The 119,344-nt window shown below is 41.1% G+C and overlaps 1 protein-coding gene and 1 long non-coding RNA gene across 2 annotated transcripts; both read left to right on the top strand.

Moving 5' to 3' along the window:
* Nucleotides 1-10,406: 10,406 nt before the first annotated feature.
* On the top strand, nucleotides 10,407-55,783 carry LOC124723175. Its single transcript, XR_007006529.1, has 3 exons — nucleotides 10,407-10,479; nucleotides 44,937-45,131; nucleotides 55,668-55,783. It is a non-coding gene; the product is annotated as an uncharacterized LOC124723175 (long non-coding RNA).
* Nucleotides 45,022-118,132, top strand: LOC124722330 (sodium channel protein Nach-like). The gene is made up of 7 exons (XM_047247506.1): nucleotides 45,022-45,131; nucleotides 55,668-55,809; nucleotides 55,950-56,077; nucleotides 71,036-71,123; nucleotides 97,313-97,616; nucleotides 97,853-97,906; nucleotides 118,098-118,132. The coding sequence occupies exons 1-7, from the start codon at nucleotides 45,022-45,024 to the stop codon at nucleotides 118,130-118,132; spliced, it is 861 nt and encodes a 286-aa protein (XP_047103462.1).
* The last annotated feature ends 1,212 nt before the right edge of the window (nucleotides 118,133-119,344 follow it).

The following is a 119,344-nucleotide window of genomic DNA, read 5'->3' as shown; positions in this document are numbered from 1 at the left end:
GGTATATTTTCACACTGAGGTGTACCGAGCGGGGTGGCGCAGTGGTTAGACACTGGACTCGCATTCGGGAGGACGTCGGTTCAATCCCGTGTCCGGCCATCCTGATTTAGGTTTTCCGTGATTTCCCTAAATCACTCCAGGCAAATGCCGGGATGGTTCCTCTGAAAGGGCACGGCCGACCTCCATCCCCGTCCCTAATCCGATGAGACCGATGACCATGCTGTCTGGTCTCCTTCCCCAAAACCAACCAACCACTGAGGTGTTGATCTGTACATGCCTGGAAGCAGTGTAACAGTCCAACAAGTGTGTTACTAATCGCTATAAATACCTTCTGAATATAGCACAGTTAGGCACAGTCTGGCAGCACCCTCTATGACATCAGGTCCACATAGATTTCCAGCATGCTGTGGGCCAGACAGCAGCTGATGTCAGTGTGGGCAGCAGTTCACAGCCAGGTCAGTACTGCCGCCATCCTTCTACACTGGGTGAACTCCTAACCTATTAGCCATGGCCACCTTCAGGGATTCAGTGAACTTACATGTCACTGGCACTGCTCACCCAGTACCACATAATGCTAACTCAGGCACATGCTGCTGAGTGACGTAAACAGTATCAGCAAAGCATCAATTGGCCATCACACTGCTGTGGCTTTCCAACGTTACGGGCATCACCTGTCACCCATGTACCTGCAGAGAGCATATCCAGGGGCACCATGGCACTCCGAAGTTGTAATCGAAGATAAGTTTTCCTAGCGACCGTTGATCAACACTTCCACCTACACAGCCTACCACTCCACCATCTCTGCACCATAGTGGCCCCATTCACCCCTTGATCACTAAAATACTCACATTGGGATAATGACAAAGATTTATTATTTAAAAATGTGTAAAGCATGCAAAACCCTATGCATAACTGTTATGAAACAAAATGTTGGCTGTTTTGTTCTACTGTATCCACTGGGTAAGTCTCAGATGACAGCACATCACAGTAAATCTACAGTGCAAATGTAGCACTCTTTATGAACATGAAACAAAAACATCTTGTTTTATTATTACATCACTTCTATTAAAAAATGTCACAGTTTCACTGGTATGTTCACAACACTCCAATGGACCTCTACTGGTTTCTGAAGAGACTGAATGCCATTGTGAACTGATGACCCATTCAGAATATTTTCCATGTTGTACTGTTCCAGCACAATCCTTGTACAAACCACTTGATTTGGGAAGATGAGCCATCTCATAACTGCTCTATTTGAAAATCAATATAATGACTTTATTTAATCTGTTACTTGTTTTGGCTTTTCTTTTAAGCTATTTTCGAGTGGTTCTGAAAACTGCCAGAAGTACGATATATATACAGGCGTCTACACATGTTTATAATAGGAGTTGAAAAAGTAAGATTTACCTGTGTGTGAGTAGGTTATAGACAGCACGTAAAACTTAAATAATTCTGTAAAGAAGCAAAATCCAAATGATAAAAGTACGAGTCTGTGGATTTAAGATCTTATGTGACCAACGATATCATGAGTTTATGGATGTTTGAAGATCGTATAATTCTCTACATTATCTCAGAGTCCGAGCTCCTAGAGGTCCCAAGTTGTACGGACTACCGAAGATCTACAAGGATAATGTTCCCTCGAGACCTACCGTCAGTGCAGTTGGTTCTCCTACCTACAAGCTGGCTAAATACCTAACAAATTTGATGACTACTATAGTCCGCCGTTGTGAACATCACATCAAAAACTGCCAGATGTTCATTGAGAAAATCAAACAGATTAGAGTTTTTTCAAATAACATTTTAGTCAGCCTGGAAGTAGTATTGCTGTTCACAAAAGCTCCTGTGATGGACACTTTGAAAATGCTGGCGTATCTTTTTCCTCCTGAAATTATAAAGTTGTTCAGGCGTGTGACGATGACCACCTACTTCTTGTATAATAGTAAATGTTATGAAATGACGGACGGTATGGCGATGGGCTCTCTCTTGTCTCCATCATTGGCTAACTTTTTTATGGAGAATTTTGAAGAACGTGCATTAAATTCGTCTCCCCTCCGTCCATCCTTATTTTATCGTTATGCCGACGATACATTTATGATCTGGCCACATGGCGCAGAAACTCTGGTCTCTGGGACCATCCGTGGAACACATGAACAGCGTAAGTCCAAACATCCGGTTCACTGTTGAAATGGAGAAGGAAGGAAGGTTGCCATTCTTAGACGTTTTAGTACGACGACAAAGACTGGCGTCTCGGCCACTCTGTGCGCCGCAAGCCGATGCATACCGATTCATATCTTAATGTACAGAGTTTCCATCATCCTGTTCAAAAGAGAGCCGTTTGAACACGTTGGTGCATAGAGCAAAAGTTATTTTTGACGAGGACCACTTGAAGTCCGAAATTAACCATCTGAAGTGCGTGTTCCGAAAGAAGGCTATGGCGCACGCAATATAAAGGCAGTGTTCTCCATGAAAAGGAAACATGAAAATGCTGCACGCTCACAGGATGAACCACCGATTGCGGTTCTTCCTTTTTGTGGCGCTATATCCAATAAAATAGGAAGAGTCCTGGAGAGACGGAATATAAGACCGATTTTTTGTCCTCCTAAGAAAATTAGAGAGATGATGCACCCTGATAAGGACAGTTTCGGCCTTAGGGTCCTTGGAATTTATAATATCCCTTGTGAGTGTGGAAGCAATTATATAGACCAGACTATTCGTACCAATTCCGGCCACTGTGCAGAACACCAACGTCATACTAAAAACAGAGAACTAGAGAAATCAGCAATTGCGGAGTATAGTCTCACTAACAAACATAAAGTACTATTTTTGATGAAACAAAAATTTTTTCCCATGCCTGCACATACTGAGATTCTGTTATTAAGAAGGCTGTTGATATAAGAATGGGTGAGAACTTTAACTGTGATAGTAGATATTATCTGAAAGGTGCCTAGAAACGAGCGCTCAATGCAGAGAAGCAGCAGAGATGTTCCTTGCAGTGCTTACATTCCCACGGAAGCTGTGGCGCCACCGGCGCAGACATTGACACCGTCTGTGACTGCAGTACGTAATCGCCAACCAATTAGAAGCAGACCAATCAAAAGCCGTCCACGGGCTATATAAGACCACCACAGCAGCAGTGAAGACAGTCAGTTGCTCCTGACGATGTCGATGGAGGCTATCGTCGAAAGCACGAGATTTTATCCCTAACTGGCGTGGCAATAAAACCGATAATGTTTTACATACCTTTACAGTGTCGTATTCTTTGGGCCTAAGAGGATTTATGTTTCGACACGTATTCGAAAATTCCAAATGGTATGTTCTACAAGCAAGAGACTAACAATAGTTGTATTTTTTAGATTTAATAGAAGTGTAAAATAGTAGGAATGTATGGGACATTTGTATTAAATCTAGAATTAAGTCGCATCTGTAACTCGGGGGGGGGGGGGGGGGGTATAGGCTTCTTTTGACATCGAAATTCTCAGATATTTCTAGAAATGATTGTCTGATTCTGCTCAACTCCACTGTGGCTTTAAATACCACATTGGTTCAAATGGCTCTGAGCACTATGGGACTTAACTTCTGAGGTCATCAGTCCTCTAGAACTTAGAACTACTTAAACCTAACTAACCTAAGGACATCACACACATCCATTCCCAGAGAAGGATTCGAACCTGCGGCCGTAGCGTCGCGAGGTTCCACACTGTAGCGCCTAGAACCGCTCGGCCACTACGGCCGGCTAAATACTACATTCTTTGGTTGTCAGGTTTTCCACAGGAAATCATGCAATTTTCTTGCCATGGCAGCAGTTTCAGCATTGTTTTGGTAACTCTGGGGGTGTGAATCTTTACAGAACATTGCCAAAATAGAGAAACCAATCTTTTCTCTGTCACTCCCTTGTACAGCCATAATGAGTTACAGAAAGGGATGGTTCCAAAACCTAGCAATTAGAAACAGGACTGCTGTGTACCTGCCCGACACCCATCCTCAGTTCTCACAAGCAAAGCACCTTCAATTGAGCCTGTCTTAAAAAGGGCGCCCATACATGGGAGCAAGGGTCGGCCACGCAACCCCTCCCCACCCCCCCCACCCCCCACCCCACCACTTCCAGCTAACAGGGAAAGAAAAAATTTAATGTTATCAGGTGTTTTGCTTTGAAGGAAGTAATTGAAAAGATGGTAGTGCACAGGTTTCTTAACAGGGTCGGAAATAGAACAACCCCTCCCACCCCGACCCCTCACCACCTCCAGCTCCCAGGGAAAGGAAAAATTTAATGTAGTCATGTGTTTCGCTTTGAAGAAAGTAATTGAAAAGATGGTAGTGCCCAGGTTTCTTAACATGGTCGGAAATAGAACTTTGTTTATGGCTATTTACACGTCATCATTCATCTCGAAGACTATTAGAAATACTCCATACCCCCAGGTCTTGCCCCTCCCTCGCCCCCAAACTATTGTGTGGGCACCTTTGTGTCGGTATCTCAACAATAAGTTTGCATTTGATGCGTCAGTGTTTGCCAAGACTCCAATCAATTTTTCACAGTAGAGTGATAGCTGCAGAGAATGTAGAAAATGGCCATGTTTTACTGTAGCCGTGTTCACTATAGATCATATGCGTCCCAAAATACAGAAAAAATACAAATTTCCATGCTCAACGAAAGGAAAAAATGGTGAAATATAAAGATCAAAAAGGAATTTACACCTCAGAAAATATGGTTCTTAAACTATATGAGGTGCAACTTCGCATTACATACAGACAGTTATGAGTTCTGTAGCCCACTTACCATATCTACACAATCATGTGCCCAACCAAGGAGACAAAGGTCATTCTGGTGAATCCTAGGCGTTCAAAATTTGATTCTACTGACCAAATTGATTGTTGTTTTTGAAGGTTTCCTATACCTGTAATAACGATATAGAATGATGAATCTACCTTCAAAAATCTTTTGACTGGATACCAGTAACTATTTAAGATACAATTAGGTTTGTGTATCTACTGTCAAATTTATTTATTGGGACACTACATGTTCACAGACTCAACTAATCAGTTGTATTGGAAATGGAACTTTTGAAACCTTGCCCCTTGTTGGCTAAATTGAGGCACTAAGAACCAGAAGGTCCTGAAGTACATAATCATCGACTGTGAGACTGTAGCATTTATGCATGCATCTGACATCTGTTGATCTTGTGGTGAGTCAGGTTTATCTATGCTGTAGGCCCATGTGAAGAAAAAATGCTGCGCTTGGAGGTCAGCATGCAATTTCTCCCCCAGGTTCAAGAAAAAAGTTTATGTAGCAGAATCAGATTAGGTGCATTTTGAAGACACATGTATGAAAACAAGGCGCTGGCAACAGTGTCACATCGTGTAGCGTATTGGAATGTACAAACGAACATGTAACACACTGCACTTAATGTACCAGCTGTTGCAGCTCACTGAGTAGACTGTGGGGACACCAAACACACACACACCATGGACCTATGTTTCGAATCCTCATCAGATACCTTTTTTTAAGTTGTTAGGTGTCCGTTCCATAGGACATCAGTTTTTAATATAACAGTAGCCTATCGCAATACTGTAGGATCCATTAAACTGCATGCATGTGTCTACTAACTGTGCAGTGCACAACCATAATTGGTGCAGTGAAGTTCATGAAGGAAGGCTTCCCTATGGAGTATACATATGATGTATATGTCGATATGCTTTTGGTTCTGGGTGTATCCAGGAACCAATCTGCTGCTCATGCATATGCTGCATGGTATCCTCAGAGGTACTATCCCAGTACGCATGTTTTACGGGTGCCTGGAGCACCGCCTTTTGGGAAACCAGTAATCTTCGTCTACAAGTAATTGACAGAGGTCTTACAAAGAGTGGACGTACTCCACAAACAGAGGATGCGATTCCTGAAACTGCTCACCAATCACCTTGGCATATTACCTGTGATATTACAGGGCAGTGCCAGATATCTCAGAGACCGGATGTTGAAGTGTTGCACGATGAAGAACTGCATCCGTATCATTAGACATTAACTCAACCATAGCAGCTAGAAGATGGAAGTCAACTAGTACAGTTCTGTGAGTGGCTTTGGCATCAAGTGGAAAATAAAGAACATTTTACAAATATCGTGATATGGACTGACAAATGCAGCGCGGGATTAGCCGAGCGGTCAGGGGCGCTGCAGTCATTGACCGTGCGGCTGGTCCCGGCGAAGGTTCGAGTCCTCCCTCGGGCATCGGTGTGTGCGTTTGGCCTTAGGATAATTTAGGTTAAGTAGTGTGTAACCTTAGGGACTGATGACCTTATCAGTTAAGTCCCATTAGATTTCACACACATTTGGACATTTTTTGGACTGACAAATCTAGCTTCACTCGCGAAAGAGTTTTAACCTCCGCAACAGCCATTATTGGCCGGAAAATAATTCACATGTCATCCACGAATGTGTCTTTCAGGCACGCTTTGGCATAAATCTGAGGACTGGAATCGTGAGTAAAGTGATTTTAGGCCCTTACCTATTGAAGTTGAATGTGGCCCTGTATCGTACATTTCTTTACAAGTACTTTGCCTGATGCAATAGAAAACGTTCCACTTGGTGTTCGGCAACAGCTATGGTTTTAACATGATGGTGCACACCACATTTTTGGAATGAATGTGTGTAACTATTCAAATGAAGCGTTTCCAGGGAAATGGATTGGTCGTGGATGTCCAGTGTTATGACCCCCACGTTTCTCAGACCTTAATCCACTGGATTTTTATTTGTGGGTGCGCTTAAAGGAACAAGTTTATAGTACTCCACCCATGGATGTACATGACCTAATAGCAGATATGCATGCTGCTTCGGCGGTGGTGGGTGCAGGTGTGTTGCGTTGGGTCCAGCGAAGTATGAGCCAGCTAATGGTGAAGTGTTTGCAAGGTGGTCGCTGTGACCATTTTCTCTAAAGTGAACGTTGTTGGTACATGTACGTACTGGTTCTGTGAAAATAAAGCTGGACGTCAAACAGACAGAATGGAATTATTGTGTGTAGCGTCATATTAAATCTAATGTAGCTTACCTATCGTGTTTTTTGTACCTTACTGGATACAGATGATATTAGTGTATCCACTGTTATTGTCTACTGGCTTTACTTGTGTCTTGGACGAAACAAAGTGGTCATTTAGGTCCGTAAGACGTTCGTATTATGTCTTAATGTTTAAATAAAGGTAACAGTAACAGAAAAAAAAACACAAGATATGGCATTGTTGGGGTGTAAATTGGATAAATTTTGATGCTTAAACTGAAAACAAAGTTTGGCACTAACTCGACTGTGTCACTGAGCTAATGTGACAGCTACTGCATAATGCGAAGCTCATTCTACCTATTCCTGGCCATACTGCACGTAGTTACAGTGTTGCCAGAGCCTCGTTTTTAAATCGCATTTCTGTTAAACCTACTGGCAGGACCAGATTATGCTAGATGCACTTTTGTCTTGAACTGGGATGAGGAATCGCATGCTGATCACCAAGTGCGGCATTTTTTCTACACCCTCTATATTATCATTGACGAAAAGCTGTATCACAAATTTCTCTATTTATTATTCTCTTCAAGATGGACTCGACAACAGTGTACCCTTACGGCTCTCAGCACCTCCATTGGCCCCTGTTGAAAGCATACGCAAAGATCAATATAACAACGTTTGTTATTATCCCCCCCCCCCCCTACATTCCATCCCCAAATATAACAGTCGTTGGCCACACTTATAACGTTCAAACGATTTTAATACAGAACAGCAACAATAAAACATACAATGTCCGAGGCTTGCAAACACGTCCGAGGTTTGAGAATTTTATGACCGGCGAGGACATTTTAACATGTCTGGCATCGCGTTTTTAAAAATTATTTTACGGACGTGCCTCTCTCAGCCAATCTTGAAGCAAGCACTGACGTCGATGGAGCAGCGTGGCTACCGATTCCGGAAAGCTTTTCACTTAGTTGCCACCACAACAGGAGCAATGTCCTACGTTGTTTTCGTGCGCGAAGTAACTTGTCTACACTTTTTTGATCATTTCATCTCTACTCGTTTTTTGTCTCATCATTTAGCAATGGGCAAAAGAAAGTGTGTTTTAATGTTAACCTGCAACAAGAATACAATTTTTGTGATGTGTAATGACAGCAACAGTGAACGTGCTTATTAGAAAAAAAATTATGTACCAGTACTGTAAAATTTTCTGTTACGCGCAAAGGAACCACGCGAAAACATAGGGAGTACTAATAATGCTACCGCTCCACCAAACATAAGAGATTTTTTAAAGTCAAAAGTAAGAATAATAGTGTCCTGGAGTGAGCAGCTAAAAAGGTTACATTTTCATACCACACTGCTGGACGCGAACTCAGTTTCGAAAATTCATACTGCACACCTAATCTGGCTGAAATGTTATATGACAAAAGTTTTCATCTGCTAGAACGAAAGCCTTGGTAATTATTGTTAACGTTATTTCGGCATTTACATTTGATAATTTTTTGCGTTCTTTGGAAAACATTAATGACGAAGCAATAACCGTGGATCGTTAGAACGGAAGTAAAGCTTGTTCCGATTGTCGCAAGATATTTCAGTCTGAAGGAGGGAATTTAAGTTAAACTTTTAAATTTCGATGAGGTATCAGGTAAACTGATCAAGTTTTGACTCAATATTCTTTGCAGTGTATGAAAAAATACAAACTTTATACGCAATTGGCTTGTTTACTACTGGTTAGTGAAAAAATACAGCAGAATGAATAAAGTTTAATGTTCCAGTAAACTGTTAAGACTTCTAAGTAATTTTAAAAAAGTCTTGGGTTGTACCCAAAAAAATATAGTAATATGATCTGGGTTTAACACCCAAAAAATGAAAAGCCTATTTATACATCAGTCCTTTGTACATCACTTCTGCCTTCCCTTATTTGACTTCGTCAGGGTTTGCCGTTTCTACCAGTGGACTCAGTAACTGTGTTGGATTTGTTGTTGACAGCAGTACTGTCAGCCTACGGACGTGCGTCTCTTCCTGGCTGGAATGTGGTCTTCAGGCGATTAGGCCGGAAGCACAACCAAGCAAGTACTTTTTAATTGTTTTATTAACTTTATTTTTTTTTCTTTCTTTTCTTTTTAGCGCGAGTGTCCACCTTCTATGAAGTGACAAGAAAACCAGGGGTAAAAATGTTCTGTTGTTCGGTATTAGTGAAATGTAGCAAAGTCATTTGAGAATGAATACTTGCTGTGTTCGGTAAGGATTAAGTAAGGAACTAGCGCATCACTGCTTTAGCAAGCACTGTAGCAGCATTTGGAATGAGCTCAGTAAACCATAGACAGTCAAAATCAGGTTCACGACAGTCAAAGTTGAGGCCGCATATCACCGATAAGGAAGGAGGACTGAAGATCAATATTTGGTTGACAGTCAGCATCGAAGATATTAGAATCCAGATGCAACGTCACTTCATTTGAAGAGATTAACCAGCATCTTCTTGAAATGATTTAAGGAAACCACCGACAACCTAATGCAGGATGAAGCTTTATTTAACAAGCAGGTGCTCTTTACGTATACATCTTAGTAAACTACACGAACATCTGATTTACGGTTGGTAATGTTAACTATTCTGTAAAGAACAGCAGCATTCATCCAGTTTTCACTAGACTAAGGAATTTTCCTTCTGCTGAGAGCACATTATAAAGTATGTTTAGATACGGTAGATGTTCAGTGCAGACTGTGAGTGAATAACCGCAAACTTTCAAACTAAGTTGATGATTTTTCTCCAGAAAAACGTCTTCTATTGGCTTCCAGAATGCATTAGCCCCACGTAATTGTTTTGTGGCAATTTTAATTCACTCTAATGACTGTAATAGTATGAAAAACCTCTTCAAGTAAACCTATTTAAGATTTCATAGTGTAATATATCGACATATGTTTCGTTTATTTAAAAATGTTTACAGAATTAAGTGTTCCATTATCAAGAATCATTGAACCGAAGGTTCTATTAACTATATACACACACACACACACACACACACACAAACGAAAATAGGATAGGGATTTAAATCTGCATTCGCCTGGTTTTGAGCTCAGTGTCGTAACAATCCATGAAGAAATTTTAAGAGAGTCGTTTTCGGCAGTTCTTGTTCTGTATTTTTAACATGGCTTACAGTGAACTTAAGTGATTCACATTGTTGTTTGTCTTTTCCTTTTTACCTATAACTCAAGTGCTGAGAACATGTCATGTACATTTCGCGTGTGACCCAAGTGTTGCTAAGTTGCGTGACACTGATAGCGATTAGTTACGCAGGCAACAGACAGCGATTTTTTTTTCCTCTTCTGGCGTTATAGATTTCCTGGCAAAGCATGCAAGATTCAAATCAGGCAACTCTACTGTCCAAGCGTGCTTAGCTAACTCCAGTCTGCGACCGTGCACCATGCGTGCAGCACGTAAGGCTTGCGAGAAAATAACCCAGAAAGAGGCTGGAAAACGTGTGTGGGTGACGAGTGAATGGTAAGGATTAGCTACTGGTGGAGAACAGCTAACAAATCGGTTAATACATAGAAAATTATGCGTTATTTTAATTGTATAATTCGTAATTTCTTTTCTTAAATTTTTTTGTGAAACATGCCACGTAGTGTGGACCTGAAATAAGTACTGTTGAACGTTTGCGTAGTGAAGATAGAAAACTGCTAATATAGAAACATTGAAATATGATTTGTTTGGAATTGCATATGTTCAATTTGTTTTCATGATTTCATAACTTTTATGCAGCAAATAAAAGTAATATGTAGATTTTTACATTGTTTCTCTATAGCCTTCTGTCACTTACTTACAAGTAGTAACTGACATTGTTATGTATGTTCGTATTTGACTGCACTTCGTGTTTTATCTTACCTCTGTACGAAAGTGTAAGTATAATCCGTGACTTTGGTATATATTGTGTTAGTGAGCAAGTATCACTGCAATATTGCCGCCCCGCCCCCTCCTCAATAGGAAACGCAGAAATTCAGATAAGAGGATATATTTTGGCTTCCAACGTCTTCTTTACATATAATTCTGTTTAACACCCATGGGCAAGAGATTCTAGATGTAGTATTTGGCTGAAGTGCGTATTCCGTTTTGGATCTCAAAGTAACTGTGAAGGAACACCATTCTGCCATACCAGGCTACATCATTGTGCAATGATTTACTTCTTTGTGATCAGTTCCAGAATTTCTATGTCATCAGTGGACGTTTCGTCTCAACTAAACAGAGATACATCGAAATTCTAACATCACGCACTTTTGCTTGATATTTTGAATTTTCTACTTCATTCCTCAATCCTCAAGGGGGAAGTTTGGCTACCAGGTATACTCTCCACTTTCCCGCGAAAGGCAAAGGTCCCGAGTTCGAGTCTCGGTCCAGCACACAGTTTTAATCTGTCAGGAAGTTTCAGGTATACACTGTTCTACTATTTGACTTCAATAATTTGCAAAATAGAAGAGCTTGTTTTAGAACTTGAAGAATTAAAAACAACAAAGTTGTATTATTTAATTTACTTAATTATTTAATCGTGACTCGTCAAAGGCCAAATCCTTGAAGTAAAGAAGAAAAAGATATATTATTTAATTTAAAAAATTATGATTATCGATGATATTTCGGTAGGTGACGAAATATTGCTGTCGATTCATTGATTCTTGTTAATGCTGCTGTATTAAATATTTTTCTTCTGAGGTGTTATTGTTATATCAGTTTATGTTAGTGTAAATTCAGGTGATTAGTATGCATGATAGGTTTCGTTTTATCGAATGTCTTAAAATCTGTCTCACATTTTAGTGTCGTCAGAGAAAATCATCAACTGTGTATTGATAAACTACAGTTCGTTTACGGAGGTGACAGTTCACAAACAGCCCAAATTATTGTTTAAGTTTATCGAAACAAGCTTAACGAAACGGATTTGATAGGTAGCGGGGATTATTTTCATTGTTCAGCTAAAGTAGACACATTATAGAAATGTCGATAGAATGGAATTTGCGAAAACTTCTTCCAAGGATTAGTTTTCATAGGTGACTTATCACATATTCAGGCGCTATGAGGCTCATCTAGGTTCAAGAAGAAAAATTACACTACACGCGAATGCATTTTATTCCATCCAGTCTTCGATCGTGAGAAAAATTAAAGAACAGATATGAAGCAGCACAATAAGAAGCACGCCTTGCAATACATAATATAATAATTTGCAGCGTTATACACTGAAAAGGCAAAGAAACTACCACACCTAACTAATATCGTGTAGAAGCCTCGCGATAGAAAGTGAACAAAGCAGCTCGAATAGAACTGGAACTAATGGCATTACAGTCTCTTCGCCAAGGAGTGCAGGATTTTTCTGACGCCTAATGACTGTGTGGAGTGTAGAGGCGGCCAGGTTTAAATGCACGTCTCACGTATGCAATACCAAGTGTTCAGCAGTTAAGATGGGTCGGTCATGTTTTGGGACAGTGTCATGTACGGATATCAGATGCCGCTGAGGGCTATCAAGGGAATTTGGTGGGGTGTACAGCATCGGGTTAGGATCATTCAACTTTTTGTCCACCTCGGCAGTCAACATCTCTGCGATGGGTTTGTCTCCAAAAGCGCTATTAGATGAGCAGATAGTGTCTACCTCTCGAACACCTTCCCTAGTGGCAGGAATCAACCGAATTGTTGGCCTGCCGTATATGGTGTCATAAACGCGATTGCGCATATTTGGGAACAGCTGAAACTTATTGTGTGTCGTGGCAGGAACCATCGAAGAGAGGGTCAGGCTTCATCGGGAACATCTTTGCTACACTGTGGACAGAATACCGAGGAGAATCCAAGCGTGTTACATATAATAATCACGGGGTGGGGAAACATTATGGAACGTTATCCGCCAGCAGATTTTCATTTCATAGACGTGCAGTTACAGCAGACTTATATTATGGTCTTTTTTTATTTAATCTTACGGTAAATTTATTTTATTTTTTATTTCCTAAGGTTCATTCTCTCATTGTCAGTGTCCTTTGGATTTCACGTTCATATATATGCAGGTTCGGCAGACTGTTTTTAGCAGTTTATAATAATGCAGTCTTTACGGTAGAACACCCAAAATTATTAAATTAACTTATTTGGTCATTCCCTCAGAAATAACATTAAGAAAGACATCTTCTGGAAATCTAGCTATAGTTAATTAAATGTCAGTAACACCTTGTGTCGTCCAGCTCCGCACAAGAAAGAATTTTACTGTACTACGATTAACTAAATTCTCGGTCACCCATCAAGTAAAGACGAAGGATAAAAGAACTGCCTCTTAACAGAAATAGCACGTAACAATGGCTTTCAAGAAATAATCGTTGATAATATACGTAAATAAAAGTTCATAGTTCCGACTCAACAGATAAGAAGAAATGAAGAACAGCACTCTACATTATATTTCCATTCTGTTGTCGAATATTCCACAAAATAGATGTTTTATTCTGAAAGTTCAGTCTGAAGATTGCTCTATGAACACAAAATACATTAGTGGAGCAGTATCTTTGCATATTAATTTACACTATGAAAAATTTGTGACAGCAGGAATGTACGAAATACTACGCACCTTTTGCAGTAATTGCTATATATGCTAGACAATAAGATATTGTAAATCTAGATTTAAAGAAGGTACAGAGTTATAGCTCAAATATACGGCTTAAAAATCGTGTTTTATTGCTTATTTAAGTCAAGAAAAACAGGTCCTTTCTGATTACAAAGACACTCTTAGAATTCAACACATCCTTGAGAAGGGAATTCTCATGTACGTTTACTGATGAAATCTAAATACATAACTATCATCATGATCGAAAATAATCCTAATGAACAATATGAACCGAGAAATTTAAATGATCTAACAGCGTACTGGTCCATACTGACACAGTTATTGGTATTTGTACCATGGGTTGAACTACTAATTTCCGTCGAGAACCATGTCTTATATACTTCTAACTGATTTTACAAAAGAAACCAAATCAGGACCTGTCAACTAACGTCTATTGTATTATTGCCACTACAATAACTTAGCGTGCAATAATGTTTTAGCTCCAATATCACGCCCTGAGTGGCTGCATTTTACAGAGTTGACGATTGGGTGCGTTTAACACTAAAATTTTCAGTTTTAGCTTCATCAGTGGGCTCTTACGAATTATTATGGTCGAACAATTCTAAGCGGACCCGCTAGTATCGTCACCAACTTCGTCTACTGGCTATATCATTCTATAAGATTTTAACGCTAATCCATGACGACACAAGTTTCTGTCGCCTTTCTTCCTTACTGCAGATACATCAACCACACGATCGGAACAATATTTGAACAAAAAATAACTAATTGCTCAGGAATGTATCGAATGCTGTTTCTTTGCAACTTGTCATACTCCCCAGCGTCCTCATAAGGAATTTTCTTGCAATACATAATTTTACAGCCACCACATCAAATCTATTTTTCAAGATAAAGTTTAAAACTTCAAAGGCATATGTTGAACAACTCTCCACGTCATTGTTATGACAACTGATGTTAAGTGGAAACTTATGATGGCGACTCAGACGCTAGTCCGGTACCAGTTTCTTAGACAAATAAAGCAAATTAAACTTGCTTCATTACGTCTCGAAAAGAAATCACTTGACAGCAACGCATGTCTGACTTAATTACATTGCGCAACAGTGTTCTGCTTTGAGAAATTATGTATAAAGACAGTTCACATGGGTCTGTAGAGCCAAACTGCTAACAGTTCTCTTGTTGAACAGCTACAGCCCAAAAGCAATGTGACGAAAAGTTCCCTAAGTTGGGATATTACCAACATCTTCACTTCATGGAGTAGTCTGCACAGCCTGTTCAAAAATGGTTCAAATGGCTCTGAGCACTGTGGGACTTAACAACTGAGGTCATCAGTCCCCCAGAATTTCCAACTACTTAAACCTAACTAACCTAAGGACATCACACACATCCATGCCCGAGGCAGGATTCGAACCTGCGACCGTAGTAGTCGCGCGGTTCCGGACTGAAACGTCTAGAAGCGCTCGGTCACCACGACCGGCACAGCCTGTTCCGGAAACCATCTTGTACTCGGACGTGCGGCACTTCGCTGTCCAGTGAGCTTGTAGTTCATGGCGAGTCTTGACAGCCTATCTTGCTGCATTCTTTCTAAATGGTGATTGCTTTCCAAATCGAAAATCTTTATCTCTTGTCTTATTTATGAGATTCGTTCTTTGTCAATCAGCGTGCAGCCTTTGACTGCCCTGAGAAATTTCATCTCCGCTGACTTAATATTCCTTCTGTCTTTCTTCGAGAGTACTCACGTCTCACATTCATATAATACTACCCGTATCACCATTGTTTTATAAAGCTTCAGTTAAGTTTCCTTACTGGTTTTGTATTTCAGAGATCCATGAATTGTTCCACATATACTTACAAACTTGCATTCTGTGTCACGATCTGCTATTTGGAGTATTTCACGTCCAAGGTAGTTAAAGGTGGATACTTACCCGCTCAAATATTTTACCATTTATCTCAATTTTTTTTTCTTGTCGTATGTTTCCACAGAAATGGCATTACTTTGAATTTACTTGGAGATATTTTCCGTTCTTATCCCTCTGCTATTTTTCGTGATAAGTATAGCTCCATTTGTAAATTGTCTTATGTCTATTGCACAATAACAACATTGCCTTAATATAAAATAGTTCTTAGTCTATACTGTGGTGAGAGTATTGTACCCCAAGTGAGAACTTGTTTCCATCTTACTATAACCTCGTCCATATAGGTACAAGAAATTGCTGGAGACAGACAGCAACCTTGCCTTACTCCTTAATTTGTTTTTACTGGTAAACTTAGTTGCTTCACTATGCCTCAAACACAGTAGTGTTTTGATATAGACTTCTGATCGCTTTTGCTGGATTATTGATAATCCTTTTCTGATCAAAATTTCCCAGAGCACGTCTCTGTTCTGGCTGGCAAATGCATTTTGAAAATTGATGAAGGCACTATGAGTGTCCAAACTGAATTCCCTTCTTTTCTCATCTTTCTGTGTCCATACATCTAGAAGATGGTTACAAGGAATTCAGCTGTTTAGTAAGAAATGAAAATTAAAACACCTTCAAGTGGTTGAAATGGCTCTAAGCACTATGAGACTTAAAATCTGAGGTCATCAGTCCCCTAGACGTAGAAATACTTAAACCTAACTTAACGTAAGGCCAGCACACACGTCCATGCCCGAGGCAAGATTCGAACCTGCGACCGTAGCAGCAGCGCGGTTCCAGACAGAAGCGCCTAGAACCACTCGACCACAGCGTCCGACCCCTTAAAACACCTGCAGCCATATCTTTTGATTTAATTTATTTACGCAACCAGTTAAGGTGTCGCATCACGGGAGGCCCCTTGACCATCGTAAGTTGGGACGAGTCCAATCTCGTGGGCTATCATTAACAAGAGCCGATATAAAACAACCGGTGTCCGTAAATGTCTGGTTTACACGACACTATCACTTCGTTAATCAATAGACGACTTCTTTTCTCAAGCACTTGTTACACTACGAAAATGGTATCTACTGTAGAGATGCCCCATCTAAAGCCCGTCTGTTTTTCGCTGATGATGAAATCTTTTACCTATTAGTTTTGCGATTACTACCACCTTTCCCCAGTATCCATAACAATCAGTGTACCCTGTAAGTAAGGACGTAGTCCATGCCTTCACATGGTCTGATACCGGATAGAATATTAATATGAGATCCAGATGGCCAATTAATATTTATCTCGCACAGTAGCAGTGGCAAGCTCTTTTCATTTATGCAACCTGGGATATCAGCGCTGTGTCAGTCAGTTGAGATGAGGTGAAGGAAAATTATCTGAAACATTCACATTAATGCTGATTACATGAGAAAATATTATATTTGATTTTCATACAGGTAAAATTTGCTTGGTTGATAATTTATTTTGCTATCTCACATATGATTAAAAAGTTGAAAAAACGATTTTTGCACAAACAAGTCTTTCATTAGTTGTTTACAGCCACGTAAGTAAATAATGTTAGTAGGAATGTAATGCCAATTTTGGAAGCAAATTGAACTGTAAACTTTGGGTTGCCTAAATGCAGGGGCAAATGGGCAGGCAAGCACACGATGTTACTACTTGGAGTTGCCTAGATGTATGGGGCAAGATTCTGCAATAACCTGATACACAGTTTCTTTAGCAAAGTTCCGCATCGTCAGCAAACATTTTGCCTTGTCATCAGTCAATTTCAACTCATATATGCGCACACAGCACCAGACGTATGTAAAAATATTCACAACACTGTAGCGTCATGTTCAAAAGTATCTGAATTATACAAATTTTCCGTAATGCTGAAAAGGATCGAAACAGTATGAATTATTTATTAAACATGTGTAAAGATACTGACAGTATTTCAACATCAAAAATACATAAGCGCCTCTCCCCCTTTACACACACACACACACACACACACACACACACACAAACACGCGCGCTTGGATGCACAATCACTGCATGGCATTTTACCAGCCATTAAAACGAAATGTTACCAGCTATTAAAACGAAAAATCCAATCGCAGTTCACTACATTTTATGAGCCATTAAAACTAAACTGCTAGTCAGTATGTAGCCGCCATCTTGGCTATGTTCGAAAGTATCTCAACCATTTGAATTTTGCGCCATGTCCAAAAGTATCTGATTATTTATTAAAAATACGTAAATATACTGAGAGTTCTGGAGTAACTTACAGTACATCCACATTGGTACTATTTGTTAAAAATATGTAATCATCAAAATTCTAGCACAGTTTTATAGCTGATAGACTGTGTGAAAATAAAAAAAATAAAAAATACAATACATTACTTTACAGGTTAAGCTCCACCCATCAATGAGTATGGTTCGATTTTTTTTACAATACTTGGTGCAAGGCGCAATGGATTCTGAAATTAAAATATTTCCGTACGTAAATTATCTGAATTATTTATCAATACACACCTGACACTACCACTGAACTAACTTACACTTTAAGCTGCAGCGCCAACTATCGTAATTTTATTATCGTACCACAGTTGATGTAATGCTCTATGGACCCCCAAATCAAATTTTTCCTCATCTAAATTGTGCTATAACAGTTCAAAATACATGTGGCTAAAATTAGATGCCGCTGCAATACTGGTATTCTATAGTTCTTCCTAGCCTAAATCAGGCTATGTTACAAAAATGAAGTGACCAACCACCATTCTACGAAGGAAGAAGATAATGCATCAAGATAACTATAATCGTAACATTATTACCGGACCTAAAATGTCTGATTAATATTCTTTAAAATACATGTTACCCAAAATAGCGTTTCAAGTACAGGAAAAGTTCAGTTATTGTGTAACTCATATCTGTCACCTGAAGCATGACTGTGGACTCTCAAATTAAGTTCTATATTGCTATAACCACATCTAAATTATCTGTCTTTTTATTTAACTATAATACACACATGTAGCAAAACTGACTTGCTAATGAGCTAGTTGAGACATCATCTGAGGCCTAAATGAAGCTTATGCACAAAAACGAACCTGAGTAACCCTGTAACTGTACAAAACACACGTCGGCTAAAATAAATCCTAAGCAGGCGCATGCACGCACACACACACACACACACACACACACACACACACACACACACGCGTTTTTTTTCGACATGGAAATGCTGTGTGCACTCTTGGGAGATGAAATTTACTGCAGATGAGACAGAACTTTTGCTGACGAGGAAGAATTTTTGCTGATGAAATTGTGTGTCAGGCTACTGCTAACACAGCATTTCCCGTCTGCATCTACGCCAGCCCATGTGAGGTTATAAGTTTGCCCCTGCATGTAGGCAAGCGAAAAGTCAAAGTTCAAGTTATGTCCGCAATCGACATTGCACCCTATTTGTGCTGAATACCTTAATGATTCAATACTTTCCATTTTATTTTATTTTTATTAATTCATTACATCATAAGTTGCACAGCAAAATATTGTACAATTAAATAATTAATCTTAAATGCTGTGTTTTAGGCTTTTAAACCGAAAATTTCTCTAAAATTCTATTTTTGCATGTGAGTTTTCACAAAATTTCTCCTGTAATGGCCCACAACAAATGTTCAGCCTGGGGGTCATAGAATATAAATATGGCCCTGTATGGGAGGAGTGTGGTAACCACCACTCAAGTTACAGGTTCTGATTCATATGTGTCTCAAAACTGTGTATTAATTATTGCAGTTCACGCTAAGAAGTTAAAGGCGTCGTATTATAGCTTTTAATGGTTAGACCTCTGGATATGATAAATTTTCGCGTCGCACTCCACACTTCACACTTAGCGGTGGAAAATGAAAACCTCACAGCAACATTCACTGGGAGCAGCAGAACTAATTACGAGCTAGATTATCATCAACCTTAATTTAAACTAATAGCTTCCACAGTTTAAGAGTATATTGGGAATACTACTGCTTCGCTTAGCATTCTGCATGTTCCTATGGGAGGTGCACAACAAAAGAATCGTTTGGCGAATTTTGTTAACCGCCTCTGGTTTCAACATAGATATAAAAATTAAACGCGAGCTTCATACGTAGTTTATACTTGTACCCTGCATTATCATCTCTGTCTTCTCTAATGAGAGAGTAGACTGGGAGTGTGAACAGTTCGTTCAGTTTTATACATGTTTCGATGTTGGCACAAATGTCTACATTACTTTTGAACAGAAAATGTCGAAGGTTATCTTTGTTTGGCTTGAGCGATCTTGCGTTCCATCGGGTGATTTTATAGTTCATTTTGGGGTGTAAGGAGCAGGGTCAACATATTTTTGGATTTACATCCGGATCTACACTCCTGGAAATGGAAAAAAGAACACATTGACACCGGTGTGTCAGACCCACCATACTTGCTCCGGACACTGCGAGAGGGCTGTACAAGCAATGATCCCACGCACGGCACAGCGGACACACCAGGAACCGCGGTGTTGGCCGTCGAATGGCGCTAGCTGCGCAGCATTTGTGCACCGCCACCGTCAGTGTCAGCCAGTTTGCCGTGGCATACGGAGCTCCATCGCAGTCTTTAACACTGGTAGCATGCCGCGACAGCGTGGACGTGAACCGTATGTGCAGTTGACGGACTTTGAGCGAGGGCGTACAGTGGGCATGCGGGAGGCCAGGTGGACGTACCGCCGAATTGCTCAACACGTGGGGCGTGAGGTCTCCACAGTACATCGATGTTGTCGCCAGTGGTCGGCGGAAGGTGCACGTGCCCGTCGACCTGGGACCGGACCGCAGCGACGCACGGATGCACGCCAAGACCGTAGGATCCTACGCAGTGCCGTAGGGGACCGTACCGCCACTTCCCAGCAAATTAGGGACACTGTTGCTCCTGGGGTATCGGCGAGGACCATTCGCAACCGTCTCCATGAAGCTGGGCTACGGGCCCGCACACCGTTAGGCCGTCTTCCGCTCACGCCCCAACATCGTGCAGCCCGCCTCCAGTGGTGTCGCGACAGGCGTGAATGGAGGGACGAATGGAGACGTGTCATCTTCAGCGATGAGAGTCGCTTCTGCCTTGGTGCCAATGATGGTCGTATGCGTGTTTGGCGCCGTGCAGGTGGGCGCCACAATCAGGACTGCATACGACCGAGGCACACAGGGCCAACACCCGGCATCTTGGTGTGGGGAGCGATCTCCTACACTGGCCGTACACCACTGGTGATCGTCGAGGGGACACTGAATAGTGCACGGTACGTCCAAACCGTCATCGAACCCATCGTTCTACCATTCCTAGACCGGCAAGGGAACTTGCTGTTCCAACAGGACAATGCACGTCCGCATGTATCCCGTGCCACCCAACGTGCTCTAGAAGGTGTAAGTCAACTACCCTGGCCAGCACGATCTCCGGATCTGTCCCCCATTGAGCATGTTTGGGACTGGATGAAGCGTCGTCTCACGCGGTCTGCACGTCCAGCACGAACGCTGGTCCAACTGAGGCGCCAGGTGGAAATGGCATGGCAAGCCGTTCCACAGGACTACATCCAGCATCTCTACGATCGTCTCCATGGGAGAATAGCAGCCTGCATTGGTGCGAAAGGTGGATATACACTGTACTAGTGCCGACATTGTGCATGCTCTGTTGCCTGTGTCTATGTGCCTGTGGTTCTGTCAGTGTGATCATGTGATGTATCTGACCCCAGGAATGTGTCAATAAAGTTTCCCCTTCCTGGGACAATGAATTCACGGTGTTCTTATTTCAATTTCCAGGAGTGTATTCTGTTTGTAGTACTGAATGGAGTCCATTAGTAGCTTGCTGGTACGACGTATCGTTCATCAGAGTCACAACTATGCTTAAAATTTGGTTAATGAGGTAGTTACCAGCACCAGTCTGTTTGCTCAGTCTGTGAAATAGTGTTGGGTAAGGGTTGGGACCCATTGGAGCCAGAGGGAAGAAGAGTTCTGAATGGTACAACTGATCCCAAGCAACCATGCTTTGGTGGGGACCTCTATGTTCCATACAACTTACACATTGGTGATGGTGTAGTTGGGCATGCTGCATGTGAGGAGGGAGGAGCGGTATCAGTGGTAAATCCACTGGAGCCACCGTTCCTGACGTCTGCGGCACTGTCGTCTTAGGATGGGTTGGTTGCTGCGGATCGCAAGTGTTGGTGCTGGTATTTGTACTGATCCACTGTTGAGCAGTACGGGGCAGGAACTCTGTGCCTTATCTCGCAGTGTTTTGGTGAGAAGTAACTGCATTTGTCTAAGTTCTGTATCCAAACACAGTTGCTGCTTCTCCGAAGTTAACATCGAGAAACATAATTTTATTAATTTCCTTATATTTGAGATACATTTGGCAAGTTCGAGGTAGGTCAATGTGACCAACAGTATAGTGACCACTGGACACCGAACTCCATGAACATAAAGAAATTGGGGAGCCGGTGTAATCTAAACATCACAGTACAGAAATGGAAAGGCACTTTTGTTCTCTCAGGATTACAATTTAACTAAATCTCCTGATGGCAATAACTTCTCAGCAACACATCCTTTCCGTTAGTAATTCGTCCTCTGTCAGGGAGATTTTAACATTACTGATTATGCCATGTTTAGCAGTGAAGAAATTCGGAAAAGTGGCCTCCAAATTCGCTTTCTCTAAGGAAGACTGATGAACCAAGGCGTTGACAGGTAGTCACGACACATCTCAATTTTCACATTGTTGGTCCCAGCGGAGGTTCGAGTCCTCTCTCGGGTATGGGTGTGTGTATTTGTCCTTAGGATAATTTAGGTTAAGTAGTGTGTAAGCTTAGGGACTGATGACCTTAGCAGTTAAGTCCCTTAAGATTTCACACACATTTTTTTCACATTGTTTTTCCCTGCCACCACGATGTTGATTATGTGCTTAAATAACGACTCACATTCCTGTCTGATAATTTTGTCTGGTGTCATACGGTGGAGCCTGCCTGTGTTCTTGTCGCTAGTTTCAACAAATAAGGTGAAAGGCCCTTTGTCGCTAGTTGTATGTAAGTTAACAGTGCAACTTACATGTTGGTGGCCGATGGTACTTTCTTAAGTGGAGACGAAACGATCGCTTTCTCAGTTTTCTGTCGATCGTCGTCTCATTCCTCCTCCGTGCGATCCCACTGGCGTTTCTGCTAGGGCTGCAGGTCTCTTGCTGTAGCTGCATCGATAGGTGGAACAAGTCTGTGTACACTATGTGATCAAAATTAGCCGGACCCCCCCCCCCCCCCAAACATACGTTTTTTTCATATTAGGTGCATTGTGCTGCCACCTACTGCCAGGTATTCCATATCAGCGACCTCAGTAGTCATTAGACATCGTGAGAGAGCAGAATGGGGCGCTCTGCGGAACTCACGGACTTCGAACGTGGTCAGGTGACTAGGAGTCACTTGTGTCATATGTCTGTACGCGAGATTTCCACACTCCTAAACATCCCTAGATCCACTTTTCTGATGAAATAGTGAAGTGGAAACGTGAAGGGACACGCACAGCACAAAAGCGTACAGGCCGACCCCGTCTGTTGACTGACAGAGACCACCGACAGTTGAAGAGGGTCGTAATGTGCAATACGCAGACATCTATCCAGACCATCACACAGGAATTCCAAACTGCATCAGGATCCTCTGCATGTACTATGACAGTTACGCGAGAGGTCAGAAATCTTGGATTTCAATGTCGAGTGGCTGCTCATAAGCCACACATCACGCCGGTAAATGCCAAACGACGTCTCGCTTGGTGTAAGGAGCGTAAACATTGGACGACTGAACAGTGGAAAAACTGTGTGGAGTGACGAATCACGGTACACAATGTGGCGACCCGATGGCAGGGTGTGGGAATGGCGAATGCCCGGTGAGCGTCATTGCCAGCGTGTGTAGTGCCAACAGTAAAATTCGGAGAAGGTGTTGTTATGGTGTTGTGTTTTCCATGTTTCATGGAGGGGGCTTGCACCCCTTGTTGTGTTGTGTGGCACTATCACAGCACACGCCTACATGGATATTTTAAGCACCTTCCTGCTTCCCACTGTTGAAGAGCAATTCGGCGATGGCGATTGCATCTTTCAACACTGTCGAGCACCTGTTCATATTGCATGGCCTGTGGCGGAGTGGTTACACAATAATAACATCCCTGGAATAGACTGGCCTTCACAGTCCTGCCTTGAATCCTAAAGAACACCTTTGGGATGTTTTGGGACGCCGACTTCGTGCCAGGCTATTACAGGAATTATGACATAAGTAAATACATAAAAGATCAGAATAATTATTGAAACATCAACTTCACACATGCGCATTAAAACAGAACAGAATTAATAATGTCTAGCATCTTTACAAAGTAAATAACATATTGTTAATGCAAATTATATTTGAGGATAACAGTATTCCTCATCATAGTTCATGTAGCTGAGTATTAGAAAAATTCTACAATATAAGTCTTATCAGATAAACATATAAAGACAGGAAGAACATAAATACGCAAGGGTACACGAACACATAGTGGGATAACACAAGGAAAGGACGGGGGTTTCTTTTACTGCAGTATTTTGCAAACAAAACTTTCTTTACTTCTCAGAGATCTCCCTTCGTTCTTCATTATTTCCAAAAGTCCTATCTATACCTGCTTTCTGTACTTTTCTCGTATAGCCTCTCAGTGCATTTCTTCAAATTCATCGCAACTCATTCTCTTATAGGCTACCCCATCTTAAGCTAACTTAAATCTACTGAGCTCAGATGCTAAACTAAGGGACGAGGCAATGCAGCAGCACAAAACAATTAACACAAACAGCAATGACAAAAAAATTGGAAAATTGCAAAGCAAGCTACAGTAAATCTAAATTACCAAGCAATGCAACATTACAACTAATATGAGCCAATGTGCAGCAACAAGAAAAATAAATCAGAAGTAAAACTAGCTTAACAGATTAATAAAAAGTGAAATTTAGTAGCACTATGCCTGGCAAACAGCAGCAGCAAATGCAATAACTTATATCTGAACATGACATAGCTCAAGCAGAAAAAATATTACATTAAAGACAACAATGCAGACAAGGGAAATGTATATTCACATCTTAATGTCTATGTAATTAAAGTGGTGCACCACAAGAAGTTATTCTACCAAAAAAATTACCAAGTAGTTGAAAAGAAAATTCCGTATGCAATTCCTGTGAAGTTAAATGTCTTTTTATGCTCCTTCGTTTTTTTTTTGAATAGATCATAAAACTATTTACTGGATCTGTAGGCATAAAATATTTATATTAGTACATCTATTAAATTTTATTTTAACCAATGCTGCAGTGCACCTAGAAACTAGATATTAAACAAAATGAGTAAATAAATACATAAAACAAGCCATATGGCATTTCTCTCAACTAGCAAGACAATAGCCGTGAAATGTTTCTCATCGTTTCATTAGGCATTTTAGTAAATATCATAAATTAAGAGCTCCACAGTATAATCATATGTTTTCAAGTTTGAGCGTGTCGTATTTGCGATGCTTTCTACAAAGGAATGTCAATAGCAAGGATAATGGCCTCCCCTTTTTTTTTCTACCTGTGCCTCTGAAAAGGCACACACTAATGGCTTTTTCTCCAGGCATCTGACACAGCTGGGTGCTCACGACGCATTACGTGCAGGTGCTCACTTAACTTTCTTACGGAAATATTTACGACAGCAGTTTCCGCTACAATGACAGTCTCATATAAAATATTTCACAGGTCAATAATTTGCGTTAAAAATCAGTAGAAACAAAATCCTATTGGTATAACAGAGTCCAAAAAAATTTTCGTCGGCATTGTAATACATTCACGCATTTACATACATTTCATAACTCTTAAAGTATGATTCTTGGTTTCCAACAACCTTTTTCACAAACCAGAGTCCCTAACCACTACTCATTATTCCTTACCTTATTCGTCGACACTTCTTCAATATTTCATCATAACAGATACGTAGCATACTCAAATAACTCATATAGCATCAGCTTATTGATCATAAACATACCGCAACAGCATAATACACATAGTCATCGTAATAATAACATCATAACACCTCAGTCAACTCGTCGTAGCTTCCTCCAATAATTTCAAAACCTAAAAAAAATTTTCTGCTCATTTCAATAGTGTCATCTACCTAAACCGTACTTTAAAATCATGATCCCATACCAAATACATCATTCAAAGCTCTCATAGTATTACAATGGTTCCAAAAAAATATGAACAGTTCACAAAGTACAGACGAAATACAATTTCATAAGTGTGAAGTTACCCAACTGTGTAATTGTGTAAACATGTGTCACTGATGTAGTAAAAAAATGTTTATCTCTCAATTAAATGATCAGATAGCTGTGTAATTTGTGTGTTAGAGAAATATGGTACCGATGTGTAAAGTTGTATAAGCAAATACCATATTAGCTAGGGCTCCTTGTGCTTGCCAAACACATGGTACACAAAGTAGGCATGTACCCCCTGAGGATTAATGTAATTATACTCTCAGGTGTTACAGATTACAGCAATGGAATGAAATGTATCACAGAAAACTTTCTTTGTAATTCAAAAATCTTGAAAAATAAATGGTTTAAGTACAAAATTAACCACTCAAATGTGTGTCCTATAGCGCTAAATGTGCGTCTTGCTGTAAGATAATTCTGTGGAACTGTCGTAGTTATCGTCCTCTGTAAGCAAAGTTCTGCTGAAGTCAATGTACTTACCTCATCATAAACGAAAGTGAAATGCTTTGCGTACAGATACCGTAGTTCTTACGTACCTTACCGTGATCAAGAAAGTACTGTAAGGTAACGTATTGTTGTGCTACGATAAAGGCTGTCTAATTGTAGCTATACCACAAAAGTTACTACTAAAACATGTTTTACTTTCCAGAATAATACAGAAAAACTGTGCAGATATAAAACAGATACAGCGCAAAATTGTCACTCATTAGTAGTGTCGTGATAAAATCGTGTAGCTGTCACATAAACTAACCACTGTGTCGCTGTTCACTATAACAATGCATTTGCAATTACTTTTCTAAGTTACCTGTGTTCTTGACTGGATAGTTAGTTAGCTTTAAAACATAGTTGCATGTTAACAGTGCGTAAATGTGACAAAGAGTACTAGTAACGTGAAGTGAAAAATTTTATAGCAAAGACTAAGTTAAAAAGCAGATTATCTCTCAATAAATGGTTTTACATGTGAAATGTGGTGTAACCCTTTGCTCTTCCTAGTACGCAGAGTTTCAACTTTAACGCAATTATCATGTGGTATATGGCACATCGGTAAAGAATGCTAAAATTTTTCTCAAGGTTAGCGTCTATGTAATTTTTCCCTGAGCCAGCCAGCGTACGTGGCTGCCTGCGGTGCGAGTCATTGTCTGTCTCTTTGTTGGCGTGCGTCGTTATTGGGATTAGGAGACCTAACTTCTACAAATTCACCTTGTCGAGAGTGCCCTGCTCTGTTTGAATCCCGCCAGTTCTGATGCAATTCAGGTCTGTCGTTACGATCATATCGTCTGTCGTCATGTCGGTAGATTCCATAGTTTCTTCCTTGTCCGTCACGTGGTGGAGAATTTCTCCCTGAATCGTAACTGCGCGCTGGACCGTTTCGTCTAAAGTTGTTCTGTCTCCCTTGATAATAATTATTTTGGTTCCCGTATTGTCTGTTTCTCTGATTGTCTCTGTGATAGTCATTACCGCGGAGAGGTGATCTTTCCCTGTAGTTATTACTACTCTGCCAACGGTTGTCATACGGGTGGTGTCTGCTTTGGTCACGATTTGTGTAGTGAGAATAGCCTTGTCGTGTCCAGTTATTATTTCTTTCATTGCAGAATTGCGACGGATGTGACCTGTAATTGTTGTGTTCCTGTTTTCGCATTCCGCGATTATCAGTGTCAATTTCTAATTCTTGTAAGAGTCCCTGAAAAGCTTCAATGTCGTCTTTGCAACGTCCTGCCAATATAATATGTCGTATATGTTCAGGTAATTTGATTAAGCAAATGCGGATGAGTTCTGCGGGGCTGTATGGGTTTGACAGGTACTGATTCTTGTGCAACATGTCTTCAAAATATTTCACAAGACTGGAAAATTCAGATTGTTCGAAATGTTTCATCATTATGATGCTATGTTTTACTCGATCTTGTGTAGCTTGAGACCAATATGCTGAGAGGAAGGCATGGTAAAATTCTCCTTCACTGTGACAATCGTGAATGACCGATCGCATTCTGACAGCTGGTTCATTCTCTAAGTAGCCACACATAAATTCTAATCTGTGCTCTAATGACCAGTTGGGAGGAAAACAGTGAGAGAATTGATGGAGCCATGCTTGTGGATGAATGTCGTTGCCAGAATTCTTAAATGTTTTGAATTTACGTGTAGTAATGAACAGCTTATAGTCAAAATCAACATGTCGGCGAGTCACATGTCGGTCATTGTTACGTCGTTTCGGTGGTTCCATCTCAAAATTCGGTGTGCCTTGCCAATTTCTTTCATAATTTCCGAAGTGTCCTGTGTTATTATTTTGTGGTTGTTCCGTATTTCTAAGTCCCTCTTCCCATGTTGGAGTGCGAGTGTCCTCTGAAAAATGTAATTTTTGTATTACTTGTGTCAGCTGATCTTGTGCTTTCCGGATTTCTCTTTGGTGTTACGTATTAATTTGATTCTGATTTTGCTTGAATTTCCTAATTTGTTCGCACTCTTCTGTGTCATTAAAGACTACCGGTTTTGTGTCATTCAGATTATCATCTACCTTCGTAGATAAATTATTTAGCTGATCCGAAAGTTCAACTACTTTCTCTGATAATGAACTAATTTCCTGCATGTGTCATTCTACTGTGTCCTTCAAGTTTTCCTGAGTTTTTGCAAGTTGCGTAACCGAATCGGTAGATGCAACTGAGTCAATTTTAGCTTGCAAGGTCTCATGATTTTCATGAACAATAATCTGCAGTTCTTTTATGGCTGCCTCGTGATTCTGTAATGCATTTTCATTCCGCGAAAAAATAGGTTGAAAATGCTCACAAATTTGTGTTTTTACGTCGTTACAGACTTTTTGACATTTCGATTCGATTTTATGTAACTCAGTAGTTAAATCTTCACGTGTTTGTTCAAGCGTGGTGTGAAGATTTTGTTCCACTGCGTCTAACTGTTGCTGTGTTTGTCTCTGGTGTTGTTCCATTGTGTCTAACTTTTGAAGATTTTGTTCCATTGTGTCTAACTTTTGAAGCTTTTGCTGTGTTTGTCTCTGATTTTGTTCCATTTGTTGCATTAGCTGTAATAACAATGCATTAGTGTCTGGAATCTGTTCCTTTGCGCTTTTCGGCAGTGCATTTGCACCGGCAACATTCACATTTTGACAAGCAGAAAATGTGTCTTGACTTATTTGAGAAAACGGTGAGGACGCAAAACCTGAATCTACAGTATTTGCAAAATTGTGTCCTGTCATTTCGGATTCCTGAGGCGAGCTATTGCCGACCGATCGATCGATAATGCTTCCCTGTTCACTAATTGTTTCACTGCCTACGCCATTGTTTGCCGCGCGCTCCATTTCCCTATGCACAATTACCAAATTACTACGTTGAACATTAGTTAATTCATTACACGGTGGCGCTAACACACTGCTTTCGTCTTCACTGTCATTTCTCAGTTTACTTTGGAGCCTAGTATTACGTTTTTCACACGCCATTATTGTCACAATATTTCACACAACACAGAAAAACACAATTTGAAGAGCTAAATTAAGAGAACACATTAACATAGCACTGAAAATAATATCTAGTTAATTGTAAGCGCAGCTGCGAAATACTTGCTGCAAATCTACATGCATGCCACAACTGTTTTACTGTACAACAATGAAAAACTACAACTACAAAGGAAATTTTCTCTATAATTACGCGCTAGCAATAAACAAAAGCTACACAAACTACAAGAAAAAATCACAAGTTTCCAGTGAGGTATTCTCGGCTAAGAGTCGACATATGGAACGTCCCCTTTTGAAAAATTATATACGTGACTGTGCTGAAACTGACACACAATATTTTTTAGCACAACGCAATCTGACTTTCAAAAATCCCTACAAAAGAATGGCCCTGACTAACATTAACCTATACCTTTCACAAATCACTTACCTCACAAAAATCTTCGTTACTCGAACTACTGCAATACAGCGAGCGCCACTACTGCCAGCTAAATAAAAGATTCAAACTACGGAAGGCACTAACTACTGATAGGCATAGTTAGCAAATGAAAGATTTTGATAGAGACCAAACAATGTATTTACCTCAATAGCGTTCAAAAGTCATAATGTATATAGCAGTTCATGATATCCAGTGTTACAAATTTCAAAACTCCGCCATCTCTCTCCCCACATCCACCACTGCTGGCGGCTCACCTCCAACTGCGCAACGCTACGCGCTGTTCACATCCAGCTGCCCAACACTACAATGGCAGACAACAATGCAACCTAGCCACAGACTGCACACAGCACAGCCAGTGATTTTCATACAGAGCGCTACGTGGCGTTACTAATAAGAAAACCTAAACAGCCTACTTACAAGGCCTCACCGACCGACCGACCGACCTTCCTCGGATATAATTTACTGTTAATTCCGCTTTTAATGTACCATAGTTACCTAGGATTTAATGACAATAACACACATAAAATGTTTTGATATAATAATGATAACTTGCTTACATCAACGCTTTACACTTCGTTCTAGCATAATATATTAGAATACTAATTTACACACTTAAACATCAAAGTGTTCTCTCACCATAATCATTATTTCCACTGGGATTGCTGATGTGAATAAAGGTTTGCCGGCTATGGTTAAGTAAGCATGTAACTGAGAGGAACGGTGTTTCCTTCCATGTTTTCTACCTGTGAGTGGGAAAATCAATACCTCTTTTATTTTTCCCCCTTCTCTCTTGCCTTACTCTACTTCTTGTGGTTGCCAGTTCTAGCTGTGGACCCAAGAACTGTGTCCGTTTCGTTATTGACAGCATGTATGACCAACCTCTGTATGGGCACCTTTACGGAACTGTATGCTTTCTAACCATGGTGTTTCCGACTGTTTTGTATGGGGCTTCCGACCAAGCAGTTTTGCACTGTGGGTTTTCTCACCAGACCTTCACCAACTACAGATTTAATCCAGTCGTTCACCAGTAGCAGATGTGTCGTCACCGTCAATCAGACAGCAACGTTACGAGTATGTGAACGAGTTATCCGTCCACCTCGGCCTGGTATTGAGGAGAGAAGAATTTATTTGTTGCGTGGCTGAACGGTAGCGGGCGCAGGGTCCAGGGCGCACAGCTACCTGCCTGGCTAGCTTTGGCCAGCCAGCTGCAGAAGCGAGGAGCATGGAAACGCGTAAATCCCGACGGTGGGATTTTTGACGGCAATGCTACAAGAAATTTCGGAGTGTCAGATAAGCTGAAAGATGGCTTCTTACAGCTCTTTAAGAGTATACAATAATTTACAAACAAATATTGAAACCAGTTCAAAAAATGGCTCTGAGCACTATGGGACTTAACATCTGAGGTCATCAGTCCCCTAGAACTTAGAACTACTTAAACCTAACTAACCTAAGGACATCACACACATCCATGCCCGAGGCAGGATTCGAACCTGCGACCGTAGCGGTCGCGCGGTTCCAGACTGAAGCGCCTAGAACCGCTCGGCCACACCGGCCGGCTTGAAGCAAGTCTGAATACATCAGCGAGCTCGGATGAATGAAGTACATCCACTGACACAACGATACTTCAATATCTTTAAAAGTACAGATGTTAATATTTTGCAGCGAATAAACATTTACATAATGAACCTATGAATTAACATCTTTTAGTCGCTTCATGCTATTTCAACAAACAATACCTCAGATGCTAGCATTGCGCTATGGTTATCATCCCTGAAAGCTACGTATCTGTAGCCAGTTTATTTATTGGTTTAGGACGTCTTTTATATCTTTTTCATTATGCAAATGTTTGTCAAATCATCGTATTCTCCATACTTACACAACAAATGAACACAGCATCAATACCTCATATTGTCATACTTGTGTTTTTATTTAATGAACAGTATACTATTTGGCTAGTAATTTAATTTAAATATTGACTGTGAGTGCTATTAAAGCTATGCTAATTTAAAATTTGTCAATCACATGTGTTAGTAGACACCGCAGTTGAAAAGGAGACCAGAAAAGCCTTTTGTCAAGAAGGCATAAATAATCGTTTAAATAATATTTAATGACAATATGTTGTCATTTATCACGAATGAACCTGGGCAAGAATACTGGCGTATTTATTTATGGACAATTCTTTGTTTATAATGACTGTAAATTATCTGAGTGTGACGAAATGTTTATAACGTTTATTTGTAGAAATATTGTTCTGATATATTAGTTTAGTCCAGAAAGTGGTCAAGCGGGTCAAATCATGATTGTAGAACATAAGAACGATGTACTTTTCGTGGGGATAGCCTTCAGACAATCGAAAAGCAGACAGTAGCAGAAGACTATGGGAATCAAGTGGAGACTGGGAATTTACGCGGGAAGAGCTCAAGGTAATGATTCTGGAGACTTTTGTGCTGAGTGCAGGAAGAAGACTAACCTGTACGTGGTGAAATGGATGATTCAGTCGTGTGGGTGTTTCATTTTGAACAGTGAATGGCTACTACCATACTTCAACTTTTGAAGGGACTTTATATTTCGAGAGGTCTGATAGTTCTGCAGAGTAGAACTCTGTTTCCGCTTGATTTATGGAACTGTTGCCATTCTCGTACCACTCTTAACATAACTTTACAGCATTTGATAAGGGTATTTTCTGTCTGTATTTTAATTGAATATCGCATCACCCGTTTATTTGAGATGTCCTTTCTTGACTAAACATAATTCAACATAATTCTCAGTCATGTACGTCAATTACACACATTAAAATAGAGCCTTTGTTACTGAATTATCCATTTAACTTTTATGTTGTGTTCCTGTGAATTTTATTAACTCGCGTTTCTAGCCAAGGCATAGATTACGTGACTTCAGAATCACAGATACATATTATTATTTTCAGAGAATTAGCTTCATGGCATGAAAGCAGACGTGAGCAGCTTGATCCTATGACTACACTGAGCTACTATTTTACAACAAAGCCGTGCATAGCCAAAGTACCTAACGTATGAGTACCCATAGATAAAGATGCAACTGGTCTCCTCATACGGAATGCTACTTAGAAGAGGTAGCCGGCAGTAACCATTAGGTATCGTCGCTATGTAGTGCCCTAGCCAACATCCTTCATTTCCATATAGCTTCACAGGCTTAACCTACTTGGGTTCTATACATTGTAATGGAAATAGTTACAACAACAAAAGAGAAGCCTTGTCTTCTCAGGAAGGTCATCACTGGCAGCTACACAGAAAATGTGATGAGTATGAGTATAAGAATTGGTTGTGTGTCAATTCCGAACGTAGCTAATGGCTAAAGGCGTTTAAAAATCCCAAATGTCATGATCAGAGCTCTACAGCAACTTTACTGTCCATGATGAGCCGTGCTGCGGCTCGCGTTGGTGCTGTTTGTAGGTTTCCACCCTCTGTTGGAGGCCAGACCGTATCGTTTAGTTGGCATGGTTGCGGTTGTTTCTCTTCTTCTCGCTTTGACTGGCGCCACTCCCTTTCGCAAACGTTGCCTGTCCGCTAGTGGCAGCAGCGGCGGTTATCGATATGTAGTAACTGTTACCCTATCTTTGGGGTGACGTCGTTGTTCTTCCGGGTCGTGTGAGGGTGCCATTACGGTTGAGGACTCAGGAGGAGCCAGGTCCGCGCAGTGGAGAATACGCTGGGACCGCTGCCGGTGCGCATGGAAGGGCTGTGGTCACGAGGGTGCACGACCTCGTCGTAAACCGGATCCAGCAAGCTTTAAGATGAGTGCATTTCTATCCAAGTAGAGCGGAGTCAGTCGCCTGTGTGGGCCCCATAGTACGTATGAGATGTTGTGACAGATTATCATCGCACCGTCATGTGCAATTTGGTGGATCTGCGTACCGCTTAGTACCCGAAGACCCAACTGTGTTAAAAGCACTTTGCTCAGTGATTAGACGTTGTCGTTACTCAACTGTGAATTAATAAAGCAGTGAAGAGATTTGTTTCGTTCTGCCAACCGTCGTCAGAGTTGTCACAGTGAGTTCAGTGTGCGTTTGTGTCCCTAATGAATTTGATGTCACTCATTTGGTACTTGGTTTTGGCACGCTTTGCGATTGTTTCCACAATGACGTGTGGTTGCTGATTCTGGTTGGTTACTGTTCGGTTTTGTGTCGCACGCGAGTCGAGTGCGGTTTTAGTTACTGTTAGTTTGTCTGGTGTTCTGTACTGTGGCTTCTTTGTTCAGATTTTCGAGTTTGTGGAATCGGTCGGAAATCTGGTAGTGGTTCCTTTCACGTTCCGGGCGCTCTAAACACAGTATTCTGGGGACGTTGTGCAGACCACCTGTTCCGGCTTTGGTGTATTGTTCCATCGTTGCATTTGGTTTATCGGACGTCAGGTAGCTTCAGTGAGATTATTATCATTAGTCGTTCATTAGCCTGCCACTAGTCTTAGTTACCATCTTTTGATGTGGATGCAACTCTTCGCTGCCTATCTCATCGCTCGCGAGTGTGTTTGTTGCTGGACCTTCTCAGAGGTCGATTCCTGGAGCACCGTCTGGATTAGTTGCTTGTTTTTTTTTTTTTTAATTATCATTTGCTATTATATTTCAATACCTGTAAGTAGTAATTGCAGCAAGTTCTTAAACGTTCGTAATTTATTACCAGTCTTGGCGTGTAAAGCCTTCAGAAGTTTTTTTTTTTTAAACATTATCTGTATCTTTATATTATGGTGATTGCTAAATTGTAACGCACTCAAAACACTATTATTTACACAGTTGTTTATTTCTTCGTTAATAACGTGTGGTATTTTTTATTTTTTTGTCTGGACTTACTGTTATAAAAATAAATGTGTGTAATTGAAAAAGGTAACCAATAGTAACTGATTACGGCCCCATCCACAATCGTAACCTGCCTTCCATTTTAAACCAGGTTTAACATGTGATGAAGCGTATGTGGAGATTAAGAAACGAATGCATGTCTGCCTTGAAGAAAGGCAGTGACCGTTTCCAAACTTTTGAAGAGGATTTGAAAGATAAAGTTTATATTTCATTGTAAATATGTCGGATTGTAAGGACTCTAAATCAGCATTGTGTAAAGCAAGAAGGAGAGCTGTTGGGATGACCCAGAACTGTGACACTAGTTCGGAGTTTCAACTGAGCGAAGACATTTTGAAATTAACTAAAGGTACAAGATTTTTGAAAACTGGAAGTGAGTCTGTTCCTAACACAAAAAATTTGTTGTCCCGTTGCGATGAAGTGGAGAGAATCCTATGTGAAAATAAAACTATTCTTGTGGATGGAACATCTGACAATTCAAACAGCTATACACCGTACACATTGACATTGCAAGCACAGAAGAAGAGAGAAAGGTATCTCCTGTTTTATTTGCTTTGCTCCCAGAAAAAAGTCAAAATGTATACGAAAGATTTAAGTCTGGATTGAAAAATAAGATGTTTAGGTGGTTACTGTAAACTACAGTGCTAGACTTTGAAATGATTACAATTAAAGCTATGAAAATAGTGTACCCCAAAACACCTCTTCTCGGTTGCAGTTTTCGCTATAACCAATGTTTGTGGAAGAAAATACAAGCATTGGGATTATGGGATTAACGGAGGAATACAGAGATACAGAAGGCGTCCGATTGTTTTGCCACGCGTGTGCTGAATTGACACATCTTCTGTCAAACAATGTTCATGAAACATGGATGATAATAGCGGAGGAAATGCCCTGTGGAGTAAAGGTCATGAAATTCGCAGACTATATGGTCAATCAGTGGATGGTAAATCCTAGTATATCAACTGAAATCTGGAATGTTTCCACCTCTCTCCGTAGGAGAATACGGAATCCATCAAAGAACATTATTGAACATGATCGTTTTGGTGGTACACATGTTATTGTGTGGTGAGGCATAACGTTACATGGGCGTATTGACCTCCAAATCTTTGAACGTGGTGTGTCTTTAAAACTACAGAAGTTAATATCTCACCGCGATGAACATTTTCACAGTGAAACTCTGACTTAACAACTTTTAAATGCTTCATGAGATTTCAACAAACGGTAACTCATATGACAGCATTGCACTATACTCATCGTCTCTGATTGCTACGTATCTGTATCTATTTTAGACTGAAGCGCCAATGAAACTAGTATAGGCATGTGTGTTTAAATACAGAGATATGTAAACAGGCAGAATACGGCGCTGCGGTCGGCAACGCCTATATAAGACAACAAGTGTCTGGCGCAGTTGTTAGATTGGTTACTGCTGCTGCAATGGCAGATTATCAAGATTTAAGTGAGTTTTGAACGTGGTGTTATAGACGGCACACGAGCGATGGTACACAGCATCTCTGAGGCAGCGATCAAGTGGGGATTTTCCCGTACGACCATTTCACGAGTGTACCGTGAGTATCAGAAATTCGGTAAAACATGAGATCTCCGATATGCGGCCGGAAAAAGATCCTGCAACGAAACATCGACATGGGCTTTGCGAGATGAAAATGTGTTTTGTCATCTGGAGCTGCACCTTCGGTAGTCAGGTTCTCTTCTTCCACCATCGCATGATAGAGGTTGTCGATGGACTCACCATACTCTACCTACTGATGACTGCACGACACAAAGCTTTACGCCTCGCCTAGGCCCGTCCACACCGACATTGGACTGTTGAAGACTGGAAACACGTTGCCTGGTCGGACGAGTCTCCTTTCAAATTATATCGAGCAGATGGACGTGTACGGGTATGGAGACAACCTCATAAATCCATGGACCCTGCATGTCAGCAGGGGACTGTTGAAGCTGGTGGAGGTTCTCTAATGGTGTGGGGCGTGTGCAGTAGGAGTGATATGGGACTCATGATACTACTCTGACAGGTGACACGTACGTAAGCATCCTGTCTGATCACCAGCATCTATTCAGATCCATTGTGCATTCCGACGGGCTTAGGCAATTCCAGCAGAACAATGCGACACCCACACTTCCAGAATTGTTACAAAGGGGCTCCAGGAACACTTCTGAGCTTAAACGCTTCCGCTGGTCACCAAACTACCCAGACATGAACGTAATTGAGCATATCTGGGATGCCTTGCCACATGCTGTTCAGAAGAGATATCCACCCCTCTTACTCTTACGGATAGCCCTGCTGGATTCATGGTATCAATTCCCTCCAGCACTACTTCAGTCATTAGTCGATTCCATGCCACGTCGTGTTGCGACACTTCTGCCGTGTACCAGATTTTTGGCTCTTCAGTGTATAATTATTCACTTAACTTTTATTCTGCGTTACTGTGTGTTTTATTAACTCGCAATTCTAGCCAATTCGTGGACTATTTCACTGTAGGATCACAGCTACTGTTTATTGTTTGCAGCGAATTAGCTGCTAAGCATGGAAGCCGACGTATGCGCCTCAACCATATGACTACATCGAGCTATTCTTTTTACGCAGATCCGTGCGTAGCCGAAGTACCTACTGTACGAGTAAAGATATAACTGGTTTGCTCGTATGGGATGCTGTTTGGAAAAGCAACCACTTAACAATAGTAACCGTTACATACCGTCGCAGGATCTGTTTAGGAGGCGCATTTCACCACGTCCACATGCACCCACGACCATCATGCAGTTAACCGCGCTGGTGAAGGAATGGAAGCGCACTGCCACAAGAAATGCTTACCATTCTTGTAGCTGATATGGGAGCATGTTGCAGAGTTTGCGTTGCCGTCTGTGGTGACTACACACCCTGGTAAGAACCATATCCCGTCTTTTGTAATGTCCAGGAGACCATCATGAATCGCAGTGATTGCAGTGCAATTATTGTCTTTGAATGGAATGTAATTTCAGTTCGTCTCATTGCGTATTTGTCTCAGTTACCCTCTGTACTCTACGGTACAATACTGTAGCAGTTCTTTCTATGTTTGATGCAAGTTACATCGAGTTATTTTACTTGGCAGTGACACATCATGCCAAAGTTACTTCCGTCATAAAAATTTGTGCACCACTGTATTTACATTGAAGTAACATTTGTATACTTTAAAACGGTTGTAACAGATAAACACATGAACTTGCAAAGGAATTGTTATGTTCGCAAACACAATACCAGATTTAGCGGAAACTAAGTTATAGACATGATCTTCTCCATTACTTTAGAAGGAGAACATTGTGGCCTATGGTTGATAAAGTATTTTTATGGGAATAGCAACTCCTCAGTTACACTTTATTGTTTTCATTTTATTTACTTAAATTTCTTTCTTTGCAACTAGTGTCGCAGCCTCATTCTCAAATGCAGGATCGCGCGGTGTCCGAAGCCTTTATTTCGTAAGTGTGTGCAGGATGTGAACTGGTTTGTCCCTGCTGTATTTAATTTTTTTTACTAAGAAAATCACACTTTTTCTTCGTATAAATAGACGTTTGCGGCTTTGCAGGATTTGGGTAGTCTCGAGCAAAATTTTGTGGGCTCATTTTTCGTGTGAATTTTAATACAGGCTTTTTCGATGACGTTCACTCTGATTAAATGTCATTTATAAGATATACTTTTAAGTCATAACGAAGATATTGTCTTAACTCGTCAGAACATTTCATGACTCTCCAGGGTAATTACCCCCAAGTTGGTAACCACTGGTGTAGAAGAACTGTGGCTCAAATTGAGGAGAACAGTAACACTGGGCAGATGTGTACACAGCAGAACAGTTCATGTGGGAAGTTTCCTCCACGGTATACGACCTCTGCAATGAAACTTCTAAAGAAACAGTTACTACGGTACAATAGGTGGCAAGCAAAGCTTAGGGCTATGGGTACAGAGATGCTAAATGAAACGTGTTTGGCTGTCAAAAGGGTAACTTGTGACGCTCTCAACGACTACCGTTACAAAATATAATCTCACGATCTTTCACAAAACCCAAAGAAATTCTAATCATATGTTAAGACTGTCAGAGATACACTCGTGTTTGACACAGGAGTCGACGTTGAGGGTGGCAAAGCAATAGCAAATTTTCGTAACTCCCCTTTCAAATGTTCCTTTAAAAAGGAAGATCCAGGAGTATTGTCTCAGTTCAGTTGTAGCACGACTACAGATGTGTGTGAGATACATATTTGGTTTGAGAAACAGATGAAATAACAAAACTGAAAATGGTCGCAGAGCCTAATGGAAAACATGTCTAATTCTGTACGGAATTTTCAGCTACATAAGATCTCTCTTAGCAGTAATATGTAAAAATACAAACAAAAAAACTGCGACTGGAAAAAAGAAACAGATCACACTCATCTACGAGAAGATAAGGAGGAGCGACTCAAGAAACTACCGTCTAATATTATTGACGTCCATCTGCTGTAGATTCTTTGAACATATTCTGAGCTTAGACGTAATGAAGTATCTCAGTAGGACCGAAAACATCGCTCATGAGAAACCCAGCGCGCCCTTTTCTCAAATGCCATTGTGAAAGCCATGGATCACGTCAAACTGGTGTACGCAATGATTCTCGACTCAAAAAAATGTGGTGCTACACCATTGTTTGTTAACGAAAGTATAGCAATATTGGGTAGGACACGAAAATTGTGACTGGATCGAGGATTCCTTGGTAGGGAGATCGCTGCTTGGTATTCGCAATGGAGAGTTATTTCAGAGTAGCGTAAAAGGTTGGCATCAAGCTTTTACTGTCTAAAAATGTAAAACTGTGCACTTTATAAAACGCTGGAATGTAGTATCCTATAACGTCAATATCACTTAGCCACTGTAGGAATCAGCTGACTCTTAGAGATACCTGGGTGTAACAGTTTGTGGGAATATGAAATGGAATGATCACATCGGCATGTGGCATGTGGCAAACTTTGGAATGCTGATAGGATACTGGGAAATTGTAGGCAGCTTAAAAAGATTTGAACCATATAGACCTCTTGTACCCGTGCGGTGGTGGAAGTCGAGCAGTGTGCAACGCTCGTAGCTTTCACACAGCACTATTAGTTGACCACAGTATTATTGCATTTGGGAGTGAGAGCGCTTCGGTCGGCTTGTAGTGAGTTTTTATCGTGATATTTGACGAGGACACGCTGAACCACTTGATAGCATATGCACAATAGTCTTTAAATCATTCACAATGCAATTCGTTTTCCTTAGGTACCATTGTACTTGTTTGCTGTAACGTCGCCGTGTGTTTGCAATAATGGTCACGGGAGCCCAGGGCAATAATATCGTGGTCAGGTACTACTCAAGTGTAAGGCGTATTGATGCAGGACGAAGGACGAAGGAGTGCAGTGCTCGTTGTTTTGACGCAGAATGACAGGAGAAATTGACTTGTTCTGATATAAGACGAGCGACTGCGATGCTCGTTCCTTTGACGAAATAACACTAGCAGAACCTAAATCGCACTGATACGAGATGAGCAAATGCAGTGTCCGGTGTTTTGACAGAATAATAAGTAAGTTATCCCTGTAGTGGGTCACTGAACAAGGACAATGCTGACACAGTGAACTGAACCAATTGGGAATACAACCGATTGTATTTATTTTTAAAGGATCTCCTAACCTGGACAAGTTTAAAGATCGTGACTGAATTATCTCATGTTGAGAAATGAGAAGGAGAAATCTGTTTTACTTGTTAAAAGCCCGCATCTCGTGGTCGTGCGGTAGCGTTCTCGCTTCCCACGCCCGGGTTCCCGGGTTCGATTCCCGGCGGGGTCAGGGATTTTCTCTGCCTCGTGATGGCTGGGTGTTGTGTGCTGTCCTTAGGTTAGTTAGGTTTAAGTAGTTCTAAGTTCTAGGGGACTGATGACCGTAGATGTTGAGTCCCATAGTGCTCAGAGCCATTTTTTGTTAAAAAACTTTCTGTTGCCAAGATCGCATAAATACATCGTTTTAGATGACCATTTTCGACAGAATTCGCTGTTATCTTCTGGTCTTCAAAATTTTGTGTTACAAAACTTGTTCATTGTGAGTTGGAACCTCATGGCAAGTTGTCACATTAGAGGATAAAATGTAACACATTATACCAAAGTTTGTCAGAAATAAAACGCTCACAGATGACTGATAAGTCTTAAAAACCACACTATACAGTAAACTGCTCATTAGCAGGGCTGTTTACGTTAGCTTGACATATTCCATTTAGAATGATCTTGAAATCCAAGTCAAGACTGAGATTAACAGTTATTTATTTGCTCTAACGATTGTCACGAATCACAACGAGACAAACGGAGAGAAAATTTTTGTATAGTTAAAATTAGATCACAAAATCACGCTAAAACAGCGGAAATATAAAAAAAAACTGCGGAAGACTATATGGAGCTAGAGGATAAGCTCTGTTTATCTGGGCAACTTTCTTAATCAAGGACAACGTTACAACGAGAAGCCACAAATATATTCAAAATGAACAACGCACTTGTGTGGCAAAGTAAGCAAGTAACTAGCTGTGTAGAATTATGAATGTGACTACATCTGCTTAAACAGCTAGCGTGCGCCACCAACACTAATTTGCGGCCAGAGATAACGCCGCCCCGTCAATGGCTCAGAGTAGAGTGCCCAGAAATCAGGTTCTCAGACCTTAACTATCTGCTTTCAAAAACTGCACAAGAATGGGATGCTGTTGCGAATGTGATGGGCGAGAATTATAGATAAATCCTTGAACAAGCACGAGAAAGCACATGCATCTTCCCTTTTTTTTGCGTAAAAGAAGGACATTTTTAACACGGAATTGGCACTTGGCCGGAGCATTGTCTTGATGACTGGTCAGTATTACGCACCAAGAACTCCATCTAGCATAGCACAATTTTATTGGCTGAACCAAATTTTTAGAGTGAACACAAATGACTGTACCATGTTGGCGAGATGGTGCCACGGCGCCTGTCTGGAGAAACGGTGCAGGAAAGAAGGAATGTTGCTTTCAGTTATTCTCTAGTGGCCGCAGGACGTAGGCGTACACTGGCCCTGGGTGGTTCAGGCGCCAGACCGGTTTTCAGTAACTGCAGATCGGGTCGTTGCCTGGTTTCTACGAACTGCCTTGTCTCACATTGCTCGAGTTAATGAGATTCAACGACGATCTTTCTGCAAACAAGAGAGGCTATATGGACTATTCCGCGGGCAGACAACTCTCCACGGCGGGAGCAGGGCTGCTTTCTCAGACACACTGCTCCAACTCACTAGATAATTGTGAAATAGCCGCAGAAAATGAAATAATACTGCGTAGCGATGTGTGACAATAATGTCACAGATGGCTTAAAAAACAATTCTGCGGCCCGTCCTAGAACATTGCTAAAGGGTGAGGCACCAGATAGCACTAACAGGGCATACTGAACATATACAAAATGGACAGTGAAATGGTAACTTTTTTTTCACTCACGGGGGAGCTTCATCCAAATAGGCGTAATTAACCGCAAATGCCTACTTACAACGTTTCAAGAAATAGTGTTAAGTGCGAAATACAGGAATATATTACTGCCCACTAACTGTGTCACACTAGCATTTAAGGAATCCTTCTTCCCCATATTCATACGCTAGTGCAATGGGGAGAAAGTCTAATAGTGCATATGATAGAATAAGAAGTGTCCCCTGCCATACACTGCACAGTGACTTCCAGAGCACTGGTGTAGATGAAGATGTAGACTTCAGGTTACTTTTTAATGAGCCACAGGTGCCAAAGAGCCCCTCCTGTCAAATTACTCAGCACCTGTGAACGAAAACCTCCGAAAGGTTGCCAGAAGACTTTGTATTCATCCTGTGTAAATGCGTTTTAACGTATCCGAGGCATGTGTAAGATCATTATCCTCAGAAGCAAAATATCTTTCAATATACATACATGATTTTCGGCAAGTGTTTCAGTTTCCTGTGCGTATGTAATCCAACGGTACCAGCTGTGACCATTTGACGTCTAGCGAAAGAGTAAAGGGAATTTGATCGTCAAATAAATTATCCTGTCATTTGTCGTAAGTGAATTAGGTTAGGGAAACCATAGAAATCTTGCGTTTGGTTAGTCGGACGGGATTTGAACAGACCGACTAATTTACTTCAAAAAATAAATTTTTACCTCACTCTAATATCCTTAGCTCATAATTTTTATGTTATTGTGCATATTCTTGTAAATTTTGGTAAAAACAGCAAATTTTTTGTGCTTATTATGGTGATTTTAGGTCATATAAAACCTGGCCCCAAGTGGTTACAAAATATTGTTAAGTCCTGACTGATGATGTTATTTGATTGGTAATAACAGACGTCTCATGCAACAAAAACAGGAGCAGACAAACCTAATGATTAAAATGTAGAAACTTTTGTGTCTCTTGATTAGCACCACAATAATAGACTCCCAATATAATAAATTGATTAGGAGGAAGAGACCTCATTAGTCATCACTTTAATAGACGGACACCGAAGGAGATGGGAAGGTGGTAAGACACTGGACTCAGATTCGAGAGGACAGTGGTGCAAATCTTTGTCTGGTCATCCAGATTTAGGTTTCCTTGGTTTTCCTAAATACCTAACAGCAAACGCTGGGTTGATACCCTTCAACAGGACACTCCTGATCTTGTTTATTACTTCCCTCAGCTTGAACATTTGTTTCTTCTCTAATGACCTCGTCATCGTTGGGACATTAAATATCAAATTTCCGTCGCTCCTTCCTTCTTCACTTTAACAGCAACATCCCAGAAATCCCGAGAACTATCTACCAGTTCTAAAGCACAAATCATCAAATTTGAAACCTTCTTTCTAAGTTAGTATTCACATGAAGACTTGGGTGTGTGATGCACCTCTGATTTCGCAGCGTCGGCAGTTTACTCTGTTTCTGTCCTGTTGCACATGCTGGAGATTCTCTCTCTCCTGACAACTGGCAACGCTGATGAATTCTCCAGTGAAGACGCTGTAACAGCCCTCTCTCCCACTCACTATCTCTCTCTGTCCCTGTCTCTCATATATATGCCCTTACAAACACAGAAGTTTCTTAGTAAGAAGGACAGATAAACGAATTATTCAAATGTTATTTTGAGATGAAATTTACATAAACGTTAATTTTACATTTTGTAACTGTAAGAACAAGGGGTTTTCAATATTAAGGATGATTTTAGCCAAAATCTCGTGCAACGCTCTTGCACTGTAGCTTAGGTGGATTTGGTAGCCCACGAGTGTCCTCCCGGTTTACCCTACATCGCAGTGGCATATTGTAAACAGTTATCTTCTCCGCTGGAGAGCGTGACAGTCAGTCACGATCATTGAAAACAGCCCACGTCTATTGCAAGACATTCCGCCTGCAGTGCTTCAGCATAAAAAGTCACGTTTGCTGCCGAAAGCTCGATGCAGAAGAGCGATTGACAACCGCGCGTGCTCGATGCGAGATCGCGGCGTCGGAAATGGTTTCAGTGCACACACAACGACATCGCAGCGATAGTCGCGCACCAGTACTGGATCGGAAGCCAACCATTATGCACGTAGGCAGGAGAAATCAGGCAGGATTTGCGTATTTCGCTTATGAATACATTAAGAACCGCAACAGGAGGTTTTAGACTCACCCAATGGTTAGTCCACGTCTGGTGAAAGGAGCGTCCTTGATACGATTACACTCTCGCAAAACCTTACACACACTTGAAACAATGCTGCTTTCTTCTTAATCCCTTCACGATGCACCTTGCAAGATTTGTCCCATATTTCAGTCTCAATGCCGATATGTGCGCTGCTTATTTGTTTCTCATGCACTACTGAAACGCGGCAGAAAATGACGCTACGAACTCACGATATTAGTTCGCTCGTGTGCACTGAGCCAAAGAAGTGGCGTCGCCTCAGGCGCCTGTAACTTCAACTCCCTGTAGCGTCGATGGATGAAGTTTACGAACGTGGGTTCCTATCGTCAATTTGTTTCTCAAGAGATCCTCTACAACTGCCCGACGTTTGTCGGTATCGTTCTGTAACACCCTGAGTATGTACTACTATTGCTCTCACTTGTTCAATGAACAATAGTTCCTCTATGTTATCCACTAAGTGTTCAGCAGTAGTAAAACAGCGGTCACTCTAAGAAGACTGATCCGAAAAATGAATGCTAAAAATGCACAACTTGAAACATATATGACTGACCCATGTGGCCGAACAACGGTATTGGTTGATGCACTGCTTTGTACACTGCCTCTTGCTACTGCGTGTAATCCCGTCACGTACCTTGTTATTAAATAGTTACTCTGGAAAGAGGTAAGTAGTTAGCCGTCCTACATAAGTGATTCTTGGAAGATGTATCGATATCACTCAGGCAACTTGTATCTAGGAAAAAAATTATTTCTCAGTACCCGATCCACCTTACTTCTTCTGATATTACGACAAACTTTCTGTGCAAAACTACTTTGTTTAAGTGTTCTACTACAAATGCATTTTCTTTTGGTTCCAGCATATCGGCGACACTATATGGAACAGCTCTGTCCCTCTTTTCTTTCGTGCTTTTACGATTATTCTTGGAACGTGACGCATACAACATGCCAGAACTCATGATGGAAACAGATTACTTGCACTGGGAATTACCGTTACCTGCCGTATCCGTTTGCGAAGAAGATAACAAGGAAGCAATAGAAAAGTTCGTGCGGAGGTAATGCATGGCACACTGGTATTTATTATAATAAATATTCAACTAATGTTCTGTACTAGGTGTTCGTTCCCATGGGTGGAAAAGCTAAATACATATTCAGCACAAAAAAGTTTGATGCCACCTGCTTTGTGAAATTTGTACAATATTTGGAGCAGTTAAAATCATGTTACAAATTACAGCTGATACCACCTTCATATCTTAAATTTTATTTCAACATCTCACCTAACCTTGTTATTCAATGTTCCCTAGACATTGGGTTTCTACGGTACCGTCATTCCAATAATTTACATCAATATCGAGATAATCGGAATGGGATGTCGGTTCCGTTTATCACTATTTCTCATCGTGAAGCGTATATTGTGTGGAGAACAATCACTTTGGATTTTGAGAATGCGTTTCTAAACTCTATTCTTTTGAAAGTTGTAACAATTTAATCATTGATTACACTGACAGTAGGATCATATCGTGTTTCTTGGTCAACAGAGATATTTACCATTTACCTCCCACTGTAAATATATACATATTCAAATTTGAAGAAATTACGACACCAAACAGGATACATGTGCCTGAAATTAACTTCATAGCACAGATTAATACACGCGCTATGTTAACCATCTCATCTGAAGCCCGCTAGCATGGGTTGGCAGCGAGCGATACATGCCGCTTCATACAGCACTAATACTGGCTATTGCTCCATACGAAACCGCATCTGAAAGGATGACTACTTGCTATGCATCATAATCTCTTAGTGGCGTGACACGAGGAATGTTTTCAGATGCCTGCAGAAATTTTGAAAAATTTTGTTTGATACGTGGAGTTAGAGGATGGATTGATGTGATAAGTTCAAATGGTTCAAATGGCTCTGAGAACTATGGGACTTAACATCTTAGGTCATCAGTCCCCTAGAACTTAGAACTACTTAAACCTAACTAACCTAAGGACATCACACACATCCATGCCCGAGGCAGGATTCGAACCTGCGACCGTTGCAGTCCCGCGGTTCCGGACTGCAGCGCCTAGAACCGCAAGACCACCGCGGCCGGCTGTGATAAGTGTATCAGAAATTATTTCCAAATAGTAACATAAATGCGACTGTACTGCTAATCCTCCCCACTACTCTTTGTATTTTTTGAAGTGGCGGAATGGGGAATATACTCTGCTACGTAAGGATGCTCGTTTTTGGGTTGCAGTATAAACATCGATAGTCTGCTCTGTCGATGTTGCGGAACATGACGCTGGCGTTTTGACACAGAACCTAGCAAGTGCAAAGCTACTTCTATTATTAAACGCAAATATTCCTAACGCAGTTGACAACAATTGGCCGAGCGGTTCTAGGCGCTATAGTCTGGCACCGCGCGACCGCTACGGTCGCAGGTTCGAATCCGTCCTCAGGCATGGATGTGTGTGATGTCCTCAGGTTAGTTAGGTTTAAGTAGTTCTAAGTTCTAGGGGACTGATGACCTTAGAAGTTAAGTCCCATAGTGCTCAGAGCCATTTGAACCATTTGACAACAATTATACATGATCCAGTCACGTTAATGTGATCACCTGTCAAAAGCCAGAATAATCCGGTTTTGCAGCGCGGACGTGCAGAGAGTCAGTGGGGTTCTGGAGGGTACCGACATAGTTATAGAGCTATGCCGACTTCACTGCCGTGGGCAGCCGCACTAGATTTCACTGTTGAGGATCCATGGCGTGAACAGCCCGTTCAAGATGGACCACAGATTCTCAATTGGTTTTAAATTCAGGGATTTGGTGGCCAGAGAGTACGGTAAACTCATTGTGATGTTCTTCGAACCACGCACGTGCAACAAGCTGCTTGTAGCTGAGGACCTGGTCGCCAAGAATCGATGCATACTAATGTTGGTGCCTTCCAGAATGACAATACTGATATGTCTGCGTAAGCAGAAGAAACAAACGATCGAAGTCCGAAAACAACTTATTGGACTGTTCAATTAACCAACACAAAACAGTGATCCGTCTTCGAATCACAACTACATGCAAGAATAATATAGAAAACAACTGAAATAATTTCCTACTAGTCTCCGCCAGAGACTTCTCCGATATACCAAGCCTAATCCAGAGATCAGCGAGAAGGTCCAAGCCGGGCTGCCAGGGCGGCAGCTATCCACGTCTGCTGGCGGTTGATGAACTGCCGATGTGCGGCCGCACGCCGGCCTTTATAGCTCTTCGGCTGATGAGTACCTCGGAACTATTTCCATCACGTGGTTTCACGTGTGAAAATAGTTCCGGGATCTGCAGCGTCCTCTTCCTTATGTTTATGTGGGCCAGTAGTGGCCCCTGGTGGCCGCTGGTGTCTTTGCTGTGTTGTTGTTGTTGTTGTGGCCGTTCATCATTATTGCCTGTCGGTTGTGTAGTGCTTCGGTGTGCCTGCGAATCGGACAACCCGCGGCTTCAGGCTGTCAGTTTGGTTGCTGATACTCTAGGCGCCATGATGTCTGGTGGAGAAGGCCACAGCAAATATCATCCCAGGGAATGTCACGGAAACATTCCCCAGACCATAACTCTCCCTTTGCTTTCAGACGTTTCACGCCATAAGCCCCAATGGTCATCTGTCAGATGGAACATAAAACGTGATTCATATGAAAAGACCACCTGTCCCACTCAGTGGACGTCCAGTTGCGGTACTGGCTTGCAGATTCTAGTCTTTGTCGCCGCTGAACAGCAGTCAGCATAACTGAGCGAGGTGGCGCAGTGGTTAGCACACTGGATTTCGATTTCGGGAGTATGACGGTTCAAACCCGCGTCCGGCCATCCTGACTCAGGTTTTCCGTGATTTCCCTAAATCGCTTCAGGCAAATACCGGGATGGTTCTTTTAAATCTACGTAAATCTACGTGATTACTCTGCTATTCACAATAAAGTGCCTTACAGAGGGTTCAATGAACTACCTTCAAGCTTTTCAAACAACTTTTGGGTACTGGCAGAAGTAAAGCTGCGAGGGCGGGGCGCGAGTCGTGCTTGGATAGCTCAGCTTGCCGGCACGGTAGCTCAGCGTGTTCGGCCAGAGAGCCAGTTGGCCTCTGTAATAAAAAACTGAGTGGAAGGATAAACCACCGAACTTGAACAGGATGTCTTGCGACGTCCGCCACAACCGAACACAACGATCAATAATGAACAAAATGAAAAAAAAAGTAAAAAAAAAAATTTGGTAGAGCACTTGCCCGCGAAAGGCAAAGGTCCCGAGTTCGAGTCTCGGTCCGGCACACAGTTTTAATCTGCCAGGAAGTTTCATATCAGCGCACACTCCGCTGCAGAGTGAAAATCTCATTCTGGGAACTTTTGGGTATTCAGCCAGGTAATATTTTCAGCGACCGCCGATGTTTCGGAGGGAGTATACCCCGACATTTTCAAGGCAAACTGCAACGGAGGAGAAACTCAGGTCTCTCATCTTCAAGCTGTCTCTCTACGTTCCACTGTCGAACGGCGTGCTGGAAAAACGAGCACTTAATTTTTTTCTGTTCGACCACTGAATTCTCTTATTTTATCGTGATGAACATTTCTCCCTATGTAGATGGGTGCCAACAGAATGTTTTCGCAATCGGAGAAGAAAACAGGTGATTGGAACTTCATTAGAAGATCCCTTCGCGACGAAAAACGCCGTTTTTTTAATGATTGCCACTCCGATTCACGTATGATGTCTGTGGCACTATCTCCCTTATTTCGCGCATCAGTTTTGCTACCTGCTTTGTGTATCGCGTTTATCGGTCATAAAAACCGAGAGGACAAGGTAAGAGAGATTAGGGTGGATACAAAGCATTCATTTTCACCTCTCTGCGTACGTGAAGGAAACAGGATAGGAAGTCGCTAATACTGCTGAGGCGTACGCTCCAATATACACTGTAAAGTGTCTTGTGGAGTAAATGTTAACGTAGATATCAACTGAAACCGATCGTCTATTCGAACGAGTCTCGATTCAGTTTTGACTATGTTGATAACTGAGTAGTCAGGGAATGCTATTCAGATAAATATCATTATGTATTAGACAGCTTAATTCCCGACGAATGCCTTGCATATGCCCGACGAATGCCTTGGTTGCTGTTGAATACTATGGGCAATCGTGACTGTGAATAGATGGCCGGCCGCGGTGGCCGAGCGGTTCTAGGCGCTTCAGTCCGGAACCGCGCGTCTGCTACGGTCACAGATTCGAATCCTGCCTCGGGCATGGATGTGTGTGATGTCCTTAGGTTAGTTAGGTTTAAGTAGTTCTAAGTTCTAGGGGACTGATGACCTCAGATGTTAAGTCCCGTAGTGCTCAGAGCCATTTGAACCATTTGAACCATTAATAGATGCCAGGAACGCTGAATAATCGTAAATGGATTAGGGAAGCAATAAGTGCAAAGAAATACTCATTATTGTATCACTGAACAAGTCTGGGATGTTGCTGACCAGTAATCAGTGCACTCACCTTTGCATTAGGGTAAAAACTGTCTGGAATGTCTTTCGCGAGGAGATTAACGGAGCTTACTTCGTTCAGTGCCACAAGCAGAAAGAGTCTTGGTACAAAGTGTGACTTTCCCCACATAGTTATTATGGCATTAAATTTGTGTATTTGTTTCGTATCATTAATTGATTTATTGATCCGTGGCAATACATACATAATTAAAACTCTACCAACAGAACCGTATTGCTATTTATTGAGCAGTTCAATTAGAAATAAAGGAAAGTGAGCGATGGCATTCCTAACTATAAAAAATTTTGAAAAGCTCATATATAGTAATTACTTACATAAACAACACGTCTCAGGGAGCATGTTTGTCATTATTTCAAAATTAACCCACAGAAGGTAAGTCATTGTCAGACAGATAGCAGCTCTGTCTTCATCTGTCGGTGGGAGAGCCGAGTGAAGACTATGACGTTTCAAAATATAATGCTGAGACCTTCTGTTCACTGAGACCTTCTGTTCACCAAGGGACTATTCTCTGAACAAAATTGTGTGTCTGTATTCCTCATTTATCACTATTGTACAGGTTCTGATATTTCACATCACTACCAAACAGAAATAGTACGCGACTGAGACACATACAGAACAAGAAAAGATCCATCAACAAATCCCTCAGGAATTGATTTGAGATTTGTGTCTAGATGTTTATGAGATGAATGCTCACCCATTTGCTACACCAAAGATCGCACAAAAATTATCTTTGACGGTTTCATTATATATTTGGCAAATGATAACTCGATCGAACTGTGATTAGAAATGTGCGTCTCTGTCGCTAAGAAAATTATTTAACAGAGAAAAGTGAAACTTACGAGGGTTGGAACTTCAATAGTGGCAGCAGTGCTCTGTAGACAATGAAACGGAAGCAATTACTGTCGCCTATACTACATGTTAGTTAAATGCACATACGAGGTCTGTTTTGAATTACGTTCCAACGGAGATACTTAGTGATATGCGGGTGGCAGCACTGCCTTGTGCATTACCTTCTTTTTAACTCTATTTTTTTAGTGCTGATATCTAGTTTGGTTTTCGTGATATTGTTATTCGACTGCAACTTGCTAAATGTTAGTGGCGATTTTTAAATGTGCGATTTTCTGCAGCAATGATGCAACGTAAAGTATTACGTGAAATTGGGGAAAACTTTCGCAGAAACGTTTCAACTTTTGAAACAACCTTACGTAGATTATGTTGTGGTTCGTTCATATGGTTACAAATGTGTTTCACGATTTAAAAGTGACGTCAGTCAATTGAAGGCGATCTTCGACCAGGAGCGCCTTCCACTTCAGCTGATGACTCACACGTTTAGAAAATCAACGACCTTATACGTGCAAATCATCGATAGACTGTCAAAGAAATTGCGGAAGAGTTTAAGTGGGAAAATGCGCAAAAATAGACCACAGTTGCGGTGAGACAACGCACAACGACAATACGCCCACACATTCAATTTTGTAAATTCCTCGGTTTTGTGCCAAAAATCAGACGACTGTCCTCCCGCAGCCTCCTTACTTGCTGTGTCTGGCTGCTTGCGATTTCGTCTCATTTCCGTAATTAAAATCAGTGCTACCAGGACGCCGTTTTCAGAGTATTGACGAAATCAAAACAATTGCCACACAGCCCTTAAAGGCCATCTCAAATGAAGTCATCCAAGACTGCTTCGAGAAACGCAAACACCTCTGGGAAAGTGGACAAGGACCAATTAACTGTAAAATTAATGATAAGTTTTAAAAAAAGAAAGTTCTGTCATTTTCTGAACAGATCTCAGCACGAATTAACCCTTCATTCCCAATCCAATGCATTGGTGAGTTAAGAGAAGGAGCTTCGTGTAGAGGACAGTCTGCCGTAGCGCTGTCACAATGTTTTCGGAACAAGAACACCTGAGTTGGATGAAAATTGAATGTGCCAGAGGACGTAGAGCACCACAGTGCCACGAAGATCTTCAAGAGGCTTGTGGGGAATCTCCACTGCCTTGCAGAAGCGTGGCAAGATGGATAAAAACTGTCAACGAGCGACGCTAAAATGTGGGAGGCATTCTTCGGCCAGGTCTTCCTCGTGTCAGTGAAGAAGTAGTGTCTGAGCTCACCAATTTAGTAGACAGTGATCGACATCAAACGATTCGTCAGCTGGCCAGTACGATTTGATGGAAATGTAGCGATGTCTAAGATACGACGCTCCTCGTACACAGTTAGAATTCTATGAACCGAAAGAGAAGCTTTCTTACTTCGTATGATTACGCTGGATGAGACGTGGGCCAAATAGTACGAGCTACACCTGAAAAGCCAATCAACCGAATGACGTCATAACGAGTCACCAAGCCTATCGAAAGTTCTCCAGAGCACCGGCAATATGAAGGCTATGGTGATTCTCGTATGCAACTGTGTTGGTGTTATCCTAAATCAAATTGTCCTCCAACACTAGATCGTCAGTGTATGTTTTACTGTTCACTTTTAGAGAAAATCCTGGTACTATCTTTGAGAAAGAAATGTCTACACTTTCTGTAGAAGCCACCTATCATTTTGCAGGCCAATGCTCGGGTGTGTGCAGTGCAAGCTGTGACTGATTTGCTAGGCCGACGGTCCAGGGAAGTGCCATATTATGCACCATACTCCCTGAACTGAAATAGCGTGACTTCGAGTTGATTCCTAAGATGAAGGAAGTATTTCATGGAACTCGTTCCAGAACTGCTACAGAGATTCCTCAGACAATAGACCGCTCTGCTGAAAGTATCCTACGATTTCCACACAGCTAGCAACAGCTTATACACAATGCTGGCGGCTACTTTGAAGGAGAGTAAAACTTTGAAATTTTTATCCGTTTCATATCAATTGTAAATAAATAGTTGCCTTTATTAAAGTTTCATTCTTCGTAGTAGCAGTTATTCATCTCTGCCTTCTCTGTTTTCTGAAAACAGAAGTTTGTGTTTTCTAATAGATTAAGGCAAATCAAGATAGTTACAGACTCCTTAAAGATTAATATACAACTTAGTGGCCTACAAATAATGCTCGAAACACATATTACCATTTTATCTCTGATGCTAGTTTGATTACTTTTTAATTGTAGTTGTAGAAATCAAGTTTGAAGTGGCTTTTATTATTTCGTGAAAAGGGATCGGAAGCAAACTAACGGTAATATTTCTTGGTGAAATGTCCAGTTTTAATTTCACTTGTTGATAGCTGACTATTTTCATAGGCAAAATAATAAAAACGCGTGAAAAATAACGAAGAGTTATGGGTGATTTACCGCTTGTAGTGGCACTATTGACAAGCGTTCACTGAACTTTGTGATCGCACTAGGCGAGAGAGGCTGAGCACCTGGAAAACGCAATGGTGATCACAACAGTTGGAATGGTCACCAAATTTGGTTCAAAATGGTTCAAATGGCGCTGAGCACTATGGGACTTAACATCTATGGTCATCAGTCCCCTAGAACTACTTAAACCTAACGACAGCACACAACACCCAGTCATCACAAGGCAGAGAAAATCCCTGACTCCGCCGGGAATCGAACCCGCGAACCCGGGCGCGGGAAGCGAGAACGCTACCGCACGACCACGAGCTGGGGACACCAAATTTGGGGTACCGAGCATGACAACAGCCGAGCGTACATCTGCGAGCTAGTGAGGATTGTAAATACCCATTTTGCACTGTTATTTATTGTTCTACGAGAACATTTGAACTCTGGGCTTTGTCGGAAGCATGTTTGAGGCAGTTCCTTATAGTTAACATGAAATTGACTCACATCACAGTTTCACAGCATTTCATCTGCAAGCAGAATCCATGCGAATTTCTTACTCTCCGCATCATGTTTCATGAACTATGGATATTCGTATAAAAAAGGATTCTCAGTTTTCCTATAACTTTTGGTCAAATGAAACACCAGGGGAAAAATGCTCCTATCGGAGCACAAAAAATGATGATATATTCCTGTTTATTTAAAAGACTGACTGAAAACTGGAGTACCAGCTGCCTCGTTCTATTTTCCTCAGCACGTTTAAAAAATCTTCCCGAAAATTGTGGCATGCGAACACATTCGCACGTTTTTGAATGTGCAACTCACTTCAAGCTCCCCTAACTGTTACTCACTCACATCCACTAGTCCATCGCTGTAAGCTGCTCATACCCATCCACTCCCAGTTAAACTTTCTCATTCATTCATTCAGATCATCTCGTTGTCATTATCTCTTTGTGTCTTTGGGTCATTGTGTCCTGTGTCACAGTCACAGTCCTTTCGTTCTGTCCTACTACAAGTCTCCCTTCACGGTCACTGTCTTCCTCTTACTCTCTCTTACTGCTAATATCTCATTCCTTCCTTCCTACCGTTGCTATCTCTCCTCACTGTTACTATCTATCTCTTTTCCTCGTTGTCACTGTCATATATCCTGTCTCTCATCATCACTGGCTCTCACCCACACACTTTCTCTTTCTCTTTATTCCTTCCTCCCCCCCCCCCCCCCCCCACCACCGTCTCCCTCACTCTTTTCCTAGCACTGTTCTGTCACTGTCACCTATGATCCACTGCCACTGGTCCCTCTCTTTCTCTTACACTGCCAATGTCTCCTTCTCTTTTTCTATATCACAACTACTATCTTCCAGTATTTATTGCTTTTCCGTCTCCTTGCCACAGTCATTATCTTCTACTCTCTCAGCGTAAGAAAGTGCGAATACGTTGGCATGCAAAAATTTTTGGGAAAAGTTTTAAAGGTGCCGAGGGAAGTAGAATGAGGCAGCTGGTACGACACGTTTCAGTCAGAGTCTTTTAAATAAACCGGAGCATATTCGCATTTTTTGTGCTCCGATAGGAGCATTTTTCTGCTGGTACCCTTCTTTTCTTGCTGCATTCCATTAACTTATATGAAAAGAAGTGTATTGGTGTGTAAAATTTAGATAGTTTACTTATGGGAAATTGAAATAACGCAAAACTAATTTTATACGTCATACCGGATATTACGTGCAAAAGTTTCTGCATGTGCTTCAGTACGTCTACATGCGGTTCCCAGAGGATAACGGGGACACGTAACATCATATTTCTCCGTGCTACATCACTTAATAAACTATATTTTCTCCTCACACCGGATTTTACGCACGTGTTTTACGTGTACAAGTAGGTCAATTTCGAACCTCTGTCTCTTGGAAAAGTATAAAGATATGAAGAAAATTTTGAAGATTGTTGGAGATCGGGTCTTAGGAATACATTGTAAAAATTACAGCAATTTGCTGTGCGTAGCCGTCTCAGAAACCGAGGCTTTTTTTTTTTTTTGGCTGTTTCTCGATAATAGATAGCTCTGCTAGATAAATGCCTAAAGAATATACCGTTAAAATTTGAGCAATTTGCTGAGGTTATTTGTTATTTAGATTTCACCTTACACCATATTTTACGTGTACAAGCGGGGTAACTTTGAACCTCTGTATATTGGAAACGGAAAAATATATCAAGAAAATTTTGAAGGTTGTTCGATATCGGGATCTTAGGAATACATAGTAAGAATTTCAGTCATTTGGTATGTCTAACAGTCTTGGAACCCTAGGCTGGGTTTTTGTCTGCTGGTGACGGCGAAAATATAGTAAAAAACCTGTTTTGTGGCGTTTTCCGAGCAACAGACCATGAAATAATGGTGCCTCCGTAAGTCTCATCAAACCCACTGTAGGCCACATCAAATGCATGAAGAGGCAACCGATGTGCTCCATTTGCCTAAGCAGGAGGTAGTGTGTACTATTCATACTTTGATCCCGTATCATAAGATAGTGACACCAAGACGATCGTTCTGTTGGGTTTACAAATGGTCCCTAGTCCGAGGGCTTTCCAAAACACTTAACTCTACCTTTTTATCATCAATAGAACCTGGGCTATGAGCACTGGAAATACTCGGTTTTATGCTCGGCGTTTTGGAAAACTGTAGCATGCATACCGATTTGAATTGAAACTACCGTATTTACTGAAATCGTGCATGAGGAGCTTCGTTGTTATCGGTATCGACCTTAAGTTCCAACATTTTCCTATATTTACGTGTTTTGAACATTTTTCTTTACTTATGACTGCAATTATATAAATCAGCTTACACAGCGCTTGATCATTTTTTCAGTTATTATATTGAAGAAGATGAGGTGATAAAAGTCTCATCCTTTTTGGAAAATCTAGTGCATCCTAGAGCTAATTATTGCATCAGCTGCATAGCTTCTTGCAACAGTTGTCCTAAACAAGGATATTCAACTTTAGTGTCCAAGGTAATATTAAGTTATAATATAATTTATGCCATAGGTAAACGATATATTAGTTATAATGTTGTTTTTATATGAGATGTTTATTCCTGCTTTAATTTTTAATTAATTTTCCCATGAAATTCAGCAACAGAAATTTGTTTCAGTTGTCTGCTTCATGTGACGATACATTCGTGGAATGTAAATGGCGAGGACAGGCTTTCAACTGCTGTCAGCATTTCCATCCCCTACTGACACCCTGGGGGCGCTGCTTTAGTCTCAACTCACGTCAAACGTAAGTAAAAACACACTGATACACGTTCTACTAAACTGATACGATGACTGGAGTGCTGGACAAATAACCTCTAATAATATTTAGGGTGTCGTAAAAAAAATATTACATATTTTGAGAAGTTCTAGTACGGACCAAAACAAGAAAAAAAATCCGGTAAACATAGGCTCTAAAACAGATACCTTAAGAGCTATGGGCACTTGTTCAATGAAAGAGATGTGTTTCACTGTAGCGAAGTTACACATGTGATCACAGACCTTAATATGCGCGTTTCAGAGCTCATGTTTACAAGTCATTTTCGTTTAGTTTTGGTCGATACTACCATTTCTCAAAATATGTGCAACAGACACACAAGATACAAACGTGGTCCTGACGCATTCCCCGATACTGTTCTTCTCCAACTACAGCTGGTTTCCATAGTAATTGTTCGCATATATTTGGGAGGAACGTCATCGGCAGAGGAGATAGGGCCATAACAGACTATAGAACACTGAAATCTTTCCACTTCCAAATAAGTTGTATATACTTTCCCAGACTGACAATAAACTCGAGACAATGTGGTACACTTCTCCCGCTTGATAACACACAACATTAGAAGCCAGTTTTGAAAGGCGTTTATTAATCATCGGTGACTTACACGTGGTTCACCTCCTAGCTGAGTGATCAGCGTATCTGACTGTCATATGGAGGAACCTGGTTAAATTCCCAGCACTGTTAGCGATTTTTCCTTGGTGGGAGGACTGGAACACATATCAATAAGTCTCAAGATGCTGATTGGGGAGCAACATCAATGAGAAGTAGCGGCTCACTGGGGATGCTGACAATGGGCGACAGAATGATGTGCTGACCATATGCCCCTCCATCCGAATGACTCCTATGACAGAGGATCACATAGCCATAGCGGCAGATCGATAGTGAATTCTCCTTCGAGATCGAAGCGCGGAGCTCATCAGGAAAGAAAAAAACCGAAATTTTCTCGCACTGCCGTAAACGGATCCCCTAAGTTCCTGTGGGACCAAACTGCTGAGGCCATCGGCCCCTTGGGTTACACAGTACTTAATCTAACTTACGCTAAGGACAACACACACACCGATGCCCCAGGGAGGACTCGAACCTCCGACGGGGGGAGCCGCGCGAACCGTGGCAAGGCGCCTAAGGCCGCACGGCTACCCCGCGCGGCCCCCTAAGGGAAATGGCAGCAACGAATAGGAAAAATTGTATTGTGCAATTTTTGTAATATTTCCGTGAGAGTGATGCAGTATACTGAAGGAGTAAACACGATGGTTATTAAAGGGACACTGCAGATTATGGCCCACGTCAAAACAACTTATACTTACCGCTTTGGTTTCTGTAGCCATGCTACCTCCTCCTGTCTGTGTTCGGCAGCCGATGCTGCAACATCCGATTGCCTGTTTTCGACGTTAACAGACGTCATAAACCACCGTATCTCTTCTCTTGCTATTTTCTATATTAGAGGTACGAGGTCCTGATCTTCCAAGACTACCATCGGTACGCCATTCTGGAGTCTCTCTAAAGTCTTTCTGAGTACTCTTTCCTAGAGCTTTATCTCGATGTGCTTTTACCAATTGATTAAGTCGGTCTGTCGTGGTGCAGTCTTCAAAAGGAGCGCTTGGAAGACATTCTCTGCATCACACTTCATTTGGTGTGAAAATTTGTCGGCCTCCGTTAGATTCGGATTCACTTTGTGAAAACACTCTGTATATACGTACGACTGTGCGGTCGCCCGTGACGTTGTTGTGCTCATCAGTTATTAATTGGCTATGCGGACGTGCTGCTGGTTGTCACTAAACTCTTTCTTTCACCTGAAATTGGTCTTTCCTCCTTGTTAACAAAACCACTGCTGAATTGTACGGTCGAAGTGACAGTAGACAAAACATGTTGCAATTAGCGGCACAGTCGAGAATGTATAGCAATTTTGCTAGATCCTGGACAGCGTCTCCGGAAACCACTGCATGATTATTGCTGTGCACCTGACGTACCGATGCTTTTATGTCTATTGGTTCCTTGGCAATACGGACTATAAGAGAAATTTTCTGTTTGTACTCGGTTTGCTGACGGTTAGGGCGATGGAATTTGTGTAGCTTTATTGGATCCTCAGCAATGTCGATGTCGAGATACCCGGCGTCTCCACCGAGCTATGTCACGTAGAATCCGAAATATAATGCCAGCTATGAGAGCAGTGTCGCAGACGAAAGTACACAAAGAGATGAACTGCCTGCCTCATCTAAGAGTGCTGCTATTTATACATACATAGAATTTTGTACCAAATTGTAATATTCCATAAACAAGCCACAGATACCACAGGTGTTAAACAATTTCATGAGGCAGAAACTGACCTGATGAACCTTTCTCTTTCTACTGTGACGTGCTCTCTACTTCAGTTCAAAATGGTTCAAATGGCTCTGAGCACTATGGGACTTAACTTCTGAGGCCATCAGTCCCCTAGAACATAGAACTACTGGATTTGAACCTGCGATCTTAGCGGTCGCGCGGTTCCAGACTGTAGCGCCTAAAACCGCTCGGCCAAACGGGCCGGCCCTACTTCAATTGACCTATGTCACCATTAACGACTGCGCCAGTGTAGCGTTCTGAAATTACTACACAAATGAATTTCCCAAAGTAAAACAAGTCTCATTTATTATAATCGACAAAATCTCTTGACATGAACTCTGGCTCACAAATATTCCATGCAGTAGCAGCTTAGTCCGCGACAAGTTATCGCCAGCAGTAATGTCCTCCAGAGACTAAATTCTTAAAGACAATGCAGCATTAGGGTTATGGTGGTTCCGATCACAAATCTGTTTAATGGCGCATTCCACGATGGCGTCTCTCAGCAGTCCACTGAACTTGCAGGTAACTTCGTAACCGCGACTGTCGAGTGTAAAGACAACTATTTACTGTAGGATGCTACTCCAGAAAGAGACTGACCCTGCAGTCCTCGGGCCGCAAGTTATAACATCACGCAGAGTCTATGATGGATACCGTGATTGCCTGTCACTGTCGGAGATATGAACCCTTCGTCCACTGACTCTTCTCTCCGGATGATGTCATCGTCGTCCCTGGTTGATTTCTGTGGTAGCTGTTGAAAAGTAGTTTCTTCGTCTGCGTTGAACAGTCGCCGAGATTTCCTTTACTCACTGCGTTGTCTGCTCCCACAGCAATGTGGGAAGGGACGTATCCGGCAGGGGTAGCCAGAGAAACCGAGACGTTCTTTATTGTTTTAATGTTAATTATAGTTTTCCTTCTGCCATGGACCAAATCTTAAACGGAGTGTGCCCCTATTAGCCTACGGTGTTTAAGGATTTCGACTGGTAAGGGGGATGTCTAATTGATTCCATATTTTTAGATTTCCTGAAGGCTTTCGACACCGTTCCCCACAAGCGTCTTCTAACCACACTGCATGTCTATGGAATATCGGCTCAATGTGACTGCATTCGTGATTTCTCAAAATGGTTCAAATGGCTCTGAGCACTATGGGACTCAACATCTGAGGTCATCAGGCCCCTAGACTTAGAACTACTTAAACCTAACTGACCTAAGAACATAACACACACATCCATGCTCGAGGCAGGATTCGAACCTCCGACCGTAGCAGCAGCATGGTTCTGGACTGAAGCGCCTAGAACCACTCGGCCACAACGGCCGGCTCGTAATTTCTGCCAGAAATGTCACAGTTCGTAGTAACAGACGGAAAGTCATCGAGTAAAACAGAAATAATATCCGGCGTTCTCCAAGGAAGTGTTATATGCCCTCTATTGTTCTTGATCTATATTAACGACATAGGAGACAATCTGAGTAATCCTCTTAGATTATTTGCAGATGATGCTGTCATTTACCGTCTTTTAAAGTCATCAGATGGCCAAACTAACTGCGAAATGATTTAAGTAAGGTCCGTGTGGTGCGAAAAGTGGCAATTGACCCTCAATAAAGAAAAGCGTCAAGTTATTCACATGAATAGTAAAATAAATCCGCTAAATTTCGATTACGCGATAAGTCACACAAATCTGAAGGCTGTAAATTCAACTAAATACTTAGAGATTACAATTGCAAATAACCTAAATTGGAACGATCACACAGATAATGTTGTGGGTAAAGCAAATAGAAGACTGCGATTCATTGGCAGAAAACTTAGAAGGTGCAACAGATCTACTAAAGAGACTGCTCACACCACACTTGTCCGCCCTGTTCTGGAGTATTGATGTGCGGTGTGGGATCCGCATCAGGTGGGACTGACGTATGACATCGGAAAAGTTCAAAGAAGAGCGGCTCGTTTTGTACTACCGCGAAATAGGGGAGATAGTGCCACAGATATGATACGTGAATTGGAGTGACAATCATTAAAACATAAGCGTTTTTCGTTGCGACGGGATCTTCTCATAAAATTTCAATCACCAGTTTTCTCCTCCGATTGCGGAAACATTCTGTTGGCAAATACCTACATAGGGAGAAATGATCATCACGATAAAATCAGAGAAATCAGGAATCGAACAGAAAAATTTAAGTACTCTTTTTTTTGCCGCGTGCTGATCGGTAGTGGAACGGTAGTGACAGCTTGAAGGTGGTTCATTGAACCCTCTGCCCGACACTTAATTGTGATTAGCAGAGTAATCACGTAGATGTAGATGTAATGTCCTACCAAGCTGCCGATACTACCAGTTTCTGGACTTGGAGCCACTCGAATAACATTTTGCAGACTAAACTATGACATCATTATGTCACACTGTTAAAGTATCTTACCTCTCCATTTGTTTCACTGTGCTTCTCACTATAGAGCCTGATCCCCACACTACAGAGCTGAGGTATCGAATGGAGAGTGACAATATCTGACTGATTAATAACACAGGCACTTTTGAGCACTAAATTAATTATAGACATTGATGCGGCATTACATCAGTGTGTATTTCATTTGAGATGCCAATGTTACATCAACGTGACACTTGTGTGTAACACATTTGTGATGTCATTAGATTGTTCGGATACTTTTGGGCAAAGATATTAATTTAGTATAACAAATACCCAAGTACTGGGCGAGAATGGAGAGCATATTACCAGAAAGTAGTGGGAGCACCTTCATCCTTGAAGTGCACACAGCAGTCGAATTAAAATTGCTCAGAGAGTGAGGAACTGAGCTTGCATGCAATTAGCTGACATCATGATGATATCGATGATCACGGGCATGCGGTGGCGGTGACGCTGGGGGCGCAGGGGTGAGGGCGCTGGTGGCACGGGTAGTGGGAGGCGGATGGCCTTGGTACACATGGCCGGATATGATGACGACAGAATTCTTGGAGTCATGATGTCATGGCCTTGACGCACGTGGTTGGATGCGATGATGTCAGAATTCCAGCAATGCTGATACTAATATCGGCAAAATTCGTGTTCGTACCAACAATGCCACTCTACTCACGTGGCAAAATTTTTCTATACGGAAAATGACGATGAATATCTTGCATATTATGGACAAGTGATATATAGGACTATACTTTTATGTGGTGGGATCTTCTTTTGTTATGAATCATAATAATTACAGCATTATCCCAGTTTCGAGGAACTGTGAGCTTTTGCAATAGTTCTGTAAATAATGTTCCAAGTTCCTTTTGCACAGATTTCTCCTACGTCAATAACTTGTATTGAAAAGTCATCTCTTCCCGACGTCCATTATTTCTTCATACCTCGAACGGATTTTTACATAGCCCCTGACATGACTTGGAAAATATCGCCATTTTCATTGCGAACCAGCTGGGCGTTTTGACTTATTTTCTGAGCTACTGAGACACTTAAAGAATTCTTTTCTCTTTGCAGTGGGTGGGCTGTCTCATTCCTCATTTTAATTAATGGACTATAGTGTCTACTCAACGTAGAGTGTCCGTTTTGTTTTCTTCATACTGTGTGGCTTTTTTTTTTTTTTTTTTTTTTTTTAGTACCTGCCTTGTTCCATTTCAGATTTACAGATTTACTTTTCTTTGTCTTCGTTCGTAATTGCGATATTTTTTGCTGCTTCCATGAGTATCTTCGGTAATTATTGTTCCTTACATTTACAGATAATCTTTGTTTCCTAATATTCTGTGCTTGTTGCTTACTCTAATCCATTAGAACTCCCTGTTTTTAGACGTCTTCTCATTACCTCGTTTTTTATTTCCTGCCTGATAAATCTGTTTCATTCTAGCAATGTGTATATTTTCCCCTATATCTTACTAGTATAAGATCAATACCAACAATGAAATGGCCTAGAACCTTTACGTCCTACATAACTTCTTTATTATTTGATAGAGTGTAGTCAGTTACAGGTTTGGTTCCTTTTCCTTGCGATTTCTCCCTCTCTTTTCTGGAGATGTTGTGATTTTCCTATTAGTCTTTAGGAAGTCGGAAATATTTTGAACTTTTTGCTTGAAAATTATAACCTACCTTTAAAAATAAACATCACATTTTAGGCAAAGTGTGTTACATTTCAATGGGATGATTTTTATTGTGCAGGTGGATACTTTTCCTTCATTTACAAAGATATGGTCGTAAATTGACTGATCAGTCTGCCCTCCGCAATAATCATTAATAGAAGGAAATTTTTCTTCTCCCACGTACGGAAAAATGACAGATTTTGGATACTCTTCATACAGCACTTTTGTGAACTACCCTGATTTCGTGTAAGTTACAATCATTTCTTTTTTTAATTTGTGAATCAACTAGTCGATCAACAGATCTCACGTTACGGGTATGCGAGATCGGCTATGCATAAAACTTTAACATCGATTTTCTCGAAAACTAGGGCCGTCGCATGAAAAGCGGCTAGCCCGGTTCTCAGAACTGGTCCCTCTACAACATAACCAAGATTCATCAAAATCCGTTCAAAAATGGTTCAAATGGCTCCGAGCACTATGGGACTTAACATCTGAGGTCATCAGCCCCCTAGAACCTAGAACTACTTAAACCTAACGAACCTAATGACATCACACACATCCATTCCCGAGGCAGGATTCGAACCTGCGACCATAGCGGTCGCGCGGTTCCAGACTGAAGCTCCTAGAAGCGCTCGGCCAAACCAGCCGGCTCAAAATCCGTGATTAACGGGTCTGATGGTCCGCTTGTTAGTGAAAACAAAATTGAGCACCCAGGTAACTGTGTCAGTCTCGCTGTAACCTACGGCATAAGTAGGTAGTGATGCAAAAATTTTAGTTCACTTTTATTACAGAAGGACTTGTTATTCGTAAAAGTGCTTAAATTAGTGAAATAAAAATTTTATTATGCCACATATTCATTTCTTTGTATTGAAGTAAAACGAAAGGTTTAAATATATGAGTAAATGTTGATGTGCAGTTCCTCAGTGCCAAAGGCTTCGCTCTGCTGCAAGTACTAAGGCGTCGACGACCCCTGGTCTAGAGGGTTGCGACGCCTCATCATGCCTTCTGCTGTGTAAGCTGATGAACATTCCATCCACATTTGCTCACCACAAAGGTAACAATCAAGATGGTTACAATATTTAACCTTCTGGACTGCACTGTGAGAGCTCGGGTTCTTTAGTGGGTAGGCGAGCGTAGTTGCAGTCACATTCACCTTGCAGTTAGCTGATTCATTTATTTATTTCAACAATTTACTGCAGAAGAAACGTCCGATGGGTGTGGAGTAAGCTTCGAACCCACCGTCCTTGATGGAAGATACATAGTCGTGGAGAAGCCTACAGGCTGCTACGCCCAGCACAACCCAGTAGCGTGGCGACCCTGCACGGCAAGCTTTCCTGGGGTGTGTCGTGGAACTGCGTCAGATGCTGGCGCTACGGTCTAGGTCGTTAGCAAGACGTGCTGGCGGTCCGCCGTGGGATGCGTCGGCGGTGGTGACATTCGGATACGAACCCCGGCCTTGCATCTGATTGGTGGTGTCTGGCATTAGTGGATGCCCAGTGGATTGACGGCTGAGAGGACTCGGTTCGACCCTCAGCTCATCAGTGCCACAGTTAGACCCTCTAGCAGGCATTCATGTGGAATGGCGAATGGAGATAGCTGCTCCTACAAGTGATGGGTGAGCGACGACGCCCACTCTTCAATAGTTGCCGATGCCGATTCCATGCTACTTGCTGGGTGGATGGCCAGTTTTTATGCGTGTTACGGCAGATTCGATGATAAACAACGCTCTCCATCCTCTCCCCCCCTCCCCATCCCGAGGCGTTACATACACCATCTGCCACAATGTCGCCAGAGCGTCCCGGGTTTCAGCATTGACCAAGCAGTTCAGCCAGTGTATTATCAATATGAGACTGGAGGCGAAATATTGTGCTAGCTAACTATGGAAAGCAGAACTATAGCAGCAACGAGCACTTGAATGGTATTTGGCATTGGCAGAAGCCCAGCGGATCTTCAGCTGGGAGGGCCTCAGAGTGATCCTTGGCCTAGCGGTGCAGGTGCCCGCCTCCTCCCACCAAGCAGGCAGTCCCATAGTATGGGGAATGGAGAATGTTGCTCCAGCGGGTGCCGGATGAGCGACGACGCGCTCACAGTGGTAGCCCGCTCTACAGTGGTTGCTGATTCGATGTCAGCTGGACGGCCACTAGATATATGCATCAGGGCAGGCTTTTCACTAAGCAGACGCCCATGGTATTACTTTCTGCCCGTGCCACAGTGCCACCAAAGCGTTCCAGGGTACAGTAATACCACTGGCTATTGACCAAGCAGTTGTGCTAGTGCACCGATATGGACATGGTAGCGAAGTGCTGCTCTAGTAGTTACGTCAAGTAGCAGAATTATAGCAACGAGCGCTACAGTACAAAAGATAGCTACAATTTTAATTATCATCATAAAGACGTATGTTTACGTAATTAATTTTTTGATTGTTTGCAGGTACATGTATGCTTGCAGTAATGGTAAACATTGAAATTTCTGCGCCACAGTACCGTACCAAACTGCTGGAGTAGAGGGACCAAGATGGCGCTGCACAGCGATAAAGTGCAGTATTGTGCGCTAATTCATTTTGTGCCTCTGAAGGGGAACGACGCTGCAACAGTTGTTGCTGAGTTAGTAAAGTGTACGACAAGAATGCAACATCATATGGCACAGTGGATAGGTGGTGCAGATGCTTCTAGTCGGGTCAGAACAGTCAATGACGAAGAACGAAGTGGCAGATCATCTCTCTGTCAACACCTGGAAATCGCAAGAGAAGTGGGGCCCTTGTGGTCGAAGACCGACGTACCACAATCGAGACAATAGTGGAATAAATTAAAATGATTCGTGCATTAGTTTTCAACATTTTGCACTTCGTATTGAACATTAAGAATATACCCGTCCACTGGAATCCGCGATGGCCCGCACTCATGCAAAATGCCCGCCGAACAGAGGCAACAACGGATATTTTGCAGCTCAGTTGGTGCAGTCCAGGTGACTTCTTTAGCTGCCTTATCAACACGAATAGCTTTGCTAAGACGTTACAGATATCATTGTTAGGCTTCTCATGTAGCAAAATAGAACCTCCGCGTATTCTACATCTACATACATACTCCACAAGCAACCATACTGTGCATGACGGAGGGTACCACGTACCATTACTAGTCATTTCCTTTCCTATTCTGCTTGCCAACAGAACGAGGGAAAAACGAGTGTCTAAAAGCCTCCTTACGAGCCCTAATTTTTCGCATATTATCTTCGTGGTCTTTACCCGAAATATACGTTGGTGGCAATAAATTCGTTCTGCAGTCGGCCTCAAATGCCGGTTCTCTGAATTTCCACAACAGAGTCTCACGAAAAGTGCGTCGTCTTCCCTTCAGGCATTCCCATGTGACTTCAGGAAGCATCTTCGTAACACAGGCTGATCGAACCTACTGGTAACAAATCTAACTGCACACTTCTGAACTGCTTTGATGTCTTGCTGAGAGTTCAAAACACTCGAATATTACTTGATAACGGATAACGATAGCGTTCCATGTGCCGTCTCCTTTATCTATGAAATACACTTTCCCAAAATTCTCCCAATAAAACGAAGTCGACCATTCGCCTTCCCTACTACCCACCTTACATGCTCATTTCATTTCGTATCGCCTTGCAATGTTACGCCTAGATATTCAGTCCATGTGGCTGTGTCAAGCAGCACCCTGCTAAGGCTGTTTCAGAATGTTACAGGATTGTTTTTCGCATTCATCCGCATTAATTTACATTTAGAGCAATCTTTCGTTCATTTCAAGAACTTTAAATTCTGTCTAAGTTATCCTGTATCCTCCTACAGTCACTCAAGAACAAATTCCCGTACACCACAGCGTTAACAACAAACAGCTGTAAATTTCTGCTCACCGTATTGTCAGATCAGTTATGTATATAGACAATGAGTGTGGTCCTTTCACACTTCCTTGGGCCCATCCTAACGATACCCTTGTCTCTGCCAAACACTCGCCGTCGAGGATATTACTTAAAAACTGTTCGAGCCTCTCACATATCTGGGAACCTAAACAGTATTCACGGGTCAACAGTCTGCAGTGGGGCACCGTATGAACGCTTTCCGGAAATCCAGGAATATAGAATCTGCCTATTGGTCCCCATCCATCGTTTCTAGGCTATCATGTGAGAAAAGGGCAATCTGAGTTTCGCACGAGCAACGCTTTCTTAATCCGTGCCCATTTTCGGACAAAAGCATTTCGGTCTCAACGAAATATATTACGTTCAAACTAGGAATGTGTCCAAGAATTCTGCAGCATACTGATGTTAAGAATATTGACCTGTAATCATTCGCGTCCGTTCTTTTACCCTCATTATATACAGGAGTCACCTGTGCTTTATTTTTCAGCCGCTTGGGACTTTGCGCTGCGCAAGAAATTCGCAATATATGCAGTCTAAGTAAGGGACCAATGCCGCAGGGTATCGCTGTACAGCTGAACTGCAATTTCATCTGGACCTTGGAACTTACTTGTTTTCAACTATTTATGTTGCTTCACGACTCCACTGACGCCTATTTCTGTGTCCTCAATGGCTAAAATGGTTCTGAGCACTATGGGACTTAACATCTATGGTCATCAGTCCCCTAGAACTTAGAACTACTTAAACCTAACTAACCTAAGGACAGCACACAATACCCAGCCATCACGAGGCAGAGAAAATCCCTGACCCCGCCGGGAATCGAACCCGGGCGTGGGAAGCAAGAACGCTACCGCACGACCACGAGATGTGGGCTGTCCTCAATGCGGGAGTTTGTACGAAAGTCAAACGACGATATGTTTATACGATCCTTCTGCGTGAATGGTTTCTTACTATTTTTTTTTTTTTTTTTTTTTTTACTTACAGACGCATGAATTTCTAAGTGGGACGCTAACAACTGCTTATCTGCTTTTTCTAGCGTAAATACTTCCCCAGCCTCCTTGAAGGATTTATTAACTTTAGAAACCATCGTCGTTATGATGACATCATGATCGCTAATCCTTGTTTTTATACCGAGACTATCGATAAGGTCAGGCCTGTTTGTAGCTACAAGGTCTGAAATATTTCCAATGAGTTTGGGTTGTCTAATTATTTGTTAAAGTCAGTCTTCGGAAAACACGTTCAAAATTACTTCACAAGGCTGTCTGTCTGTATCACCCGCAGTGAATCCATAGACGTCCCAGTCTATAGTCGGTAGATTAAAGCTGTCTCCAACTAAAACCACATGATCTGGTTAATTCCGCGCTACTGAACGTTGACTTTTCTTGAATGGTTCCACAACTGCTATAGTGGAATCAGGTGGCCGGTAAAAATATACGATTATTAACTTGAGCTCACTTAGCATTGCTACTCGTGTCCAGATAACTTCAAAGTCAGACTCAATTTCGACCTCGATAGACACAACATTTTTGTCGACTGCAATGAACGCTGACCCTGTTATGGCATCTAATCTGCCTTTTTTCGGTATAAGTTCCGTGGCTCGATAAATATTTCGGAACTTTCTACTTCGTGCTTCAGTCAGGTCTCGTTTACGAGAATAATGTGAGTGTAATAAATGTGCTAGAGGGCAGCAAGTTCAGGGACATTGTTACGAATACTTCGACAATTTACTGTTAAAAGTTTGGCAGTCGAAGTGTCTCTACTCCGTACGCGGTCTGGCTGTGCCATGTGCGTATCAAATGCCGAGTACTCATCAAAGGATTTTAAAGCACTTCCCAGTCTAAAAACCCGAATGTGCACTCCACAAGTTCTCAGCTACCTGAGTAGCCGCTTCCTTTGTGTAGTGCACTCCTGATCTATCAAGGGAAGTTCTACAGTTCTCCACTCCATAATGCAGGTCCAGAAATCTGTAGCTAAGACTGTCACAGAATCGACGGAGACCTTCCAGTCGGCTCCAAACCAAAGGACTTCGATCAGTTCTGGGAACAATGCTGCAAATTGTGAGCTCTGCTTGCATTCCACAAGGGACGCCAGCAGTCATCATCTCTGCCAGTCGCCCATCTGGATTTAGGATGGCCTGAGAAACCAAACTCTGCCCCTAACGACACAACCACGTAACAACACGCCATTCACCCTGCAGTGAGCGCGGATCCCTCTCGTCGTATACTCTGTAAGGTGTCTCTACCACAGAGCCCGTGGACGCAACAAGGGACACCTGAGGTGTCCCAAGCGAAGTGCCACACCCCGAGGCAGCAGCCTGCAGACGGATGACCATGGCCATAAGCGTCTTCAGCCGTTCGGGAACTGCGGCCAGGTCTTCTTGCACACACTCTATCCACTCTTCTACTGCTAACTCCGGAATTAGACTTTGAAAACAAACAGAAAAAGCTAAATATGCCACTCGCTAGTCACCTGGTGCTTCACTATCGTAGGCTTGCAGGTGACTGAGCAGTGGTCAGCGGTTACTGGCCGTCCAAAATAAACAAACAAGCAAATGACTACTGCGCTACTGATTGGGTGAAAGTACACACCATTATCAATACGCGATACTGTACCACCAAAATACAAAAATACCCAATGAACTTAAGAATTAAATTTTGAAAGCACGCAAATAATTTAAGAATTAAACTGTGAACACAAACAGAAAAGCTAAATATGCCACTTGCTAGTCTCCTGATGTCTTACCCATGAAGGATGGCGGCTGACTGGCTGTGACCGTCCAAAACAAACAGATGACTACTGCGCTACAGACTGCGCGAATCTACCCGTTGCAGTCACTAAAACGCAGTGCTACACCTCTCATAAGAGGTGACGTCAACTAAACTTGGTGTTCTCCATTGGCTCTGTTCATCAGCAACAGAAGTTCCTGGACTTTGCTACAGCAATTTTTGATGTTTACTAATGAATTAAAAATAAAACTCGTCGGTCGTTCGCCCTATGATCATTGACACTATTTTGTGACTAGTTACATGTACGAGGTGCGGCTAGAAAAGAACCGGACTGATGCTGGAAAAAACATTTATTTACAATTATTTACAATTTCATGTTATCTCCTTCAATGTACTCTCCTCCTCGGTCTCTACACCGCTCCATACGAATTTTCCACTGTTCATAGCAATGCTGCAGATCATTTTCGGTAAGTCCATACATTACTTCCGTCGCTTTTTCTTTTACTGCTTCAACAGTCTCAAATCTAGTTCCTTTCAAAGCTGACTTGACTTTAGGGAAAAGAAAAAAAGTCACAGGGGGCCAAATCAGGTGAGCAGGGTGGATGATCTAAGATGGGAATGTTGTGTTTTGCCAAAAACGTCTTCACTGACAACGCACTGTGAGCTGGGGCATTGTCTTGGTGAAGGATCCATGACTTTTTTCTCCACAAATCGTTCCGTTTTCTCCGTACTCGCTCACGTAGGGTAGCCAGGACGCTAATGTAGTAATTCTGATTCACTGTTTGTCCCTCTGGTACCCAATCAATGTGCACAATCCCTTTGATGTCAAAAAAAAAACAATCATCATTGCCTTGAATTTCGATTTTGACATTCGTGCTTTTTTTTGTCGTGGAGAACCAGGAGTTTTCCAATGCATCGATTGGCGTTTACTTTCGGGATCGTAAGTAAAAAACCACGATTCATCGCAAGTAATAACATTTTGTAAGAAGGTGGGATCACTTTCAATGTTTTCCTGGATGTCAGAACAAATCATTCTTCGGCGTTCCTTCTGTTCAATTGTGAGACACTTTGGATGCATTTTTGAACACACTTTGTTCATGTTGAAACTTTCATGAAAAATCTGCCTAACACTTTCCTTGTCAACTCCTGTTAACTCAGACACTGCTCTGATTGTTAAACGGCGATCTTGTCGAACAAGTTTACCGATTTTTTCAATGTTTGCATCAGTTTTTGCTGATAATGGTCTGCCAGTGCGAGTGCCATCACTGGTGTCTTCGCGGCCATCTTTAAATCGTTTAAACCACTCAAACACTTGTGTTCGCGATAAACAATCATCGTCGTACACTTGTTGTAACATTACAAACGTTTCACTTGCAGATTTTCCTAGTTTGAAACAAAATTTGATGTTAACACGCTGTTCTTTCTGTACACTCAACATTTTCCGACGCACAGACAAAACGTCAACTACTTAAAACAGACGCCACGGGCAGACTGAGTGCAGGAGGCAGATGATACTCGAGCAGTAGGCGGAGCGAGAGTCACGTGACAGGCCACGCGACTTTCAGCCTTATTGCATTCGTTTTATTGTTTCACCAGTACTAGTCCGGTTTTTTTCTAGCCACACCTCGTACAACTGCAAAAAGCTGAAATGGGAAACAGTCTAATGATGCTACTTTTGAAAGTCCTGTAAATACTGTTGGAAGCATTGTAATCGTTTTCAAACAGTAATTGTGCCAACAATACATTTATGGACTCTTGGTCAGTTGTGTAATGTGTAGATTAGAAACAATATAAAAATAGAAAGGGGCTTCATAAAGATTCGCACTTGGATACTCGCGAATATGAACTTCTTTATACGAAATTTTTCATACCCTAACCCCTCAACTTTTAATAACGATGAGTGATATTACGATTACTTTTGTATAACTACATTTTCATTTTTATTTCAGAAAATCCGTTGAACAAGTGCAACTATTTACTGTCAATCACAACGAGAGAAATAATATACTAGAGATGAAGTATAAGAGACCTGTCAAGGTAAACAAATACTTTTGTTCATCTGTAGTCGTAGGTCCCAAACTAAAGTCTGTTTTAGTCTCGTTAATAAGCGTTACCACAATGCAGAAATCTAGCATTGTGACTGTAGGATAATTCCTTGTGGCTGTGATTCGTATTGTGTGTGTGTGTGTGTGTGTGTGTGTGTGTGTGTGTGTGGGCGCGTGCGCGCGTACGTGCATTTCTGGTTTATAGGAGCTGAACGGCGAGGTTGTCAGCGATCATAGAAAAGATAGCAGGAAAGAATGTGGTTACAATTGTCATAAACCAAGTGAGAGCAATTATTATTTTTTTTGTTTTGTAAGAGTATTCCATGGATCAGTCCATGCGAGTAATTCACTTGGATATGGAACATGTCAATACAATTATACAAATACAATTAATACTATAGTATAACAATAACATAGTTCAATAATATAAATGATAGTAAGTATCAATTTTTCTTATTTACTAGCTAACATTTATCTAGTATTGTAATTCACTGTCTAAAATTAACATAGTGTCGTATCTCTCATCTGATAAATGAATAACAAGATGTATCTTGTTATGCAAGAAGTGCATTAAAAGTGTGTATGGCAACTTTTAATTATTTCTGGTAAAGAATTCCTCTAAGGAGTACAGTGGATGGTCAAGCACATATTTCTTTAACGTTAGTTAGGCAGTGGCTTAAAAGTCTTAATAGCACCATACTTTACTCCCTCCTGTACAAGTGACAAATTTTTTAGTTCAAAATGGAGATCATCTTTACCTCTAGTGTTATAGTTGTGGTATGAACAATTCGTTTCATACTGACCATAGTTTTTGAAGAAAAAATTCATCTGAGAGTCTATGTACTGACTTGTTGTCAGTATTCCTAGCTGTGTGAACTCTTCACACATAAGGTTGTTGGAGAAACACCACCCATAATTCTGCTTCTGAGGTGTTAGGATTTTTCTTAGACTGGTGAATCGCCCCAGAAGATTATTCCATAACTCATTAATGAGTGAAAGTACCCAAAATAAGCTGATTATAAAATGGTTATGTCTCAAAGATAAGCTATGATTCTTAAAGTAAAAGTTGCTGATGACAGCCTTTTTAGAGTGAAGGACACATAAATGTTCCCAGTTGAGCTTACTGTCGATATGAACTCCTAGGAATTTAGTGGAGTGCACGTGTTGTAGTACCTGGTTGTCTTGTGCAATAGTTATGCCTTCTGGACTTTTATTTTTAGTGTGGATCTGAATAAAATAATTTTATTTAGAAATATTAACAGAAAGAGAATTAATTGTAAACCAAGCTGTAACTTCTCTGAGTATGTCATTAACATCAGGCTCTAGATCAATTGCGGAAGTACTATCTACACAATGCTTGTATCATCAGCAAACATTGTGAATTCACATTTTTTACTAATGGACAGGGGCAGATCATTAACATATATTAAAAACAGCAAGGGCCCAAGGATAGGTCTCTGGGGAAGCCCATGCAGTATTTTGCCCCATTCAGAAGTCACTGTGTTAAGAGATCCATTGTTGCAGCCATGTAGGACCACCTTTTGGTTTCTGTCTTCGAGATATGATTTTAACCAATTACCTATAGACTCTTTGATTCAATAATGATAGGCCTTCAAGGCCTTCTCTAAGAGTATCTTGTGTTTTGCAAATGGCTCTGAGCACTATGGGACTTAACATCTGTGGTCATCAGTCCCATAGAACTTAGAACTACTTAAACCTAACTAACCTAAGGACATCACACACATCCATGCCCGAGGCAGGATTCGAACCTGCGACCGTAGCAGTCGCGCGGTTCCGGACTGCGCGCCTAGAACCGCTAGACCACCGCGGCCGGCTGTGTTTTGCAGTCAAAAGCCTTGGAAAGGTCACAGAAGACACCAACTGGTGACATCGTACTGTTAATAGAGTCAAAGATATCTTTGGTGAGTGAGTATTTGGCTCGCTCTGTCGAAACCCCTTTTTGAAAACCAATCTGTCTAAGGTTAATAATATTATGGTTATCTAGGTGGGCCACAATCTTGTTATACGCTGCTTTCTCAAGAACCTTTGAAAATGTTGTTAACAGAGAGACAGGACGATAATTCGTGACATCTGTAGCATCGCCGGACTTGTAAAAAGGTCTCACAATGGCATATTTCATCCTCTCTGGAACAACTCCTCGCCGGCCAGAGAGGCCGAGCGGTTAAAGGCGCTACAGTCTGGAACCGCACAACCGCTACGGTCGCAGGTTCGAATCCTGCCTCGGGCATGGATGTGTGTGGTGTCCATAGGTTAGTTAGATTTAAGTAGTTCTAAGTTCTAGGAGACTTATGACCACAGCAGTTGAGTCCCATAGTGCTCAGAGCCATTTGAACCATTTTTGAACAACTCCTTCACAAAGAGATGTGTTTTAAATGTGAGCAAATACTACACTTACTTCAATACTGCAGGCTTTTAACAGCTTGCTAGAGATGTTATCTGTACCTGAAGATCTTTTACTTTTTAATGAGTGAATTATTTTTTATTTCATTGACAGTTATGGATGATACAATGATATGAGTAGAAATTTCAGGGAAGTTGATTTTTAGATTATCTGCAGCTTCACTTAGATCACCACTGCAACTTATTTGAGAAGTGACAGTTAAAAGGTGGTTGTTAAACGTGCCTGCTATCTGTTTATTAACAACTATTTTCTAGTCATTAATTTTTAGGACAGCAGTTCTTACATTGTCAGATGGTGAAGTTGCTGTTACCCTCTTTATTATATTCCAAATCGTTCTGATTTTATTACTTGAACAGCTAATTTCAGAAGTAACGTACATACTCTGTGATTTACTAATTATTTTTGTTAAAATTTTTCACTATGTCCTATAACAGTTAAGCTGGAGAGGATTATTAGATTTTCTGGATATTATATACAGTTCACTCTTTCTCTGGTATGATATTTTTATGCCTTTGGTGACCCATGGTTTCTTGCCTGTTTGCTTGTCCTGTAATCTATAGATCTTTTTTGGGAAGACACTTTCAAATATACCTGATACTTAATCAATAGTCCGCAGCTCGTGGTCGTGCGGTAGCGTTCTCGCTTCCTGCGCTCTGGTTCCCGGGTTCGATTCCCGGCGGGGTCAGGGATTTTCTCTGCCTCGTGATGACTGGGTGTTGTGTGATGTCCTTAGGTTAGTTAGGTTTAAGTAGTTCTAAGTTCTAGGGGACTGATAACCATAGATGTTAAGTCCCATAGTGCTCAGAGCCATTTGAACCATTTTTATCAGTAAATATTATATTTTGTATTAGCATCACCTGCAACATAAACATACCTCCAATCAGTCTCCTGAAGGCGTAATTTTAACTCTTGAATATTTTCCTCATTCATGTTTCTCATGGTTTCCCGTTGAGCACCAGCACTACTCTGATGTGTATTTAAGTTGTTAATCGCGAATATTTGCCCATCATGATCAGAGAGACCATTTATGACTTTTTTCTAGTATGGTATGATTAACTCTAAGACTGAAACAATTACACTAACTTACTCCTAACCTGACTCACGGTTACACGCACAGTCACACTATCTTATAAATTTTAAGAAGTGTAAAACTGGTCAGATGCTCTAAGGCTGTCTATTAAAACACATATAACACAAAAAGAAAACTAAAATTATGACACGGTACTATATACCTGGCTGATCACTTACAAAAAAACACGAATGAGCCTGTCAAACTGATAACATATCAATAAGTTCTTCCTAAAATTTTATGGAACAAATCGGACTTGTCACAAAACGTTGAAACACATACCACATTCATCCGATTGTCAGTTGAAAGAGAGGGCAAGTCCGTCGGTAAATTGGCTGCTGTCCTCTCGTATAAATATAAAAAAGTGAACTAAAATGTGGCGCACTGTGATCCACACTCGACAATCACCGCACACGGGATGGTCCTCTCGCAGGAGCAAGATCCCATGTGGTTGGGCTGTGTCCGATACGTCACTGCTTTCTACAAGTCTTTTATGAAGTGATAAGTGAGTAAGTATATCGAGCGAATGACCGGAGAAGTAATTTTTAGTGGAATGTTGTGTTTGCTTCGCTGTGGGTTAAGTGTGGACCGATAGGTACCGGTGCCGACTCACTCTTCACGAATGAATTCCTGAACTTAATGTTCCCATACGTCCGATGAATTATCGTAAACAGTGGCGCATCACTGAAGTGAATGTGTCTCTGCGAAAAGAGGGCACTGGAGCGTAGTCTAGCGATCAGAATCTTTACGTTACCACCTCTCCTCCCGTTGCCGTCCAATTATTGGCGATCAAAATTATTTACACGACAAGATCTTGTACCGGCAACATTAGCAATGTGCGCTGGAGACCACTGCTAAGGAAACTGGTACATGAACGCCTCAAATCACCGCTTGGAGACTTTCACACGACACAGCAGTTTTTTTCCTGTCTTTTGATAGGGCCACCACGTCACCACTTTTCAACATTAGCGTCTTGACAGCATTTCGGTTTTAAATGGATGAATTCATACGACACTGTGCAGTTTGTTTGAAAACATATTATATTAAAAGACCTTACTGTGTAACATAATGCTAAATACTGACAAGTTGTGGGGTGAGAAATCTCTTCGTCACCAGTTGTCTATCTACTCGGACGAAGGTAGGGTGACGCAAAGACCAGGGAAACAAACAATCAGTTCGCTGGGCACTTGCCTAGATGCAAAATTTTTGTCCGCTGTAGTCATACTCAATTTATTAAGTTATTTCATGAGCGCTCAGTGCATTCTTTAGGATGTGATATATATTAGTAATGCTTCACATTCCTCTCTTTGGCGCTGAGCGTAGACCACAGGACTATGAATATTGCGTTCGGTCTCTACCTTAGGTAGCCGGCCGTTGTGGCCGAGCGGTTCTAGGCGCTTCAGTCCGGAACCGCGCTGCTGCTACGGTCGCAGGTTCGAATCCTGCCTCGGGCATGGATGTGTGTGCTGTCCTTAGGTTAGTTAGGTTTAAGTAGTTCTAAGTCTAGGGGACTGATGACCTCGGATGTTAAGTCCCATAGTGTTCAGAGCAATTTGAACCATTTTTGGTCTACCTTAGGTCATCAACAGAATTAATACCCTGTAATTCTGCCGGAAACAGCTCGCTATCTCATTTCTTAGCCCTCAAAACAATGAAGAATTTTTTTCTAAACAGGAGGACAAAAAAGGAAAGACGAAAATAATACACTTATTATTCACAGAATAGTCCCAAACTGCAGCTTAATGGGCCGTGCCTTTGGTAAATAAAAATATTAATCAAATTTTTCGATGAGGTTAAAGGAAAGCCTTTTTCTCAGTGTCTTATAACAATTTATTTTACGTTGCATTTTCATTTTTAACTTTCTTTTAACGCATCCTGTGAATTTTGCGTATCTTCATCTGTAATAGAGCTTTTTGGGTTTATGTGAAACCGAAATAACTGAAATAAGATGACGAGCGAAAGAAATGCTTTTATTTGTAATTTTAACCCGTCATTGTTACGAAACTGAAAGAGGTGTGAAAATAAACTTAAGCACTCTCATTTCAAATGGCTGTAAGAGTGGACATGGAAGACTTCATAAAAATGTAATAAAATGCGCTTGCACACCTCTTTCATCTGAGATTAGAACTATTGCAGGGATACTGATACGTTTTTCATTAATAGATAGACTGATTCACAAAGAAGATTTGTGCACATAAATTACAAATATTTCGTGCAAATTCGGTGAATTATAATGAATTACAGTCCCTCTTGGCTGTGAAAATCATTCCATTGTCTTCTAGCAGTGAATAATCCATACATATTGGCGCCTGATTGCTGCGCCAGGCTGGCGCGGGCTACCATTACCTGAAGACCGGCATTAACTACTACCAACTTTCTAAACAACTTCCGATTCACGCCGTATCAGATATTAAGAACTGATTTTTTTGGTATAGAATTAGTGTGTAAGGAGTGTTGCCGGTAGGGCGGATTGCACCGTACTAGCACTGCAGCCGGGCGGCCGGCAAGTGACTATAACTTGTTCCGAACAGGCTTCCCAACTGGCGGACCAGGTTTTCAGTAGCTCACAACTCCCATCATTGTCATGAGATGTCATTCCAAACACCAATACCCTGCTTAAAAATGTTTCTTATGTGACAGTGATGATATTCAATTACCTAAAGTATTCTCTGAATTTTTATCTTGACACTATGCAATGATCAAATGGTTCAAATGGCTTAGAGCACTATAGGACTTAAACATCTGAGGTCATCAGTCCCCTAGAACTTAGAACTACTTAAACCTAACTAACCTAAGGACATCACACACATCCATGCCCGAGGAAGGATTCGAACCTGCGACCGTAGCGGTCGCGCATTTCCAGACTGAAGCGCCTAGAACCGCTCGGTCACAACGGCCGGCATGCAATGATCCGTAAACAGAATTATTGCTACGCCAGACAAGTCGTCCGTCCATAGATACTTAGTGCCACTCGTGCGAAGCTGAATGGACGGAGAGGGAGGAGTGGGTGGGAGGGCGTATTGGGAGTATCTAGTTCATAATAAAATTAGTGTCTTGAAATTATCCCTACTGCAATCTTTAAGTGGTCTGTCCAATAGAACGTACATCCCATCTGCTAACTTTCGTAGAACTTTCTCCTTCATCGTCATGGCATTGTAACTAACAGTACTGGACTGTTAACGGTCTTTAAACGTGTGAGCTCACTGAGACCAGCTGTCTAGCGAACAGATGTCACCGGCTCTTACTCTATTGCAGCCGGCCGCGGTGGTCTCGCGGTTCTAGGCGCTCAGTCCGGAACCGCGGGACTGCTACGGTCGCAGGTTCGAATCCTGCCTCGGGCATGGATGTGTGTGATGTCCTTAGGTTAGTTAGGTTTAAGTAGTCCTAAGTTCTGGGGGGACTGATGACCACAGATTTTAAGTCCCATAGTGCTCAGAGCCATTTGAACAATTTTACTCTATTGCACTTCGTATCTGTGAGTTTGCGGATATGAGCTTACGAACCGGTTTGAGGGCCAATATGACAGGTTCTCTAGTGATGTAAACTAAAGTAATTTTTGTTGTTCTGGTTATCGATCCGAAGACTGGTTTGATGCAGCGCTCGAACTAGTCTATTTTGTTCAACCTTCTTAATCTTTGCATAACTACAACAACCTACATCCATTTTAACCTGCTTACTTTATTCAAGCACTGGTGTCCCTCTGCAATTTTTAAGCCCCGCATTTGCCTCCACTACGAAACTGATTATTCCTTGATGCTTTAAGATGTGCCCTATCAACTGACCCCTTCCTTTATGCAGACTGTGCCATAATTTTTTCCCAGTTCGATTCAGTACCTCCATATTAGTTACTGAGCTACCTATCTAATAGTCAACATTATTTTGTAGCGCCACATTTCAAAATATGCTGTTCTCTTTTTGTCTGAAAGCTATATCAGCCTCGTCCCACTTTCATACAAAGCTATACTCCTGACAATTTCCTTCAGAAAAAAAATTCGCAACAGATAATTGATATTTAGTATCAATAACTTTCTCTTCTTCAGAAACACTTTTCTTGGTTTTGTCGGTCGCGTTTTATACCCCACGTGCTTCTGCCATAGTCAGCTACTTTTCTGCCAGGAAGCAACCGTCATATACTGTTCACATTTTTAGTGTGTCAGTTACTAATTTAATTTCCTCTTCATTGCCAGATTTAATTCGACTCCACTCTACTATCCTTACTTTAGTTTTAGTGGTGTTCATTTATAACAGGATTCGTGAACCCTTTACTGATTTAAATAAATGAAGTTGCTGGGCACTTCCGTTTGCACATGAAATCAAACCTGACAGATTTATAAATTCTATCCAAACTGTTCAAAAATGGGTTCAAATGGCTCTGAGCACTATGGGACTCAACTTCTGAGGTCATTAGTCCCCTAGAACTTAGAACTAGTTAAACCTAACTAACCTAAGGACATCACACACAACCATGCCCGAGGCAGGATTCGAACCTGCGACCGTAGCGGTCTCGCGGTTCCAGACTGCAGCGCCTAGAACCGCACGGCCACTTCGGCCGGCCAAACTGTTCCGCTGGTCATTTAAGACCACTGTTGCCTCTAACAGAATTACAAAGATCAGAGGTTGGAATATGTCAGAACAACCTTGAGGATATGGTTTAGGAAAGAGGGATGACACACTCAAGCGTGATCAGAAACAGGCAATTGTATCAATGACAGTATTGGAACAAGGGGGTATCAGCACACTCTGCATTGTTGCCAGATGTATCCAAGATTGCGGCGATGACGTCATTCTAGATGGCGGCATGTAGACTTCGCAACAGCACATAAGTCATCCAAGGTGGCTGCCATTCAAGATGGTGGATTTTGGCGGGAAGTTTGAATTTTGGTGAGAAAGTGCCACGCCCTCCTCACCTCCCCCATAAAAATCGCATGAAGTTCAAATTCCAACAGGATAACGCATCACACCACTGTCATCTATACTAACCTAAGAAAATCGCGGGAAGATAGAACAATTGGGTTACTTCCACTAACCTAAGTCACCCGACCGCCACCTCTTCCTAGGAACTGGCGCCAAATTTGAATTTTGGCAGTAAAGAAAGGTCACTTGGGGTTTCGCTACCAACCTAAGAAAATTGCTGGAAAAAATGACACTCGGACTAACCTCAGTCACCTGACCGCCACCTCTTCCAAGGGATTCATGCGAAATGGAATCAGCCTACACGGGGCTGCTGGAGAGAGGATGGAGTGTACTTTATTTATTTTGGAACAATTTATTTAGGGATGGAGTATATTTATCACAGTAATACAGAACACACGCTCTGATATGCCACACAGCATACAGACTTACAAACTACTCCTAAATAACTCATGTATAATGCTCTACACACGTGCCTACTAATTGTAAACTGTCAAAATAACGCATTGCACAGCCTACAGACATGCAAACCCCTCGTACATAATGCAATACATTTACATGCAGAGAGCCACACAACTCCTAAATTATCAAAATAATGATTCATCCAAAAGAATCTGCAAACATGCATGCTAATCGTCAACTATCGAAATCATGCACCAGTCTTTATTTAAACAATTAGAGACAGCACCACCATCCAGTGTGTTCGCCAGGAGGTCTGGACTCCAACTGGCTCAGTACACACTACTGCCAGCAGAGAGCGCTGTCGTCCATGACTTCATCTGATGACGTGCCCACCGTTATTCAAGATGGCGGCATACATTGTGTTCACCACGAGGCCTAGTACATATTGACACCACCATAGAGTGCTACCGTGGAGTTTGAATGAATTTTCGCCAATGCCATGCCCACCTGGACTTGGAAGGAAACAGTTAAAGTCTCCAACACGATCCTCAACTGAGCGCCATGTCCCCTTACCACCTCATGTTGTCGGGCTAACGTACACTAACGTGCACTTACATGTACTAATGTGCACAGTGCATGATGTCATCCAAGATGGTGGGGGGAAATGGCGCGAAACGACTTTGCCTATGATGGACATAAGTTTTTATTTTACAAGCAATGTCTCCACCACGAGATCTAGACTCCAACTGACCTAGTACATACTACTACCACCAGACGGTGCTGTCATCTCTCCTGTGATGTAATCCAAAATGGTGGTCTGCAGGGGGAAAATGGTGCGAAAATGACTCAGCCTGCGATCAGCTGCTGGGGAGAGTAAGTAAAGAGTTTACTCTATTTATATTCGAACAAATTAATTAGGAATGGAGTATATTTATCACACTGACACAGAACACATGCTTTGACATGCCTAGGGTCACGCCACACAGCCAACAGACCTGTAAACTACTCCTAAATAATGCTCTCCAGACACGCAAACAACTCCTGATTTACCGAAATAATTTCAGTGCAGACATGCAGACTCCTCCTAAATAATACGATCAGCACGCACAAGCACCATCCGCCACCCCCTGTCCACTAGAGCGCACAGGAGTCTACATATGAAGTGACACAGTCATCAGATGCCAAACCACACATAGACACCTGTTAAGGACCGACACACATGAGGCAATGGCGCCCCTTTCATCCCTTTCATACTTGACACTTGAGGAATTCCTCGCAAGATACATGTTCACCTAGGCACTCATGCTGGTGTGACCGGCCGGGGACGCAGGCGCTGTCACAGTCGAAAGCCGACACCAGATGCAGGTGAAAGTTGCATCTATTTTCAAGTATCCAGCCACTGTTATACTGACGTCACAGAACTCCAAGGAGCAGCCCCCATATGCGAGACACCTCTGGACAGCACTTGTCTTCACCGTTGATGACAGAGTAGCTACAAACCTTCGCAAATGCATCTAACAATGTTCTCAATCTTATATCACGTGACTATATAAAAAACAAGAACTGAGTCGACCTTGCGGAAATTTTATAGTGTCCCAGAAGTACTTATCGTGCGCTTTTGTAGGAGTTTTCATGATGTCTCAGCATGTATGCACGGAAATTTATAGTGTCCCATAAATACTTAACATGGACCGATGACCACGCTGTCTGGTCTCCTTCCCCAAACCAACCAAATACTTAACATGCGATTTTGTAGGAGTTCTCGTGATGTCTCAGCTTGTATGCACAGAAATTCTTGCCTAACAGAACCTGTTTACGGAAATGGCACAGAATAACATCGAATGCACTCTTCCCAGTGGTCCTAACATGATACCCTTGCTGCTCTCAACAAATGCAAACTTTCTCACCGCCGTGTAGAGGTTCCTATATCCCAGCACAAAGGATGTGAATGAATCGACATGATGATTGGCACTTATCGAATTTACCAGCCGAATTTCTGTTGTCGTCAGTATCGAAGCACAATCCACCTTTTCTTTCTTTCTGCAGTCATCAGAGGACTTCCATCTCATGTGTGATGAAACTTTACACATTCCTCTAAACGAACTTTGATTTATGCGATCCCCCCCTATCGCATCTTGGGTGTAAAATCGAGACTTCAGTGTCATAACTAAGTTAGCGATAGGTGCTTGTGAGGCGCTGCAATCCCTGTGTACACATGTGCCCGACATAAGTGCTGTTTACAGAGTTAGTGACGGAATGACTTGTAATTTTCGCATGTCGGACGCTGCTGCTATGCGTTTATCTGTTTCCTTGTAAGAGGTATTCGCCATTACTGACGGTCATTTTATATAGGGCTGATGCATGTATAGTATAATTTCCGAACCGTGATCGGATGTGAACAATGGGTGCTATACATCTCTGGAAAGCTGTATTGTACTCGTATCACACAGAGTCAATGTTTTAAGGAAGTAGACTTTTTTTCGTTTTACGGTTCGATAAGATAGTTTACCGTAGAGAAATCTGGAAGAAGGATGTATGTCCTGGGCTTGAAATACATTTCTTACATTGGAATATTAACAGCGTTATATTCCATACTGCTGATAGTTTGGAAATGCATGCAATCTAACATTATAGCCCGTTTTAAGCGCAGAACGTTGTAGCCTTAGCAGTGTATGTGTTAATGTTCTCTCTCTTACCAATACCTTGCAGGCACCGATCCTAGACTCTAGAACAATACTTTAGAGTTGATAGCTTGGTTGATTTACGTAAAAATGCGTCGAACTCCATCCGTCTGCAGAGCCATCGTGTATAAAAATCATTCTTTCCTTGTTCTTTTTAACCGTATGCTATTACATCACGACACTTTGAAATCTGTTACTATACATCCATAAGGAGAGCTAAGCTCCTCGACATGGGCGCACCTCGAGAAGTCTCATGCACTTCGATGAGTGAGATCCCGGAAAACCCTTTTCATTCACGAGGCATGGAGTGTAACGGTATACTTCTGATCAGTTGCAGATTAGTTCGCTAATGGTGCTACAAGGAGTGTTGGTCACTGACAGTGTAAGGAGGGTCTTTCACTCTAATTGTACCCTAAGACAGCGAGAATGCTCTGTGACTCTCATACGCAGGGAGATAGATCTTAAATTATAAACTATGCTCGATGTGATTGAAATATGTAGAGCACTGTGTGGTATACTTTCATGATTTATGTGTTCGAGAATGAACACTGAATGGACATACTGCACATTCATCTATTCATGTTTGCAAAGATACAAAGTGGAGAGGGATCAGTTTAGCTATGATACTGAAATTGGGCAAAACATTCTGTAACATCACTTGAGTGGCATGTGGTCAGCACACTGGTCTCCCGGCACTATGTCTGTTTCTGAGACTGGAGCCGCTACTTCTCAATCAAGTAGCTCCTCATTTTGCCTCACAAGGGCTGAGTGCAGCCAGCTTTCCAACAGCACACAGCAGACCGGTTGGTCACCCATCCAAGTGCTAGCCCAGCCTGACAGCGCTTAACTTTGGTGATCCGACGGGAATCAGTGTTACCGCTGTGGCAAGGTCGTTGGATGGCACACTGTTGGTCTCCACATAAGGATTGACTGACATCGTTTGTTTGAGTTGGAGAGAGAGTTTTGGAGGCAGGCAACCTTCTGGGGTGCATTGCACCGAAACAGTGATCACGTGCATGGCTGCAATATGAGGAATCAGTCGAAACGAAACCTAGAGTTATCAGCTATTCCATCAGTGTGAGAGACGAGTCTAAATGTAGAGCTCATGAATCACGTTCGGACTGTAGTTTGGGGACTCTACACAATGCGAGCAAACTCTTCCGGTTTCCTTATGCTGTAAGTGTCTTATATTTAAAATCAGCTTTTCCTAGTTTCCTGCGAAAGGCCATGGATCAGAACTTCTTAATGTCAGTTTAGAACATGGCACAGGGCTCGAAGTCATGGCAGAAAAATGAAGTGTTTGGCACTGTACCAAAGCGTGTTAGAAAACAATGTTTCAAACAACTAAACAGGACCAGAGGGAGCATCTTTTGAGACTTAGTATAGTCTGTGGGATACGGTCATTTGCCTAGAGTATAGGTGATCAAACTTTAAAGTGGCCTCTGCAGTGCCTGTATATTTAATAGGATCGTGCCACGCAGGAAGCAGTAGAGCAGCAGTTTGAGGTGTAAATTCGGTGAGGGACTGTGTACACCGTTAGGAATCCTTCGATGGCTGCATGCTGCGCTATTCTGGGGAGCACTGCAAATTCTCTTTCTCCATACTGGAGCCCCACTGTAGCTTTGCATCATCGCGCCAGCATCAGTGCCTAGGTGACTTCTATATCAGATGCAGTTAGTTGAGCTTTTATAGGTCGTAATTTTTCTCTGTTGGGTGATAGAGAATAACAATGATAGCATGTTGGGCTGACTGATTTGAATGGACGCAGATCTGCTTCGTGCTGTAGTATCTGTATCTAGTTTGGAGACGTACGACATTGCTCGAGTTTCCATCGAATGGTCAAAACATGGTCCTGTTGCAGTAACTCAGGTCGTTCTGTTTCTACATGGGTTGTGGAAGGTGGTGGATATGTCTTTCTCTGACTTATTCTCAGTTCTGAATTAAATTGGAACGTTCACTCGCGGAAAGCAGTAGAAATGGGAGCAGTTGCACGATCTGTACGGGGCAGCTAGGTTCAGGAAAGGTGACTCGTTTTCAGATATGAGAGTGACAGAATATGATTGAGTAGTGGTTGTAATAATTAAAGGAATTGTCAATAGGATCAAACACAAGTATGTGCTTGAATGGAAAGACTCGATTCCAAATCATGGACATCATTTCTAAAGGACAGCATAACACTAGAGGTCTGATAAGATAGTGTACATTTTCTTACGATCTCAATCAGCACATCATTGACTACTACTGTTTGTGTTCCTTCACAGTCATCGCCTATAACTCAGTGCATATACCACAGAACCTCTAATATGGTCTCGAAACAGAATGTGCTACAAATACTATAGAAATATCTAGCTGAGATGGTGTGAGAGAGTCGCAAATACCACGTTCCTTAGCCGAATCACTTTCAAAATGTGGTAACTTTATCATGAGGTTGCATTGTGGGCTGGTAATACACATGCCTACAATCGCCATCACGATATTTGTCCAGAAAAAAAAACCTACCTGATTCAGAGGTAATGACATACCTCACTCCGTAAAGCGGTTATAGCTTTAAACATGCTTACTTGTGTGCACTTGTAGAACCAAGATCGCTTGTGACAGTAACATGCAGTAGTTGTTGCGATTGGTTTTTTTTAACATCTGGTCGATTATGTCTCTCTTTCTAAGACACAGTGGTAGCACTCGCAGGAAGAAATATAAGAAACATGCACACCCATCCTTGATTTTTAGTCAGTATTATTTCGTATGGTAGGCAATCAGCTATTGAAAAAGTATTATACTTAGTAGTAAGGGATGCGTGATATGTTCGCATTTGAGCATCAGGTTTATAAAGTATGTGTTTGTGTAAAGAAAATGACTATGTCCAGTAGTAAGGAAGGTACATGTACCGGGTGAACAAAAAGTCGGTGTAAATTTGAAAACTGAATAAATCACGGAATAATGTAGATAGAGAGGTACAAATTGACACACATGCTTGGAATTACATGGGGTTTTATTAGAACAATATATATATATATATATATATATATATATATATATATATATATATATATATATATATAAGTTCAATAACTGTCCGACAGATGGCTCTTCATCTGATTAGAATAGCAATATTTAGCATAACAAAGTAAAACAAAGCAAAGATGGTGTTCTTTACAGGAAATGCCCAATATGCCCACCATCATTCCTCAACAATAGCTGTAGTAGAGAAATAATGTTGTGAACAGCACTGTAAAGCATGTCCGGAGTTATGGTCAGGCACTGGCGTCGGATGTTGTCTTTCAGCATCCCTAGAGATGTCGGTTGATCACGATACACTTGCGACTTCAGGTAACACCAAAGCCAATAATCGCATGGACTGAGATCTGGGGACCTGCGAGGCCAAGCATGACGAAAGTGGCGGCTGAGCACACGATCATCACCAAACGACGCGCGCAAGAGATCTTTCACGCGTCTAGCAATACAGGGTGGAGCGCCATCCTGCATACACATCGTACGTTCCAGCAGGTGTTCATCAGCCAGGCTGTGGATGATGCGATTCTGTAACATATCGGCGTACCTCTCACCCGTCACGGTAGCAGTTTTGCTGCCAAGTGCCATGTGTCGGACATTTTGTGAACCTTTTTTTTTTTTTGTTCTAATAAAACCCCATGTCATTCCAAGCATGTGTGTCAATTTTTACCTCTCTATCTACATTATTCGGTGGTTTATTAAGTTTTCAAATTTATACTGACTTTTTGATCACCCGGTATTTCTGTTTCCAGAGCCACAGCCTTCAGCAGGGTATATTTCGGATACTTCGCTCATTGTCGAATGCCATTCAATTGAGACTGTGGTCATAACATTTAATTGCAAGTATAATAATAAAAAATATATGTAACCGGTTTTCTAGAATGATTCCGTGCATGCATGGCCAGTGGTGGGAATGAGTCACGGTTCCCATTAATGACAGCATCCGTCTGAATGCAAAGGCCTGTTGGAGTCTACGAATGTATCTGAGTTAACTTTGTCATCCTCTACACGATGGAATAGTGAACTAATACTTAGTATGTGAAGGATAGCTTTCGTGATCAAGTGGAAGTTTGAGAAGGAATATGGAGGTGCGTTTGTGTTGGACTGTTAATGTCACCAATGTAAATTGTTCGGTTGACTACTTCTGCAAATTTCGTGCCATTATTTAGTTGAGAGAAGATCGATTGTGGGGTGTGCATCTAGCAGCTGAAAGAGACGTTTCCTTGTTCTTTAGACATGAGAAAAACCTTAGTTGGCTTGTAAATTATAGGTATGATTTCGAATCTGTTACATCAGCGAGATCGGTATTCGCGTATGGAAATATCATTTTTCACCTGTTTATTTCTAGTTACTCGGCGGTCTAAAGCACACTCCATCTAGCTAAAGTTTTGGGTTTGTAGAGAAATAATTTCCAGCTATATCTTGGGAGTTATGTTGCATGAGCGATTGGGAGGCTACTCCTGTGTGCTTGATATCGGGAAGTACCGCGAAAATGATATAATATTATGGTAAACAATGCGAAAATACTTGTGTTCTTGGATTCAAGCTCCTGTCATTAGTGAGATACCAGTGTAATTGAGTAAGAGTAAGTTTAGTTGTCGGTGCAATATGGCAATCAGTGTAAAATAGTTTATTGCCGCTGAAAGTCTCGTCTGTCGAAAGAAAGAAAGTGTGGACAGTGCTTCCCTAGGACTGAGGGGCATCGTGACATATAGATGGTGTGAGTGTATATATACCATAATTTATTTGTGTGCTGTACAGATATAAAAGATAACTGCACTGTTTGTGTAAAATGTTTATATATTGCATTGTAAACTTACTGTGGCTTATGTTGTGTAAAATGTGTATATATTGCATTGTAAAGTTACAGTGGTTTATGTTGTGGCGTGACTAGAGAGAATGACTGTGTGTTCTATCGTGAGGTACTTATAGATTCAGCACATCGATAAATGCGAGAGATTTTTATGTGGAAAATTATATGCACTACAGATACTGAAATTCGCTCTAGAAGCACAGCCATCAAGAGGAGACATTGCCTGTACATCAATCGGTGTTATACTGTAGCAGTAATCGTCATATTTAACTGTAGTTAGATTGGTAAATATGTTCCTGGCTTCCAATATCCTTGTGAGTCTCATATGCATTTGATGATCCACAGACAACTTTACGGGTTTAACTGTCAATGCACTTTAGCGACCTGTGCAAAATAATTGTACCACTGAAAGTCCCATCTTGCTGCCATCTTGAATAGTGGTAGTCATATCATCAGATGACGTCATGGACAACAGCGTCCTCTGCTGGCGGTAGTGTGTACTAAGTCAAAAAAAATGCTCAAATGTGTGTGAAATCTTATGGGACTTAACTGCTAAGGTCATCAGTCCCTAAGCTTACACACTACTTAACCTAAATTATTCTAAGGACAAACACACACACCCATGCCTGAGAGAGGAGTCGAACCTCCACCGGGACCAGTGTACTAAGTCAGTCGGAGTCCAGACCTCCTGGCGAACACACTGGATGGTGGTGCTGTCTCTGATTGTTTAAATAAAGACTGGTGCATGATTTCGATTGTTGACAATTAGCACGCATGTTTGCAGAGTCTTTTAGATGAATTATTATTTTGACAATTTAGGAGTTGTGTGGCTCTCTGCATGTAAATGTATTGCATTATTTACGAGTGGTTTGCATGTCTGTAGGCTGTGCAGTGCGTTATTTTGACAGTTTACAATTAGTAGGCACGTGTGTAGAGCATTATACATGAGTTATTTGGGAATAGTTTGTAGGTCTGTATGCTGTGTGACATATCAGAGCGTGTGTTCTGTATCACTGTGATAAATATACTCCATCCCTAAATAAATTGTTCCAAAATAAATAAAGTACGCTCCTTCCTCTCTCCCGCAGCCCCGTGTAGGCTGATTCCATTTCCCATGAATCCCTAGGAAGAGGTGGCGGTCAGGTGACTGAGGTTAGTCCGAGTGTCCTTTCTTTCCAGCAATTTTCTTAGGTTGGTAGCGAAACCCCAAGTGACCTTTCTTTACTGCCAAAATTCAAACTTGGCGCCAGTTCCTAGGAAGAGGTGGCGGTCAGGTGACTTAGGTTAGTAGAAGTAGCCCAATTGTCCTATCTTCCCACGATTTTCTTAGGTTAGTATAGATAACTGTGGTGTGATGCGTTATCCTGTTGGAATTTTAACTTCGCGGCATTTTTCTTGGGGAGGGTAGGGGGGGCATGGCTCTTTCGCGCCAAAATTCAAACTTCCCACCAAAATCAACCATTTTGAATGACGTCATAGCAGCCATCTTGGATGATGTGATGAGCTGTTGCGAAGTCTACTTGCTGCCGTCTAAGATGACGTCATCACCACAATCTTTGGGACATCTGGCAACAATGCAGAGTACGCTGATGCCCCCCTTGCTCCAATACTATTGACTTTATTACTTCGAAGATACACACCGGCCTTGCGCTGAGCTCGTCGATGGCGCCGCGTAACGTGCATGGGTCAGCACCAACGTGAATGGAGGAATCTGCAGCATAAACTTCCGGTTGCCCAGCCTTGCGGATGTAGAGATCCCACTCACACCTCAGCTAAGTGGCCGCCGCATATGTTAACTGTGCCCACGGCCCGGAACATGGCTGACTTCTCCCTCAAGCGTGAGGAAAGCAGCCAGCCGCCATCATTGTAATGAGCCTTAGCAGCTCCGGTCATCCCCCAGGGCAGCGTGTTCAGTGCCCGCATACGGCTCTGCACCCGGGAGGCCACGGGTTTGCGTACCAGCCCCGCCGCTGCGGACAGCAGCTTGCAGTCCGCCAGACGATGACACCCACAGATCAGAGACTGGCAGCCCTCTCGCTCCTCGAGCCGGTGTAGCTCCAAGGTGTGACGCACCCCGTTGCAGCAATGACGCGTTTGCATAGCGGAAGTTGGAGGTAGCTCCAGCGGGCCAGTTGGCCATCACCAGAAGGTTGTCGTGATTGGCCTACAACTTAAACAATCGTCATTCTCTCCGGTACTATATTCAGACATAATGGCGACACAATTGCCCGATTTGTGCTTCCGGGCTCGCTTGTTTATGTCTTTTTCCCTATGCCTCTGATGTAATTCTTCTGGAGGGACAAGTGGAGTGTTCTTTGATAATAATAATGAGAGCTTTCCTCAGCCCACTACGGCCCCTACACACAGGTCACTAGGTGCTTTTTTAACTGCCAGGTTCAGGTTCTTCACAGCATGTTGGTACCCTGTGCTAGCCTGATTACTTCACATTTGTATACAGTGTCCACCGGGTATGACTTCCAGCCTTCAAGTGGTGTCATAACCCTGCATCGCCGAATGGTTTGCAAAATATCAATATCATCCACACCTGACATCCGATGTGCCAATCAGTCCCTCAACTACTGCCTTCCAGCCATAGCTGCTCGGGATTTACAAGAATTCCCCACATTCACGCCTCTACTTGTTCATGGCGCTACAACTCCATGGCTTTATTTTTTTCCATAAACTTTAGTTACCTTTCCAATTTTCTCCTTCGTTTCCTTTACTGCTTGTTCATTGTACAATCTGAATATCATTACAACCCTGTCTAACTTCCTGTTCAACTAATCTCTTCGGTTAATATCTTTTCGACTAGTAGTCTGGTGTCTGAATAACTTATAGATAACTTTTCACTCCCTATATTTTATTCCTGCTACCTTCAAATTTTCGAAGAGTGCGTTTCAGTAAACATGGTGAAAGCTTCCTCTAATCTGCAAATGCTATAAACATAAGGCGAGGACAGCCAATGATCCCTTCAATGGAGATGCACACCAAGCTCGAACTCTTTCGGGAATACATCAAATGAAGTCTCAATTGCCAATAATGACTACCATCTGCTGTAGAATGGAATGACAGCAATTAAAATTTGTGCTGGACCGGGATTCGAACCCAGATTTCCCGCTTATCTCAAGCGGTTGCCTTATCATGTGGCTATGCGTGCATGATTCAGGGCCAGACCCAAACTTCCATAGTCACTTGCCCGGTATCGGTAGATAAATACGCTATAGCAGTGCCTTTATTATTCTGATTACGATGCAAAGTTCCTTTGGACATGGGTGCATGTACAGGAATATACATAATGGATGTATGAGTACCGGTCGTAGACACGTGGTTGGCACCATATGGAAGTTTGGGTGTGATCCTGAAACGTGCACAGGTAGCCACATAAGGCGACCGCTCGCGATAAGTGGGAAATCCGCATTCGAGTTCCGGTCCGGCACAAATTTTCGTTGCCCTCATTCCATTCTACAGCTGATGGTAGTCATTATTCGCAATTGGGAATTCATTTGATGTGTTTGCTAACGGCTGTGGTTGCTGCAGTGCCTCTTACTTTGGACATGCATGCATGTGCTAAGGATCTTTTCATCATAATCAGAATAACACAGGCGTTGCAATATCGTATCATAAGGGAATAGGTGAAAAGCCGCAAGTAATGAGGATAATGGGCAAGGCACACTTTCTCAGTAGTGTGTGGATAATATGAGGATTTGGATCTGATGGGAAGTGTACTAGGGTAGTCCATGCAGTAACGACGATAGCTGTGTCCACATGACATAGTAGTCAGCGCTTCTGCCAACTGAGCAGTAGACCCATGTTGGAATCCCGGTCCATCACGAATTTTCATCTTACTTCACTGATTTAAATCAATGCCCGCTGGAAGCTAATATCTTTAATTCCTTTGTACCTATAAATGTAGGTTTGCAAATGGTTCAAATGGCTCTAAGCACTATGGGACTTCACATTTGGGGTCCTCAGTCCCATAGACTTACAACTACTTAAACCTAACTAACCTAAGGAAAACACACAGCTCCATGCCCGAGGAAGGATTCGAACCTGCGACCGTAATGGCACAGTGGTTCCGGACTGAAGCGCCTAGAATCGCTCGGCCACAGTGGCCGGCTTAGGTTTGCATTTCTTCTGTCTGTTTTGCAGCGTAAGTCGTAGGTTCAGCATTGCTCTATGCGTTCCTGTATTTCTCTGGAACTCAAACAGACCTTCCCCGCAATCGGTTACTGCCGGTTTTCTTCACTCCTTTGTAAATAATTCGTGTCAGTGTTTTGAAACCAAGATTTAATATACTGATGATTCGGTAAAATTCACCCTGTTAGCATCTGCCGACGTCTCTGTAATTGGGATTATTACTTTCTTCTTCACGTCTGAAGGCATTTCACCTGTTCCATATATCTTGAATTTCAGGTGGCATAGCTTTGTCATGGCTTATTCTTCCCAGGATCTCAATAAATTTGAGGGAATGTCTTGCATTGTTGTATTTCCTCTTCATCAACTTCCTCTCCCCTTTCCAGAATATTGTCTGCTAGCTTGTTTCAGTTGTAGATTTATAAAAGTTCTACATATTATTTTAATTTTTCAGGCTTTCCTTAGTACTGGTGTGACATCTGAGCCCTTGATACTGATACAGCTGCTTCAATTTTCTTCGAAAAATGGCATAATTTTCCCAACTTTCTCACAGTCATGCATTTGTCCTGTAGCTTTTATTGCTTAGCCATTTTCCACTTTCCGTTTATCTTAATTTTTGTTGTCTATATTCCCCTTTGCCTGCCAGAATTGCTGCTTTTTGTATGGGGTGTTTCAAAGTCATCGCATCAAACATCTAGGGGGTTATAGACCACTTCATAGGGAACAACTTTTGTGAGAGATAAAATGTTCACTGACGCTTCCTGTCGCCATCAGGCATCCTTTAATGTCCGCGGGACTTGGGACGACGAGATTTAACTTAACTAGAAGATCTAACCACATGTGCTGTGTAATAACCTACCCAGGCAAACTGAAGAGTGATTTTCAAGAAGAAAACCATAAGAACAATTGCGGAGAGAGGTATTTTAGAAGCGAGTCAGGAACTTCAATTTTGCTTGACCCAGCGCTTTTCACACGAAGCAAATGACAGAATTACAGGAAACAGATATTTCTTGCGCATGCGGCAGATTGCCTATGCCCTGCCGCCTCTTAAGGGCATAACCAGTGCGTCAGCGAATATTTTCTCTCTCATAAAAGTTGTTCCTCGTGGCGTGATATAACACCCCTAGACGTTTGGTGCAAAGATTTTAAACCATGCTGGAGTTCCTCCCTTCACCAATTAAGATCAATATGTTATGGGTTGTCCAAGGATATATACTATGTCTTGCCTCTTAGCCTAATTGTTCTTCTGCTGCCTTCACAACGCCAATCATAAAGTTACCCGTTACTATTTTGTTGTTGTCCTGTTCTCTTCCTCTGTTTCAGTCAATCGTTGCCTAATGTTGCCTTTGAAACTCCGATAAAACTCTTTTTATTAGCCTACTGTCGGATTCCACTCTGCAGTCACCATAAAATTTTCGTTTTCATTAATAATCCTAATAATTTCTTTTGTCTCATCATACATTCTTTCAGTTTCTTTTTCATCTGTGGCTCGAGTAAGCATATAAACAAGTTCTACTGTGGTAGCTGTTGGCTTTGTATACGTCTAGGTTGTGATGATGAACTCATTATGTTGTACACAGCAGCTAACCTACATCGTTATTTTAATATTAATTATTAGACATACTCATTCATTAGACTTATTTAATTTTGTTTTCAATCCTACCACCTCACTTAACTAATTCTCAGTTTGTGTAACTTCAACCCCTCTATTTTTTTAATTTTTTTTTTCTAAATTCTCTACCCTACATACCGTCTTAAGGGACCTAACATTCCCTCTACCATCTTTACAAGACTAATTTTTCCATATGATTGTATTTTGCAAATGAGTCATTGTCTGGTGATCCGGAGGGGGTGGCAATTTACCTGCAGAATAGTTTACCCAAAATTACTCCATCACCATTACATTAACTCATACAGTACGGCTACATACCTCAGGAAATACAGCGACTGTTTTTTTAATAGTAATTCTAAAATTATTTCATAGAAACGTAGCTTGGTTGCCAGTCAGCAGCTAAACCAGTACAGTAATTCATTCCATGTTTATCTGAATTTTGATTAGAGCTATGGGCTAGCCATTTGGTAAATTTTCCACATCATCTTCAGTCCAAACAGCTACAATTCTCACTTTGTGAACAAAATTTTTGTCATGTTGGAACTGAAATGACCAACTTCAAATCAGTTCTGCAGTGTGGGTAGCAGGAAAGTATCAGTTTGAGCCTGATGAGCCTTAGAGTATTTTGCACCAAATATGCAGGGTGACCCGAAAGTCCATTAACATTTGAAAATTCAGTACTTCACGGAATAATGCAGGTAGAGAGGTAAAAATTGGCACACATGCTTGAAATGACTTGGGGTTCTATTGAAACCGAAACACTGCCCTAAATGGTCAACAGATAGCACTTTATATGATACAAAACAATAATTAGCATAACAACTGATTTTTAGTGAAGACAATTTTCTTTATAACAGAGGCTCCAACAATACCTGCAGTTGAGGGACAATGTTGTGGAGAGTGCTGTACAGCACATCAGTAGGTATGGTGAGAAACTGCCATGGGATGTTGTCATTTAGCATCCCAAATGAGGTCGGACGATCATGGTAGACTTGCGACTTCAGGTAATCCCACAACCAATAATCACACAGATTGGCACCTGGAGACCTAGGAGGCCAAGCATGATGAAAATGGCGGCTCAGCACATGTTCCTCACCAAAAGGTGTGCAAGAGATCTTTCACTCATGTAGCAATATGGGGTGGAGCACCATCTTGCGTTTAAGTCGTACCTTCCAGTAGGTGGTTGGCAGTCAGGCTAGGGATGATGCGATTCTGTAACACACTGACGTACCTCGCACCTGACATGCTGAATGTTTGTAAAACACCCACATTTCTTCAAAGAAAAAGGGTCGATCACGACTGATGTGGTAAATCCACGCCACACTGTGACTTTCTCATCATGCAGTGGGGTTTCCACAAAAGTTAGGATTTTTGGTAGCCCAAACTTTGCAGTTTTGGGTCCCTTGTTTGTCTGGACTGCAGGTTTTCCTTTGTAGATTCTGAAGTTTCCTGAATCAAAATGATTTTTGTCAGTAAATCGTGTTTCTTGAATCGCAAGGATTTTTATGTGGAATTTTTCCATAGTATTTGTGAGTTGTTTGAGTTAACCTACTTTGGAGAGTGTGTTTATGTTGAGAGTTCCTATGAAGTTTTTCTGTTTTGGTCTTAGAGAATTTGAGAAGCTCTGGCTCTTCTGTGCATGATGTGCCTGGTCCCCCAGAATCCAAGGACCACGAAAATTCAGTCCAGAGACTGATGCCTGGGGCAGTGGATTTCTTTCCTTTTGTTCCATCAGGCTTATTGAAGTTTAAACTTGTTTTGTGATGATCTTCTAATAAGGTCACATGTTTATGATTTGATTGTTGAGTTCAAGAAGAACATCGAGCAGCGGCAGCAACTAGGTGAACAGATGCTGACCGCTACCTGCTGGATTCCAGAACAGACACTAGTGGATTTGGGCTGCCTCTTCTGCCAGTTCCACTGTACCGATGATCTTCATCTCTGCCTTCACTGCCATTGAGGTCTTCGCTGTATCCCTGCTGAGTGCCCCTCACAATGTACTATCACCTGGGCCAAGTGAACCAAGGCTTTCTAACAAGGTGTTCCTCCTCCCCCTCTTTCTTTTTCAACCAGGCTTGGGACTGGCTTTGTGTGTGTGTGTGTGTGTGTGTGTGTGTGTGTGGTGTGTGTGTGTGTGTGTGTGTGTGTGTGTGTGTGTGTGTGTGTCATTACACATTCAGACATATATTTGTGGAGTAGAATGAGTTCTCAAGCAAATATTATTTCATTTCATGTTTGAAGTTAATTTAATTGTCTATTACATTTTTCATGACATTTGGGAAGCAGTCTAAGACTTTTATAGTTCAATGCCTCACTACTTTCTGTGAAAATAATCAATTTTTGAAAATGTAATGTAATTGGATACATAAAAAAGTCTATTCACTAAGCAGTGGCAGGAGAACACAAAAATAAAAGGTACTATTAAAGTTTGCAAGCTCTCCGAGCCAGTGGCTCCTTCTTCTGGCAGAAGTGTTGAAGGGAAAGAAAGAGTTGTGAAGGAAAAGGACTGGTGAGGTTTAGGATAAGGTGTAGAGTTTGGAAAATTCATCAAGAACTGTGGGTCAGGGAAGAGTTAATATATGGAATGAGAAGAAACTACACCTTTTCTTTAACCTCACCATTACTTTTCCTTCCCCTTTTCCTTTCCCTTCGACCTTTCTGCCAGAAGAAGGAACCACTGGCTTTGAAAGCTTGCAAACTTTAATACTTTTCATATGTGTGTTCTTCTGCCAACCACTACAAGAACTAATACTATTGAGGTTTAAGTATTTGTACCCTGTTATAATTTAAGTCACAACTTTTCATTTCTCCACATCTGATCTACAGCAACTGAGTGTTGAGTTTTGTCGCTCCACATTCAGCAATCTTATTTCAGTAGTTAACTGATATTGAGAAAGATATTAGAAGTCTACATGATTTTGAGGCACTACTGCACCTGGTGAAATTATGTGCTCACACATTTTACTTGTTACACCTCCTATTACTTTAAAGTCCTTTTCATTTTCACAATTTTCAGCCTCAATATTCTGTTACAACAACTTCTTTTAACATTTACAGGCTAACTCTGTGCATAGTCTGACAGAACTGCTGTTCTCACATCTGTAACAAACTGCAATATTTCCTTAGATCAGTGGCCCTCCAGTAGCCGTCCATAAGCAAGTGTAAGAGGGTACACTTGCCCCTCCCTGAAATCTGTTGTACAGACTTTCTGTTCATTGTAGAATTTCCAGTAATTACCAGGAACAATTGTCTGTAACTCTATTAAACTGCATATTTCACATTGCCAAACATGGCATTAATTTCTGTGAGTTTAATAATAACTATAGATATTGGATTTTTTTGGTTTTCAAACTGTTCATAAGAAATTATATTTATTTCTTGCTGCAGCAGTGGTTATAGGGTTTTTCTGCAGTCAAAGTCTTGTGAACCTTTTCAGAACAGTGCCAAAATAGTGCCCTCAACCTTTCCTCTGGCAATTCCTCACAATGCTTTTATCAAGTTGCAGATGGGGACTGATACATCATCCTGATGTGCAGATTCCCAGCACAACATAAATATGACAGCAGTATATGTGCCCATAATCCATTCCCAATCTCCACAAAGGAAAAAAATAGTATCAAAATAATACAATAAATACAGCAATATGGCCAAGTGTGAAGCTTTGTAAGTTAAGTGTTGTATGTAATGTCAATGTTAAGTCTTTTTTAAGGTTTCTTCTCTGTTATTCAATTTTGAGGAGTATCTTTTGTTGGAAATTTTTGTTGATATCCAATAAGATTTTATTACTCATTGTGACTTTTTTCTGTTTCAGATTTTTACGGGAAACTGAATAAATATTTTTGAAAATATTTTTTAGTTTAATTTCATAATTCATTGTGTACCATGGGCTTGATCATGTAAAGGAAGTAATTTCAGATTTTTCGATAAAAATGTGACATCCATATTCATATTAATAACACATGATGTTCTTCATATATTCTATTAGAGTGTGGTTACTGTTTAGGTATCAAAGTAACATCTTACAAATACCAAACCAATATCATAATGCATCATAATGTGTGAAATAAACAATTAGCATTTTCATTTGGTACCTTTTCTAATTGTGTAATAGAGACATTACTCTTGCAGCTACATCTTCATGATCCTTATGACATTGACTTCTCAAAGCCATTAGCAAACTCAAAACGTACACAAAATATTGAAGGAAGTGTTACCATGGGTCACAAATTACAAGTCATATATAAGTTTCGTAACATAGATATTCATCAGTCTGCATGGGAACTGAAAAGAAATCAGAGGGGATGTACATTGCCACGAGAAATTGATCTCAGATACTACAGAGAATACAGTCTCTCAGCATGTTTAGCTTCATGTGAAGTTAAAAATCAAATGTGGTTCTGCAATTGCTCTCACCATCTGCTATCTCCAAATAGTAAGTATTAGCTCAGAAAATGACAAAACATCTGCTCTAACAGAAAATGTGAGACATGTCGTATTATGCCTGCTGATGTTATTTTCTTATCTGCTCAAGATATTTATGCAATGTGAAAAAATACCTTATTCCTGTTCTGCTTGTAAAATGTTAAGTGATCTCTACACATAAGAAATTATAACTGAACAAAACGGTTGATATATTCACACTAGAGAAACATATTTAATTTTTTACAGGGAAAGTCAAAGAATGCAATTTTGAAGGTCTTCATTGTTTAGATACTTACTTTGGTAAGTAACATCATCATATCTGAACTTACTAGTATTCAGTGTATTATAAGTAGTTACATTTATAATATCACTGTGGAAACTACAATACTGGCCATTATAATTGGTACACCAAGAAGAAATGCAGATGATAAACAGGTATTCATTGGACAAATATATTATACTACAACTGACATGTGATTACATATTCACGCAATTTGGGTGCATAGATCCTGAGAAATCAGTACACAGAACAACCACCTCTGGCCGTAACAACGGCCTTGATACGCCTGGGCATTGAGTCAAACAGAGCTTGGATGGCGTGTACAGGTACAGCTGCCCCTGCAGCTTCAACACGATACCAAGGTTCATCAAGAGTAGTGACTGGCGTATTGTGACGAGCCATTGACCAGATTATTTCAATTGGTGAGAGATCTGGAGAATGTGATGGCCAGGGCAGCAGTCGAACATTTTCTGTATCCAGAAAGGCCCGTACAGGACCTGCAACATGCAGTCGTGCATTATCCTGCTGAAATGTAGGGTTTCGCCGGGATCGAATGAAGGGTAGAGCCACAGGTCATAACACATTTGAAATGTAACGTCCACTGTTCAAAGTGCCCTCAATGTGAACAAGAAGTGACTGAGACATGTAACCAGTGGCACCCCATACCATCATGCCGAATGATATGCCAGTATGGTGATGATGAATACATGTTTCCAATGTGCATTCACCGCGATGTCGCCAAACATGGATGCGACCATCATGATGCTGTAAACAAACCGGGATTCATCCGAAAAAATGACGTTTTGCCATACACCCAGGTTCGTCATTGAGTACACCATCGCAGGCACTCCTTTCTGTGATGCAGTGTCAAGGGTAACCGCAGCCATGGTCTCCAAGCTGATAGGACATTCTGCTGCAAACATCATCAAACTGTTCGTGCAGATGGTTGTTGTCTTGCAAACGTCCCCATATGTTGACTCAGAGATGGAGACGTGGCTGCACGATTCGTTACAGTCATGTGGATAAGATGCCTGTCATCTCGACTGCTAGTGATACGAGGCCATTGGGATCCAGCACGGCATTCCATATTACCCTCCTGAACCCATCGATTTCATATTCTGCTAACAGTCATTGGAGCTCGACCAACGCGAGCAGCAATGTTGCGATACGATAAACCGCAATCGCGATAGGCTACAATTCAACCTCTATCAAAGTTGGGAATGTGATGGTATGTATTTCTCCTCCTTACACAAGGCATCACAACAACGTTTCACCAGGCAACGCCAGTAAACTGCAGTTTGTGTATGAGAAATCAGTTGGAAACTTTCCTCAGGTCAGCACATTGTAGGTGTAGCCACCGGTGCCAACCTTGTGTGAATGATCTGAGAAGTTAATCATTTGCATATCACAGCATCTTCTTCCTGTCTGTTAAATTTTGCATTTGTAGCACGTCATCTTCATGGTGTAGCAATTTTAATGGCCAGCAGTGTAATATGCAGTATATTATTTGAATGATTCCTTCATCAGCAAGGACATAAAATTTGTCATAAGGTATTGTCAATTCCACAAATAATACAAAAAAACCATTTGAGACTAATTTGTTTCAATAGGAAAATTATTTTGAATCTAACTATTCATGACAAACAGACATTTCAGAACACCTTCAGTGAAAACCAAAAGGGAAAGAAATTCCTAAGGTTCTGAAAATTATATTTATTTGGTCATTAACCGACTTTCAGCTTCTTAGACCACCGTCAGGTGACACCTGAATGTCCCAGACACAGATAAAATGATGTGCAACTTACACAGATAGTATTTGTACAGAAGATACAAAAATGACATTGAGTATTTACATAGGAAAACATTATGGTTTTTCATTCAAGACACAAAGGCATTAATGACATTAGCTGCCACGGGCCATTGATTTAAACCAATGGGGAAAGTTAAAAATTTGTGCCAGAGAGTTGAGAATTTGGCTCTGACAGGAGGCATGCTAGGGTAGTCCACTTAGATGCGATGACCACTGTGTCTGGATTGCATGGTGACCAGTGCCTTGGTTTGAATCACAGTCCAGCACAAATTTTCAACTTTCCTCATTGAGTTAAATCATTGCCCACTAGTAGCTGATGTCACTAATTCCTTTGTGCCTTGGTTGATTCATAATGGCTGCAGGACTAAAATAACAGACACCACATATATTATATTTTTTGTCATATAGCAATAATTACATTAAATGAAATAGGAGGAAACAATTTTTTAATGTGAAGATACATTTAACAGCCGATAAGAAATAAGTTGAATTTACAATTTTAATCTAGTATTTGTAAAGGAGTCTGCCTTGCCGCAGTGGTAACACCAGTTCCCGTCAGATCACCGACGTTAAGCACTGTCAGGCTGGGCTAACACTTGGATGGGTGACCATCTGGTCTGTCAAGTGCTGATGGCAGGTGGGGTGCACTCAGCCCTTGTGAGGCAAACTGAGGAGCTACTTGATTGAGAAGTGGTGGCTCCAGTATTGGAATCTGACATATGGCTGGGAGAGTGGTGTGCTGACCACATGCCCCTCTGTATGCACACACCTGTGGTCTGAGGATGACATGGTGGCCAGCCAAGTACCTTTGGGCCTTCATGTCCTGTATGGGAGAAGTTTAGTTTTAGTTTATTTGTAAAGGAAATGTAATTTAACAAAGGGGGAAAAGGAAACTGTGTATGACCATTTCATACTAAGCTAGAATTCTGTGCCATATGTTTATTGATTTCCAGTAGGGTAACCTTTCTGTTTTTTTGTTTTTTTTTTGTTTTTTTGTTGTTTTTTTTTAACTAAATATAAAACTTCACATTCTACATCACATGAATTTTTTCTGTTAAAAGATGATTGGCAAAGATTGCATATTTCTACCTTAATCTAGAGCTTCTCTCATGTACATATAACTTAAGATGATAATAATATTAAATAGGAAACAGTTACTAAAGTTCTGAAAATTCTGTTCTGCCTGAGTGATTAGTATATACTTTTCCACACTGTTTTCATGTGATTTTACACTGGATCGTCCAGAGTGGACCCTGGATCAATGGAAATGTGTTGTGCAGTCAGATTAATAACATTTCTTGTTACCATGTCATGTCTTGTTACCACGTCATGTCTGGATACACCATCACACAGGCTTATGGATGCTTGACATGAACTGTGCCATAGAGGCAGGCCAGTGTGGTATGGAATCATCTGAGCTTCCATGTTACCTGTGGTAGTAATTACAGACACTATGAAAGTTGTTGACTATGTGAATATTATGGCAATTCACCTGGATCCCTTCAAGTTTGATGTATTCCCTGACAGCAATGGCATCTTCCAGCAGGATAACTGGCCATGTCTCAAGGCCATAATAATGCTAAAGTGATTTGAGATGCAAGATAATGAACTCACTTTGATGTCTTTGCCACCAAACTCACCTGAGCTGAACCTAGTGGAACACAATTTGGACACTATTGAGCCTCAACTCAACACCCATGAGCCATTGACCCATAATATACAAGAACTGTATGACATGTGCATAGATATTGCCTGTCACATATCTCCAGAAACCTACAAAGGACTAATTGAATCCATACCACACTGAATCACTGGTATATTGCATTCGAAAACTGGGCCAACATGCTGTTAAGCAGTTTCTCATAATGTTTTGGCTCATCAAGGTATTTCAACAAATAACAGGGATGATATGTTGAACAACTGAACAATGTTTGCTCAAAGGCTTCCAGAATGGCATCAACTGTCACCAGAGATCTGAGAGAGGTCATTATTACACTGTGGTCTCAGTCATGATGTTTGTCCAACCAGCTGACTAATGTTAACAACACAGATGAGTTCATCCAGCTGCCAGTAGTAACCTCCTGCAAGACATTAATTGTCTTGCCTACCCACTTGTTGGTGTACAAAGAACTTATGTCAAAATTTCTGATTAGATCCATATGTTGAATATGCTGTTCTCCTATACATTGGACAAATTTTGTTAAATGCTTAATGTAACCATTCATGTGGCATAGCCTAGTAGTTAAATGTTTCATTGTATAATAGATGGATGAGCCCATCTCTTCAGTGATGGGTCTTTGGTAGCAGCTCATTTAATGTACTGTTGGTGCCCCCCTTTTTTCGATTTCACCTGAATTTTTGACAAGAGACACTTGACTATTAGTTCTGGGACCCTTAGTTGAGGCCTAAATTTCACTTACTGTCTTCCTGCACCTTGTTAAAGGCTACCATTACTGCATACCAATTATCTGCTTGAGTAATTAACACAACACCCTTTCCCCAAGCTCATTAACTCTGGTCAGTTCACTGATCACCGAGGACACTAGTGTTGGTTATCATATGACATTTTATATTGTACGCAATGGGGGACAAATCACACTCAGGCAGAAGGAGTTTCATTGCCTCAAAAAGGTTCTTCATTGGGGCTTGTTTGAAACTTTGGCATGTGTTTATATTGTTTTTATTGTCTTTACAGAAGAACATGGCCTAATACAAAAATTATGTTATTCAGTTCAAGCTAGAAACTTTGTTGATAGATTAATAAATATTAATAGTGAGTAGATGGATGTAACTAATAATCATAAGAAAGAAATAATGGCAAAAAATGTGACAGTTAAATCTGCACAGATGAGAAAAGCACATCTGGACATTACTTTCAGACTGGCCAATATACTAAAATACTGAAAATCAGTCTGATGAAAAATATCATTCTAATTCTGTCTTGCAGCCCTTGTTTGAGTACTATATTCTTCAGCTAGGTAAATGAGTCAACAATTCTCCATAGCAAGTCAATACATTTAAAAACAAATTGTGATCCAACTGTATGTAGTCACTATTTAAGCTGCCTTCAAATTAAGTAAAATTATTTACTAATAACAGAGTGTAAATGCAGAATTTACTGTTTGAAGTATTTCATGTTTGTTATCTAATTTTGGAGGCATCGGTATATGGAAGACTTAAGAGTATGTTGATGTGTACATAACATGTATTATAGCTGGGCACTATATGATTCATATAATAAGTCACTTTAAGATTTTGAGACATTTATACAGACTAAGCAGTTTGAAACTGCAAAAACTGAAAGTGGAAATGCTATGCGGATTAGTAAGGTTGATGATTGGTTAAGAAAATGATATTTTACAATGTACAAAACATTTTATGAATTATTTACCTAAATTCCTAGCTGGTTCATTTAAGAAAAGTGTTGGGGGCTTGAAACATGAAAAATTAATGTTCCATTTTGCACAACATTTTAATGAGTATTTGGTGTGTCACTGTCCATAAAAAGTGATTCTGCTAGTATAACACCATCCCCTCCCTCCATACCTGTCACATAAGGCATACACAGGAATTGAATTTTGAAATGCTACACTCCTAACAATATTTCCCAATTTCTTCTGTGCCTGAAAATTGAAAATAGAAGGAAAAATTACAATTTCGTACTCAGAACTGTTGGAAACCTGTGTTTCTTAATCATTAACACTAATAATTCCACTACCACTTTACAGTGGGTATCTACTGGTACCCCCTACAATGTACTTAACCCAGGGAGTACGGTTTGCATGAAATTTGTATATATTATTTTGCTGTTACACAGATATTGTGCAGATACATGCAAAACTTTCTATATTCAATTTTCTTGTAGTTTTTCACTTTGGCTGGTAACACAGGAAAATCATAATGAATTGAGGGTACAATGCTGCTGGAAACTTTTAGAATCTATAGAAATCTGGTATTTTAGTTGCAAGGGTAATAATGACAAGTGATGAAATAATTTCAAAATTTCATGAAAAATAGACCTGGGTACTGTTGGTTATAAACAATACCGGCATGCATTATGTTTTCTGGTTTTCCTCAGACTGTTAATGAATTGAGTTACCTGTCAGTGTGGTATGATAGAATTCAAGTTTGGTTTGTTTGCATTTTTTTTTTTTCAGATTTGGGTGGGGGGGGGGGGGGGGGGGAGGGGGGGAGACTGCTCACCCAAACTCCTTACTGGGTATGCCCTTGAGCACAGATGTAATTTCTCTAAATCATTCACTGCTTTTTTGTATGCTTGAAGTTGTCACCCCATCTCACATTTATATGCTATTATCAGGTGTTAATGGGAAAGAAAACAGGAAAAAATATCAGAAACAAAAGATAAGATGTCAATGCCTACCAGCTTGCCAAGGTACTGAAATACGTACAGTATACAAAGCTGTCACCAGGTAAATATTTGTTACCTTTATTTCTCATTTTATTTGTAATGTTTTGTGGTTTTAATTTCTGCAAAATGCTCTATACCATATACTCACTCAATTACATAATTGATAGTAATGTTGCTGAAATGTAAAGGTGTGTTAATTAAATTATTAAGATGTATAAAAAGTGTGTAACCTAATTACAACTTTTATGTCAACAAAGTTGTCATTGGCCACATTTATTTGTTTTGTTGGATTTATGACCAAGTAGTTAATTGGGGCACCTTGGAGTTTATTTCACAATGGGACCAATCTTATGGAACCCAGTATGTGATTAGGCAGACTGAGCCAAATTTTATGTGAAAGTCAGAAAGAAGCTTCCATTTGTGTATAGATTGATTAATAGTGTTTTAATATACTTTTTCTCCTGATTTGGCCACCTAGGGCCACTTCCTTCTCATTTGTTCTTTTCATCTAATATTTTTTCATGTTTTCAGTATGTCTTTTTTCTCTCTCTTCTGTTCATTCACACCTGATACCTTACTGCTTCTACTTTGGAATCATTCTGAGTTGAATGCTTTCCTTCTGAAATATCTCTTTCTGCAGCTCCTTTGCTTTTATGTTGCATATTTATAAATCTTTTTTACCTTCTTGGATCCAGTGTGTTGCTGCATTCTTTTCCCAGAGATACCTAAATATACGTTTAGTCGGCATGTTGCCATTCATCCTGTATAAATGTTCAAAAAAATATTAGGTCTTCCCCCTTCTTTTTTCTGTTATGTATTTTATATATTTCACCATCACTTTCTAATTTCCAGGCTTATGTGCTTGTTATTGGACTTAAAATATCCTCATGATTCTTCTCTAATATTTCTAGACTGTCTAATTTGTAATTCAATGCTTGGCATTCCCTTGGGTATAGGTATTCTGGATCCACTGCAATGTTGTAATGATTTTTTTTTTTTTTTTTTTGCATTCCTTGATATGTGCTTTTATTGTAAATATTATTTGTTATTCCATGTGCACTTTACATTTTGAGTACTCTTTTATTTAGAGCAGATTCATCTGGACCTTTTGTTTTTTAAATTAATTATTATAATTTCCTGAACTGCAGAACTTTTATACTTGTCCAGTGTCTGCCTGTAAAAATGTTTGGTGCATTTTTTATGTTAGTGAAAAATTTTGTTTTCTCTGCTGAGATTCTTACATCTAATCTATTACCTATCTGTTCCAGGAGACTTGTATTTCTGCATCAGTACATTTTCAAATAGTCCCACAGAATCACCTGCCATGCAGTTTTCTTCAGTGCATTTTTTTTCTTTCTTTCCAGTTTTATTGATAATAGTTGATATTATTTCAATTTTTAGTCCCAAATTCTTAATACCTATTTTCCAGTACACAGTTATAGAGGACTGGATACAGGAAATTATCTTGTCTTGCACTTGTATTTATTTTTAAGGACTTACAAATTTGGTCCACAGAATTCACTCTTGAGACCATATCTGTAGCCATTTCGTAGATTATATTTGACAATTTATATTTAATACCGAAGTTTTGGATTGCAATGTTACAGTTTCCCAATTGACAGAGTCAAATGCCTTCTTGACATCCACAAATTTTACAACTATAGTTGGTTGAGAGTATTTTGAAAATACTTATAAGGCAATTGGTAGGTACGATTCCTCCAAAGTTATTGAAATCTTCTCATCACTTTTGTTACATTTCTTATGCAGAAATTCCCATCTTTTGGAATCATTTTTGTGTTCCATATTTCTGACCTTTTATTATCTTTGTGTGTGACAACTTCACAATTTTAGCTGTTATGAAAGCTTGCCCATTAAAATGGTTTTTATTCAGAGTTTCAATTGCTTCTCTGATTTCTGTAATATTGGTGGGATATCATTTTTCACTTGATTTTGACAAAAGGCTGGCAATTTTAATTTATGAGATGGCTCATACTGGAAACAGAGTGCCCTCAGCCCTTGTGAGGCCAGTTGAAAGGCTACTTGATTGAGAAGTAGTGGTTCTTGTCACAAAAAATGGCAATAGCCAGGAGAGTGGTGTGCTCACCTTACACCTCTCCATATCCATTTGCAGTGACACCTGTGGGCTGAGGATGACATGGCAGTCAGCTGGTACCATTGGGCCATCAAGACTTGTTTGGATGGAGTTTGTTTTGAGGTTTTCACACTGGAAATAAGAGGTAGAGAGGCAAATCTCCTTTGAGAAATGAAGTGTATTAAATTGGACACACCTTCAGTACATATTGCTACCAGTCTCCATATGTGGACAGGTGTGTTGTTGCTGGACTCTGTTGTTGTTGTTGTTGTTGTTGCGGTGGTTGTGGTGGTGGTGGTTCAGGGCATTCAATTTCATGGTTGATAGTACTGGCTAATATTTTCCTTTGTGAGATGAGTTTAAAAAGAAACTAATCAAATCCCTCTGATCTGCTCATTAAAACAACACTAGCAGACACATGAAGAAATAATTTTCACTGAAAGATCCAATAATAAGAGAAGATCCTTAAAACTGAGGCTGGTTGAACACTAATAAAAGAATTGAAGAAACCAACATCTCTGACAAATGTTGAAATCTGTGGATGCGTATGTGCTTGATCTCTCTCTCTCTCTCTCTCTCTCTCTCTCTCTCTCTCTCTCTCTCTCACACACACACACACACACACACACACACACACACACACACACACACACACACACACACACTTACATACCTACTCATTCAGACACACAGTGTCAATATCAAAAAATTCTGCATTAGTAAAGTGGTAACATATTTAAAGAAGTGGAGTAGTACAATGAAACTGATTAAAATGTTTTTGGAAATGCTCATAGCTGCCTGGCCACTGATATAAAAATCAGGAAGACTCAGCCACTCGTGTTCAAATCAAAATCCACAACCTAAAATTTTAGGGAATAGTTCTGTCACTTCACAAAACTTAAAAATCCTTACTACACTCATCCAGTCATCACGTAAATTAGAAAGCAAGTCCATAGAAAGAAGCAGGGCTGCTCTTTTATCAGCAAATAAATCAACTAAAATATATCATACTGTTAGTGGTAAATCAAAAGCACTGCACATTGGTGGGTCCTTTCGCAGGAGGAGAAACTCGTGTATCAGAGTGTCTAATATGGACTCACATTAACAACACTTCTTTCTGTGTCTGTGATTAGAAGGAACTGCCCAGTTGAGTTGTTGGCTTCACTAATCACAATTTGCTATCCCTCACCTCTGGCCACTGCTCCTCCCAATGATGCAGGTTTTGTTTCCTCATCAATGAGGTCCACATGTAGAGGGACTTTGCATTGAGACACTGTAGATATTGTGCAGTCCTCCTCAGCTGCTGCATCTACCAATTTTTTCCCCCTCAGATTTCCCCATATTCTGGCATCAGTAGAATATTACCTCTGAACTATATGTTGTCAGAGCAGATAAGGAACTTTGTAGTTTGAGTACATATCATCTGCACAGACCCCATTTTCCTCCTGCTTAAGATTGTAAACTGGCACGCTGCATATTTGCAATGCTCCTTGAAAATAAATTATGAAATAAAATAAGTAAAAATGTAATGTGGAGCATTGTCTCTCTTGTAGTCTGTTAGCTGTAAAATAATACAGGGTGGGTGATGACTCCATCCCAGGGATGGCGTCACACTTCATCCACACCAAATGCTGTGAGTTCTAACTTCACACAAATTGCATATAGATTTGTTGCTCTTGGTTTAGTTGTAACAGTCAGTTCCATGGGCAGTGTTGCTCAACAAGGCAGTACCATGGTGACTGCTGATCTTCCATGAGTCTGTATGCCTGGCAGCTCAAGAGGATTTGCCATTGAATGGATATTTGTGGGTTACCAGCCTCAGCACAGTGTCTGGGAATATGGCCGGTCCTGTAGGCACCTGTGGTTTGTTGTATCCCCTCATGGTGGACAGTATCTTTGAGCTTATAAAGGTCTTACTAAGCCATAAACCTGGCAGCCATAATTCGCCCTAGACCACACAAAAGCCTTATAGAATTGGTGTGGGTGCATTCTGTTGATTTCCCAGAACCTGTGGCTGTGATAGTTTAAAATTTTAAGTTTTTTGAGTGAATATGCATTTAGGAGTGTCAGATGTGGTAGCCATTAGAGCTTTTATCAGAAGTGAGACGCTGAAACCTCACCAAATTTCTCATGTGATAAAGGTGCCCCTCTTTTTCAGTACAGGTGGGACATGTGCACTACATATGTGTCATTAATGATAAAGCTCCACCCACGCATTCGTTATCCTGCTCAAACTCAGTATCTTAAATCATTCCATGGTAGTAAGAATGTAGAAAGAATGGTAGCCATCCTTGGAAGCTCAGACTGGGACTTTAACCTGGAAACTTTGACTTTTGTGGGAAAATGTTCTACCAACTGAGTTATCTAGGCATGCCTCACAACCCACACTCATAGCTTTAATTATTCCTTTATCTCTCTCTTACCACCTCCATTTCACAGAAGTTCTCCTGCATACCTTGCAGGACCTGAAAGAAAGGGTCCTTGTAGAGAAGCAGCTTAGTCACAACTTAGGAAATTGTTTCCAGAATGAATTTTCACTCTGTAATGAAATGAACGGTCATTTGAAACTTGGAAGCTTCAAATCATCACATGCTCCACTGCAGACTGAAAATTCATTCTGAAAACAATTTCTTAGACTGTTGCTAATACACTTCTGCAACATGTGCACTTTGCAAAACTCCTCTTGTCCGTGGCCAGTACAAACTCACAAGTGCCGCACTCCTGCCCTACGCACCTGTTGCCTCTCCTTCCCAACTATCAGCCAACCTTTACAAGCCCATCCTCTGACTCCCTATCACCTTGCACCCCTCATCCTCTCCAGCTCACATGCTCATACATATGTGTGTGTGTGTGTGTGTGTGTGTGTGTGTGTGTGTGTGTGTGTGTGTGTGTGTGTGTGTGTGTGTACTATAGGTCTGAAAAAGGATTCATCTGAAAACAGACAAATTTCTCATTCTTTTTTGTTAGCCTTTTGATGACTCAGTGCCTGTACTGTGTATACTTACTAGTTTTCAAGATGCTTCAGTTGAATGAAAAACTGAAATACGTGTCTGTTTGGAATGACTTTGGCCTATGGACATCATTCCTCTCACTGATATCGTGCTTTAAATGTGGAGGAGCCTACTCTCTTTACTTTACTCTGCTGCCTGTGACTCTGTTGGCATTAACTGGAGCTCTCTCTGTTTGCACACCATCCAAAACTGACTTCCTCTCTAATGACCTAATTAGAGGACTTCCTTTCTTTTGCAACAATTTCATAATTATTTAGCCCCCTGTACACAAGAGCCTCATAGAGCTAAAGTCATTATCTACCACATTATTTATGCAGGGTGTCCCATGAGGAATGGTCAGTATTCAGGGAAATGACAGGAAGGCACATTTGACACAAGAAAAACTTCATAAGGACATATGCTTGTTCCGAATGGCTTCCTAGGCTGAACACATTTAATATATGGTACATCAGTTTTTGAGCTAGGACATGCACATATTTTTCTTACACAACCAAACTCTTTGAGATTCTATTCTTGCCTAACTTACCTCATTGCATTCAGCCTCTTTGCTCAGGATGTCTTTCTGCCATTACACTGGCCTGCTGAACATGCAGCTGTCCATGGTGTGTTGTGTGTGAAGTAGTCTGAAGGATTGAGGGTGTACCAGAGAGAAGCATTGGTTAACTGTGTGTGTACATGTGCTGACTAAAATGCCATATATCTACACTAAAGAAGAAAATACAGATATGATGTATGTTTCCAGCTTCTGTGATGGGATGGTAGTGGTCCTGTTGCTGTCAAAGAATACCACTGGGACTTTTCAACATGTCAAATTCCTGATCATATAGTGTCTTCCAAAGTTGTCACCACATTGCATGAAACAGATATTTATCCAAGTTCCAATTTTTCTTCTGAATGTGTTGTTCAACAGCTTGTGCAGGAACAGCAACACATTGGTGAAATGGTGGAGTGTAGTCCTACTACCAGCAGATGGTGACTTTCTGCACATACCGATGTCCAATGAACATGTGTATGGTGAATATTACATATGAAAACATATATCCATTTCACATTCAGTGCACTCACAATCTTTATATTGCTGACAATGCCACATGACTTGAATTTTGTCACTGGTTAAATGAGAATCATTAGTTGCTCCCAGTAATACTATTTACTGATGAAACCTGTAGTAACCAAGTAATACATGAAACTGATCCTAGTAACACATGCACAGAGCTCTGAACAGTAACAGAAATAAGCCTCTCATGACTCCACATTTAACAAAACAAAAGAATCATACAGAAGTTGCAACATAAGCAATACACAGAGCAACTAATGTGAGCAGTGTAAACTAAAAATACATAGTGAGAGTGAGTCAGGGCTGCTCTGCATGTACATAGACACGAGTTGCTGGTAGACAGCACATCTGAGACCATGCCATGTGCCTGCCTGCTACAGGCAAACTCTAGTGGCCAGCCCATTCTTGTACAGTTGGCAGTTGATTTTAGAACACGTGTGGCAGCACTACACTTGGCAAACTTGCACTCACACATAATAGTAGCAGAATACAGCAAAATCATGTTTACACGGATGGTAATCAGCAACACATGTAACAGTCATCATTGGTCGAAAGGAAAATCCACATGCTACAGTGGAAACCAATTTTCAAGTTCAATTTTCTATCAGTGTTTGGTGTGGCATGATTGGTAACATGCTGATAGGTCCACTCATTTTAGAAGAGTGAATGGTTGGACAGAACTACTTTCATTTTTTGGAAAATTCATTTGCAGAACACCCTGAGGATGTTCCTTTGGCCATGCAGACTGCAATGCCTGCAGCGTGATGGAGCCCATCCACATTATACTAGACATGTGAGGGAACGTCTCAACTGCCTTTATCCTAATCCCTGCATTAGTCATGGTAGTACAGTTAGCTGGCCACCAATATCACCACACCTTATCTCATTAGATTTTTGTTTATGGAACTGGATGAAATCTGACGAGTACAAGGTGCATTTAAGTTATTTTCCTCACAAACCAACCACATGAAAACTGTGAAACTTGTCACTTCTCAGTGTAATCTCCCTGTAGCCATACACTTTTTCACAATGTCAGTGATGATTGATTGGCCACAGTAAATGCTTCTGTAACAGTCTGATTTGACCACTGGAGAACTGCTGATGTGATAGCAACATGCCTAGTCAATGTCCGACCACAGAGAGTGTCTTTCACCATTGAAAGCAGCCAAAAGTCACTAGGGACTAGATTAGCCATTTCAGAGTTATTGTCATGAAGAAACTAAAGTGTAACATCCACCAGTGGAATTGGTGCATTTGGCTTGGTGAAAGAGTACACATACAGTCTTTCCTGCCCGTTTTTCATGCAATGCTTGAAGGTGTTTGTTCTTCAAAATATCTTGGTTGAATGCAGCTGTCACTGTAGTACCTTTTGGGATGCAATGAATGGGGATTATGCCATTGCTGTCCAATAATATAGCCACCATCATTTTTTCAGCACTGACACTTACTCAAAATTTTGTTAGTGGTGGTGGGCGTTTGTGCTCCCTTTGAGCTGATTAGTTCTTCGTTTTGGGATTTGAAAATGGCATCCATAACTCATCTACTATCACATTTGATGAAATGAACCTGGAGGACACTTTTTGCATTTTAAGGTCTTCATGCAGGACTGTGTGCACAGATCCCATGGGAATGCTAACTTTGGAGGTGATGTGTTCCACACTCATTCGGTGATCCTCAAATATAACTTTCTCCACTAGTTCAATCATGTTGTCAGACAGGCAGGTGCGAGGTCAAGTTTGTATTGGTTTGTTGTCACATGACATTCTGCCTTCTCTGAAATGTCGCACTCATGAACACAGTAGGATATGTCCATGACGCAATCACCACAACTCCCTCTCAGTTGGTGGTGAATTTTAATCACTGTGATGCCACAAAAATGGAGAAAATGAATAATTACCCACTGTTCCTGTAATGAAAATGTCATATTTTAAGTGACAAAAACAATCCTCACTCTAGCTGTTGCCACTTGAGTTATTTTTGTGTCATACAGTGCTGCCATCTCCACCTTGTATTCACACGTATTTTAAAACAAACTTCATGTTTCTATCTGTGGCCATTCCTCAGGATAAATTCAGGGCTGTATAACTTGAACACATTTCATACAAACAAAAGGTAAATACATGAGATTAACTATTTGGTCACATCATGGACACTGCTGCCCTCATTAGAGAATGTGTAGAGGTACTCAAAGGTATTCAAATAACTAGCACAACATGTTCTTCCAAGAGCTGGTGGGATATTTGAACATTTATTGTGAACTATACAACAGCAGTAACGTGACACGCATAATAATGCTTGTAGCTGCATGTGTGAAAAATATGAATTTTTTGATTGATACTTTGTGCAACACATGTTGCAATGCTTACTAACTGTTATATGTTGTACATGTTTAAACTTGACAATGTATTGAATAATGCAGATAATAAAGAACAATGCACATTAAATGTGTTCCATCTTGGAAACCATTTGGGTTAGGGCATATGTCTGTATGAAGTTTATTGCTTCAAATATCTTTCCTGTCATATCCCCGAATATTGGCCATTCCTCCTGGGATACCCAGCATATATCTCGATCAACAACACTCCTGTCACACCACCTTGAGGTTTGCTGGGTGCTAATTTTGCTTCTGACAATGTCCCCCCATTTAGAATGATATAATGAGTTGGAAGTCTTTAATGCAATTTCATACCTATTACAATATTTCATCTCCTATTTTGTTTATTATAAGGTAGTGTAGAACTGTTTTAAAAGCTTCCAAGAAGGCAATATGCATGGCAGCAACCTAGGCCATTCTGATGTACCAGCACTTGGGCAGATGGCTTTGATCCATTGGCTGATATAAAGGGAAATTTTTTGGGGGATTCTATCAACTTTGTAGATAAGATCTTGCTTCCCAGTTCATTGAAAATTTCTCTCGTAACTCTCCTTACACTTGTTTAGATTTTATTCAGCTTTTCTTTGTTGTACAGAATTTGGCTGCATTTAAATCTACTATGCAGCTCTCCCTGCTTTTCTAGTAGATTTTAAATATTGTTATCAAACTATAGAGGTTCCTCCTCATTCCTCATTATGCTCCTTGGAAAAACTTGTGTAGCACATAGCCTGCAATTCTTATGAATTTGTGCCGTATAGCTCCTAACTTTTCCTTGTCAACTTTTCCTTGTCAAAGGAATGTTTGTCACTGGCTGCTTAGGCAGCTGCTAGCATTCTCTTGTCTAGTTTAAAATTTAGTTCTACATAAGAGAACACTGACTCTGTATTATTCTTGTGATCTCTTATTGCTCCCTGTAGACTCACTAAGTCAAGGTTAATGATGTATCTCTTCCCAGGATTTCTAGTGTGCTGGTAAGTTTCCCTCACAAGCTGGATCAAGGTATGTAGAGGTTTTTTTTTCTCACATGAACCTTTGTTCCTCCCTCTTGTTACAAACACAAGCATCTTCTAATCTATAGCTGGTAGACTCAATTTTTTCTATGAATATGGCATGATAGTATCCAAGCTTTCTCTGAAGTGTTCCACTGCTTTAATTCTTGATTGGGCTGTTCGTAGGAAAACTAGCATCTACATATCAGTATGAGAAGAATCACTTTTATTACATACAGCCAAAAAGTCACAATGCAAAACATTAGCACGCTAACAAGAACAGAACAATCAAAGAGCATAAATTGTTAAAGAAATACTGCAGTTGTAACATAGTCAATTATGTCACTTATATACATTCCCCACCACCCCAAAGTACAGAGCACTGAGAATAAATGGGAATTTGGAGTTGACTGCATAGCCATTTTGTGTGTGGAGTGCTGGGCATGATGGACATCTAATTGTAGTCGGCAACACTGCTTATTCTGGGGAGTGGAGGTCAGAAGGTGTGCCATTGGTAAGAGACAGCGAGGTAGGAGCATGCAGTATTGACTCTCTGGTGTTGGCATGGCACTGATAGAAATTGGTGGTAAAATTCAACTCATTTGATGGAGCCTTTGGTGTGCTTGCTGTTTTTGACAATATCCATCATGTGTTTCCCACACCACAGAACTGGGAAGGGTCTGGAGCAGGGAAACTGTATTGGTGGGCAGGCTAGATCTGTCCAAAGGATGATGTGAGAGCAGTCTGCTAGAGCCTTACTCCTGAAAACTGTATGAGAATCATGGTGTGACACAGGAAGGTGATGCATCCATGCTACATGGTCCCTCAGTTGCTGTACCAGGTGGGGAAGCTGCAACTCATTTGACAGAGGTGAGGAATTGTGAAAATCTGCTGGTATGCCCAGAGGTTTGCTTTAGACCATTTCTGCTGATGGCAAACAGGGGTACATTCTCAAGCTTGGTCATAGTCCTAACAGAATGAGGGGCAACACTTGAGTCCAAGCATCATTGTGGCACATTAGGATGGCTTGCCATTGCTTGCTGAGTGCTAGCTTGTTGTACAATGACAATGGAAACCACACATTTTTGACAGTTCATTGAAAAGGTTCGACTCAAATTATCACCGTCAGTTTGTGGTGATGAGGGGATAGCAATTGAAACATACCAACCAGGTCTTGACAGATGTCCTAACAGTCATCTCAGCAGATGTGTCTACCCACCACATGCATCTCTCTGCCACCATGAATATATATCTGTAGCCTTCAAACAGGGGAAGAGGACCCAGCATCAATGTGAGTGGGCTTGAACCTCATCACTGATGCCAGAAAAAGTCCCACATCTGTGTGCACATGCATCTTTCCTGTCTGAAGGATATATGAATTGATAAGTCATCTGTTTGACTGTGGCATTGGTCTCAGGCTGTTTCAGCATGTAGATAACTTTAAAAACCATCTGTGAAAACTGAGGCATAATATCATGACTCAGTTGATTTGTAGATATCATTGAGGCAGATGTCCATTTTAAATTTGCAGATGTATTCAACGTGCCAGAACTAGTATAGAGAACACTTGCTGTTGGTCTTTTGGAATGCTGACACACTGGGTTTGATTTCAGTATAAATAGTAACAGGATGGGCCTCAACAAGTGGACAGAAATGTTGCAGATTCTCCCATAGATCACTAAAAGCTCCCTTTCATATGTGGTCCAGTGTGTTTGGCTGGGCTGCAGTTTTTGGAGAAACTCAGAAGTAGCTAATGTCCATTCAGTTTTTTATATAGTGCTGTACCAATAGTGTACTTGGTGACAGCAACAACCAGAGATAAGCTCACCCCAGGAGAGGGGTGAGCAAATGCCACAGCTTCAGCATGGCTTTCTTGCAAGTTCTTGAAAGCAGTTTTTCCATCTCCAATGGAGAGGGTGCTTGCCTATTGTGTTGTAGCCTGCCAGTGTATTTTTGAAAGTCATTTGTGTTGTAGAGGTTCTTGGGACACGGGGTCTGTAAAAATTAACCATGCCAAAGATATACCTCAGTTGTTGATAATTCTGCAACCACAGAAGGCACATGAAGTATCAAACTTCCCAGGTAAGGCTGTAATGCCATGCACTGATACTTTATGGCCAAGGAAGGTTATCACAGGTTCATGACAATAGACTTGTCCTTGTTTAATGTAATTCCATTGGCAGTTAACCTCTGTTGTACCTCCTTTAAGTGATTTTTATGTAACCGGGCATTTTTAGAAACTACTTGTATGTTACTGAGGTAATCAAAGCAAAATGGAAGTCTCCTTTAATCACAGTCCAAAAAACATTGCCACTTCTGGGATGCATTTTTAAGCCTGAAAGGCATAATAGAGAACTCACGCAGTCCACACATCATTACCACTGCAGTTTTATGTATGTCACTGACTGCCACTGGAATTGGATAATACACTTTTCAGAAATAAAACACATTATAAATAGTCACACCCACCAGAGCCCTTGTGAAATTCTGGATGTTTGGTATTGAGTATCTATCCAGGATTGTTCAGGTGTTCACCATACACTAATAACCACTAGAATGACATGAACCACCCTTCTTTCATGCCAAATGGAGTGGTGAAGAGCAAGGATTGTCTGAACGGCATGTGGTTCCATCCTGAAACATCTCTACAAAAATAACTTTGGTTTCATGGAATCATTCTGGTGCAATGTGAAAGATACTTAAACAAATAAGTGAACCAAGGGTGGTACATTATGGTGCACTGTTGCATGTGTGGTCATGACCAGTAGTTTCACAGCATCTGCATCTACATTTACATAAATATTACACAAGCCAGCATATGATGTATGGCAGAGGATACCTCGTACCATTACTAGTCATTTCCTTTCCCGCTCCATTCGCAAATAGAGCTAGGGAAAAATGGCTGTGTATATGCCTCCTCATGAGCCCTGATTTCTCATATCTTATCTTCATGGTCCTTACACAATATGTGTGTCAGTACCAAGGGAATCATGCTGCAGTCAGCTTCAAATGCCACTTCTCTAAATTTTCTCAATAGTGTTCGTTGAGAAGAACATTGCCTTCTCTCCAGGGATTCCCATTTGTGTTCCCAAAGCATCTCTGTAACATCTGCATGTTGTTCAAATCTACCAATAACAAATCTAGCACCCTCCTCTGAATTGCTTCATTGTCTTCTTTTAATCTGACCTAGTATGCATCCCAAACATTCAATTAGTACTCAAAAATAGATTGCGATAGCATCCTATAAGCAGTCTCTTTTACAAATGAATCACACTTTCCTAAAATTCTCCCAATGAGTATAAGTTGACCATTCACCTTTCCTACTGCAGTCCTCACATGCTCATTCCATTTCATATTGCTTTGCGACGTTACACCCAAGTATTTAAATGACATGACTGTGTCAAGCAGGACACTACTAATCCTGTATCCAAACACTACAGATTTGTTTTTCCTGCTATCTGTATTAATTTACATTTTTATACATTTAGGATAGCTGCCATTCATCATGGCCATAGGAAATGTTGTTTACACCATCTTGTACCCTCCTACAGTCACTCAATCAAGACATCTTCCTGTAACAGTCACAGATTGCTGCCCACTCTGTCCACCAGATCGTTTATGTATATAGAAAATAATAGTGGTACTGTCACACTTACCTGGGGCGTTACTGACAATACCCTGATGAACACTCATGCTGCTGTATTTTGCTCTCAGTACATTGCATTGTGCTGGAGGTAAGACAAATATGTATGTGTGAAGCTTATGTAAATACTTCAAGGTATTTTCAACTGTTCAAGCACAGTATATGAACAGTATAAGAATAAGTGTCCTTTAGTAAAGGGGTAAGACAATGATACAGCTGAACCCATTCTGCAGACTCAGGTGTAGTAGTACTTGTGTATAATACTTACTGTGGAGTCTGTGTCATTGAGTGCTCCAAACTTCATCTCCTTACAACAGAATTGCATTATGGCACCATACATTATAGTGAGTGTATGCTGAGTGGACTCCTGGCATGTAATGGAAGTAGGCTGTTGGGTTCAAAATAATTATTCATGGAGACGATTGGTTGAGTATACAATACAAGGTAAAATTTATTGATCAAATTACACAATAGCGAACCCAAGGATAAACAGCATAACTAGTACAATGTAATGACTGGAAGTTAATATAAGAAAGACTAACAGAATAAAGCTATTAACAATTGAATTGCTACTGCAAAATCTTGTAGAAAAACAGTAACCAACCTTTAATTACCATAATATAGTTGCTGATAAACACTCAATAGGATGAGAATCTTTAAAAACAACAAATACAAAATTATAACTTTTACAAAACTATAATATAATCATCTTCATTTATTCCCTTTATCAAAGAAACCATTATCGAGGAACCTACTAGTCTTCTGATCCAGGTTAGAAACAAGTAGATTATCACCTTTTACAGCATCATTTACAGAAATACAGAAGTCTATAATGAATACAAAGTAATGCTTTTCTCCTGTTGCAGCATACCTCAACCACTACCAATACCTTGCCCAGTAATTCGCCAGCATAAGATGTGTATAATTTTTAGTGCGATAGGGTCCGCAGCTGCGATGAATTTTTTGAAAGATTTCTTGAAGCCTTCAGCTGCCATACTCTTTATTTAATGTACAATTGTACAATTTCAGCTTTAGGCCATTTTCAAGTATTTTATGGATAAATTTTTAGTAGCAGATTATGTCCTATACGACGTTGTTCCTATGACAACATGTTATGCTCATAAAATAAATCCGAGGTGTTCATACTATTTTAGGAGCACATTACTTAGACCTTTGCAACAACTGCTCAAAAGTAACGTGCTCCTAAAATAGCGTGAACACATCAGATTTATTTTATGAGTATAACATGATGTCACAGGAGTGACGTATATGACATCTAAATGAGTACATGGCACATTTTCGTTTTACAGAAACAACATTACATGGAGCTTATTGGCACAAACTGTGCCATCGTATACGTAGCACTTGCACAGTGGTTCCATTAACCTGGGATGGGGATATGTTACACACTGGAAATAACAACATTTCATCAGCTTACTCAATAATATGCAAGCAGCTGTAATGAGGTCAGTAGTGGCAGACTGCCATAAAAACTAGTAGAGGAACACCAGTCCGTCATTCTGCCACCTTATAAGGATGTCTTTAGAATTCCTTTTAAAATACCATTGACACACTGCAAAAGACTTCCCACTGTTAAATTCAGCACCTTGTCTCTGAACCACATATAGTACTCAGTATTCAACAAAAGACAGACCATGACAACAATGTTGAAAAGTTCCAAGAAGCTGTCAGCAGAGGCACAGTACAATCATACCTTAATGCATTCATCTGCTTCATTATGTTTACATTGCCATAAATATCATTATCACATTTTCCAATCAAGTATTGATACTTCTGCAACAACACCTTTGGGTCAGGGCACCAAACATACCACTTGCTCCCAGCCAATTCTCTCAGCCCACCAGCCATGCCTTGCCCACCACACTTTTAGCTTACCCCACTCCAGTCAGCAACGACTTCACTTGGGGCCAACCACCATGCTTGGGAACCTTCGGCATTTTCCAGCCCTAAGAGAGGTCATTGCCCCAAGATGCAACTATTGATAAGTGCCAACATGGCACATCTTTCCCCCATCCCCCTTTGAGTTTGGCCATTGCCCTTACTTGCCAGTTCCAAGGTCCCTTAAGTTCCCCATAACAGTTTTAAGAAATCC

Source organism: Schistocerca piceifrons, chromosome X (assembly GCF_021461385.2).
Source record: "Schistocerca piceifrons isolate TAMUIC-IGC-003096 chromosome X, iqSchPice1.1, whole genome shotgun sequence".
NCBI lineage: Eukaryota > Metazoa > Arthropoda > Insecta > Orthoptera > Acrididae > Schistocerca > Schistocerca piceifrons.
Note: the sequence above shows the minus strand (reverse complement) of the source record. Positions and strands in the feature narration are given on the sequence as shown.

What these genes read in the sequence shown, in the direction of transcription:
- LOC124722330 (XM_047247506.1), top strand. Translation starts at nt 45,022, where the DNA reads ATGCCAGAACTCATGATGGAAACAGATTACTTGCACTGGGAATTACCG. An exon ending in ATTCAACTTTAGTGTCCAAG is followed by an intron (nt 55,810 to 55,949) that starts GTAATATTAAGT and finishes AATTTGTTTCAG; the next exon opens with TTGTCTGCTTCATGTGACGA. An exon ending in TTGTTTAGATACTTACTTTG is followed by an intron (nt 97,907 to 118,097) that starts GTAAGTAACATC and finishes CTCCTGTTGCAG; the next exon opens with CATACCTCAACCACTACCAA.